The sequence below is a fragment of the Physeter macrocephalus genome, chromosome 4 (genome assembly GCF_002837175.3).
Source record: "Physeter macrocephalus isolate SW-GA chromosome 4, ASM283717v5, whole genome shotgun sequence".
NCBI lineage: Eukaryota > Metazoa > Chordata > Mammalia > Artiodactyla > Physeteridae > Physeter > Physeter macrocephalus.
This window is the reverse complement of record NC_041217.1, coordinates 69,406,840-69,535,476: the sequence shown is the minus strand read 5'-3', so window position 1 is coordinate 69,535,476 and position 128,637 is coordinate 69,406,840. Positions and strand designations below refer to the sequence as shown.

The window sequence follows — 128,637 nt, the reverse complement described above, 5'->3', positions numbered from 1 at the left end:
ATGGACTTGAGGACACAGGGAGAGGGAAGGGTAAGCTGGGACAAAGTGAGAGAGTGGCAAGGACATATATACTCTACCAAATGTAAAATAGATAGCTAGTGGGAAGCAGCCACATAGCATGGGGAGATCAGCTCGGTGCTTTGTGACCACCTAGAGGGGTGGGATAGGGAGGGTGCCAGGGAGGGAGACTCAAGAGGGAAGAGATATGGGGATATATGGATATGTATAACTGATTCACTTTGTTGTAAAGCAGAAACTAACACACCATTGTAAATTATTATACTCCAAATAAAGATGTTTAAAAAAATAGATAATAAAATTTTTTTAAAAAAAGGTCTATAGATAATGTCTAAAATTGACAAAATAAGAAATAGCAGCGTAAGACTTTTAGAGGAATGGAGGCTACCTCCATAAAAACATAAATGATTGGAAAAGTTCAAAGTGATTGCCTATGTGGAGTGAGACTGGGGGTAGAATGGTGAGGCAAGAGACTGTTGCTTTTCTTTAAAACTCTTCATCTTTAAAGCTATTTTCTTTAAAACTATTTCATGTTTTAATTGTGAGCATATATTAGTTGGAAAAAATGCATATATATCCATTAAATTTTGAAGGTAGTGTTACTTCACATATTTGTGAGGTTTTGGACATTAGGGTTTCATATAGATGGGGGAAATGTGAACAGGACCAGTAAATATCTTATGAGATCATTTAAACTGAACTAATAATCTTTCAAACAACCATTTTCTTCAAGGATCTCAGTAAAAAGAATGGAGCATTTGAAAACTCTACTGAATTTCCTAGCAACTCACAAATAACGCTGTTCCTTCAATTCCCAAAATGTTAGTGGGTTAAGATAGGGAAAAAAAAAACTGAATAAGATATGAGACCTGGATTTAGACCCCACTTCTGAATCTGACTCACCATATGACTTTTAGAAAAGCCATCCTCCTGCCTTAACCTTGGTAAGCTCTTCTGCAAAGTGAGAAGGTCGCTCTAGATTATTGGATCTCAAAGGAGGTGCTATACTGTGGGTAAGTGGATAAAAGAGTGAAGGATTTCCTGAAAAATTCAAAACGCATTCCAGTTTGCATTGCTCTCATTCTTAGTATTTCCTTGTAGACACATCATATCCTTTTACTCATCTGTAACTTACAGAGCCTTTTTTGTATTGGGTGTGCAGGACACATTTACAGTGGGGATTCTCACCACAATCATCTCCTGTAGGCAGCTGCTTATCTCCTCTGTACTACAAATGTCAGAGAAAGCAACTCATTGTCAGTATCCCCTCATGTCTTGTACTGATGCGTCTAGGAACTGCTTCCTTTCTCTCGCCCTCCTTTAAGTGCCCTTGTGTTTTTCATAGTGGATAGAGCTGAAATGGCACTAGGCATCTTCCACACTAACATTCACCATCATCATTCTTCCTTTTTTGTTCTTTATTGCCATTCTCTTTTCTTTCTCTCACTCTTCTGTTGCTTCCTACAGCTTGACCCTAGTTCAGCTCCTACTGGGTGCTACTGACGGAAGGTCATTCTGCCCTTGACAGCAAATGTGTATAATTCTATACTCCCTCCTGCAAAAACTAGGAGAGTGGCTGCTTCTAGTGTTTTTCTATCTCCTACAAGGTCTCTCTTTGGTTGACTCATCCTGGGTCCCCTTCCTCAGTCCTAGGACCTCCTCCAGACATTGACCTCCCTCATCCTTTCAAGTGAGGCCACAGCACACACTCTTTACCTCTCAGCAAAAGCCACATTTAACTTTCTGTCAGAGAAAATACAGGCTTATTATTTTGTTTTAATAAATTTATTTTTATTTATTTATTTTTGGCTGCGTTTGGTCTTTGTTACCGCGCGCGGGCTTTCTCCACTTGCGGCAAGCGGGGCTACTCTTCATTTTGGTGCGCAGGCTTCTCATTGCAGTGTCTTCTCTTGTTATGGAGCATGGGCTCTAGGGGCGCGGGCTTCAGTAGTTGAAGCATGTGGGCTCAGTAGTTGTGGCTCGCGGGCTCCAGAGCGCAGGCTCAGTAGTTGTGGTGCACGAGCTTAGTTTCTCCGTGGCATGTGGGGTCTTCCCAGACCAGGGCTAGAACCCGTGTCCCCTGCAATGGCAGGCGGATTCTTAACAACTGTGCCACCAGGGAAGCCCTACAGGCTTATTATTGATGAACACCCTAGACCCGAATCCTAATCCCAAACATTCTCCCAATGCTGTATTTTCTCTTTCTTCAAGCATAAGGCCTCTATACCATGCTGGGCACAATTTTGAACTGACAATAAATAAAATGCCACTATAAGCTGGTGCTCCTGAAGTGCCTTTAGTCCACTGAACTCAACATCCCAAGAGAAAGAATACTACTGAAGCCTTTCTATTGCTGCACAGGAACAGAATCAAAAGATGTTCTGAAAAAAAAATAAAAGATGTTCTGGGCTTACTTTTTTTCTTTTAACTAAATAGCAAGTATGGATAAACTCACCTCTATTCAGAAGAAAGAGAAAAAGATAAAGGAGAAAATAAGTTCTAAGAAAAATATTGAACACAAAAGAAGGAATAAAAACATAAACAGACACTTCTAAACATTTGCCCCGGAATACATTAAACTATTTGATAACAGCTTATTTGCCCTCTGGTAGAAACAAGAGAAAATTAGGTCCCTGGCTTGCTGGAAGACAATCTTTAAACCTTCCCAGGTTTTCTTCTCTTTTTATTCAAGTGGAGACCTCAACTTCCTTTGTTGTCCTAATTCTAAACTTTTATGATTAATAATATCCTTTCCTACACCCTACACTTTTTTCCCTTTAACTCAAGGAAAGAGTCTAGATCAGTGCTGTCTAATACAGTAGCCACAAGCCACATGTGGCTATTTAAATTTAAATCAAGTAAAATTAAATAAAATGTAGAATGCAATTCCTCAGTCACACTAGCCACATTTCAGGGACTCAGTAACGACATATGTCTAGTCGCTACCATATTGAACAGCACAAATTAGAATATTCCCATCATTGCAGAAAGTTCTACTGGACAGTGCTGGTTTAGGGGAATTCTCATTTCAGTCAAGGCTGATTAAAGCCCGTTTGTAATAATGGTTTAGAAAGGTAACATTGCCACAGAGGATTTAAAAAACTCGGAGCCAAAATGGCTTGCCCTTTTAGGTGAGGTTAAAACTCTCAGTGCTATAAAACAAGATGCAAGCAGTCCACATATGAAAGATAGGAGCACTGACTTGGATGTACGTGTTTATGGACACTGTGAATTGGAACAGGAAGAGGATTATTGAAATATTATTGATAAATAATAAGTCTGGCATATATAAGCTGAATGGACAGTACTCATGTTACCGACCAGGGTTCTTGGCCTGCTTACTCAATAGAAATTGATCAGAGGACAGACAGGGAATTCCGGCAAGGCTTTATTGGGACTTGTGCTGTAGCACGAGGGAGCAAATACAAGTAACAGGTTCCCTTGCTTGCTCCCTGAGTAGGGGGTGAGCTGGTTCCTTATACGGGGTGAGGGTAGGGGTGGGTCTAGGGGTTGGGCCAGAGGCGTGGCTTAGGAGGTCTGCCCACCCCCTTGGTGGTGCTGTGTGCAGGGGGCTATGTGCATGCACAGTACCCTGCTTTTGCTCCTGGCTCCTCAGAAGTGGCAGTTGCGTTTTTGTATCTTGTTCATAATTTGCCCCGACCGCACATGCACGCAGTTATTTTTAGTCCCTTATAGTTTCTTTGTATTTCGTTGCTCTAGGAGATGTTTGTCCAGGTACAAGCACTGCAGCAAAGGGTCCCACGTCCCAGGTCCCAGCCTGTCTCACTCAGAGGCAGGGTTGAAAGGCAGTATGGACTGACCACTGTAGGAATACAGTACATCGTACAGTACTAAATTCCCTAAGCCAGTTTTTTTGAGATCAGAGAGTGACAGCTAGGAAAGGGTGAAGAGCAGAGGGGAATTGGAGTAGGATATTGTAAGACCAGCGTTCTGTTTCCACTATAGAAACTCACCAGCCCCAGGGCCACTGTGTATGGTGTGCAGGCTGTTCACTGCACATGGGTGTCTAGCTGAGGGAGTGAGCGGGGTCCGTTATCTCCCCACACTCCACTCACCAAGCCGTTCACCCAGCATAGAGTTAATCCCCCATTCACACAAAAATACCACATGGGGGCTTCCCTGGTGGCGCAGTGGTTGAGAGTCCGCCTGCCGATGCAGGGGACGCGGGTTCGTGCTCTGGTCCGGGAAGATCCCACGTGCCGCGGAGCGGCTGGGCCCGTGAGCCATGGCCGCTGAGCCTCCGCGTCTGGAGCCTGTGCTCCGCAATAGGAGAGGCCACAACAGTGAGACGCCCGCGTACCGCAAAAAAAAAAAAAAAAATACATGGACTAGCAGCAATCCAGACGAGCCCTGTGAGTTTTCTTTAATTCCTCTTCTTTAGGGTCTCCGTTGTATCTTCTGTAAATGAATGTGATAGGCTGAATAGCCTATGTATGTCCTAATCCCTGAAACCTCTGAATATGTTACCTTTACAGATAAGGATGTTGAGATGGATAGATTATGCTGGTATCCAGGTGGGCTCGATATAATGACAAGGGTCCTTCTAAGAGGAAGGCAGGAGGTCAGAGAGAAGAGAAAATGCTATGCCATTGCCTTCGGAGATGGAAGGAGGAGCCACAAGACAAGGACTGTAGGCAGCCTCTAGGTGCTAGAAAAGGCAAGGAAATCAACTCACCCCTAGAATCGCTAGAAAGAACACAGCCCTGTGGACACACCCATTTTAGACTTCTGACCTCCAGAGCTGTAAGATATTAAATTTGTGTTGGTGCTGTGTTAAGCCAATAGATTTGTGATAATTTGTTACAGAATTGATAGAAAACCAATACAATAAGGATGCTGGATTATGTCTAAAGTTCTTTTCAATGTAAAACATAAATTCCATAATTTTGATTCCTTCTGAGAAAAGCACAACATATAGATTGCCTTTCACTTAAGAAGAAATGTTCATTCATTGATGTTGATGAAGAGCAGAGAGGGGAAGTCCAGTGTCCACTCTGCAGCACTCCAGGGTATAAAGGCAAAAATTCCTGAGTCTGAGACACGGTGCTGGTGCGGTGTCATCTCCAGTGGGCATGCTCAGGACTGCTGCTGTCAGACGGGGTCACAGCCCCAGGACGGCAGCTGGGGCTTGGTGAACACTCCGCCATGAACCCCATACATTTCCACGCCCCCCCAACCCAGGACATCAGGACTGAAGGTCCACCATGATAGACACTGTTAATCTCTTCTGATGACAACACAAACTCCCACATGTTCACATCTCCAGTGTCTCCCACCAAGGACTGATTCTTATCAAAGACCACTCTTCCCCCAAAAAAGAGATCTGTTTCTGCCCCAGAATGATGCTTACCTCTGTCCCCATAAAGTGCCCCTTCTCCAGACTCCTCCTCACCATGGGCTTCCCATCCACCCAGAGCTCAACAATTCCAGAAGGTACTCTCAACTCCCAGATGTGCAGCAAAGCAAGAATGGCCTGGAGACCCAGAAGAGTGCTGCCACCCCACTCAATGAGTGCCATAGGCATCAGTCTTTCCCTTATGAGGGAGTCTTATTAGCTTGGGCCCAGGCATCACAAAAAGAGGCTGCACCCCCAGGCAGGCAGTGTAGACCTGGATTAACTGATGAAGACCATTGGTTTCTTTATCTGTGCTTATCTGGTTACGTAGGATTTCTCTCTCTCTCTCTCTCTCTCTCTCTCTCTCTCTTCCTCTTTCTCTCTCCCTCTCTTTCTCTCTGGAAAACACAAAAGCCTTTTGTGCCTATGTCTGTGGAAGTAAAAAAAGGAAGAAATAAGAAATTGAGTTATCAAAAAAAAAGTTGAATTATATTATATATATTATTATTATATTTATCAAGGAAAATATTGGAAACTAGAGATTTACTCTGCCTCTTCTCCACAATTCTGTGTATTCTCAGCTCCATTCACCCTCTCCTGAGCCCACACAAAGCTTTTCAAAGTCACAGCCCAGTAGACCAGAGCTCAGGCATAGGCTGGGGCTGCAAACAGACTTCTGGGCAGCGGCCCAGGGGGCTGATGAGGACTAGGAAACTGAGAGCTTTGCCAGCTTCACTCTTCCTGTTGTTGTTCTGGACGGTGAGGATGTTAGTGGCTGAGTTCTGAGGACCTAGGTGTCTTAGACAACCTCAACTCCAGATATTAGCTAATGTGTGAAACATTTTCCAAAACTACCTCTGAAGGCTTTGTTCTGGGGCAAAGGGAACAGGGTCATTCCCAAGTTGGGAAAATGATGAGCAATTTATTAGAGATTTCAGGCATTCCTGCGGCTTCAAATCTCTATAGTCATGCTTGAAAACTTGGGAAAAATTCATTCTTTCTACCAGTTTAAGGAAATTATTCAAAATATGTAAAAGTTTTTCTTAACACCAGTGTTATTTAGAGAGGTAAACACTTAGAAAGAGACCAAATTTTCATTCTGCTCACTGATTCAAGCCAGAAACCTCTCAATTGCTTTGTGTTTCTAACCTCCAGTTAACATTCCCCCTTAAGCACTACTCAGACCTACCTGGGTCTCTCCAACGTGACTGCCTTAGACCTGCACCAGCTGCCATCACCTCCCACCTGGATTTCCAACAACCCTCTTATTGTCCTCACAGCTATTCTCATCCCCCTCCAAAGCAGTCTTCACAAAGGAGCTGAAACAATCATTCTAAAACAAAAACATCAACCCTCACAATTAAAACATATTATTAGCTCCCTGTATTTTAATTTTCTAGTCATAATAGAAAAATAAGGCAAGAAAAAATGAGCTTGGGATGGGTGTTAAGTGAGCCAACCCCCTTAACTCTAAGAAGCTTAGCATGCATTACAAGCTCCTCACCAATCAGAGCTCTCTTTAATCCTCTAGCTTCATTTCTCTCCACACCCCACCTTGAACCCCAGCATCCAAGGCCGGTTGGTCTTTCAGTTCTTAAAACATGCTGGTATCTCTCTTTTTTTTTTTTAAAGGAACATTTATTTATTTATTTATTTAGGCTGCGTTGGGTCTTCGTTGCTGTGCATGGACTTTCTCTAGTTGCGGTGAGCAGGGTCTACTCTTCTTTGCGGTGCGCGCGCTTCTAATTGTGGTGGATTCTCTTGTTGCAGAGCACGGGCTCTAGGCCCGCAGGCTTCAGTAGTTGTGGCACATGGGGTCAGTAGTTGTGGTTCGTGGGCTCCAGAGCGCAGGCTCTGTAGTTGTGGAGCACAGGCTTAGCTGCTCCGTGGCATGTGGGATCTTCCCGGGCCAGGGATCAAACCCTTGTCCCCTGCATTGGCAGGTGGATTCTTAAACACTGCACCACCAGGGAAGTCCACTGGTGTCTCTCTTAACCCCGATGTTTACACATGTTGTTCATTCTGACTCACAACCTCATTTGACCAGCTAATGCTCGCTCTTTTCCATTTTCAACTTAAATGAAACATCCTCCAAGAATGATTTCTGCACCTCCCAACTCTCCATAAGGTGACTCTCCCAAATTTATCAGCTGTGTTGTCTTTGGCTGTTGACTTGTTCATGTTGTCCACTATGACAACATCCTTGAAGATGGTGATAAGGCTCTGTCATGAGCGCTATTATGTTCTCAGTGCCTAGCCCAGAGTCTGTCACATAGTTAGGGGTAGATCACTATTGAATAAATAATGCAGGGATACCCTCTGAGGTAGTAATTTGCTATTGCTGTTTCTGAATATATCCTATTCTAAGCAAGTAGCATAAAGCTTCCTCATGTCAGGGGAAGGTTCGTAACGGCAAGCAACCAACACTGCTGGAGATAGTCTCCTATTGAACATGTGTTCATCAAAACCCTGAGCTGCTGCAGAGCTTGTACTGGGAGCTGAGAGAGGTAGACACATGGAGGCATCCAAGGAGAATGAAGAGAACCCCAGGCTAGGAGAAGGGTAGAAACTGGCAGGTCTTGTGTGTATCAGGGATCCTGGCTCCACTATCTGCAAGCCCTCTGGGGAGGGAGCAGAGTCTTTGAGAGGATGGATGCAAAGCGTACATCTAGATGACTCCCAACCTAGACCAAGGTGCCTGTGATCTATTTGGCAGAAGTAGCAGAGCTGCAGACTTCGAGGATCCAGGCAGGCTTGAACAATAGGCATCTCTGCAGTACTCAGTGGACCTTCCTGACATTTGAGTGTTAATGTTAGACTCTTGGAACCTTTAGCTGACCTTGGGTCATTGGAAAGGGAGCCCCAATAATGACTAAGTTAGAGTGTTCAATAACTCTATGGAACATAAGCCCAGAGACTTTTTTTTTTTTTTGGTTGAGTTGGGTCTTTGTTGCTGCGCGCGGGGGCTGCTCTTCGTTATGGTGCACAGGCTTCTCATTGCGGTGGCTTCTCTTGTTGCAGAGCACGGGCTCTAGGCGCACAGACTTCAGTAGTTGTGGCTCACGGGCTTTAGAGCGCAGGCTAAGTAGTTGTGGTGCACAGGCTTAGTTGCTCCGTGGCATGTGAGATCTTCCCAGCCCAGGGCTTGAACCCATGTCTCCTGCATTGGCAGGTGGATTCTTAACCACTGCCACCAGGGAAGCCCCCTTTAACTTTATTTAAAGCAAATAGAGATGTGGCATTTCTTACTCATCTGAGTTTATTGAATAAGATTTATATTCCCTACATAAATGAATGGCTTGATGATTTATACTATATACATGTGATGGATGAAATAATAAGCAGTCATTCAAACTAACAGTGGCATACCCAGAGAGAAATAAGCCTCACAGTGACAAAGTTCTATACATGGTGTTTATTACCTGGTTTTATTCTCTCTGGACACCATTATTTTAACCTAAAAATCTGAATCCATTCTGTCAAGCTCTCTCAATACAAGAATACCTGAAAGATCTTCACCAAAAATCTTCAGAAAAATAGCAGATGGATCCATTGAGAGTGACTGAACTTTCATTCTGTAATGAGAACAATAAGTTTATTGGTTATAACTACTTGGCCTTTCAGGTTAGACCATGTGTAATGATTTGCCTCTTCTGTTTCACCTCACTGAAGAATAAGAGAACCCTTAATCCCTGAAAGATAATGAGCTAGTGTCTGTTCTGGTCACATCTAGATTCTCTTTCTTGAGTCCGCTGATATTCCAAAACCCCATACAATTTGATCTACTTCTTTGTTCTGATGACTTGATTATCAAGTCTCAGTATGCACTTATGCACCTGCTCAAAATAAAGTCTGGGAGTGCTTGTTCTCTATTGATTTTTCTGAAACATCTGACCTTTCCCAGACCTCATCAATCTGGGAAAGAAAATTGAATCACATTAACTGAAAGCCCTTCATGACCCTTTCCCTAACCTCAGATACACTCAGTTATTTCTAAGGGTCCTAGTGGTGTCATAGGATTTTAAGGTCCCCTCTTGGACTTTCACTGTCTTTCACTTTTCTGAAGCTCACAAAACCTCTCTCCCTCTTGCTGCAAACACTGTCCTCTGTGAGAAGCCCTATATTTATTCCAGGGATGCTAGGGCTTCCAAAGCTGCCCTCACCAGGTGCCAAGGCTGGGTGCTCTCTCTTCAGTCCTCAAGGCAGCAAAGTTTTGCTACCTTTCCCCATGAAGTAGGGGAAATTGATATCTCTCCAGCTCAACAGAGAACCAAATCTGCTTTCATTGTCCTCTCTATGTGTATGAGTCTTTCAAAACTACAGCTTATTTGGTTTCTATCACCCCAAATCTCCAAAATGCTCAAGAATGGATCAATGGGGCCCAACAAGGAAAAGAATTTAAGATACACACCTTAAGCTATCCTCCCATCTCCAGTTTTTCCCCAAATGTCCCAAACAAATACCATCTCTTCTCTGTAGGACCAAAAGTTCTTAGGCAAATTAATTCCTCCTGGTTCTGCCTCTATTTCATTAGACATGTCCTAATCCCATTTTACAGTCTCTGCTATATAAGAAAGCTATAACTCGCTCTAATTTTATAGTAGACCACTTGTTTTTATTTCCCTAGTCCCAACCATCTATCCCTGCCTATTTCTAAACCATAGACACAAAAGCAAGATGTCTTCTCTGACAACCAGGATCCCCTAAGATTTACATAAAGCTTTAGTGAAGATTTGCAGAGTGTGTGTGGTTTTCTATCGTCTAACCTTCCTGTGGAAAATTCTAAAGCTGTCAAATGGGCCTTTCTCTTGTCCTCTATACACAACCGGGCAAAGTGAAGTGATCTAAAAATTACATCTCAGAGCCTCAAAACTTTCACTGTAAATTGATCACAAAATATTGACTCATTTATTTTAAGAAGTCATGTCCTGCTCATTATAACTTTTTCTCAAATATTCCCCTCCAGGAAAAAATGTGTTTGTCCTCAAATTCCATTCAAAATCTCACCACCCTTGAATACTTTCTTGACCCTCATTCCATCCACAATCTTCCCCTCCCTCATTTCAAAGGAAAAATAAATCACTCTATTAGTTCTTAACTCCTGTAGTTCATTCTTTATTAATCTGTTACAATACATATCTCATCGGAATATAGTTGTTTGTATATGTTTTCGTCATCTGTGGGCTACAAAAACTGAGGCTACATCATCTTCATTCATTCATTTATTCAATCATTCATGTATTCAACATATATCTTGTGTCACTATGTGCCATTCACTGTATTAGCCCTCTAGCTCAAGAGACATTAAATGACTAGTTTTTGCCTGAGAAAAGAGGAAGAAATGTTCAAATAAGAAATAAATAATTTCCCAAGACCTCCAAAAAATAACTTTCCATTCTCTGGTTGCTTCTTTCTAGTACTTCTGCTGTGACACTTTAGGTTGTTCTGCCAGTCTATCATGCTTCTCATCTCCTCAAATCCCTTAGAGTAAAAGACTACAAAAACAAAAACAAACCAAAAAAAGGTTTATACGAAAGGACACTGTATTTTGTACCTCCAACTCTGGTTCCCTGAAATTAACATTTCCGAGAGGCTCTCTGTCATCACTGCCTAATGGTCTCAGAAGTTCCCCTCTCCCCCTTTTGAGTGAACCCCTCAAAATGGACATAAATCCTTCCCCCAATTCTCCATAGCACAACTAAGGCCATACTGTTATATTTCTTAGATATGTTTCCTGATATGACAATTCTCAGAGCCTAAGGCTCTGGCTTATGCTCCTTGGATGGCCTCAGCCTACTTCTCTCCTGTGATACTGTGATTTATAATAAGTATATATATGGTTTCATCCTGTTTCTGGAACAGAGCTCCTAAGACCATTGGAATTTCCTGACAAGAGCAGTAAAGTTTCTTTTGTTATGTTAATGAGGTGACTTTTGGACCCCACCCAGTGATGAGGGCTGGTTGCCAGTGGAGCCAAGGGTGTCATTGGAGGGTTGTAAATTCCAGTCCCACACCCTGAGCAGGGGAGGGGAAAGGGGCTTGAGCTTCAGTTCAGTCACCAATGGCCAATGATTTAGTCAATCATGCCTATGTAATGAAGCCTCCATAAAAACCCAAAAGGACTGGGTTTAGAGAGCTTCTGGGCTGGTGAGCACGTGGAGATTGGGGACAGTGTCATACCTGGTGTTCCATGCCCCTTCCGCATACCCTGCCCTGTACATCTCTTCCAATTGGCTGTTCCTGTTATATCCTTTTACCAGTGAACTGGTAATTAAAATGTTTCTTTGAGTTCTGTCAGCCACTCTAACAAATTAATCAAATTCAAGGAGGTGGACATGGGAACCTCTGATTTATAGCCAATTGGTCAGAAACACAGGTAATAGCCTGTGTTTGGCATCTGAAAGGAGTGGGGGAAGTCTTGTAGGACTGTTCTCCTAAACTGTAGGATCTTTTGCTATCTCCAGGTAGATAAAGTTCAGACTTGAGCAGAATTGGATTGAATTGTGGGACACCCAGCTGGAGTCCAGAGCATTGCTTGTTGGTGTGGGAACCACCCGTCACCCCCCCACCACCCCCCCCCAACACACACACACTGGAATGGGGTCTAGGAATCCAGAAAAATCTCCCAACTCAAGGGATGCCCTGAGGCAAGAGCCGAGGAATACCCTGACACTTTTCTATCCTCCCCCAAATCTAGGACCTATGAGCAAGGGCCTAACACAGGAATGAGTTCCCTCTCCTTCCTGCTAAGCTCCACCTTCATCTTCCTGTGAATTAAGATATCCTCTTCCCATAATAATCAGCACTGGAAATATCTAGACATCTTGTGAGAGAATCAAGATCCTACTTTTGTGTGATCCTTATCTATGGGCCCAAACTCCCAATATAATAATAGCCCAACCTTAGGACAAGAAATAAGCATATGGTGAGGGCAATAGGGGAGGATATTTTCCTTACACTGTCAGCTCCTGTGGGCCGCTTCTCCATCCCAGCATGTTATTCTATTTCCCTTCTTTTGGCCATTAATCTTACTTCTTTTTTTTTTTTTTTTTAATCTTTTGGCCGCACCTTGCGGCATGTGGGATCTTAGTTCCCCAACCAGGGATCGAACCCGCAACCCCTGCAATGGAAGTGTGGAGTCTTAACCACTGGACCGCCAGGGAAGTCCCTAATCTTACTTCTTATATGTCCATTGCCCCTTGACCGTGGACTTGCCTCAGACTAGTTTTCTCCGCTTTGACTTCAGAATACCTAACCCAGAGCACTTTGCTAGTACATGCACACACATGCACACAAACCTTAAAATAGATAAAAGTAAACATCCCTCAGGAGACCCTGGATTACATCATGAAGCAAGCCTGCTGCAAACATGAAATGCCATACCAGTTTTGTTTTCTCGTAAAATGAGTGCATATTTTGAACTCTGATTTCTATTATTTTTTTTCACCTTCATTTTAGGTTTAAAATTACTCAAAATCACATTAAACAACCCAACCATGTCCCACCTGTCTTACTGCCCTGCAGGTAAGAAGTTGATGTACTAAGCATGTCACTTTTAATATCTGGACTGAATTGAACTGAACTGGCACTTGATAAATCAAATTCAGCAACCAGGAGATTGCTCTTGTCTGTCTGGGTATCATAATATTTCAAGAGTCTGGGCTCACTCATATAGATACAAATAGAATCAGCTTTTGGTGGTGGTGGTTTTGTGAGGAGAGAGGCTGTTTGTTTGTTTGTTTCAGTGTTTGATTATTATGTCAGAGTGATCACCTAGATGAGATACCAGAAAACTGCCAATAATGTGCCAACATGTACAACTTGTAATTGGTGGAAATTTTGATCAGCATATTTTCTTACTGAGAAATCAAGTAGCTTTTGTCATTTGTTCAGTTAAAACACCTGCTGGTCCACTGGACAGTTTATTTTACCGTTTCGGGAAAATACTTGCCAAAGGAATTTGTCTCCAACAAGGAAAGATGGTAATGATGCTGCTCCTTATTTTACCACCAAAGTTGTAATTTTCATCACATACACATGAATAAAGAATTTCAAATGATTTAGACTCCACATTCAACTTTCTTCAATCAATCTCAAAGATCATCTTCATTTCAGCCTGTTTGTTATATGCCATAAAAACCTTAATAGTTTTGCCTTACACTTATTTATTAAGAGTATTCAGGCTGTTACAAATTGCTAAATAAGTCAAATTTGTGGCCTTTCTATCAATGATTAAGATAAGAATTTAATCAGTTCACCCTGTCTAGATACTTATCCATTCTGAGGACATCTTTTTTCTGTACAGTTAAGTAATAAATCAATCTTCAATTTGTAATTTTTCCATTCTGAGGACATCTTTTTTCTGTACAGTTAAGTAATAAATCAATCTTCAATTGTAAAATCTCACCAACATCTTCTCCAAATTGAATTGGGAGATTGGGATTGACATATATACACTAATGTGTTTAAAATGGATAACTAATAAGAACCTGCTGTATAAAAAAATAAATAAAATCTTGGAGAAAAAAAGAATTTAGTATGAATCTATATGGCTGGTAGGAAAAAATATACTTTCAAAACTATTTCCCTCTTCATAATAAATTTTCCTTAGAATATAACTTTTATTAAAAACTGAAAATTTAACTATATTTTTAAAATTTAAGTTAATTATTTGGAGGGATAATTTTTCCCTTCCAAATATTTCCCAAGTACCACAAATGACTGTGCAAAAAATATAGCCAAACCTACATTAAATAAGTTACTTTTAGTTAAATAATTTTGAAAGCAAGACTATACAAATTATTTCAAATTTTTACAGGAAAAAATATATTTGGGGAGGTGAATACATGTGAGTATTCTTCCTAAGATTTTGAATGGAACCTCCAAAAGTTAAGAGGGTACAAATTTTATCATATAAGAAAAAAATATTTTATGCTCATTCACATTTTTTTTCTTTATTTCTTTCATTCACATTTAAATATAATAAAACCTGTATTTGAATAGGTTTCCAAGAACATCCTAAAGCTTTTAATTTGGATGCTGCTGTTTAGTGACAGTTCATTCATTATGACAAGGGGTAGTTCTGTCATCTTCTCTGTTTAGTTCATATTTAATGTTTATTTCACTTTTTTAAAAGCAAGATAAAACTTAAATGCATGTTATGAAGAAAAAGATGCCAGTATGAAAAGGCTACATATTGGATGATTCCAACTGTATGACATTCTGGAAAAGGGAAAACTATGAAGACAGTAAAAAGATCAGTGGTTGCCAGGGACTGGAGTTTGGAGGGAGGGATGAGTGAGCAGAGCACAGAGGAGTTTTAAGGCAGTGAAACTATTCTGTATGATACTATAATGATGGATACCTATAATTATACATTTATCTAAAGCCATAGAATGTACACCACCAAGAGTGAACTTTAATGTAAACTACAGACTTTGAGTGATAATGATGTGTCAATGTAGGTTCCTCACTTATAACAAATGTACCACTCTGATTCAGGATATTAATAGTGGAGGAGGTTGCTCATGTGTGGGGCATGGAATAAATGGAAACTCTGTACTTTTGGCTCAGTTTTGCTATGAATCTAAAGCTGCTTTAAAAAATAAAGATTATTAATTTTTAGAAAGCAGGATATATTTATTCTAGAAAATGCCAATGATTTTTTCAACTACCTGTAATCTCTTCCTCTCCAAGAAAACCACTTTGAACACCTTAGTTTGGAGCCCTGTTGTATTTTTCTAAGCCTACACACACATATGTGTGGATGTGTGTGCTTTCCTTATTAAAAAATGGGAAAATATGGGTATCAATATTCACTCTTTTAAATTAAGATGCATTGTGGGCATATGTTCATATCAAAATATTTTAAAACACAATAAAGTAAGCTTTATGCATAATCCCCTTGGTGGATCCTGTGCATTTCTCCAGTCAGTCTCTCTTTGGAATGATGATAAGGTACACACTACATTTCCCAGTCTCCCTTGAAGCTCAGATTCTGGATGTGAATAAGGTTCTGCCAATTCAGTGAACTTACATGAAATTTGAAGATGGGACTCAGAAGGAAGCCGTTTTTCTCCCCTCTTTCAGGTAGTTTTTGCTGTCTAACAAAATCATGGAGACATGAGATTTCCTTGGGGACCGTGTTCCAGTGCCCATTATTCAGCAATCTGGGCATTGAGAAACAGCTGCCACTATGTCTTGATTCTAACTCTCTGACCCTGGGATGGTAACTATGGGATTGTGGGGGGTTTGTTTGGTTTTTGCTTCATAGTTGGTTTGCCAATTTTATTGAGTTATATTTGACGTATAACATTGTATTAGTCTAAGGTGCTCAACATAATGATTTGATATATGTATATACTGAGAAATGATTTCACAATGTTTCATTAATATCTATCACCTCACATAGTTATAATTTTATTTTCTTATGATGAGAACTTTTAAGGTCTACTCTCCGGGCAACTTTCAAATATACAATGCAGTATTCTTGAGTATAGTTACCATGCTATACATTACATCCCCAGAGCTTAATTATCTTATAACTAGAAGCTTATACCCTTTAACTACCTTCATCTATTTCCCTCAAATCCCCACTTCTGGCAATCACCAATCTGTTCTGTTTCTATGAGTTTGGGGGTTTTTTAGGCTCCACATATAAGTGAAATTATATCTTTCTCTGTCTGATTTAATTCACTTAGTATAGAGGTCCATCCATGTTGTTACAAATGGCAGGATTCCCTTCTTTTTATGGCTGCATAATATTTCACTATTTATTTATTTATTTGTATTTATAATTTATCTCCTTTGGATATATAACCAGAAGTGGAATTGCTGGATCATATGGTGGTTCTATTTTTAGTTTTTTGAGGAACCTGCGTATTGTTTTCCAATTGCCTGCACCAATTTACATTCCCACCAACAGTGTACAAGGGTTCTTGTGCATGTTCTTGCCAGCATTTCCATGTTCCTGCCAACATTTGTTATCTCTCGTCTTTTTGATGATAGCCATTCTAACAGGTGTTGGGAGGGATTGTGTTCTTGAACTTGGAGTTCCAGTGGTGGCCTCAAAGGAGATCCTGGTATATAACTTTTTGATTGATCTAGGAGTCATTCCATTCCCCAAAGCCATCTAAGAACCTACTTTTTCAGTTCTTCCAATGATTTTGCAAATACTTAATTCCCTGTATTAAATCATTCCCCCTTAAAATATTTAGAATAGATTCTCTTTACTACATGGAACTCTGACTGATACAATCCCAACACACTAAAAATTTTATAATAAAGTAATAGTAGAGAATTCCCACCTCTGCTTATTTATTGTAACATGAACATAATCTTTACCAATATATCTGCCTACCTTTGATCTATCTATCTTCCTATGTACCTATCATCTGTATATCCATACACATAAAAATGTTTTGTGTTGCGAATGGAGATATGCTGCCCGTGCTGGTCTGCAACTTGTTTTTTTCCCCCTGAACCGTTTTCCTGAATGGTACATGAGGATATATCTCATTAGTTTTTAATAGCTACACAATGTTCTATAGTATGGTTGTAGCATAATTATTCAACAAATCCAAAAATTTCCCTACTGATGAACACGTGTGTTTTTCCAAATGTTTGCTGTGAGAACGCTGTAAGGAATATCGTTTTACATATTTCCTTGGGAGCTTTGATTTTACTGATGTAGGATAGATTTCTATAAGCAGAATTACTGGGTCAAAGAATATAAGCATTTCAAAATTTTAATAGATACTGACAAATTAAATTCCAATAAGCTTCTACAAATTTACACTCCCAGCACAAATGCATGAAACTGCTTATATCTCCATAAACAGTTATATCTGGTTATAACTGGATATTAATGACTTTTTCTGGCCAATCTAATAACATTTAAAAAGTAGCATACTATTATCTTTAAATTGCATTTCTTGGATTACAAGTAAAATTGAGTGTCATTTCAGATTTTTACTGGCCGTCTGCTATGATTGTCGTTTCACATGTACCCTTTGCCCATTGAATTAATTTTCATATCTATTTGTAAGTATTTTTAGTATATTAAAGATATTATCCCTTTGTCTGTCTGTCTCTGTCTCTCACACACACACACAGAAAGAGAGGAGACTATTGTCCCAGTTTGTTGTTTGCTATTTGTTGTTATTTATATTGACTTTTGCTGTAGCAAGTTTTTCATGTAGCCATTGGTTTACTGTGTTGCTCAGAAAAGGCTCTGTGACCTTGATATTTTACAAATATTTTTCTAAATTTTTAAATAATTTTTGGGTTTTGTTGTTTATAATTAAAGGGTTAACCCACCAAATTTTTAATTGATTGTATTGTATAAAATTAACATTTAACTTTATTTTAGTTCTAATTGATAGATAATTGTCCCAATACCAACCATTGTCTAAGCCATCCTTTCCTCCACTGAAATTAATTGTTTTACTCTGCATATACCTGGATCCGTCTCTGAGTTTTTATTTGTATTTCACTGGTCTATTGTCCAATTCCTATTCAAATGCCATATTGATTTGATTATGCTGCTTTATAGATAGTAAGCTCTGGAATCTACTAAAAAAGCAGTTCCCCTTACTATTTTTTTCATTTTGAAACATTTCTTGCCATTTGTAACATATTTATTCTTCAAGGTCAATTTCAGATTTATTTCCTTTTATTAAAATAAGCTGGAAATTTTATTCAAATTAAATTAAATTTACATATTACTTTAGTAATTAATTTAATGATTGACATCCTTGGAATGATTGAGAGTTTATAATATATATGGAATATATATATGACATGTCTTTCCAGTTTATTCATGTCTTGTCCTTCAATAACACTTCTTTTCCTTCATATAGACCTTGTGGCTTCTATTAAGGTTCTTCCTTAAGAGATTGACAGTTCTTACAGAATATAACAAACTAGCATGGATTCATGCTTCCTTCCCTTGAACCGAACTCTGCAGAAGCCACTGAAGTGAGAGGGAGGTTTTTGGATCCCAGTACAAAAAATAATGGAAGAAATGTTTGGGAAGATGAGTTGACTGAGCCCCAATGTGAAAGGGAAGAAGGTTCAGGCAAAAGGAAGCCATGCCCCATGACTGGAGGAGTGATGGGAAGCAGTTGTCTAATTGGGCCTTTTATTCTCTGGCCCACATTGCCCTGGGAGGACTATTGCTCATCCCTTCACAATGGCTTGGTGAGAAAGCACATCACCAGCCCAGTAATAGCACCAGCCCTAAGTGGCAGACTCACAGTAGGGTGACTCTGAGTGCAGAGTTGATAACCAGAAGTGCACGTAGTCTGGTCAATCACTAAGCATTCCCTTCCACATCCTCCCCCTCTATCTCACTCTATGATAGCATCAGTCACAATAGAAGAAGACAGCCTCTGGAAAACAGAAGTACTTGGGGCAGAGATATTAAGTGGGTGGGGTTCATGAAAGACAAGTCATCTGGTGAGTGGAATGAAGTAAACAGGAAATGGTTGAGACCATATTACAGAACTAGAAGCTATCTACTCTGGGATATACCCCATCCCCCCTCTCAAACTCACCAATAGGACAACAAGCCAGGGCAGAGGATCTTATCCTTCCATCAAAGTACATGTTACCTGTCAAGATAGTTGATAGCTCCAAAAGAATATGAGCTTGCACAGAAAAATGTTAGCATAATAGGTCTGAGACTGTTATACTTAGAACGGTCTGCTTGCAAGGCTGGACTTTCTCTTTAGCCATAAGAAGATTCAAGGATATTTAAACACACACACACACACACACACACACACACACACACACACACACACACAGAGCAAACATCATACTTAATCACAAATTATTGAAAACATTCCCCTTGAGGTTAGGAAGAAAATGGATGGTGACAATTACCATTTTCATTCAAGTGAAAGTGCTACACAGTGGAATGAAACCAAAAATAATATATGAGTCTATACTGATATAAATAAAGGAATGAATTAATGAAGAGAAGAGAGACTTTTTCCTTTACAGTAGAATGTCATTAATAAACTAGAAGGAATGATGGAATTAGAAAATCACCATTTGATAAATTATCACAGTAATAATTAATTCAACTAAGAAACATTGATGGATGCTAAAACTAGTGAGTGAAAGTTTGATGGGGAAAGGTATATTTACATAGTCTTGAAGTATTTCCTCACAACGTATTTATGAAATGCAAAGAGAAAAAGAGTAACTTTAAATGGAGAAAACCAAATGAAACCACTTTAATCAAATGATCAAGTAATGGGACAAATCAAAATGTGTTCCTCTTGTTGGAATGCAGTGAGAAGTATATACAGCCTCAATTCTGAGATACTTCTGCCAAAAATTTATAACCTGAATCTAATCATTAGAAAATACCAGGTAAAATAAAATAAAAATAAATAAATAAATAAATAAAAAGAAAATACCAGGTAAACCCAAATTGAGAAATATTCTGACCTGTAACCTTCAAGTGTTAAGGTTAAGTTTAAAAAAGACTGAAAAGAATAGGAAATGCTCCAGATATTGAAGGAGACTAAAGAGACAAGACAACAAATGCAACACTGATCCTGGACTGGAATGGTTTGCTATTGTTAACAAAAACAAAGAAACAAACAAACAAAGACTGTCACTCATCATCCTGTTATTCAAAGGGTTAAGTTGCAACCCTCTGCCAATGCCCACTGACAGTCAGCCCTAAGGGGAATTCAGGATGGAAAAAAACAGGATGAGGCCCTCTGTGCTTTGGATAAACAGGCCCTTAGATAGATGCACATTGCAGGAAGAATTTCAATGACCCCAGATTCTTGCATCTTCCCATACATAGAAAAGCACTAAAACCATGAACTTGAGATGTCTGTTCTTTGTGATGAGCAGTAATCTTTTACCAAGATGTATGCTTCACTGCACTATTCCCTAGCCAAAAATAAATAAATCATACCTAAGCTGGCTCCTCCCCTACCTCTTCAGAGCAATTCCTCAGAGCTAGTGAGAGGCTGTCTCCCAGGCTATAGTCCCCAGTAAGGTCCCTGAATAAAACTTAATTCACAACTTTAATGTGTGTTTTTCCTTCAATCAATCCTATACAGGACATGATTGGGACAATTGGTGAAACTTGAATGGGATCTGTAAATTAGATAATAGTAATACATCGGTGTTTCCTGATTCTGATCGTTGCATTGTGGTTATGTAAGAGGTCTTTGTTTGCATGAATTTTACTTTGAAGTATTACAGAGTGACAGGGCATCATGTTGTCAGGGAGGAAGACACCTTCCTCTACCTTTCTAGGTTCTTCTGGCTGGTCTGTGAGAAGTATATACAGCCTCAATTCTGAGATACTTCTGCCAAAAATTTATAACCTGAATCTAATCATTAGAAAATACCAGGTAAAATAAAATAAAAATAAATAAATAAATAAATAAAAAGAAAATACCAGGTAAACCCAAATTGAGAAATATTCTGACCTGTAACCTTCAAGTGTTAAGGTTAAGTTTAAAAAAGACTGAAAAGAATAGGAAATGCTCCAGATATTGAAGGAGACTAAAGAGACAAGACAACAAATGCAACACTGATCCTGGACTGGAATGGTTTGCTATTGTTAACAAAAACAAAGAAACAAACAAACAAAGACTGTCACTCATCATCCTGTTATTCAAAGGGTTAAGTTGCAACCCTCTGCCAATGCCCACTGACAGTCAGCCCTAAGGGGAATTCAGGATGGAAAAAAACAGGATGAGGCCCTCTGTGCTTTGGATAAACAGGCCCTTAGATAGATGCACATTGCAGGAAGAATTTCAATGACCCCAGATTCTTGCATCTTCCCATACATAGAAAAGCACTAAAACCATGAACTTGAGATGTCTGTTCTTTGTGATGAGCAGTAATCTTTTACCAAGATGTATGCTTCACTGCACTATTCCCTAGCCAAAAATAAATAAATCATACCTAAGCTGGCTCCTCCCCTACCTCTTCAGAGCAATTCCTCAGAGCTAGTGAGAGGCTGTCTCCCAGGCTATAGTCCCCAGTAAGGTCCCTGAATAAAACTTAATTCACAACTTTAATGTGTGTTTTTCCTTCAATCAATCCTATACAGGACATGATTGGGACAATTGGTGAAACTTGAATGGGATCTGTAAATTAGATAATAGTAATACATCGGTGTTTCCTGATTCTGATCGTTGCATTGTGGTTATGTAAGAGGTCTTTGTTTGCATGAATTTTACTTTGAAGTATTACAGAGTGACAGGGCATCATGTTGTCAGGGAGGAAGACACCTTCCTCTACCTTTCTAGGTTCTTCTGGCTGGTCTAAGAATTAAATTGACATGAGACAGATTAACAGGAGAAAATCAAACAAAAGTATAAATAACACGGATATATGGGAGAGACCCATGAAAACTGAGTAACTCACCAAAATGGTCCAAGCCACCGCCTTGAATACCATCTTCAGCTAAGGACAAAAGAAAGATGTTGGGAGCAGGAGAGAGTTGTGGGAAGTTGCCAGGAAAAGCACAGTAAACAAGAGTAAATCTGTGATGCAGATTTAAGTCATTCCCTTCTCCATTGATAAGAAGTTTCTAGAGATTTAGAGTCATCTTTCTCTTCCTGGTACAGAGGAGACACCCTTACACATGGAGATTTCCCTTGTACAGGTAAATGTCTCTTACGAAAGGGTAACTTCTACTCAGTTTTCAGAGCTCCTCTGCTATTTCTTAAAAGTAGCTAAATGAAAATAATTAAGTTGCCAAAGAGGCATATTTTGGGGTGGTGTATTCTGTTCCCCTCCCCAAAGTGATCTCAGGTGCCCTCGGCCTGCAGTGGCTTAAAGCAGGGTTTTGGTTCCCGGCCAGAGATTGAGGTTGCGTCACGGCAGTGAAAGCACCAAATCCTTAGATGCTAGACCAGTGGTCAGAGACAAGGCCCTGGCTCTTCGGCTTTGCAGAAGAGAATTCCCACAAAGACAAAAAGTAATGAAACAAGTAAAGTGTTTATTAGGAGAAAAAAAAGAGTACAGTACTTCTGGATAGACACACAGGCGGACTCAGAGAGAGAGAAAGTCACGCCCCCATGGTAGTTTAAATCACTTATATGGGGCATTTCTTCTGGGTTTCCTTTGGCCAATCATTTTGATATACCTGGTTCAGAGTCTGTATTTGGTATACCTCAGTATCCTCCCATGTGTGCACGTATCTCTCAGCCAAGATGGATTCCACCAAAGAGGCCTATGGGTAGTTGACATCACCTACTATGGGGTTGGCGCCCTCTCCCTTTTTTGACCTCCAAAGAGCTTTCTAGTCAGGAAGGTTTCCTTGACTTAGAGAATGAGAAATATGTGGTCTCTTATCTTCTATCTGGGCAGGGCCCAGCCTCCTCTCTCAGTTGTCCTTCTGTTCTAATCTTGGAGTATCATTCCACAGGGAATGACTCTCCAGTTGTTTACCCTGGCGGGGCCCAACTACCTCTGGCCTCAAAAGGCAGTTAAACATCAATAGGTCAGCACAAGCCTTAAATACACACACACACACACACACACACACACACACACACACACACACACACACACACACTTGGGAGAAATCTCCCTCCTATCAAGAAGTTCATTGTACTACAATAGTTTCCATATCCTTGAGAAAAATTCACTAGTATGTATCCTGCCTCTTGTTATGGAGACTAGCATTTGGAATACTTCTGTCTCTGAAAACTTTAGAGATTTGAGATGGTTTGCAATTGGCAGATTTCTCCTGAAGTTACTTGATCCCTGTGTCTACTCCATTTATTGTTAGTAATTTTTAAATTTCCATTTCCTTTCCTGCTTTATTCCCAGAAGCGTATTGCTGAATCAAATGCATACTCTGTGGCCATTCCTTCCCTCCTCTAAGAAGCAAGCTATCATACATTTATAACAGGCCATTCTGTGAGCAAAATTACAGTTTTACAATTTCTCACTCTTTAAGTATTTCTTCATCCTCAGCAGCATCCAAAGCATTTCTTAGCTGCTGCTGCCTCCTCCAAATTAATTAATTCATCAAATATTTATTGAGAAAATACTATGAGCCATACCATTCTAGAACCTGGGAATACAATAGGGAATAATGTCTCAGATCTCATGGAAATTACAATCTACTAGGGGAGGAAACAATAAAGAAGAACTCCCCCCCCCCTTTTTTTTCAGATAATGATATCTACTTAGAAAACAATAACAGATGCTAAAAATGACTGGGAAAGGTCCTTTCTAAGGAGAGGGCATCTGATCAGAGACAAAATGATGTGGAACCAGCCACGTGAGGATCTGGAAAAGGGGCAAATGCAGAAGCTTTGTGGAAACAAATCAAGCATATTTAAACTCACTATAATGTAAGTCCCAGGTGACCGTGATTTTGTCTATTGCGTGTGTGGTTGTGGTCATTTCAGTGGTTTTACTGCTTATCCCAAGCCCGTGTCTGTCACATCACAGGCATTCGATGTATATTTGTGGAAGAAATGAACAGACAGCATGGCAGAAGGGCTGGGATCCCAGAGTGAGGGAGAGATGTGTAAGGCTGTGACTGAGGGGAGCGGAAGTCAGAAATCACAGAGGCCTGAGCACCAGGTAAAAGGGTTGGAAATTATTCTAAGCACAATGGGAAACCTTTGCAGGTTTTTCCTCAGAAGGGGACTTGGTCTTATTTACATTTGAAAAGATCATTCTCGCAGCTTCCGCCTGTGTGGCAATGCTTCCTCTTTGAGCCTGACCTCCCAGCAAGAGGTTGGAGGACTCTGAATTTGTGCTGTGTAGTTAGTGCTTGCAAAGCCTTGCTCTCACAGAAGTTCAGCGGTGACCCCCTTGTCCTCCAGCCCGGCTCCGCCCCAGCCACCACCTTCCTTCAGATTTAGAGTGTCCAGGCTCCAAGTGACTTGGGCTATTCAGTGGTACAAAAACCTTTCTTTCTACCTTCTTTTCCTCAGAAGTTTGATCTGATGCTTCTTCCTCTAACATCCCACTTCCTTTCTCTCTGTTCTTTTGAAGCCAGCCCGCTGCTGAGCTGTGAAAGCTGCAGCCAACTGCCCACACTGATCCCGCTCCTTTTACTCCCCGTAGGACCAACACTGACCAGATCACGGTTATCTCCTGTTCCTTTCCCACTTCCTGTTGTTTTGACTGTAGAATAAAGCCTGCCCTTTAAGTTGATTTCATTCTCTCTGAGTTTCTGATATTCTCCTAAAAATCCAACATTTCTGACCACATGCCAAATTCTGAAGCCTCCTCACCCTTCACTGTCACCCTCATTCTGCGGCAGAGCAAACCTGTTCCCTGTAGCCACAAGCGTCCCAGGCACAGACCTTTCAAATGTTCCCCTTGTTCCTTAAGTATGTGATAATTTCCATATTTTTTTTTCTCCGCCACAAGCTAACACACTGTTCACAGAGTCAGAGTCTTCATTTGATGATGAATCCCTTCAACCTATTGGGTCTCTGATCCAGAGCCTGGGTCTTTGAAATTCACAGCTGTGATCCAGCTTGAAAGTGAGCAGGACCCTGTGTGGCTCCTGGGCACAGAAGTGTTTCAAACAGTTGCTAATCAGGGAAGGGAGGGGATGCAGAGAAAAGGGAGGAGCAGCCAAGAAACAATAGTGCAGCCTTGGGGCAGGGTCCTGGTTCTGCCTCAAGGGATACATGTAACAATATCTTTGAGCTCTTTACAGAACTAAAACCACCAACAAATGGGAGATGTTACCATTCTTCATTCCAGAGGATATCACAATTTGATAACTTTGAGAAGCTCATCAAAAGACCACCTGAGGGCTTCCTTGGTGGCGCAGTGGTTGCGCGTCCGCCTGCCAATGCAGGGGAACCGGGTTCGCGCCCCCGGTCTGGGGGGATCCCACATGCCGCGGAGCGGCTGGGCCTGTGAGCCATGGCCGCTGAGCCTGCGCGTCCGGAGCCTGTGCTCCGCAACGGGAGAGGCCACAACAGTGTGAGGCCCGCATACCACAAAAAAAAAAAAAAAAAAAAAAAAAAAAAAAAAAAGACCACCTGAGGCCAGATTAAAAGAGTGAAAGCCCTGCACACACCCTAATTCTTATCAGCAGCTCTGTCCTTGAACCATTGCTATAAAACTCCTTACCAAATCCTCCTGGGTTGGACACGCAGTCTTAAGGGACACAAGACCACCGTGTCCCACTTTGCCTGGCAAAACAATAAAGCTATTCTTTTCTACTTCACCCAAAACTCTATCTCTGAGATTTAATTCGGTGTCGGGGTGCAGAGGCCAGATTCAGCTTCAGCCCTGTCCCTAGTGATAGCAGACCCTCTGTGCTGTCTGTGAGAGGTTGTCCACCACTCTGTTGTTGCAATAACATGCCTGAAGTCTGCTCAGCCCTCCTTCCTGCTGCTTGTAGGTGGGGAACCACAAAATGTAGATCTCTCAATACAGAAGCTTCTGTCTGTCTTCATGCTCCAGTTAGAGCTCTGAAGGGAAAATCTCACCCTGTGGGTTCTAAAGGAACTGAGCAATAGACATAGGACTCGGGAAAGATCACAACATCAGCCTTGTGCCTGGTGCTGGGGAAGGAAAAAAATTTCCCTCTACCCTTTTTAGGTTCTTCTGGCTGGTCTAAGAATTAAATTGACATGAGACAGATTAACAGGAGAAAACCAAATTTAATTACGAATGAATGGAGGTCCCATAAGAAAAATTGAGGCAGGAGATAGATGGGCTCCAGGCTAAACATTTAAAACTGGCCTCCTGTTTGCACTTCTTGGGGTGAAAAAAATATGGGTTCAGGCCGGACACTTACAGCTAGCCTCCTGTTTGCATTTCCTGGGACAGGAGATATGTGGGCTCCAGGTTAGATATTTATAACCAGCCTCCTGTTTGCTCTCTGAAATGGAAGCAATGACAGAGACAGAGTAAATAGCCAGGCTTTGTCTCCTGTGGACACCTTAAGATAACAGTCATGGCAAGAACAGAGAGGGGCTAATCCTTGTTTGAGTAAAGGCTCAAGAAGTCACATATTTCCCCTCCTTGGGGCAAGGGAGAAATTGCACATGTGCAGAAAGGCTCCTGGGAGGTCAAAAAAGAGGGGGAACCACCCCATAATATGTGATGCTAAGGCCACCCCACAGGGCTCTGGGCTGGAATCCATCTTCAAAAAAAGTAGCGTATGCATGTAGGGGAGGGTCCTAGGGCAGGTCAGGTGTGGAAAAAGAAACCAGATAATTGGCCAAAGGTAAACAAAGACCTGGAAGAACTGCCCTTTATAAATTAGTTAACCACCTCTTTTCTGCTCTCCTCCTCATTAGGGAGGATGCCCACACTTTCTCTCTGGGTGTGCATCTCTGCCTTGCTGAACAAACTGTTTCTCTGTGTGCTTTCCCACTTGTTGTTGTGCTATGTCTCTCATAATAAACGTTGTACCTGTTTTTATATTTTATATACCTCCATGAGAAATGCATTTTTCACTGGGGACAAGAGCCAGGGAAAAGTAGGTGCTAGCCTCTAGCCCTTGCTTGTCTGGTGGCTAGGATTCCTGGTTTTCACCCAGGCTACCCAGGTTCAATTCCTGGGCAGGGAATTAATATCTTGCTTCACGCCACCACTCACTGCTGCCTCTCCGAGATCAACGTGAGACACAAGGATAAGTTAGGGAATTGAGACTTATTATATGCCACTGAAAGAAGGAGAATGGGGTAGGGGTTTGAGCCTTCAAAGGGGAGAAAGGCAATTCACATAGAGATGGAAAAACAAACGTTTGGTAAACAAATGTTTGCTATGCCATACAGAGACAAGGGGACACAGAGAGGGCTTTGGTCTCCAGGCCCTGCCAAGTTCTCTCTACCACACCTAGCTCATATTCTTTGCAGGTATCTCTGGTGAGAGTGCTCTTCCTGGACCAGGTCCTTTATCTAAATTCTTTTAGGCAGTTAAGGGGGAGGTAAAAAGAAACACTTTCTGAGCCTTCAGTTTCTTAAAAATAATCAGCCTAAAATAATCCTCCTGCCAAAGATATAAACTTTGGGGAGGCAAATTTTGATCCACTAGAGAATCCAGCTTAGACCTAAAGTAAGAAAGGTCTTCCTGAAACTTTCCTTCTCCAGATCTAAGTTTTAGGACAGAACATGTCAGTGAAAATTAATCAGTCAATCTAAGAAAGAAATGGAAAATTTTATTCAAGCCAAATTTGAGGATTATAATCAAGGAAGAGCATTTCAGAAAGCTCTGAAGACTGTTCCACTCATTAGAAGTCAAGGCACAGTTATATAAGTTTTTTGAGACAGAGGGCCGAACGTCAAATGACATATTATTATCGACAGTTTACATAATCCAGATCTAAGTGTCATTGTGGTAGGTCACATGATCGCTTACAAGATCAAGAAGGAATGTTATCTTTTTTTTTTTTTTTTTTTTTTTTTTTTTTTTGTGGTATGCCGGCCTCCCCCTGCTGCGGCCTTTCCCGTTGCGGAGGACAGGCTCCGGACGCGCAGGCTCAGCGGCCATGGCTCACGGGCCCAGCCGCTCCGCGGCACGTGGGATCCCCCCAGACCGGGGCGCGAACCCAGTTCCCCTGCATCGGCAGGCGGACGCGCAACCGCTGCACCACCAGGGAAGCCCAGGAATGTTATCTTTTAAGGAGTTGTCTCATTGATGCTAGGAGAATGGTGCTTTTTATGGTTGAGCAGGTATTCCTGCTGATGGGGGAGGTTTGGTCAATGCATGATGCAGATATACCATGCAGAGTGGGGGAAGGGAGAAGGCCAACAGACAGAGAAGAACTTTTTATTCTTAAATTTTTCTTGCCTTGTCATAAAATATGAATTTTATTTCACAAGCAGCAACAAGAATCTCCACACATGGTGGAGAGCAAAGGATCCCAGAGCCCCAGAGGTTATCATGTGCATATGAAATTTGACCCCTGAGCTGTGGACCCATGGATGTTAGACTTGGGAAATGGTACCAGCATGATGGGTCTTTCTTCATTCCAAGGGGAGGAGCCAGTCAGAAGGATGTAAAATTTTCCCTAGCCTATGACCCTCTCCAAAAGAACCAAAGACCTCATCTTGCCTATTATGATGCTATTATCAAAGGTGTCCTCTTCAGCACTCCAGGTCATTCCACTGAGAGAGAAATGAAGACACAAATATCTTAAAAAGTGCACCTATGTGAGTCTGGGACAGTTGGCAGAAATTGGTAGAGGTGAGGATCATTTAAAATGGGAGTTGCAGGATGTCAGGCCTGGGAATGCATGATTAGAAACTACTAATATAAGCATCAGTCCACCAGCTAGCTAGTTTAAATTATTCGGGAATCTAATTGTGTCCAGGTAAGCAGGAAGGGGACTCAAAGAACTCACTTCTCACACTATATTAGAACAAATAGGAGGACTGAAAATTACTAAAATATAAAAGAAAATTATTTAAAGCATGTAAAAGATTTACTTCATAAAAGATTAATCACAGGAAATTTAGAAAATTTTAGGCAGCGACTGCATTAAACTCTCAAGCAAATTGAAGAAAAACAGAGATTTGATGAAAGTTGAAGAAAAAAAACACACTAAATCCAAGAAAGAACTTAAGACAACTCAAAGCATTGTAGAATTTTAAATGACATTAGAAATAGTAAGGATCCCAATACACTAAAGAGAAAAACAAATCATTTGTAGGGGAGCAAAATCTGCCACCCCAAAATGTTTCTTTGGCATGTGGATTATTTCACACTGAAAACAATCAAGGCCCAAAAGACTCAGGAAGAAACTTTGACCTTCCTCCTAACTGCCTAAAAGAATTTAGATACAAGGACTGTTTCCAGAATATAGCTATCACCTGAGATACTTGCATAGAATATGGGCTAGGGGAGGTGGGGGAAACTCTGCAGGTCCTAGAGGTCAGAGTCCACTCTGTGTCCCATTGTCTCTGGTGGTCCAGCAAACATTTATTTACCAAACGTTTGCTTTTCCATCTCCGTGTGAATTGCCTTCCTCCCTTCTGAAGTCCCAAACCACTACCCCCAACATCCTCTTTTGTCTTTAGCTGAAGATGATAAAGTGAGGATTTTGGCTATTTTGGCAAGTTACTCAATTTTTCTGAGTTCCTCCCATGTATACATGTTATTAAATTTTGTTTGATTTTCTCCTGTTAATCTGTCCCATGTCAATTTGATTCTTAGATCAGCCAGAAGAACTTAGAAGGGTAGAGGAAAAATTCTTCCTCCCTAACACTAATATGAAGGATAGATTTGAAAAAATAAAAGCTCAAAATATAAGGATAAAGGACACAGATAAAAGTGATCTGGATGATGATAAATGAGAAGAAAAAATAATGGAAATTTCACACAATGAAAATTGGTGATCCTGAAGAAAAAAATAGAACAAATTAAACAGAAACAACAACAAAACATTTCTTTTTCAATTTTTGAATATTCAAATTGAAAGGATTAAAGAATTAAAGATAATTCTAATATGTAATGACCTCATCCTGATGTGGGGGCAGAATGCTGGAAAAATTCTATTCCTGTATTCTTTTTCTTTTTATTAATTAATTAATTTATTATTTATTTTTGGTTGCATTGGGTAGGTTTCTGTGTATGGGCTTTCTCTAGTTGCGATGAGCGGGGGCTACTCTTCTTTGCGGTGAGCGGGCTTCTCATTGTGGTGGCTTCTCTTGTTGTGGAGCACGGGCTCTAGGCACGCAGGCCTCAGTAGTTGTGGCTCGCGGGCTCTAGAGAGCATGCTTGGCTTCTCTTGTTGTGGAGCACGGGCTCTAGGCACGCAGGCCTCAGTAGTTATGGCACGTGGGCTCAGTAGTTGTGGCTCGCAGGCTCTAGAGCGCAGGCTCAGTAGTTGTGGCGCATGGCCTTAGTTGCTCCGCAGCATGTGAGATCTTCCCAGACCAGTTTTCGAACCCATATCCCCTGCATTGGCAGGCAGGTTCTTAACTACTGCGCCACCAGGGAAGCCCTATTCCTGTATTCTTTAGATAATTCAATAAAACACAATAAATGGGGTGGGTGTCCCTACAAAGGGAAATGAAAATATTGGCAGGACTACAGTTAGACACATGCAGTCTTTTAGGTGAAAAAAAGTCGGCTCACTTTTTCTTAAACACTCATTATAATGCCATGGCTCTCAACCTCAGCTGAACACTGGAATTACTTGGAGAGCTTTAAAAAACATTGATGCTTGGGTCCCACGCCCCCAAAATCAGATTTAATTGGTTTGGGGTCTGGCCTGGTAATTCTAATGTGGAGAAATGTATAAGACCCTCTGCTTGGCACTGTCCCATGTGCTAATGGAAAAAGAGTGGTGAAAGGAGAGGGAAATACACTCCTCCCAGGGCACAAGAGCCCAGTGTGTAGGGCAATAAAACATCAGAGCCAGAGACAAGGGAAATGTAAGGTGTAATCCCCAAAAGCCAACTTCAGGTTTCACAAAAGGGCCCCAGGGCCATAGCTGTTGTTTGGCAAACACCTCACCATGTGTTTTATTTTTTTTATTATTATTTTTTAAAATAAATTTATTTATTTATTTGTTGGTTTGCTTTTGGCTGCATTGGGTCTTTGCTGCTACGCGCGGGCTTTCTCTACTGGTGAGCGAGGGCTACTCTTCGTTGCGGTGCGTGGGCTTCTCATTGCAGTGGCTTCTCTTGTTGAGGAGCACGGGCTTTAGGCACGTGGGCTTCAGTAGTTGTGGCACACGGGCTCAGTAGTTGTGGCTCACGGGCTCTAGAGCGCAGGCTCAGTAGCTGTGGCGCATGGGCTGAGTTGCTCTGCAGCATGTGGGATCTTCCCGGACCAGGGCTCGAACCCATGTCCCCTGCACTGGCAGGTGGATACTTAACCACTGTGCCACCAGGGAAGTCCCTCACCATGTGTTTTATACGTCAGCGCCCGCCAGTCCAGGACATTAGGACTGAAGGTCCCACTAGCATAGACAGTGCTAATCTCTTCTGGTGATAACACATAGTCCCACATGTTCACATCTCCACTGTCTCCCACCAAAGACTGGTTTTTATCAAAGCCCCCAGCAAATGCATCCTGCTCCTGCCCCAGGACGATGCTTGCCTCTGTCCCTAAAGAGTATCCCCTCTTCATATTCCTCCTCACCATGGGCTTCCCATCCACCCAGAGCTCTGTAATCCCTGAGGTAGACTCCCAGGTCACACAGAAGTGCATTGGTGCAGGAGAACTCTCAGGAGGCTTGAAAAAGACATCAGCTCCACCCACGGATACACTGTATACGCCAGTCTTTCCCTTGAAGAGGAGGATCTCATTATATTGTTGCCTTGTGGCATAAGAGAAGAGGCTACAGTCTCAGGTCAGATCGGTATAGACATGCAGGCACACAAGTCAAGGACTTAAGTGGGTTTGTTAGCTGTGCAGTCAGCGTCACAAAGGCATTATCCGACTCTTTGGGGAACACAAAGACCTTTGTGTGCATATCTGTAGGGTAAAAAAACAGAGAGGGGAAATGTCAGCAGCAGAGTTTTTTTAAAAAAACAAAACTCAACTGAGTAAATTTAAAGATCTAATTGTCGTTATTCAATGATTCATGAAATGGGCAGCATCCCGTCTAGCAGATAGAAAGGAACTTTGAAGAACTGTGCAAAATGAAAGCCTTTTATAGACAGTAGAGGGTGGGAAGAGGAAGTTCCTAGCAAAGAGTGGATTATTTCAGGCAAGGTCACCTTCCTATAGAGAAAGAAAGGGGTCTTATTGGGTGGATTACCTCATTAGAGAGGCCAGGTAATTCCATACTGACAGGTTAAAAGTCACATTCCTGGGAGAGGTGAAACTGCAGTTAGGTTAGGTATTGCATCTTGGCTTGCTAACATGGGACTTAACACAAGTGACTCCATTTTAGGTCAGTTGTCTCTTTTTTTAAACGATTCCCCCCTTTTGATCAACCTGAGCTATCTCCAGCTGGTGTGCAGGACCAGAAGTCAAATGGAGTCTTCTTTGACTATGAGATGTGTACCTAAGGTTCAAGTCCCTGGATTTTGGCTGCGATTTGGGTAGTGAGGAGGACCATGAGTCCCTTCCAAAGAGATTCAAGGGCAGTCTTGGTTCTTAGTGATTCCAAATCAGAATGGGAGAAAATTGGAACATTCATTTGGAGATTCATAGGCAAATTCTTAAGGAAAATAGAAGAATTCAGCACCCAGTCCAATTTGCAGATACATAACAAAACCTCAAAGACAATCAACATTATTAGAATTTAATATCTACAAAGGTGCACACATAACTTTTCTCTCTAAAATCACCCCCTTTTTTTTTTTTTTTTTTTGCGGTACGCGGGCCTCCCACCGCTGCGGCCTCTTCCGCTGCGGAGCACAGGCTCCAGACGTGCAGGACCAGCGGCCATGGCTCACGGGCCCAGCGGCTCCGCGGCATGTGGGATCCTCCCGGACCGGGACACGAACCCGCGTCCCCTGCATCGGCAGGCGGACCCCCAACCACTGCGCCACCAGGGAAGCCCCCCAATTTTTAAAAATCAAAGATAACCACAGTGAAACTAATTTATTTTCATTAAACTTGGCCTGATTATTTACATAAATGCAGCAAGAATAGTGATTGACCATATAAGCTCTTTGGAAGACTGCTCCGTTGGAACCCTGTAAGTAAAGTACCAAGCCAATTTTTCCAAGGGGCTTTACTGACTCCAGGAAGTCAACCTTAGTTCCTTAAAAGTGTCTGGTCATATCCGAGTCTATGCACATCTCCCTCAAATATGACATTTCTGTCAAAGCCTCAGTAATATAACCAGTGTTTCCAATTGTATACTGTTACAAGGAGAACAGATTCTTATTGAATTTATGTAAATGACTAACTATAATGCCATGAAAAGAATATTTAAGAATTTTCAAATTTGGGAGAAATCAGGTAGAGAGAAAAAGTAAATGTTTCATCTTTGTTTACAAAGGTATACTTTGCCAAATTGCTTTAAGTCATAGATAGCTTAAGAAAAAAAGGTTTCCTGAAATCTGGAGAAAAAAATATTAAGAAAACAGCAATATTTCAGACAACACAATTATAATCATCTTCCTTAATTCCTTCAGTCCCGTGTAATTAATATTTGTTTGCTTGAATCCAGTTTTTCCATTAGTTCTGTAAATTTTTACTCAATTTAGTTTTATGATGTTAAAGCTATAAGAAACCTGCACTTGTCAAAGTCCTTTCCAATAATCTTTTTGAAGATGAAGCACATTTGCAGAAACACTTTTGCAAAAGCATCTGAGTAAAAAAATAACTGTCTGTAAATGACAAAAAACTTTAAAATGCCCATCGTTAAAGATCTGTTGAGAGCTCATTATAATGGAATTGACAAGGAAATTTGGTTATTTCTGTGACATACAATGTTTTAAGATAAGACTGGAATTATGACTGATAATCATTACACCAGGATATGTCAGATTTCTAGGAATTCACAAAATTTTATAAAATTTATAGCATATGCAAATACAACATAAAGAAGGCTTAGTATTACTTCTTCTTTGACAATGCTTCCAATATAATTTAATATATCAAATAAGCCTAATTTGTTTAACATCTCCTTTTTATAAGGAGAGAGAACAAGTGTTTTGAGATTTCCCAGGGGTCCTCTGGAATATCTCAAAGTTACTTTGAGGTCAAAATGATTTCATTTAGAATAAGATTTGCGGGAAGTTTGTCAAAAATATTAAAAGATTGTAAAGCCCTTGGTCAAATAGGATCATAGGTCACTGCAAAACAATACTTAGTTATCCATTTAACCATAATGACAATTAAAGACTACAAGGCAAATACAGAAAGTTAAATAGTTGTAAAGGAAAAATGTAGCGATTTTAATAGAGAAGACTCAGCTTTCTTAACTAATCAAAAGACACGATAAAGATAGCACAGGAAATTATTTTGACAAGACACAAAATCTTTGTTTTCTAGGCAAATTACTTGAGAGGTAAGAAAAAAAAAACTTTTACAATCTCTTATCAAGAGCACACCAATAGTTCAATAAAACTTTATTGTTTTCACAGAGAGAAAAGCAGATTCTAATTTTGTACCTGCTTCCTTTTAATATTAAAATTTATTCACTCTATTAAATTCATTTCCATCTTAGCAAGTCTTGACCATGCATAAAATCCCTTACCAAAGATTCCTTTTTCACAAACCTTCTACAACTTTCTTCTTTACATTCATATTTTGTCCTGTGTTTTTTTCTCTCTCCCATTCTGAAATAAGCAGTCTCTCTTTAGGACAAAATTACTTTACTTTCATTCAACAAAATGCTTTTTCATTCTTCATACCTTCTTTTACTGAAAACACACATATTATTTTCTTTACATATGGAGATATTCATCTCATTATTTCTGTTTTTAACCCTTAGAAAATTTAAGATTTAGTGAAATAAAGAAGTAAATAGTTGTGAACTGTCTTTTACTTTAGCATTTTGTGGCTTGGCAAATGTATAAATACTTTTTATTGTTTTTAGAAATATCTGCTTTTTCATAGTAAATTCCTCAGTGTGGCACAAAACATGTTTATTAATAGAACCAAACATCTTTAGCTCCTCTGTAAAAGGAAGCCAAAAGTGGATAAATCTATGTTCGGTAATTAATGTTTCAGTATTTTATCTTATTTGGAAATGATCTAAACATATATATATATTTTTTTTTTGTGGTACGTGGGCCTCTCACTGTTGTGGCCTCTCCCATTGTGGAGCACAGGCTCTGGACGCGCAGGCTCAGCGGCCATGGCTCACGGGCCCAGCCGCTCTGCGGCATGTGGGATCTTCCCGGATCAGGGCACGAACCCGTGTGCCCTGCATCGGCAGGCGGATTCTCAACCACTGCGCCACCAGGGAAGCCCTGGAAATGATCTAAATAATTAATGACCGTCCATAATTTAGTTTAACCTAGCAAAACTTGAAGGTGTTAGTTTACCAAAAAGATTTGGGGAAATGATTTTATTTTTCTTAAAAAAAATTTTTTTTTGGTATTTTAAAATTTTTTTGTTTTTTTACTTTAAAAAAATTTTGGGGGGGGAAACTATTTTAAAAGTTCACCTAAAAACTTTTTTCCCACTTACATCTATTTAATTCACTTCTTCTCAACAATTTGTTTACTCACGAAAATTTCATCATACCAAGTTATTTCTCTTGCTGACAAATTTTGAAAAAGAGATGACATGAACTTATTTGACTAGTAAACCCAGGTAGAATAAAAGTTGTATGTTTGCTTTTTTTTTCTTTTTTTTTTTTCGGTACGTGGGCCTCTCACTGTTGTGGCCTCTCCCGGTGCAGAGCACAGGCTCTGGACGCGCAGGCTCAGCGGCCATGGCTCATGGGCCTAGCCTCTCCACAGCATGTGGGATCTTCCTGGACCGGGGCACGAACCCGTATCCCCTGCATATGCAAGCGGACTCTCAACCACTGCGCCACCAGGGAAGCCCTGCATTATTTTTAATGTTGGAACTCTGAAGATATAACTCTGTAGACATTTTAATTAAACCAACAAGCTCGAATTATCATTAATATTCAATATTTTCCCAGATTGTGTGAACTTGAAAAGCATTTGGGTCAGTTTCTATTATATTCCTGAAAATTTTAGAAACACTTTATTTAAGTGCCTAATTTTCTTTAAGCCAATTAAATAGTGCTATTTTACAGATTAATTTTTGGCAATATTATCCATAGGTAGAAAAATACCATACATCTGCAACACAAATATATAGAGAGACACACATAAGTGACAGAGGCAAACAGAGACTTTATAGCTTTCATTTTAATATTACTGCCACTATTCAGGTACAATAATACACAGTTCACTAGTTATAAAAAAGCTGGATTTAAGTTGTTATGGTAGATAGAATAAGTTAAGGTTACCTGCTCAGATGGCTAAAACTTTTTAATAATATTTGTGGAGAAGACACTGTAAAGATTTTTCATTCACCTAAGTTTTAAATGACCTCTTCCTCTTTTGTTTTCCCCCTAATAAGAATTACCTCCCTAGAGTTTGTAGTTTAAAGAGATTGGCCTAGAAAATAATTCCTGGAGAAGACCAGGTAGGACATTTACACCTCAAAGGTACAGGGAAGGAATGCAAGTTCCTCTGAGAAGAACTTTGCTTCTTAAAGCCAGAATTTTTACAATATTTATTTGAGATAAATATGGGAAGTTTCAGGATTGGTAAAAAGAACAGGCGGGCTTTGAACTGTTTCTAGGAAAGATAAGGGCAGTTGCTCTTAATTCCTCAAAGAATTGGGTTGCAGCCTAAAAAATACCAAGGGGCTAATCCTCCCATCTAGCCATATTATCTTCAGTTGCTCCCCTCCCGTCTCAGGTACATAGTTTTGTTTCTGGCAGTATTGAACGCCTCTTGGATGTGTCTAAGAGGTGTCCCCCAAAGAGGCTGCAAAAGATATTTTATTCCCCTCTCCACAGAGATCCAGGAGAGCTGTCTCTGATAAGAATTTTTACCTTTTGCTGGCTTCTGCCAGTTTTCCCAAGATCCCCTCTGCAAGCTCCAGTATCTATCAGAATTTGGCAAAGTTTTTAATTAATTTTAATTTAGTTTCCCTTTGGATGTTTAAAGGAATAACATAGGAGTTTACCAGAAAAATCCCTCAGAGTCTCATCAACTCTGGGAGGGACCCATATGGGGCCCTCCACTGAAGGTAGACATGGGGTCTGTAAGGCCACTTTGGTTTACGGTAATGTAAAGACAATTTAGACAGAGGATCAGTAGACTCTGAGTACTCAATTAAAGGAGATAAAGAGGAATAGTAGGAATCACATCAATCTTAGACTTTTGTATTAGGTATTTCTTGTATCTTTTTCATTAGCCTTTTGCAATGCATTTTTCAGTGAAGCTAGTTTGGAATTTTGAAGCCTTTTGGAGACTTCTGCATGCTGATTAAAATTGGTATCTTATTCTATTTGTTTGATTTGGGAACCCTTACTTTCAGGTGCACTTCTTGAACAATCGTATCTAATTGGAACATTCCCCATAATGGCCACTGTAATTCTGGATTGTTTTTAGTAAGGTTTTGCCATTTTTGTAGGTATTTATATCTTCTAGCAGTATAGTTCATAGACATAAAGTAAGCAGGTGTGCTGGAAGGCAGCGTGCTCAACTCTTTTGAATTCAAGGATTCTTTTTTTTTTTTTTTTAATTAAGACTTTGGGTCTCTCAGAGGCAAATTAATATCTAAGAGGGATGCGCCACTGGGTTGGGGATTGTGTGGTGTTTTACAGTGTACCTTCTAGTATGGAAATTTTCTTGAGGTTGGCAGGTAATCTAGTGTCAATATAAACTGTCCCATGACCAACTTATCCTAACACGGGAGTTTAGTTATGTGGTGAGCACTCTAACAGCTTTTAAGTGCCTTAGCCATGCTCACCAATTTTGTGGGTTTTTTTTTTCTTTTTTACTTCTATGAATCCCATTAGCAATAGCCTTTATTTACTAGACTCAGTTTAGCTTAAGTCAGACCCAGTATGATCTGAAACCCAGTCCAGTTTTTCAGCTGGTAACAACCAGCAGTTCCCAATGTGGAATTTGGGGGTTGGAGAAAGGACTGAATCAGCAGACCCCCAAGAATAGGAACTGCAGACTGGGGTTCCACACAACGGAGAACTCCAGACTGAGCCATTGGTCATTCCCAACATGGAATCTGGGGACAGAACCAAGGGCTGAGGTTTCCAATCAAATAGGGAACTGACTGGCAAGCCAATTAGATCAGGAGCTTGATGCAAAGAGAGCAGAGCTCAGAACATAGAGCAACTTACCCAGGGCCCTTCTGAAAAGGACAGAACTCCAAAAGGTCTGAGGGTACAACGCCCGTGTTTCTTGTTTCAGAAGATCTTGGAAGGGCTCTGTGGATTCCATCGCTGACACCAAATCTGCTAAATTAAGTCAGATTCAACTGAGTACATTTAAAGATCTAACTGGCTTTAATTCAATGATTCATGAAGCAGGCAGCCAGCCATCTAGCAGACAGAAAGGAATTTCGAAGAGCTGTACCAAATGAAAGGGGTAGGAAGAGGAAGTTTCTAATGAAGAGTAGATTATTTCAGGCAAGGTCACCTTTCTATGGGGGAAGGAAAGGGTCTTATCGGGTGGGTTACCTCTAGTCCTAACCAAGTAATTTCAGATTGACTGGTGAAAGGTCACATTTTGGGGAGAGGCTGAAGCTGCAATTAGGTTAGTTATTAGGTCTTGGTTTGCTGACGTGGGGCTTAACACAAGTGACTCCATTTGGGGCCTGTTGTCTCTTTTCTAACCTTGTTAGGCCACAAACATGTATTCTCTCACTATGTATAGAGAGATTGGATTTAGAAACCACAGACTGCCCTCTTTCCCAGAACACAACCCCTCCCCCACTCTGACTATTTTCCCTAACTTGGCTTTGCATAGGTAGCCCTGATACAAGAGCCCAGCGCCCACCTGAAGCAGTGCCTACCTGTCTGGGAAAAAGCACTAGGGAGGCTAATGATAACCAGGAAACACAGTGACAGCTTCTCCATGTTCCCTCCCTGCAGTCACTGTGCCCAGAATCTAGGATATTCTCCTGGAAAGAGTATCAACGGCTGAGCTATCCGGGACTTGGACGCCTGAAATCCTCTGACTCAGGTCTGCTCCACTTTGACCTTATAAGTGCAATAGTCAGATTGTCTCAGCTGATGGTTAAATGCTTTTCCAAAATCACTCCTTGGAGCCATAAATCAAAGCTCTAAGAGCAAACAAACCAAGACAAATCACAAAACAAGAGATCAATATGGATTATTTATTAGAGACTCCATGGTGCCTACTGGTGCTCCAACAGCTCTGTGTGGCAGTGGTTTGTGAATTAAAACAGTCACACCCTGTGAATCCATTCTGGAGAAATGCTGTTAAAAGTTTGGGGGTGGGGGAGACATTTTACTCACAAAGGCAACCATAACACCGCTTAGGATAGTGAAAAATTAGAAAACTGGGGCATATTTAAGGAAACTGGATACATCTACATCACTAAATGGAATGGATAGTCCTTTTAAGTATTGGTTGGTTGTGAATTTTATGCTACAACATGTAAAAATGCTTATAATAGTATAATATGGGAAAAAATAGCATAAATTTGTTTATACACTATTTTTTAAATGAAGTAACTCGTTTAGAAAAAAATCTATTAGGGATACCCCCAAAAAAGTAAGTGTCCTTATCACAGTAATGAAATTATTGTATGAAGGATATTTTTCTCTCATTAACAACATTTCCATAATGTAGTTATATTGCTTATAAAATAAAGTGTGTGTGTGTGTGTGTGTGTGTGTGTGTGTGTGTGTGTGTGTGATTAAGAAGCAAGGAAAGAGAGAATAGAATAAAGATAAGTAGTCCTTGAAGCCCCAAAAGCTACTGTTTTGTTTTATGAATAGGACACCCAGTCTGTGGCTCTTTGGCTTTAACCCCAAAACATTATAATTTCATGTAAAAAGAATCTTGAGCTTATTCATCATGAGTTTTCCCATTGACATTCAATGAGAAATTGATAATAGACATTATTTATTATTTGACTGGGAGAACTAACTGACATGTGGATAGCACATTCTAAACACACAAGAGAAAAGAACTATTGCAAATGATAGTATTGATACATTTCTGGAAAGGTTTGTTTTCTAATGGTGTATAGTTAAATTTTCTTTTAAATTACCCTTTCCCAAACTCTTTGCATCTTATTTTTTAAAAGATAAGACTGACTTAATGTAATTGCTGCAAAGATTTTTCTCTTCTTACTGTAACCATTTGCCCACTTAAAGATATATGCATAATTTGAAGAGAACAAAATATATATAATAGGTAAAAATTGGGACAAAGAAGGAAGGTGTTTTCCCAGTACCCAAACTGCCTTCTCATTAGCATTGGGCTCCCCAGGTAAGTCAAAAGAAGGCACCTACAAGTATGATGGGTGGACTCTTTGGAAATGTTATTGATTTCAAGGAGCCCATCACATTATCAGATCTATGTCCATAATGGATATTCTGAACACGGCTTAAAATTGAAAAAGAGAGAGAGGCAGAGAGACATAGAAATAGGGAGAGTGAGAGTTAAAGCAATAGAAAGAGAAGAGAGAGAAAAAGGAAGAGAGAATTTGAAAGACCTTCCGGATGAACCATTTCACAAGCCACCCCTGGTTCCAGTAATCTGCCAAGACAGCACTGTAACCACTCATGCCATATGACAGAGCCTTTGGTGAACTTTACCAGAAGAGAGGTATAATAGATCAGTTTGCCATGTGACGTTTTCCCTGCTCACATATGTTTGTTTGGGAGGCTTCTCCTCTCTTCCTTTTACAGTTCATGATGTCCCTGTAAAAATACTTAAATATTTCAGCTTTTCTAGACATCTTGGCACTTTGGTTTCTCCCTGATTTAAAGCCCCAGTAGATCAGAAAAACATTTCAATTGTAGAGACCCCAAGTATCTACTGGGGATAAAGAAAAACATTGCAAGACAATGTTTGTTATCTTGTTATCACAGTGCAGCTTTAATGAATAAATAAGAGCATGGTACATATAGAGCTATCATTTTATTTAATCCTCGAGTACCTACAACTCTAGACTCCAGTGTCTAAAGAGCAAGTTCGGCATGCTCTCACAGTTCAATCTGGAACCACTATAACATGGGGAAAAGAGGAAGCAACGGACATGTCTGTCAGAAACAACACAACCAGTCAGAGACAACAGTAGTCTTTTCAAAGCCATTACTCAGCCTAGAACAGTGGTTCTCCAGCCCCCACTGTTGGAGATTCAGCTGCACATTGTAATCAACTAAGGAGCTTTAAAAATACTGATGCCTGTATACCCAGACAAAACAATAATTCAAAAAGATACGTGCACCCCTATATTCATAGCAGCACTATTCACAGAAGCCAAAACATGGAAACAACCTAAATGTCCATCAACAGATGAATGGAGGAAGAAGATGTGGTACGTATATACAATGGAATATTACCCAGCCATAAAAAAGAATGAAATAATGCCATTTGCAGCAACATGGATGCGACTAGAGATTATCATACTACGTGAAGTAAGTCAGAAAGAGAAAGGCAAATACCATATGATATCACTTATATGTGGAATCTAAAATATGCCACAAATGAACCTATCTACAAAACAGAAACAGACTCAGACACAGAGAACACACTTGTGGTTGCCAAAGGAGAGGGAAGGACTGGAGGTTTGGGATTAGCAGATGTAAACTATTATATATAGGATGAATAAAGAACAAGGTCCTTCTGTATAGCACAGGGAACTATATTCAATATTCTGTGATAAACCATAATGGAAAATAATAATTTTAAAAAAGAATGTCTCTATGTTTGTAACTGAGTCACTTTGCTGTACAGGAGAGATTTGCACAACATTGTAAATCAACTACACTGCAATTTAAAAAAATTAAATTAAACAAAAAATACTGATGCCTGGATCTCACCAGCAGAGAATCTGCTGTAATAATCTGGGGTGTGACCTGGAAAACTGGATTTTTAAATGCTCCCCAAGTGATTGTAATATTAGCATCTAAATTTGAGAATCATTGTCCTAAAGAATTTCTCATATGATTCCGTACCCTTGATGAATGCTTCCTAGAATATGAAATGATGTCTAAGGGCACACCTAACAGTGGAAAAGGTAGGGGCTTCCAAGTCAAAGAACTTCGATAGTGTGTCAAGGGCATAGTTTGCCTAATGTTATGTTGATGCCAAAGCTGAATAGGATTTTTATGTGCAATCCATTCTCCCAAACATAAAATAACAAAATGAAAAGTTGGGAAATTGCCAGTGCCCCAAAAAAGGTAGTTTACATGCTGGATATATGACATCCTGGAATGGCTTCTCCATGAGAAAACATGCATGCATCCCCATCCCCTCCCTACTCCACTAGGGGTGTAAGTAGAGCGTATGAACTTTTACTGCCTGCGGCAGTAGAAAACAGTGGTTAGAAGCATGGGGCTCTGTAGTCAGACTGCCTAGGTTCAATCCCAACTCTGGGCAAGTTAATTAACCTCTCTGGACTTCAGTTTCCTCATCTGTAAAATGAGGACTATAAAATAGTACTTGCCTCATAGGTTGTCATTAAACAAATAAATATATCTAAAGGACTTTAGAGCAGTGCATGAAAAGTGGTAAGAGCTCAGTATGTGTAAGGTGTTTTTAAGACTGTTTGTGATCTTCCCTGTGTGCTTAAGCAATTACCATCCTGGGAGTGGCGGTGGAAACTTACAAGATTACTTATCTGTGTGTATTAAAGGACATGGGGTAGAGGGATGAAACTGAATGGGTCTTCAGGTAATGCACCAGAGGCAGGGCAAGGGGATAGATAACCTGACTCAAGATGTGCTAGATCCTTCTTTAAAGATCACCACCTGCCTTCAAGCTTATTGGGAGCCAGGCATGTCTTCCAGATAAGACATCTGAGCTGCCAGGAAGACACTAAAGTGATGGTTCTAAAAACATATTGGGCAAAAGAGCTTGTGAATTGCAGATTCCTGGGCTCTATATCCAGAGACTCTAATCTGGTAGGTCTGAGGTCAATGAATCTACAATAAACACCTGAGGTGATGATGCTGCTTGTATTAAGCAGCCCACAATTTAAGAATCACTGGACCAGGCAATCTAGGAACTTTGAGCTAGGAATCTGCATTTTCTGAAGAAGAAGGCTAGCAAGGCCACTTAATCCACTTTGTGTTACAGGAGAAATGAAAAGATGCATAGATAAGATGGAGGCAGAGAACAGCAAGGAAGGCATACAGGCAAGTTTTGCCAATCCACCTGAGACTAGAGGTTGGTTATCTTAGGATAAAGTTACTTAGAAATCAACACAGCACTTCTCTTCTTTCCCTGGGAGTCGAAGGATCAGAAATCCATGCTTTTGAAACCTCATTTGCGTTTTCTTTTTTTTTCTTTTTGGCCACATGGCTCGCAGGATCTTAGTTCCCCAACCAGGAATTGAACCCAGGTCAACCACCAAGAAATTCCCTGGGTATTTTTTCTTTCCTTAGTTGTTCCGCGGCATGGGGGATCTTCCCGTACCAGGGCTCGAACCCGTGTCCCCCTGCATTAGCAGGTGGATTCTTTTCTTTTTTTTTTTTTTTTTTTTTTTTTTGTGGTATGCGGGCCTCTCACTGCCGTGGCCTCTCCCGTTGCGAAGCACAGGCTCCGGACGCACAGGCCCAGCAGCCATGGCTCACCGGCCTATCAGCTCCGCGGCACGTGGGATCCTCCCGGACCGGGGCACGAACCCGTGTCCCCTGCATCGGCAGGCGGACTCACAACCACTGCTCCACCAGGGAAGCCCTCCCTGGGTATTTTTATTTTTGGTGTTGTCGTTTTAATGATCTGGAGTAGTTTGCTTTTTTTTTTTTTTTCTTTGTCAATCCTTGCTTCCGTGGAGATCAAACTTAGTGATAGTGAAAAACATAGGGAAAAAAATCACAGACTTACCATCGTACCTAATTTGTCAACTGGTACTCCAAATCCATTTCCATCAGGCTCAGTGCCATTTCTGAGGAGGCTTGTAGTCTTTCCTCCAGGCTCTGGATGGACCACAGGGAAGGGTCCTCAACCACTCATCTGGCTGGAGACCATGCAAGGCTTATCATTATGCCCAATGATCCAATATTTCTCCCCAACACAGGGAGATTTTAGGTGCCTGATCTGCACATCACCATGTTGCATCCTCTGCTAAGGTGCTCACACTTGGGTCACTTCAGGCCTGGACCTGAAGGCCTGGCTCATATTCTTATACCAGCATGGCTATTTTCACTCTTCAGAGGAAAGTGTCCTATCAGGTAGCAGCCTCCAGCATCTGCCTATGGTTTTACATTTATAATCTCTGACATATGCAATTGGTCTACCCACAATGTTTGGCTGTAAATGTACTAAAGTATCTCTTCATGCTACTGCCCTTGTCACACCTAAGCTTCATTGATAGAAGTGTATAAATCCATTCTCCTACCGCTTTAAAGGAAAGAAATGTTTATTGTCTACTGTGCATGTGGTCTCCATATAGCTTATTTTTCTCAAGGAAGCCCTATACAGTAGTTTTTATTGTAGGTTTTATATATCATTTGGTCCTCTTTTTTTTTTTAATGTCAAGTTGAATTTAGGCTTTATAGCTTTTTTTTTTATTCATTTTTTGGCCACGTTGGGTCTTTGTTGCCATGCGCAGGCTTTCTCTAGTTGCAGCGAGTGGGGGCTACTCTTCGTTGCAGTGCGCAGGCTCTAGGTGCACAGGTTTCAGTTGTTGTAGTGCATGGGCTTCAGTAGTTGTGGCTGACGGGCTCTAGAGCGCAGGCTCAGTAGTTGTGGTGCACAGGCTCTGCGGCATGTGGGATCTTCCCGGACCAGGGCTCGAACCCATGTCCCCTGCACTGGCAGGTGGATTCGTAACCACTGCACCTCCAGGGAAGTCCCTCTGTCTTTTTAACTTGAGACTTAATACCTGATTTTACTTCTGGACAAACTGGATGCATGATCCCTGCTATAAAGGAAAACCAGTGCTAATGACATGGCTTCATTAACATCAGCTAGAAGTGGCCTTCCTGGATAATTGATCTTACTCTCCATTTACTGTGACAAAGAATTGCTTAGAACTAACTCAACTAAACCAAAATCATCCTCTTCAGTAGATGCCATCTAATATTTAATTGGATTATGTCAAATGACTCTGTATAGTACAACAATACACCAGTTACCTTGAGATTTATTCTCTAACAATATTACAATGAAGTATTTACCAGTAAGCTAAATTTCTTAAACATTCTAGGAATGCTTTATTGAGATATTTTTAATGTTCACCAAATGCAAATACCAGCTTAAAAAAATTTTCTGGCTAAAACTATCAGGGCCGGAAGTTGTCCACTAAACTATGTGTAGTAAGGTACCAGTAATTGAATTCTGAGAAAAATATTAGCTCAGCCCACACCCCTGGGGAGATGGGATGGTCTTCTATAATTAAGACATATCTCCTGACTGGATTCTTTAACTAGAAAAAACGTGTCAACCCTTCCTTCTGCTTAGCTGTATGTCAGGGTGTATGGGTCTGCCCTAATTAGACAACAGAGAACATCTGCACTCACATATTTGCCCAAGAATGTATCCTTAACTTCTATGCTTGCAAATGGTTATAAAAAGTCAATTGGGGAATCAATATTCATAATACAATATTCATAAATTTATCCTCCTAATATTCTGAACTTAATTTTTGGCAAATCAGACTCTTCACTTGCTGTCAACCCAGACCACTTCCACCAAATTGTATTTCAGTGGTATATAATGAACCTATATTTTGGGATATCATACAAAACAGCCTAATAATAATAATAGCAGATAACCGTTTTGAGAGCTTACTATGTGCTGGCACTACCTTAAGTGCTCTATATGCATGATCTTACTTGATCCTTTCAACAACTCTTTAAACTAATTACTATTATTTCTCCCCACTTTATAGATGAGATAACTGAGACATATAGAGGGTTATGTTACCTAAAGTCCCATAGCCAGTAGGTTGTAAAGCCAGAATTTAAACCTAGGCAGGCTGATTCCAGAACCTCTATGCTTAACTAGTCTACTATATGCCTTCCCTAAAGTAACTGCTTGATATATAATCACAGGGAGCCCCATTCTTCATAGTTGGATATAACCTCTGTGGAATAACTTCAACAGCTCACTTAGTACTGAAAGGCCAAGATGAAGGACACCTCTGGAAGGAACCAGCAGCCATCATCCTTGAGGGGTCCTTTTCTACCAGGGACCCAAGCAGCCAGGAAAAGTGCATTCCAGACATTGAACCTAAAAGCAGATTCTTGGATCTCAATGATCTTTAGTTTCTGTTCTTCAAATTGGAGTAATGATAGAGTGAGAATTTTTTTTAACTGAAGTATAGTTGCAGTACAATATTATATGTTACAGGTGTATGATATAGTGACTCACAATGTTTAAAGGTTATACTCCATTTATAGTTATTATAAAATATTGGCTATATTCCCCGTGTTGTACAGTATATCTTTGTAGCTTATTTTGTATATAATAGTTTGTATCTCTTACTCTATTGAGTGAGAGTTTTAAACCCCCATAACTGACCTCACATGAATTACCAGCTATCGCAAAAGAGGGGCTGTGCTCATCAGAGAGAATCTCTATAGGAGGTTAGAGGGCCATAGGTATGTTATTGCAGAAGAGGTAATGGTCATTCTGAACTCACAGGAACTTGGTTTCAGAGGATCTTTAGAAAAGTTAGTCTCCACTTCAAATGCAAGCATCAGACAACAGCTCAGACTCGCTAATAAATAGAGACTTTATTGGTTCGTGAACTTGGGAAGTCCAGGTATAGATCTGGTTCCAGTCAAAGCTGATTCAGAAATTCAAACAGTGCAGTCAAGGGTCCATTGCTCTGCCAATCCCTCGGCTCTGCTGGTCCCAGTTTGGCTTCTTTCCTCATAGTATTTCTCCATGCGGTAAAAAAGATGGCTGCTGGCAGTCTCAGGTTAATATACTCTCAGCTTGGAATTCCAGCAGAAAGAAGATGTCTCACTCCCAAAGTTCATAAATCGGTCTTTGGGAAGATTATAATTGGTCCTGCTAGGAACATGTAACCATCCCCCCCAATCTCAAACAGGGTTGAGCTACTCTGATAGGATAGCCTTGGTCACACCCACTCTGTGGCCTGGGTATGTTGTGGAAACAGGTGGGGATTCACAGTCCCATGTGGTTCATGTGGAGTTTGATATTTTCCCAAAAGAACTACAAAATTAAGAAATCACTGTGAGCAAAAAAAACATGGTTATGAAAGCCCTTGGCAATAATAATTAAAGTAACTCTATCTAGATGCCCCACTTTGTCTATGAAAAAAGATAGGTCTTCTCTACTAGGGCCATTCTGATTTTCCTTCCAGGGTACTTTGAGAAAGTGGAGGAACTGCACCACTAGGTTTCCCATTTCAGAAAACCTGGGCCAGTGTCATAACTCTGAGACTGAAGAGCCCTGTGATTACGGGCAAGTCCTTCCTACTTTCTGGGGGGTCCTGAGTAGGAAATTAGATAGGAGACCAGACTCCTTTCTCAGCTCAGAGAAAGACTCACCTTGTGACTTTTAAAAAAAAATCACTTCTCCTTTCTGGGTCCTGATGTTCTCATCTGAGTGAGGGTAAGGGATTATCTCTAAGATCTTTTCAACTTAAAAAAAAATAGCAAAACACAAAGCACCTGCAATCCTGATCCTGCTAGACAAAATTTCCCAATGTAACTCACAATCTGCCTAGCCAGACACTTAAATTCCATCTCTGGTGTTGAGGAAGGTAGAGCAGGGAAGCAGAAGCCTGTGTTCACAGGGCAAGCCTGCAGTATGTGTATAGGGGGTGGGGAAGGTCCAGAACCACAAGGTGTAATTGCCAGGAAGCACCTCCAGGACCACGGCATGGCCTCAGGGCCACAGCTGAGGCTTGACGAACACCTCACCATGTGCTTCATACTTCAGCGGCTGCCAGTCCAGGACGTTAGGACTGAAGGTCTCACCAACATAAACACTGCTAATCTCATCTGGAGACAGCACAAAGTCTCACATGTTTACATCTCCAATGTCTCACACTGAACACTGGTTTTTATAATAGTCCCCAGCAATGCTTCCTGCTCCTGACCCAGGATGATGCTTGCCTCTGTCCCCAGAGAGGCTCCCTTCTCCAGACTCTTCCTCACCATCGGCTTCCCATCCACCCAGAACTCTGCAATCCCAGAGACAGACTCCCAGCTGGCACAGATGTGTGTTGGAGCTTGGGTGTTTTCAGGACTCTTGAATAATACTGAAGTATTATAGTACTGAAGTCTCATGCACTGCAAGAGATCCTCATATTTTGCTCTACACTTAGAGCAAAATATGAGGATCTCGTTAGGTTTTTCCTTGGTGGCATAAGAGAAAACACTATAACCACGGGACACGGCCAGCTCTGAGTAGATATAGAGACACACGGTGAAGGCTTTGAGTGGTTCCTTTAACTGTGCTTTCAGGGATACGTAGGAATTATCTGACTCTTTGGGAAACACAAAGGCCTTCTTATAGAGATGAGAAGTTTCTCAGATCACAAAGATCTATTCCCTCACATATAGAGTTTGGGATGAAGAAACTGATTGTTCCTCAGTTACACACACTCACATACACACGCACACTCATCCATGCTGGATGTTCCTCTGACTTCAGTTTGTATAATCTTAGGCCCCACCTGCATTGTTCAGATCAAATCCCTGGCATAGCCTGGAGTACCCCCTACTTCATCAAGATCAGGAAACACCACAACAGTTTCTCCATGGTCATTCTCTGCTGTCAGTGTTACTAGAATCTGGATTCACCCTCTTGGAGAAAATGTCTTTGGTTGAAAGCTCAGGGACAAGAAGTCCTAGATTCTTTGCTCAAGACCTGCCCCATTCTGCCTGGATTTATATCCAAGGCAGTGGGGGAGTCTGTGCCACTCTGAATGATTTTCTAACACTGCCTCTTGCAGCAAATGCCAGGGTTCTGGGAAGAAGAGAAGCAAATAAGAACCGAGAAATTAATGTGGGTTATTTACCAATATTACAAGCTCCTGTGACTACTGAATCACCAACTCTTTGTGACAGGAAAAATGAATAAGCTCCCCAAGAGTTCCACTTTGGCTATCTATCTTGAGAAAAGAATGGGAAAACCTTAACTTAACAGAGGAGTAGCCATCTGAGTATACATGATAGCTGCATCTCCAGCACCTACTTCAGCCCAAGTCATGGGGTTTCATGCAGGAAAGCTGATAGCTTCTAGAGATGAACACCATTGCCAACCCTTGTCAGATGCCTCTAGTTTACAAATTGGGAAATGAGGAAAACAAACATGCCATTCACTGAGCCAAAGACAAATATTTCTTAGCCAATTGAGTTTAATTATGAAGAAATCTCTGGCCCAGTGAAACATGTGCCTGATCACAAACATACCGTATGCCAGAGTTTCTTCATATTTTCTGAAAATGTCAAGGTTTAAGGAAGAGTCAGGATGATCTGACCCTACTATTTCCTTTATTCCCCAAATTCAGGTAGTCTCTCCATGATGCCTGGCAATCTTACTATAGTTCTCCACTTAGCTCACTCTTCAAGATGGCTCCTCCTCTCTCCTCAAATCTACAAAATCCTATCCATTCTAATACTCAGCATTCACAGCTCTTTATTGAGGAAGCAGAAGCAAGCATATAAAACTACCATATCTCTCTTTTTTTTTTTTGGCTGCATTTGGTCTTAGTTGTGGTACACGGGATCTTCATTGTGGCATGCGGGATCCTCTGCCGCGGTGTGCGGGCTCCTCGTTGCGGCACACAGGCTTCTCTCTGTGGCATGTGGGCTTCTCTCTAGTTGTGGCCTGCAGGCTCCAGAGCACATGAGATCTGTAGTTGCAGCACACGGGCTTAGTTGCCCCGTGGCATGTGGGATCTTAGTTCCCCAACGAGGGATCAAACCCGCGTACCCTGCATTGGAAGGTGGATTCTTAACCACTGGACTGCCAGGGAAGTCCCTAAAAAAAACTACCATATCTCTTGTAGCAGGGGCTTTTGGCAGCTCCACAATGTTCATTCTCAACTTCTCATACAGTAAGAATAGCATTGTTGGTTGGGCACATGTTCACCCAGCCAAATACTAAACTTCCCAGCCTCCGCTGCAATTAGGGGTGAGAATGTGATTACATTCTGGCCAATGAGATATGAACAGAAGTAATAGGGACAATTTCCATGTTTCCCCCTTTAAAGAGAAGACATGCACTCTCCCCTTCCACTTCCCCCCTTCCCTTTGCCTAGTATTCAGATGTGATAGCAGGAACTAGAGTATCACTTTTAGACCACCATGGGTAAGATGACATTTGAGGTTGGCAGATAGATGGAGCCTGGATAATTGACTATGAAACCACTTTATCAGCTCTGGACCACCTACCCAAACATTTACTTAAAAGAGATATACTATCTTTTGTTAAATCACTATTAATGTAGTCTTCTTGTTATAAAAGCCTAACTGATACCCTTATACATCCTCCCACCACCACAGCTACAGTCTTTCTGCATCTTTACTTACATATTCTGCCTCCCTCCTATGACAAAAGATGAACTGTCCCTGCATATATCCAAGGCCAACTCTTGCACTTCTGCAAAGGATCCCATACCCTCCCAATCACTCAAGGAATTTTGCTTCTATAGATATTCTCTCTATCTGCTACATCATTAATTTCCTCATCTTTACTCAATCATTCTCCAAACCAAACAAACACGTTGTAATATATTTAATCTTTTACAGAAAGAAAAAAGGAAGGAAGGAAGGAAGGAAGAGATTTACACATCCCAAGAATCCCAAGAGTCCACATTCTCTTCAGCTACTGTCCATTTTTTCTGCTCTCACTTACTGCAAAACTCCTGGAAAGGGTTATGTGTACTGACAATCTCTATTTTCCCATCTCCTGTTCTCTCCTCAGTCTGTGCAAACAAGACTTTGGCCTCCACCACTCCAGTGAAACGAGCATAAAAACCTCTCTCTGGTCAAATTTAATAATTGATTTTTGGTTCAACTTCTTGGCAACAGCATTCAATACAGTTTGTAACTTCCTCCTGAATACTTGCACATCATTTTTTAAAAAGTGAAACAGTTTTAAAGCCCTATACCTAAGAGAAGTGGTTCTCCCTTCCACCTCTCTCCATCCTTGATTCCCAAGTGGAGCTGAGAGATGGCAGAGCCTCCAAGGACATTATTTGAGTCATTGAATCAAGTCTCACCTGACACTAGTACCATCTCAGGTTTTCTGAAGTCTATTAGCCAATAAACACTCTTTTTACTTATTTTAGTTTGTTTTATGATACTTACATTTGAATGAATTTTGACAAATAGAAATACCTCCCTGACAATACCCTGAATCCAAGGTATTGTGTGTCCAAACTGGTTGTTACTTGCCCTGAAATGAAACATCCACTGGCATACTTGCCACAGGAATCCCACCACCCCCCCACTCCAGGGAAGCATAAGTTTTGTACAGAAGGGGCAGCATTTAAGCTAAGCCACAAAAAGGGAAGTGAGAGTTTTAGACTAAGAATAATGCAAGCAATGGTCACCACAAACTTCATTTTCTACTGTTTCATTCACAAACTCCAAAAAGCTTGCTTGAACCTCTCTATTCATGATAGTCCATTTTAGTGAGTCAATGTCTTTTCAGCCCCCAAATTTTATTGGTTTGCAAGACAAAATTCTGAGATATCCTTATTCCACAGATTGTACCAATTCACTATTTTGTTTACTCTTTAAAGTGCTTCATAAGTGTAGCTTCTCTACCTGGTGTTTCCTACTTCCTAATCACTATTAGTATTGCTGTTCTGCTTTACCAGCAAAATAATTCCAGTTGTATTTGTAAAGTATTATTGTCCCTCTCTGTTGCCACTATTTATAAAAACTTCTTAATGAAACAATCTATAGAAAATTTGGGCCTAATCTCTATCAAAGTAAGTGAGAGGCTCTCGAGGTTTCTTGAACAAGGAAATAATAGTCAGACCTGTGTTTTGAAATTTTCCTTGGCAGCAAGATGAAGGATGTATTGGAGTTAGAAAGACTATAAATAGGGAGACCACTTAGTGGGTCTTAGTTCTTTAGTTCACCAAGACATGCTAGGAGCGTTTACCAGGGATCAGGCACTAAGCCAGTTAACTAGAAAGTTGTTAAAATGGTTCTGGACCCAATTCCAGTGTGAAAGGGCAGTGTGTGTGTGTGTGTGTGTGTGTGTTCACACCACCAAACAATGCTCCAGCATCAGCTGGGTGTCTTACAATTCAATTCTGACACTATCTCCCTGGAGACAGTGTTAGATTCCACAGGTTAAGGGTTTAATCTTACAAGACTGCCTCCCCAACCTCCCTTTCAGATGCCAATTGCAAGCCCAGGTTCTCACCTGTGCTACTGACCTATTGGCTATAGATTGGAGGTTCCAACGACCTCCTCCTCCTTAGGTTCGATTAATTTGCTAGAGTGGCTCACAGAACTCAGGGAAACATTTTACTTACTAGATTGCCTCTTAGTTATGAAAGGATATAACTCAGGAACAGCCAGATGGAGGAAATGCATAGGCCAACATATGGGAAAAAGGTGCAGAGCTTCTATGCCCTCTCTGAGAACACCACTCTCTCCACATCTCTACATGTTCGCCAACCTGAAAGCTCTGAACACTGTCCTTTGGGGTATTTATGGAGGCTTCATTACATAGATATGATTGATTAAATTATTGGCCATTAGTGATTCAACTCAATCTCCAGTCCCTCTCTCCTTCCTGGAGGTGGAGGGTGGGACTGACATTTCCAACCCTCTAATCATATGGCTGTTTCTCCTGGTAACCAGCCTCCATCCTTAGGTGTAGTCCAAAAGTCACTTCATTCACATAACAAAAGACTTTTCTCACTCTCCAAGGGTTTTAGGAGCTCTATGGCAGAAATAGGGACAAAGACCAAATACATACTTCTTACTACAAATCATAGTATCACAGTTATGCTAAAGATAATAGGGGTCAAAACTAGGGGAGAAGCATTAAGACTGCAGAGAAGGGGAGAGATTTGAGAAGCAGGTCAGCAGGAAAATTGACAGGAATGAAAAATTGATCAAATACGAAGCTATAGAGAGCAGTGTTCAAAGATATTTAGCTAATTCTCTTATGGCAAACACTCTGTGAATGAGGTCAAGGTGGCTTGATTGTTAGTACATGGACCAGTTGGTTTCACTTACTCAGTGGTCAAACACTACAATTTTAACCTTGGTTAGGCATCTAAGAAAGATGGTCCCAAGGTCAAGAAAAATTGTGCACATAGATTGGTACAGCCACAGCATCTCTGTTAGGAAAACGAGAGAAAGTTCATACTCTATTATTTATGGGCAATGGCATCATCTTCTTGAAAGGCAGCCTATTGTAGAGCCTGACACAGAGTTGGAGCTCAGTAGTGTTGTGGTGTAATAGATGAAGAAATAATGAGGGAATGTAGGAAGGAACTGCAGGGAAAAAAGCCTAGATGCTAAATGTAATCAATGGTGGACAGAAATCAAGCACAAATATCTTCTTCCCATCTCAGTTCCTACAAATGATAGAGAACATTTTTAAAAGAATAAAAGAAAGAGTTCCATGGGCAGAAAGAAATGTGGGAGATGTCTGAAAGACAAAAAACAGGTAAATCACATAGATAGAAGAAAAGTATAACCCAAAATATATGTTGGGGAGGGCTGTTCTGAAAATTTGAGGTGTTTCTGAGAGTACTCCAAAGTAAACACAATGGAAGCAAGTGGTGGAACAAAGTAGTGGAGAGATTGATTGAGTCACTGTCACCATCCCTTGCCTTCTTAGTCAAGCATTAAGTATCAGAGGTCATTGACCTCAACCTGGGCAGTGAGAATACTTTTGTCTGGGAAGTAAGGCATCCACGAGGCTGGAGACACCTACAAGGAAACTCTAAACTCCCACATCCAAAAGAGAAATTACTGGTACACCTTGCCAGCACTTCTTGCTCATTCCTCAAAATCCCTGGAGACAAGCTACAGAAAACAGTAACAGCATCTACAGACAAGCTGGAAGAATTAATGCCATGAAAAGGGAGCACCTCATTCCACAAGCATAGGAACACTCACCTTAGGAAACAGAATTTAAGAGCAGTTGAGAAGTTATTTGTTGAGAAATATAATTAAGACACTCAGAGCAGGGCTTCCCTGGTGGTGCAGTGGTTAAGAATCCACCTGCCAATGCAAGGGACACGGATTTGAGTGCTGGTCTGGGAAGATCCCACGTGCTGTGGAGCAACTGAGCCCATGTGCTACAACTACTGAGTCTGCACTCTAGAGCCCGCAAGCCACAACTACTGAAGTCCACACACCTAGAGCCCGTGCCCCACAATGAGAGAAGCCACTGCAATGAGAAGCCTGCACACCGCAACAAAGAGTAGCACCCCCTCGCCACAAGTGGAGAAAGCCCGCACACAGCAACAAAGACCAAACGCAGCCAAAAATAAATAAGTAAGATAAATTTTAAAAAAAAAGTACAATTAAAAAAAAAGATACTCAGAACATATAAAGCATAGATGAAAGAAAGAAAGAAAGAAAGAAAGAAAGAAAGAAAGAAAGAAAGAAAGAAAATGGACAGGAGGGTGGGAGGGAGGAAGGGAGAGAGGGAGGAAGGGAGAAAATTATGAAGAAAAAGATAGAGAATTTTGAAAAAGAGAAAGCTACCTGACTTATTTTAACAAGTTAACATGACAACCCAAATAAAAATAGTTCAAGAAAAGAAAATGCAAAGTTAATCTCATCTATGAACATAGATGCAAAAATCTTACATAAAATTTATGCAAGTCAAATTAAACTACATAAAAAATGTTTTAGGGTTTCCTTGGTGGCACAGTGGTTAAGAATCCACCTGCCAATGCAGAGGACGTGGGTTCAAGCCCTGGTCTGGGAAGATACCACATGCCGCAGAGCAACTAAGACCATGTGCCAGAGCTACTGAGCCTGTGCTCCAGAGCCTGCTAACCACAACTACTGAAACCTGTGTGCCACAACTACTGAAATCTGTGCACCTAGGGCCTGTGCTCTGCAACAAGAGAAGCCACCACAATGAGAAGGCCACACACCACAATGAAAGGTGGACCCACTCGCCACAACTTAAAAAGCCCGCGTAGCAACAAAGACCCAACGCAGCCAAAAATTAATAAATAAATAAATAAATAAGTTTTTAAATTTAAGAGAAAGTTTTAAACATCATGAGTAAGTACAGTTCGTAAGCAAACAAGAGCAAATAGCAAATATTCCCGCCTGCTGAAGCACCATTTACTGGGGACACTCACCGTCACAGCTGTGCGCTCATAAACAATCACACTCTAGAGCAACGCTCAGAGACCTAATAGGGCAAAACATCAGACTCTAAAGAGGGACCCCCTACCCTTGGGTTGTCAGGCTGCATGATTAGAGAAGTATTGGCTTCTCCCCTGTGCGATAAGAGTCAGTGACACAATGGCAATATGGCATGACAACTGAGCATTCGTGGCTGGGTTGGTCCTCGCTTTTCCCCTGGTGTGGTTGGGGGCTGAGGTCCAAGCCTTGTAGTCACAGCTAAACAACTCTAACTCAAGCTTAGAAGGCATGAGCCATATATACATTCACGGTGAGACCATGCTGGTATGACTGAAAGGTAGGTGTTCAAGCCTTGCAGCTGACCAGGATTGGTGCCTGAGTTGTTTCCATGGGGATTTACATTGGCCAGCACCTTTTCTGGGTAGCCAGCTGCAGAGGGTCATCTTGAACATGGAAAATAATTAACACTTACCTCTTAGAGGTTTTCTTCAGAAATTCAGGGATAGTTTGAAATTAGGACAACCAATCAATATAATTTATACCACCCTGACAGACTTAAATGATGACATCATAAGATTATTTCAATAGATACCAGAAAATTTAGAAAAATTATCATTTATCCATTGTAAGTAAGAGTAAAAAAGTAGATACTAAAAACCTAGAGCAAATATCACTCTTAAAAATGAAATTTTAGAAGTTTGCCTTTAGGGTCAGCAACATGGCAAGTTGCCTACTATCAACTTACTGCACTGTCCAATCCAAAGCAGCAAGCCAAGAAAAAAAAAAGTGATCTGATGATCAGAAAAAAAAGATGTACAGTGATTTATACATGATTGTTTATATTTAAAATCCTGCAAAACCTGCACATAAACTATTAGAATCAATAGTTCAACATTTGTGCTGATATAGGATAACCATTAAACACATTAAAAATGGTTCCCACAGCAGAAATCAATTAGAAAATATGACTTATAAAAGATCCCAGTCACAATAGCAATAAAACCCATGCAATACCTGGAAGTAAGCGCAATGGACACGTGCAACTCTTTTATTTAAAAAATTATGAAATATTATTAAAGGACATAAAAATGAATAAATCGATAGTTAAATTATACCCATCAATTGACCCAATATCATGATGGTGCTAATGCTCCCCAAATTATTGTATATGTTCCATTAAATATGTTCCTGTACTACGACCCAATAATACTTCTAGGAACATAACCTATAAAAACTTTCTCAGAGACATGTGCAAGGAAATTTTTTGCAGCATTGCTTGTAATTGGGGAAAAAAATAGAAGGAATCCAAATGTCCACCAGTTGGGAAATGCATATTCATATGAAGAAGTGGTATACCTCAGTTAAAAAGAATGAAATAGATAAGTATACACTCTGCTCTGCAAAAAATAGAAGTGTCTGGCTGCAAATTAGGACATATATGATTGGTAACTGAAAGAACAGTGTCAGAATAATATAGAAGTTATATCCGTTCGTATGCCATCTTCCTTAACAGGTTAATCTTGTGAAGCAATAAAGACCACACTTTCTCACCATTAAAGAAAATACTTAGTAAGATATGGAGATCTTAATGAAAAGGCTGCAAGTTCTTTCTAAGTGCCATGAGTGCATGCAGTAGATGGTTTAGTGGCTTCAAAAGTTGCTGTGCATTTCATAGCATTAAGCCATATTGTGGTGCTGCTTGTGCTGATGAAGAAGCTGCCAAGATATTTCTCTTCAGCCTTTAAAAAAAACATTTTTTGATGATTAAAGCTACACTAGGGATCAGATTTTAAATTTTGATGAAGCCAACATCTATTGGAGGTGATTGCCCTCAAAAACATGCATCTAAAAGGAGGTCGTGTGAGTACTGGGCTGAAGGCTGCAAAAGTATGAATAATTCTGAGACTGGTGAAAGTGTATGAAAAGCCTTCACCATGCTAATAATTGATTGGGATTGTTACTGTTCATTTTAGTGCTCTGGTGCGTAGTGTATAGGTTTTTCTTTTCTTTTTTTTTAACATCTTTGTTGGAGTATAATTTCTTTACAATGCTGTGTTAGTTGCTGCTGTATAACAAAGTGTACCAGCTATACATGTACATATATACCCATATCTCCTCCCTCTTGTGTCTCCCTCCCACCCTCCATATCCCACCCCTCTATGCGGTCACAAAGCACCGAGCTGATCTCCCTGTGCTAGGCAGCTGCTTACCACTAGCTATCTATTTTACATTTGGTAGTGTATATATGTCCATGCCACTCTCTCACTTCATCTCAGCTAACCCTTCCCCCTCCCTGTGTCCTCAAGTCCATTCTCTATGTCTGTGTCTTTATTCCTGTCCTGCCCCTAGGTTTTTCAAAACCATTTTTCTCTTTTTTTTTTAGATTCCATGTACATATGTTAGCATACGGTATTTGTTTTTCTCTTTCTGACTTACTTCACTCTGTATGACAGATTCTAGGTCCATCCACCTCACTACAAATAACTCAATTTCGTTTCTTTTTATGGCTGATTAATATTCCATTGTACATATGTGCCACATCTTCTTTAAATATTCATCTGTCAGTGGACACTTAGGTTGCTTCCATGTCCTGGCTATTGTAAATAGAGCTGCAATGAACATTGTAGTACATGACTCTTTTTGAATTATGGTTTTCTCAGGGTATATGCCCAGTAGTGGGATTGCTGGGTTGTATGATACTTCTATTGTTAGTTTTTTAAGGAACCTCCATACTGTTCTCCATAGTGGCTGTATCAACCTACATTCCCACCAACAGTGCAAGAGTGTTCCCTTTTCTCCACACCCTCTCCAGCATTTATTGTTTGTAGATTTTTTGATGATGCCCATTCTGACCAGTGTGAGGCGATACCTCATTGTAGTTTTGATTTGCATTTCTCTAATGATTAGTGATGTTGAGTATCCTTTCATGTATTTGTTGGCAATCTGTATGTCTTCTTTGGAGAAATGTCTATTTAGGTCTTCTGCCCATTTTTGGATTGCGTTGTTTGTTTTTTTGATATTGAGCTGCGTGAGCAGCTTGTAAATTTTGGAGATTAATCCTTTGTCAGTTGTTTCATTTGCAAATATTTTCTCCATTCTGAGGGTTCTCTTTTTGTCTTCTTTATGGTTTCCTTTGCTGTACAAAAGCTTTTAAGTTTCCTTAGGTCCCATTTGTTTATTTTTGTTTTTATTTCCATTTCTCTAGGAGGTGGGTCAAAAAGGATCTTGCTGTGATTTATGTCATAGAGTGTTCTGCCTATGTTTTCCTCTAAGAGTTTGATAGTGTCTGGCCTTACATTTAGGTCTTTAACCCATTTTGAGTTTATTTTTGTGTATGGTGTTAGGGAGTGTTCTAATTTCATTCTTTTTCATGTAGCTGTCCAGCTACATTGAAGAGGTTGTCTTTTCTCCATTGTATATTCTTGCCTCCTTTGTCATAGATTAGGTGACCACAGGTGCGTGAATTTATCTCTGGGCATTCTATCCTGTTTCATTGATCTATATTTCTGTTTTTGTGACAGTACCATACTGTCTTGATTACTGTTGCTTTGTACTATAGTCTGAAGTCAGGGAGCCTGACTCCTCCAGCTCCATTTTTCTTTCTCAAGATTGCTTTGGCAATTCGGGGTCTTTTGTGTTTCCACACAAATTGTGAATTTTTTTCTTCTAGTTCTGTGGAAAATGCCATTGGTAGTTTGATAGGGATTGCACTGAATCTGTAGATTTCTTTGGGTAGCATAGTCATTTTCACAATGTTGATTCTTCCAATCCAAGAACATGGTATATCTCTCCATCTGTTTATATCATCTTTGATTTCTTTCATCAGTGTCTTATAGTTTTCTGCATACAGGTCTTTTGTCTCCTTAGGTAGGTTTATTCCTAGGTATATTATTCTTTTTGTTGCAATGGTAAATAGGAGTGTTTCCTTAATTTCTCTTTCAGATTTTTCGTCATTAGTGTATAGGCATGCAAGAGATTTCTGTGCATTATTTTTGTATCCTGCTATGTTACCAAATTCATTGATTCGCTCTAGTAGTTTTCTGGTAGCATCTTTAGTATTCTCTATGTATAGTATCATATCATCTGCAAACAGTGAAAGCTTTACTTCTTCTTTTCTAATTTGGATTCCTTTTATTTCTTTTTTTTCTCTGATTGCTGTGGCTAAAACTTCCAACACTATGTTGTAAACACTTCTTGATCATGGTGTATGATCCTTTTAATGTGCTGTTGGAGTCTATTTGCTAGTATCTTGTTGAGGATTATTGCTCCTTTGTTCATCACTGATATGGACCTCTAGTTTTCTTTCTTTGTGACATCTTTGTCTGGTTTTTGTATCAGGGTGATGGTGGCCTCGTAGAATGAGTTTGGGAGTGTTCCTCCCCCTGCTATATTTTGGAAGAGTTTCAGAAGGATAGGTGTTAGCTCTTCTGTCAATGTTTGATAGAATTTGCCTGTGAAGCCATCTGGTCCTGAGCTTTTGTTTGTTGGAAGATTTTTAATCACAGTCTCAATTTCAGTGCTTGTGATTGGTCTGTTTATATTCTATTTCTTCCTAGTTTAGTCTCGGAAGGTTTTGCTTTTCTAAGAATTGGTCCATATCATCCAGGTTGTCCATTTTGTTGGCATATAGTTGCTTGTAGGAATCTCTCACGATCCTTTGTATTTCTGCAGTGTCTGTTATTACTTCTCCTTTTTCATTTCTAATTCTGTTGATTTGAGTCTTCTCCCTTTTTTTATTGATGAGTCTGGCTAATGGTTTTTCAATTTTGTTTATCTTCTCAAAGACCCAGGTTTTAGTTTTATTGACCTTTGCTATTGTTTCCTTCATTTCTTCTTCATTTATATCTGATCTGATCTTTATGATTTCTTTCCTTCTGCTAACTTTGGGTTTTTTTGTTGTTGTTCTTAGTTTTCTAATTGCTTTAGGTGTAAGGTTAGGTTGTTTATTTGAGATGTTTCTTGTTTCTTGAGGTAGGATTGTATTGCTGTAAACTTCCCTCTTAGAACAGCTTTTGCTGCATCCCATAGGTTTTGGGTCATCGTGTTTTCATTGTCTTTTGTTTATAGATATTTTTTTATTTCTCTTTGATTTCTCCCATGATCTCTTGGTTATTTAGTAGTGTGTAGTTTAACCTCCATTTGTTTGTTTGTTTGTTTGTTTGTTTGTTTTTTGCGGTACACGGGCCTCTCACTGTTGTGGCCTCTCCCGTTGCGGAGCGCAGGCTCTGGATGCGCAGGCTCAGCGGCCATGGCTCACGGGCCCAGCCGCTCCGCGGCATGTGGGATCTTCCCGGACCGGGGCACGAACCCGTGTCTCCTGCATCGGCAGGCGGACTCTCAACCACTGCGCCACCAGTGAAGCCCCATTTGTTTGTATTTTTTACAGATTTTTTTTTCCTGTAATTGATACCTAGTCTCTTAGGGTTGTGGTCAGAAAAGATACTTGATATGATTTCAATTTTCTTAAATTTACCAAGGCTTGATTTGTGACCCACGATATGATCTATCCTGGGGAATGTTCCATGAGCACTTGAGAAGATAGTGTATTCTGTTGTTTTTGGATGGAATGTCCTATAAATATCAATTAAGTTCCCCTTGTTTAATGTATCATTTAAAGCTTGTGTTTCCTTATTCATTTTCATTTTGGATGATCTGTTAATTGGTGAAAGTGGGGTGTTAAAATCCCCTACTATGATTGTGTTACTGTCGATTTCCCCTTTTATGGCTGTTATCATTTGCCTTATGTATTGAGGTGCTCCTCTGTTGGGTGCATAAATATTTACAATTTTTACTTCTTCTTGGATTGATCCCTTGATCATTATGTAGTGTCCTTCTTTGTCTCTTGTAATAGTCTTTATTTTAAAGTCTATTTTGTCTGATATGAGAATTGCTACTCCAGCTTTCTTTTGATTTCCATATGCATGGAATATCTTTTTCCATCCTCTCACTTTCAGTCTGTTTGTGTCCCTAGGTCTGAAGTGGGTCTCTTGTAGACAGCATATATATGGGTCTTTTTTTTGTATCCCTTCAGCCAGTCTATGTCTTTTGGTTGGATCATTTAAGCCATTTACATTCAGGTAGTTATCAATATGTATGTTCTTATTACCATTTTCTTAATTATTTTGGGTTTGTTATTGTAGGTCTTTTCCTTCTCTTGTGTTTCCTGCCTATACAAGTTCCTTTAGCATTTGTTGTGAAGCTGGCTTGGTGGTCCTGAATTTTCTTAGCTTTTGTTTGTCTGTAAAGGTTATAATTTCTCCATCAAATCTGAATGAGATCCTTGCTGGGTAGAGTAATCTTGGTTGTGGGTTTTTCCCTTTCATCACTTTAAATATGTCCTGCCACTCCCTTCTGGTTTGCAGAGTTTCTGCTGAAAGATCAGCTGTTAACCTTATGGGGATTCCCTTGTATGATATTTGTTGTTTTTCCCTTGCTGCTTCTAATATTTTTTCTTTGTATTTAACTTTTGACAGTTTAATTAATATGTGTCTTGGCCTGTTTCTCCTTGGATTTATCCAGTATGGGACTATTTAATTTTTGACAGTTTGATTATTATGTGTCTTGGCGTGTTTCTCCTTGGGTTTATCCTGTATGGGACTCTCTGTGCTTCCTGGACTTGATTGACTATTTCCTTTCCTATATTAGGGAAGTTTTCAACTATAATCTCTTCAAATATTTTCTCAGTCTCTTTCTTTTTCTCTTCTTCTTCTGGGACCCCTATAATTCGAATGTTGGTGCATTTAATGTTGGCCCAGAGTTCTCTGAGACTGTCCTCAAATCTTTTCATTCCTTTTTCTTTATTCTGCTCTGTGGTAGTTATTTCCACTATTTTATCTTCCAGGTCTATTATCCACTCTTCTGCCTCAGTTTTTCTGCTGTTGATTCCTTCTAAAGAATTTTTAATTTCATTTATTGTGTTGTTCATCACTGTTTGTTGTTCTTTAGTTCTTCTAGGTCCTTGTTACACATTTCTTGTTTTTTTTCCATTTTATTTCCAAAATTTTTGATCATCTTTACTATCATTACTCTGAATTATTTTTCAGGTAGACTGCCTATTTCCTCTTCATTTATTGGTCTGGTGGGTTTTACCTTGCTCCTTCATCAGCTATGTGTCTCTCTGTCTTCTCATTTTGCTTAACTTACTGTGTTTAGGGTTTCCTTTCGCAGGCTGCAGGTTCGTCGTTCCCATTGTTTTTGGTGTCTTCCCCCTGTGGCTAGGGTTGGTTCAGTGGGTTGTGTAGGCTTCCTGGTGGAGCAGGCTGGTGCCTGTGTTCTGGTGGATGAGGCTGGATCTTGTCTTTCTGGTGGGCAGGACCACATCCGGTGGTGTGTTTTGGGGTGTCTGTGACCTTATTATGATTTTAGGGATGAGTGGGGTTGTGTTTCTATCTTGTTAGTTGTTTGGCATAGTGTGTCCAGCACTGTAGCTTGTTGGTCCTTGAGTGGAGCTGGGTCTTAGCATTGAGATGGAGATCTCTGGGAGAGCTTTCACCGTTATATATTACATGGAGCCGGGAGGTCTCTCGTGGACCAGTGTCCTGAACTTGGCTCTCTCACCTCAGAGGCACAGGCCTGACACCCGGCTGGAGCACAAAGACCCTGTCAGCCACACGGCTCAGAAGAAAAGGGAGAAAGAAGAAGGAAGGAAGGAAAAAATAATAAGAAGAAGATATAGTTATTAAAATAAAAAAATTATTAAAAATAAAAAAATTAAAGTAATAAAAAACGAGAAAAAAATGAAAAAAGAAAAGAAAGAAATAAGAGAGTAACCAAACCAAAAAAGAAATCCACCAATGATAACAAGTGCTAAAAAATATACTAAAAAAAAAAAAAATGGGCAGACAGAACCCTAGGACAAATAGTAAGCAAAGCTATACAGACAAAATCACACAAAGAAGCATACACATACACACTCACAAAAAGAGAAAAATGAAATATATATATATTATTTTTTTAAAAAAAAAGGAAGAGAGCAACCAAATCAATAAACAAATCTACCAATGCAAATAAACTCTAAATACTAAACTAAGATAAGCATAAGACCAGAAACAAATTAGATACAGAAAAAAAAACCCGAGTTTACAGTTGCTCCTAAAGCCCACCGCCTCAATTTTGATATGATTCGTTTTCTATTCAGGTATTCCACAGATACAGGGTACATCAAGTTGATTCTGGAGATTTAATCCGCTGCTCCTGAGGCTCCTGGGAGAATTTCCCTTTCTCTTCTTTGTTCGCCCAGCTCCTGGGGTTCAGCTTTGGATTTGGACCCGTCTCTGCCTGTAGGTCGCCGGAGGGCGTCTGTTCTTTTCTCAGACAGGACAGAGTTAAAGTAGCAGCTGACTGGGGGGCTCTGGCTCACTCAGGCCGGGAGGAGGGAGGGGTGCGGAATGTGGGGCAAGCCTGCAGTGGCAGAGGCCGGTGTGATGTTGCAATAGCCTGAGGCACACCATGTGTTCTCCCGGGGAAGTTGTCCCTGGGTCACCACACAGGCTTCTTGGTGGCTGCAGCAGCAGCCTTAGCGTTTCATGCCCGTCTCTGGTGTCTGCGCTGATAGCCGCAGCTCGCACCCATCTCTGGAGCTCGTTTAGCAGTGCTCTGAATCCCCTCTCCTCGTGCACCCCGAAACAATTGTCTCTTGCCTCTTAGGCAGTTCCAGACTTTTTCCTGGACTCCCTCCCAGTTAGCTGTGGTGCACTAGCCCCCTCAGGCTTTGTTCACACAGCCAACCCCAGTCCTCTCCCTGGGGTCTGACCTCCAAAGCCCAAGCCTCAGCTCCCAGCCGAACCCTGTCCCGGAGGGCAGCAGACAAGCCTCTCAGGCTGGTGTGTGCTGGTTGGCACCAATCCTATGTGCGGGAATCTCTCTGCTTTGCCCTCTGCACCTGTTGCTGTGCTCTCCTCTGTGGCTCCGAAGCTTCCCCTCTGCCACCACCCCCATCTCCACCCGCAAAGGGGCTTCCTAGTGTGTGGAAACCTTTCCTCCTTCACAGCTCCCTCCCAGAGGTGCAGGTCCCATCCCTATTCTTTTGTCTCTGTTTTTTCTTTTTTCTTTTGCCCTACCCAGGCACTTGGGGAGGTTCTTGCCTTTTGGGAAGTCTGAGGTCTTCTGCCAGCATTCGGTAGGTGTTCTGTAGGAGTTGTTCCACATGTAGATGTATTTCTGATGTATTTGTGGGGAGGAAGGTGATCTCCACCTCTTACTCCTCTGCCATCTTGAAGGTCTCCCATGCATAGGTTTCGAGTGCTCTGTCCCTAATTATCTATGGTCTAGTTATCCCACAAGCCCTGCTATTTTTAGTGCACAATTATGTTGAACATGAGGATTTTCAGAAATGCACATATCACATTATAGCAAAAAAAAAAAAAAGCCTGTATTCAAAAGGGCTGACTCTTAAGGCAAAGTTGAATAAAAAAGGCAAGTTATAAAAGCTACTTAAATGTTATCTATTACTCAGCTTTTAGAATTCAAGATAATATTATCTAATGCATATAAATACCTACATACCTATTGTGTTTATAAAGTATTTTTTTAATAAATCATTTATGCTAAAAACCCACAACTCCAGTCTAATAAGGAGGGAAACATCAGATAACCTCAAATTGAGGGACTTCCTACGAAATACCTGACCAGTACTCTTCAGAACTGTCAAGTTTGTGAAACACAAGGAAAGACCCAGAAATTGTCACAGACCAGTGAGGCTCAGGACACATGATGACTAAAGGTAACGTCGTGTCCTGGATGGAATTCTTGAACAGAAAAAGGATGTTAGTATAAAAACCAGGAAAATCTGAATGAAAACTGGAGTTCAATTTATAGTAATGGACCAATGCTGATTTTCTTAGTTTTGACAAATGTACCACTGTAATGCAAGATGTTAAAATTAGAGGATGGGCTTCCCTGGTGGTGCAGTGGTTGAGAGTCTGCCTGCCGATGCAGGGGACATGGTTTCGTGCCCCGGTCCAGGAAGATCCCACATGCCACAGAGCGGCTGGGCCCGTGAGCCATAGCCGCTGAGCCTGCGCGTCCGGAGCCTGTGCTCCGCAACGGGAGAGGCCACAACAGTGAGAGGCCCGAGTATGGAAAAAAACAAAACAAAAACAGACAAACAAACAAAAAATTAGAGGAAATTGGGTAAAGGGCATAAAGGAACTCTCTGCCTTATTTTTGCAACTTATCTATAAATATAAAATTATTTCAAAATTAAAAGTTTATTTTAAAAATTTCAACTTATTGAAAAAATGTGTAAGAAAGACAGAATAATTTCATTACTGTGCTTGCATCTGGGACAGAGGGTAAAGTTTTCTTTAAGTTATTTGAGTTTTAGTTTTTAAAATTCTGATGCAAATTTCCAGTTCTTGGTAGGATCATTTCTCAAAATAAAAAATATAATTTAGAAAAAAAAAGGAATATTTTTAAGTTAAAAATAACCAGTAGAAGAATGTATATACATACAACTTCCAAAAAACTCAAGAGAGAAAATGCAAGTGCTGAGGTGTAAGGATGCTTATAAATTCTACACTCCTTTCCAACTGAGTTTTGAAACAATTGAGAGAAATTAAGAAGGCAGAGTTCAAAACATTGACTTTAAAACTGAAGGGGCTGGGGGACTTGATTGGTGAAGATGACTTAATAAGAATCCCCAGATATAAAGAGCTTTACTCACCCAGTCCCAGGTCGTGCTAGACCAGACAGATTACTCCTCATAGGTGAAGAGTATTTACTGTCAAGGTCACCAAATAGCTGAGAGTAGACCCAAACAAGTACTATTTGCAGACAGGTAGGTCCCAACACACACACACACACACACACACACACACACACACACACACACACAGAGGGGAGAGAAAAGGACTGACATATATATGCTCAGTTCCTTATCCCAAAGTCATTAATAGGACAAGTCACTCCTTTCAGAGTAAATGACAGATATACTGCTGGTAAACTGGTTATCTGGAACAAAAAGCCCTGATTTGTGGTGTTTGCTGGTTCTATGCTTTAAATACTCCCACTAGGGCTGATTTCAAACTACCAATGTGATGACACTGAATGCAGAGTAGGGAAGAAGTGTACCAAGCCTGTGTTAGCCAGCTGCAGGACATGACTGACTTCTCCTTTGGAGATGAATGAGGATAAGGGAAGTGAGGTCAGGGACATTCCTCTAATGCTGCTTCCATCCTGTGGAAGGAAACATCAGGAATGGGGAGCAAATATTTCATTCAAAAATACCTCTACCTTTTGTTCTTTTAATCTAAAATGGCTCAACTAATATCCCTGTGACCAACCAGAGATGTAACTATCCCCAGTGCTCCTTTATAAATTCTCCTATGACTGCTGGCAGAATAATAGTTAGAATAATAGAATAATTAAATTAACTCTGAGGCCATGCTACAACCAAGTCTAAAATTAACTCCCTACTGTTCCCAGTTCAAATTATTTCTAGTCATATCATCCAAATATGGTTCCGTCAAAAGTTCTGCAATGAAATTCAATGACAGTATTAATGTGTTTCAGTAATAATTGCCCACAACATATAATGCCCCAAATCTAAATACAAAACTCTTCCTCATTAAATTTCCAGGGAGAGATTAAAGTCCAAAAATTATATTCCCTCGTAAGTAAAGTCCAAAGTCAAATTTTCTCACCTTGTGAGTTAAAAATCCAAAGAAATTAGACTTTCAATTCATTCTCCTCAACTTCGAATTCTGCTTTGTCTCAGCCAGCGTCACACTGCAGAGTCACGTTCCCTCAGCATCTGCAGCCTGGGCTTCTTCCACCAAGAGGAGCATGGCTCCTACAAGCCCTGCAAATTTGAATAAGCTCTTTCTTTACACAGTTCAAAGAGCTCGACAGAGCACACAAGATTACCACAGCATTGACTCCCACCTACAAAATGTAGAAAACAAGCTACTACCACAGCTACTAAATCAGATATCCCAGACAAAATTATTTTCTCCAAACCCAGGACTCAATGTTGCCAAAGGCAATAATAGAAACTCTGTAATGGTTGAGAGAATGAAAATAGTTGAAGAAAATTTTGGTTTGGTTTCACAAGACACCAGTGAACTGATGTCGATCGTCCTGAGTCAATATATAATAAACTCATTTGGGAGCAGTCCCTTGAGTGATTAATCTGAAGTCCATGGATTTACCCCTGCTGGGAGAGAATTCTACTGCTACTCACTGTGAGAGCAGCACTGGGGACACTGGAAACCTTCTGAACAGTTTTGTAATCTAGGATGTTGGCAATGCCCATCACCATGTCTCTTTTGACACATCTTCCTTTTTCTTTCTGTGTAATCAAATACTCTTCCCATCCATCCCTTTGAGGCTTGTGTTTTTGACATGTCCTGTTTCTGCCACCCCCTGGGAGCTCCCACCTAATGGCACAGCCTCAGAAGTACATTCAGGGCAGGAATGTTTGGTTCTGGGCCCCAGAAGCTGCTGCCATGGCCTCTTCCTGAAGAACTGTTCAGGCTGGTAAAGTACACTTGGGAAAGTTCTCTCTCCTGTCCTCCCTTTTGTTTCATCTCGGTCATCACCCTAAGCAGATCTCTGAACTGAAATGGTTGTTGATGCTTCTGAATCTCAGCCCGTGGGGCCAAATACACTACTTAAGAAATCACTTCGGGACTTCCCTGGTGGTTCAGTGGTTAAGAATCTGCCTGCCAATGCGGGGGACACCGGTTCGATCCCTGGTCCAGGAAGATCCCACATGCCGCGGAGCAACTAAGCCCATGTGCCACAATTACTGAGCCTGTGCTCTACAGCCAGTGAGCCACGACTACTGAGCTAGCAAGCCACAACTACTGGGCCCGCATGCCACAACTACTGAAGCCCACGTGCCTAGAGCCTGTGCTCTGCAACAAGAGAAGCCACCGCAATGAGAAGCCCGCGCACCACAACAAAGAGTAGCCCCCGCTCGCCGCAACTAGAGAAAGCCCGTGCGCAGTAGCAAAGACTCAACACAGCCAAAACTAAATAATTTTTTTTTAAATCACTTCATCAGCTTTCGATGCTCCAGGCCATCTCTGAACAGCATTCTTTCTGCCACATCATTTTCTTATGTAATTAACAAAGCCAGAGCTAACTTTGGAGGGGATGATGTGACTTAGGTAAAAAATAAATAATAAAATATGCTTGCTATTCAAATGTAGCTTCAATATAGTACCCCCTAGTACCCCTTTTCAACCAGACTGCCACTCCTAAGCTCCTTGAAGATAGAAATTCCAGCACCACCACCACTGGTCTTTAGTACACTCTGTTCAGCTACAGATCTTGCTTTGGGACAAGAACTAATTCAGGTGTGACTGATAAGTGAGGGAATGATATCAGTGTAATATAGATGTTGCATCATTGTTTTTTCTCAGCAAGTTACTATTTTCCACCACCAAGTAACAGCAGCTATCACACAGTACACCAAAACAAGGGAATACAGTAAACTGGAGGAATGCAGAACCAAATATTCTTCCTCGGTCCACCTGGGCATGTGCTCTGTCTTAGAAGTACCTTCTGTGCTGTCTCTCATCTTGGTGCATTTTGCCTTTATCTCCACTACTCAACCTTTACTTATACACCTTTCTATCAAGTTAGATTTATCTGGGTTTTTTTTAAGGTAAAGTCCACTATTTGGTTATTGTAACTTGATATATGAGTGATAATAGTTTTATTGGAATAGTCACTTTTTGACATTGAGCCAATTACATCATTGCATAAGTTTTTGATGTTATGCCCTAAACCATATTTCCCCCCATAATCCCTATTACTTTTTAGGATATAATTCTAAAGAACAAATTTTCTCCATGATATATTGTATTAGAGCATAAATGTCAACATTGAGAAATAATCATAGAGAGATTAAATATCATATGAGATCATTTATATGGCATTTTCTATTTTTAAGATTGGGCCAAATACTTAAACCAAATTCTGACAATGTAGAAACTCTATACAGGTAAAAAAAAAAAAAAAAAAAAAAAGGTTGGGCTCCTGGAAATCAACAACAAACAGCTGTTCACCTGAAACCTGCTAATTTAAGTCTCTTGCTGATAGAAAATTATGAAGAAACTGTGTAGGGGTCTTCAGTAAAGACTTTTCCAGTAGCAGATAGCATGAATCTGAAAGGATTTACTGAAAGCACGTTTATCAGGAACAAGAACCAGGAATCCAGGAAATTCTCTCTCTCCACCTTTCAACTCTGCTCAAACTGAAGGAGAATCTCTCACTCTTAATTCAAAAGTATGAATAGAGGAATAATCTACCTAGTCCAGTTTGGGTCAGGAGATCACCATTGGTCCAAATCAAGTGTAGTCAGTGATTTAAGAGCACATAATGGAAACACAGTTGCCAAAACCCACCCTTGGATGTGGAGTGGAGGATGTGTTATGGGAAGAAAGGGGTTGGGTCCAAAGCCAGAATACGTCCACTATGTAGGGAATCAGAAGACCTGCATTTCATTTCCACTCTGAGCTAGACTATTACTTTTGCAGCCATTCCTTTCCTCTCTAGGTCCTCAAACTCTGTGCCATAAGGGTTTTGGTCTAAAGCATCACTTTTCAAATTGTGTTACTTGGAAAGAAGGTCTCTGGGAAAGAATTAGGGATTTCACCCACAGCTAACACCTTCCAAAAAATAGTGAATATTTAAACAGCTTAGAAAGATATCCATTGCTTCTACCAGTTTTTGTTGTTTTGTTTTGAGGGGGGCGTGTTGCCATAAAGTCTTATTTGGTCTCAAGTTTTCCAAAAAAAATGTTTGAAAACCATGATTCCATGTGGTCTCTAAGGTACCTATAAGCTCAAAAACTTCCTCAGTTCTGATCCCCAGTGATTACCGCTTCAACAGGCTGCCTACTAACAAACTCTCCTGTCAGGTGATGGTGCATTGAAGAGGGAGGGGGGAATTCCCCGGCGGTCCAGCGGTTAGGACTCTGTGCTTTCACTGCTAAGGGCGTGGGTTCAACCCCTGGTCGGGGAATTAAGATCCCACAAGCCGTGGGGGCGTGGGGGGAGGGAGAGAAGTCCCAACAGAGCTTAGGCAAGGTTCCAAAACGTGCAGCAAACAAATACTGAAGAGCCTGACACATGGGGAGTGAGCGGTTTAATCTCTGAGGTTTGCCCTTCAGGACCTGAACACGGAAAGGATCAGAAAGAACTTTGGGGCCACACCCGGGGCTTCGTGAACACTTCGCCATGCACCTCAGCTGTTGGTGCCCTCCAAGGTCAGGACATTGGGACCGAAAGTCTCACCATGATAGACACTGTTAATCTCAACTGGTGACAGCACAGTCTCACAAGTTCACATCTCCAACGTCTCCCATCAAAGACGGATTCTTATCAAAGTTACCGCCAAAGGAATCCTGCTCCTGCCCCTGGAAATGCTTGCCTTTGTCCCCATAGAGAATCCCTTCCTTCTCCAGTCTCCTCCTCACTGTGGGATTCCCATCCTCCCAGAGCTCTGCAATCCCTGGGGCAGACTCCCAGCCCACATAGAGGTGCTTTGGACCAGGAGAGCTCTACGGGATCTTGAAAAATGTATCAGAACCACCCACAAACCCACTACACACTTCAATCTTTTCTTTAAAGAGGAGGACCTCATTTTCTTGCTCCAGGTTGTTATATGCCTAGAGACTATATCATGGGTGAATTTAGCATAGAATCTATCATATACTGTGTGCCAGGCCTTGATGGGCTTCACCTCCAGTGCAGCAAAGGAATCATGTGACTCGATGGGGAACACAAAGGCTACCCTTCCCCTGTCTGTTGGAGAGAAAAGGAGATAGAGGAAAGAAGTTAGACAACCTGGAACACAAAGATCTCTTCTCTCACTTCTCTATAAAATTAGGAGACCACATATCTCACTCTCTCCCTTAACCCTCCTCCATGCTGAGTTCCCTGGACCTGCTTTGAGCAACCTCCGTTCCCTCAGGCCAGACCACAGGCACAGCCTTCACCAAACTCTACCTTCCTGAGCAAAGAACACTGAGGGTTGATGAGCACCAGGAAACACGGCAACAGCTTCACCATGTCTGCTCACTGTGCCGGCTGAGTACAATAGGGTCTTGAGGACACATCCATGAAGAGGATGTGGGAGGCTGATGTCCAGGGCCTCGATGACTCAGATGCCACCTCTCAAGACGTACTCCTTTCTGGGCTTATATCCACAGCATGGGGGGGCATCAATGCTGGTGTGTGAATGATTTCCCAGACTCGCCCCCTTGGGGCCAGGAGTCAGGGCTCCAGGGCTAAAGGTAGCAGAATCATTCCAAAAAAGGGACATCGATTAGGGTTGCATTGTGCTGGAGTTCCAACTCTGAGAAAATGATCGGAAACCTGGGTAATTAGGGGAAGCCAGTTGTGTCTTCCCAGGCTCGGCTACACTCTGCCCATGTGGCCCCTCTTGGAGGCCCAGGGAGGGAAAAACTGAGCCAAAGGGAATAAAGTCTTCACTTCCATTTTATGGAATAGACATGCCTCCCTTCACCAAGGGCCGTGACAGGGGCAACCTGGATACAGACCCTGCAGAGGTGTGGAAGGGAACGATTACTAGTGCAAAGAATGTTTCAAAACTGGATTATAGGGCCAAGATTCAAAGCTTTTTCAGAAAAGGAAGGAAAATCATCCCCAACAGGGAAGTCTACATGGGTTACATATTAGAGATTCCTGTGCCTGCTGAGCTCCTGTTCCAAGAGGTACAGATTCTAAGTCAAGGGAGGCAAAATGTATTGGGATGGGACAAAAGGATGTCTCTGTCTCCATATTATGGCCTGAGTTCCCATCCTGCTCTCCATTTCTCCACTCCTAGGTCTCCAGGGAACAACCTGAACAGAGAGCCCATGCTTCGGGGGGAAACACAATTGAACAACAGAGCTAGAAAGAACTTTAGAGGTTATCCAGCCTCGACACCTCAGAGATATTGGGTGACTTGTCTGAAACCACACAGCCTGGTGTTCCTCACTGGTCCAGTGCTATTGCCCTTCCCCTGTCCTACTGGGAGGACCTGGAAGGGCAGAAACCCCGTCCATATTCAGGCCAGGAGCCAGGAACGGTGATGCTGGGACCTCCTTGGGAATGTTCACTGATGAATAGCAGAGTTGAAAGTACCCTTGTTGTGCAACCACCTTGCCCAAAGCTCTTCCTTCATAATTGAGGACCCTAAGGTCCCAACAGCTCTTACATCCCTCTCATGAGCTCTATGGATTCAGCTTGTTTCATCTGTTCTTTGTTGTCCTAAATCATAAATAAAACCCAGAAAAGAGTCAGGGTTGTCTTAAAGCAAAAGACAAGGTTTATTATTTGCAAGGTTTGCAAACTGGGGATATGCACCCAACGTACATCCTTGGAGGGTGAAAGAGGTGAGGGATTTTTAGAAGCAAAACCTGCAGAAGTCACAGTTGGGGGACTTGCAAAGGGGACTGGATGGCCCTTGCAGCCTGACTGCAAGTCTGCTGTGATTGGCTGTCACTGGAGCTTCTCGTTGGGGGCTTTTCCAGGTAGGACCCTTAGCGGAATCAGAAGTCCTTATAGTCGTTTGTCTGTGGTTTTTCTAAGAACACAAAGTATGTGATTGAACCCCAGATCTGTCATGACTGCCCGGCTCCGTTTTACTTTGGGTCCCTGTTAGCCACACTGGGTCCATTTTCTATGTTCCTTCCACAGGGGATTCCTCTTATTTCTACTTTTCCTTAGGGGATTATTTTATTTTTACATCTTCAAAGACCTACTCAATCTCTTGGACTTCTCACCTGATTTGGTACAGAATCATTGTCTCTCAACAGTTCTGCCCCATTTATTTGCTATTCCCCCTCCATGTAAATTTACAGACTTTTTGCTTTAGGTTTTGTTTTTGTTTGCTACCATAAACAGTAATGAAACAGATGTAAGGGAATAAAAATAACTAACATGAGACGTTGGATGAAATCTGATAAAGCACTCATAGAAAAAGTTATCTAGATTCTTTCCAGGTTCTTCCTTTGCAGGCATTGTTCTTTATAGTTTTATGAGTTAGTCTGCACTCACCAATAAAGTCACTTCATCTCTGGATACAGGACTCAAGAATCATCTTACCTCCCTTCACAGGGACAGGACTACGTACCTGTGGGCCAGCTACTACAGTTTCCAGGAGAGTCTTAGACCACCATGTTAAATGTAAGATACACACACACACACACACACACACACACACACACACACACACAGATTTAGTGTTAAGTCTGTTCAGCATGAAGTTCAGGGCAACACTGTAGGTAATTTCTACTGAAGGCCACGGTAGTAAATTTTGTAAACTAGTTTGGTTCACTCAAGACCCACATCCTAGCTTACCTTCCTAACCTATCCTACTTGGAAAGCTAAAAGCTACATTTCCCAGATCTTTTGCTGCTAAGGTTCCCCATGTGACATAAGCTTTGCCAAGCAGTTACACTCACAGATATTTGGATACACAAAGACTTTCCAAGGGAATCGACTTGCAAATCCTCAACTTCCATGTCAGTCTTTCCTGGAACTGAGCCCTCTGAGCACACATTTGTTCTTGAGGCATCTCATAGGCTGTCCTTTCCTACCTGCCGTTTCACATTTACAAATGAAAAGCACAGACTGATTGACTTTTAAGGTATACATCTTTCTCCTTCTTCACATGTATGCACAAAGTTTAGTCATGATGTCTAATAAAGTTAATGGAATGATTTCTGATATTAATAAACCTACCTCCAAAAGCCAAACCCCAGAATCTGATACATGTGTTCACACATATTTGCAGAAGAAATACCATGCCTTTTACAGCATTGTGTCTCATAAAATTTTAGCTTCACACTACATTAGATTATTACAAATTAAGTAACGAGAATGAGCACAATTGATATGTTATCTGATTTTTATAATTTATTATATACAATTTTTATTAAAATGGATAATCATATTCACTCTACATCATTTTAATCTGAACCTTACTGATTTGAGTAATCTATATCACAAGATTCTTTCCATAATTTATTTCTTAGTGGTTTTTATAATAGTCTTAGGAAATATAAATCTAAGTAGTAGTTAGATGTATTCCATGAAAATATATAATTACTCATAAACAAAAGGTACATTGTATTGACATATACAGTTAGAATTTGGTTGTATATTTATTTGGTTGTATGTTCTAATGGAAAATCTTGTGATGCAAATTTTCCAATATCTGAATAAATTAATATTATTTAAACTCTGAAGTAAAATTTCACCCTTTGATATAAAAAAATTTTAATTGGATGTTGTGATGGGTTGAATTGTGTCCCTCTAAAAGATAAATATTGAAGTCCTAACACCTCAGTATCTCAGAATGTGATTTTATTGGGAAATAGGGTTGTTGCAGATGTAATTCATTATATTAGGATGGGATCATACTGAAGTAGAAGGAGCCCCCATTCAATACGACTGGTGTCCTTATAGGAAGACGGCAATGTGAAGACAGAGACACATGGGGAGGACACCCTGTGACAAAACACAGAGATTGGAGGGATGCAGCTGCAAACTAAGGAACACCAAGGACTGCTGGCAAATCACCAAACCTGGGAAGAGGCAAAGGATTCCCTTGCAGGTTTCAGAGGAAGCATAGCCCTGCTGACACCTTGATTTCAGATTTCTAGCCTCCAGAACTGTTAGACAGTAAATTTCTGTTGTTTTAAGCCCTCCAGGTCATGGTGCTTTGTTACAGCACCCCTAGGAAACTAATACATGTGTTTTATACAAATGTGATTTCCATTTTGAATTGTACTGTTGCTTTCTAGTAAAAGAAATCTATATCATTTAATTTTTTAAAAATTTGCCAGTCTGTGGCTAAGGAAGAAACAGAGTGTTGAAGAAAGCAGACTGAAGATTTCCTTCGACATATTAAACCAACAGTTTGGGGCTTTCTATAAGAGACCAAAGCTCTGACAAAACACAACAGAAGTTTTTCAATGAACATTCCAAGAACTACCAAAGATGAACTAAAAGCAAAACACCAAAACTAAACATAATAAATCTTACATATACCATGAATTTCTTTCTAAAAACAATTCTGTGTTGTGATCATCATTAAAAAATTGTTAAACAATAGTATGAAAAATATCTCTAATGCAATGTGCAATAATAATTTACAGAACGTTCAGACTTTAAAATTAAATCAGTTAATTTTTTGTGAAGGAAGCTAAGGGCACTGGTAAAATTATCACTAAGCTTAACATTTAAACATGCTTGGCTTGGAGAGCATCCTAAGAATTAGCATTGCTAATTGGAGAGCATCATAAGAATTAGCATTGCTCATTAGGTCACTATTTTTCTAGTGAAAAATAGAAAAGCTTACATAAACGTGGAAAAGGTTATAATACCTGGTTCACCTTTGATAGGTAGAAAGATTTTACGTACCAAGTCTGTCACTGCCATTAAATCAATTCCTATTCTGACATTATTGTAACTTGTATAGTGAATGAAATTACTGAATAATAATAGTAATAATAGTAATAGTGATAATAGAAAACAGTTCTGCAACTCTGTTCTACTATAGCTACAGTTCTACTATATGCCATACACTGTTCTAAGTGCATTCCCATATTAACACAATTAGTCCTCACAATTCAGGGTAAGTACATTATCCCCATTTTACAGATGAGGAAACTAAGGCACTGAGAAATTGTTCACCGGATTATGGTAAAGATTGTGATAGACAGATTTCCCATGCCTTTCAGATAGGAAAATCCACAGGTGTTTTCAGTTAATAAATTGTGTCCACTTTTATGGAGAAAATGCACGCACAGGGTGAACAGTGATACTATTTTTTAAATTTAGAAACTTTTATTCACATTGATTCAGCTTATACTAGGGACATAAGGGTCTCTATGAACAAAACTATTGTCCCAGCCAGCTTGCTGGGTCTGTGACCTGCCCTTAGAAGGGCCCCATATTATGAGAGCCAGTGCTGGCTTTAAGGCTCTGATGGTCCCATCTTGAAATATTTAAATTTTTGAACACGGGGCCCCACATTTTCACTTTGCCCTGCAAATTATGTAACTGGTCCTGATTGTTACAATGACTACACAGAAATTGTTTTATGTATTTTTTTTTATCCATGCTTTAAAATTTGCTTTAGCTTGAGAACATGATTTCATTAATAAACAAGTTTTGGTTGCAAAAAATGGAGTTCTGACTTGCATGGAGTATTGCATGTTGCTATTTAAATTGTAAATATTGTAAAATCAAGGGAGTTAAGACTTTATCTTTTTAAATTGATGTGTGAGGGAATGGGATCATCTTATCCCCAGCTAGTCGCTGCATTTAGAAGTGAGCTGGTTGTCATGGGGATACATAATAGCAAGTTTATTTGGATTGAATATGAAGTCATACTTTTTCTGACAGAAAAGAAGTTGATTCGGCTGAATGGTTTGACAATGGATCATGACTTTGTTCATGAGATAACATAAACATATGTCTCAGTTTGCTCAGGCGGTTATTTACGCCTGTTGTCCTGGCATGATAATTAGTAGCCCACCACCATTAGGTTTGATGGTGGATCATTTCCATAAATTGACTGAGTTAAATTTCCAGAGCCAATATCTTTTACCCCCCCAAAAAATTGCATCATAAATGTATGTTATCAAAATATTATAAAATTAAAATTAATATTCAAAATATTCTAAACCTTTCTAAGTATATCAAGTAAAACAGACACGTCTAAAAGGCAATAGACAAAATGAACTGTCATTGATAAGTCTTAATAAGTCTTTCCTGTGTAATTCAGAGAAATTGAAAATTAAGAAACAAATCCTTTTGCAAGGTAGGTTTAAAATTTTTTTTTTGTTTTCAACAAACTTAAGGATAATGTAATCAGCTGATAGAGCATTGTGTGTAATTTTTATGATGGAGAATTTGTGATTTGCATATAGCTTGGAAGGAGTTCAAAGGATTAAGCCAACATGCAAGTATAAAACTTGTTCTGAGCTCATCTATTTATGTGAACAAGATTTCTCAAAGAGTACATTTTAGAAGGTGGGGGTGGGTGGGTAGAACTGATGTTGAAACCAGTTCATCATTGCTGTAAGTAATATTTATATTCAGATATATAAACTATTTGGGAAAAAAAAAGAATAAAACTAGTCAGTGAACATTTGATTAGGAAAAAGATATTCACATAGTCTTAAGTGACCTCTCCCCAAAATACTTACTATAATAATTACAAAGACTGTAAGTAACTTTATAGGGGAGATACCTGGTTGACATCACATTAGTTAAGTGATCAAAGTTTTCAGCACTAGTAATGGACAAATTCAAATTGTGTACTCATGACTACGTGAAGTGAGGGGAAAAAAACCCTATTTGGTGATATTATTGCCAAAAAAAAAAATCTAATTCTAATCATGAGGAAACAAGTAACAAAACCCAATAGGAGGACATTCTATGAAGTAATTAGCTTGTAATCTGCAAAAGTGCCAATGCCGTGAAAGTTAAGTAAGTGCAAAGAACGCTTTCAGACTAAAGCAGACTAAAGCGACCTGACAGTTAAAAGTGATGTGAGATCTAGACTGGATCCTTTTGCTATAAAAAGGACATATTTGGAACAATTGGTGAAATTTGAAGAGGGTCTGAGGATAGAATGGCAGTACAGTATCAGTGCTAGTTTCTTGGTTTTGATGGCTGTATAGTTATAGAGGAGAATGTCCTTGTTTGTAGGAATTATACATTAAAGAATGGGGAGGCAGGTAATAGGGCTTTACGTTGGCAACTTACTCTCAAATGGTTGGAAAAACAAAAAGTTCTTTGTATTAATTTGGGGAGTGGGGGAAGGACCACCTTCAGTGGACCCCATGTTAACTCAGAGAAAAAACAAAGTTCTTCAAATGACCAGTAAGTCCATCCACGAACTACCCCTCTCCTCTACTTGAACTTCATCTCACACACGGTCCCCCTTATGCACTTGGCTCCAGCCACACAGGCTTTCTTGCTTTTCCTCAAACCCATCAGTCACACTCCCACCTTAAGACCTTTGCCTTGGCTGTTCCCTCTGCCTGAAATGCTCTTCCCCCAGAATTCTACCTGGCCAGCTCCTCATCTCCTTCAAGACTCTTTCATATGTCATCTTTTCAGTGGGGCTTGCTAGAACCACCTTACGTTAAAAGACAAAAAAAAAAAGAGTTTAACTTCCTACACTCTTAATTTCCAAGCCCTGCTCTAGTTGTTTTGGGTTTTTTGTTTTGTTTTGCTTTGTTTTGTTTTTTTCAGAGCACTATCCCCTTCTAAATATCAGGCAATATCATTGTATATTATGTTTATTATTCATTGCCTGCATCTCCCACTAGAATGTAAGCTCCATGGGGAGAGAGATTTTTGTTTTCTTCACTGATTTATCCCAAATTCTTAGGACAGTGTCTTGCACATAAATATTCATGGAATAAATGAAAGAATTTCCATTTCTGGGTGAAGATTAAGATATATTTGAAATAATACCTTGTAGTTTTTAATGGTTTTAATTTCTCAAAATAAAAAAAAAGATTAAAGAAAGAGGAAGTAAAGAGTAGGACTTCCATTTCTGGCAACATAACAGACTTTAAAAGCTTTAAATATAAAAGCTTTAGAAATTCTGGGTAAAATATAACAAACATACTTTAAAATGCACAGTTGAACTACAAAAAAAGCAAAGGAAGTCTGAAGGGACAAGATAAAAAGAAGAAGAAAAGTCAGAGTACAAGATAATAAGGGTGTGTGGTTATCTTAGTTGCCCAAATCTTGGCTTCAGGGACAGGATACAACACTATTTGTACACAGCTGTGGAACAGGAACAGAGACCACCCCCTCACCCTCCACCCACACACCTTACACACAAGTACACATAACGCCAAGATCAACTTAGGTCTACATCCTCAATGAAATAGTTACAGAAACAGAAAAGCATAAGCCATACGTTTTTTAAAAATTTAGCCTTGGTTAGAAAAGAAAGACAAAAGGCAAAGACTGGAAGCCTCAATTAACAATTATTAATGAAGAATCTTTTAAAGGGGGACATGGCAGGGTAGGGTGTTGACCCCAGTGGTTTCAGAAGTCAGGCAAAACTAGCTATCACATTTCATTAGATTAGGAAAAGGAGAGTAAATCTTTATGTACTTCCTGCCATAAACTGTAATCTCCCCACTCAAAACTTGAGGTAAATGGAGTAAGCTTCTATTCTTTAAAAACCAATGGAAGGACTTCCCTGGTGGCGCAGTGGTTAAGAATCAGCCTGCCAATGCAGGGGACATGGGTTCGAGCCCTGGTCCGGGAAGATCCCACATGCCGCAGAGCAACTATGCCCGTGCGCCACAACTACTGAGCCTGTGCTCTAGAGCCCGTGAGCCACAACTACTGAGCCCGCGTGCCACAACTACTGAAGCCTGCGTGCCTAGAGCCCGTGCTCTGCAACAAGAGAAGCCACTGCAATGAGAAGCCCGCGCAGCGCAACAAAGAGTAGCCCCGTCTCGCCACAACTAGAGAAAGCCCGCGCACAGCAACGAAGACCCAACGCAGGCAATAAAAAAAAAGAAAGAAAACCAATGGAGCCCAGAAACTAAGGAAGTGCTCAAAATCAATAAATAATACCCACAATGATAGGGGTATATCAAAGGGACACAGGAGCCAACTGAAAGCTGTAACGATTTGGCCAACAAAATAAACTAACATTGGATTATAGTCCAAAGTATAAAATAAATATCTATGAGTCCCATATTGAGATAAGTAAATGATTGAGTAAATACATATGCAGGAAGAAACCAAGATCTCATGCCGAATAATTCCAAATCATTTTATATACATACTCCACCCTCAAGGAGAGGGGAGTAAGCAAGGAGGGGGAGGGTAACCCCCACGCCTTAAGTGTGGGCTGCAAAAAGTGTGCAAGTGTGGAGGCAGGATGGGGAGAGTAACTTTATGGTGGAGAAACCTGACAACCACTACCTCTGCGAGGTGGTGAAAGTCAACATCACAGCCACAGATCATGTCCATAGTTTGTACTCTTGATAGAATGTGATTTTCCCTGTCCCACTTTGCCTACTGTCTCACATGTGCTTCTTCAGTCACCTGACAAATAAACCATCTGCACCCAACCTTGTGTCTCAGGGTCTACTTTTGGAGAAAACAAAACAAGGACACTCATCATTATGAGACCGGTTAAAGAATATAAAAAAGAATGTATATATATATGTATAACTGAATCACTTTGCTATACAGCAGAAATTAACACAACATTATAAATCAACTATACTTCAATAAAAAAAAAACTTACAAAACAAAAAAAAAGGAGATTGGTTAAATAAACTATGGTACAGCCATATAATAACATATTATAATTTAAAATAGTGAGTTGTTAGATCTATATGTGTTGATATGAAAAATCTCAAGAAAACTTCATAAAATATTATTTTCATTCTATAAATGAATGCAAATAATACATGCATATGTGCTAGCATATGAATAATCATTTGGGGGATGTTTTACATAAGAAAATTAACAATGATTACTTCTGAATAGTGAAACTTCTCATGTGCTATTGTTGTGCTAGCAAAGTGGCTCTCTGATTTAAAAAAAAAAAAAAAAAGCCCTGATTTATAGAATTTGCTGATCTCCTTGGTGTAAATATTCCCATTGTGACTGATTTCAAGTTGCCAATGACTTCACAACAGGCTCACAATAATTCCTGAATAACAATCCATTCTCGTGAGCTAGTAGGGGTCAGCTCTCACACATCGCTGGGTGAGAACATACATTATTTTATAACTTTACATGCTAGGTGAATTTATTTAAATCACATTTTGAAGTATATTTTATTTAAAAACAGAAGAAGAAAACTGCTGAACTTCATTGCTACGTTTTCCATTTCCAGCTCTTGGTTACACATAACCTTGGAAATAAGCCCAGGCCCACATTCCTGGGTCACAAGGGAGATCAAGATGAAGGAAATGTGCCCTTCCTATTGTCTTCCTTTCTGGGCTTTCATAAATCCCATGTTAGTGAACAAAAACATAATACATTTTTTAAAAGATAAACATGCTATGTGGGCTCCTCTCGGTACCTCCTGCACCCTTTAGTTTATTAGGATAGAAGACACTAGAAGTTGGGCCAATAAACAAAGAGAAACGAAGAGCACTTGGAAGTGTGGACAGGGACATTATTGCTTATTCATGCATTTTTGTGACCCTGATAGTTTCTTAAATCTAATTCAGAGCCATTTTCTCTTAGAATGGCTAAAACTGCCAGATAATAAATCAAGTAATTCTTGAATCTGTCCTAACCCTCCTATTGTTATTTATCAAAAGAGTGTCTTCTTCCTGATTACAAAAGATTCAGTAGAAAAGAGCATTTAATTAGAAATCAAGAAACCTGCATTATCATCCTAACACAGAGACTATTGTGCTATAAAAGCTTGAACAAATCACTTAACCTCTCTGGGTCTCAGTATCCTCACCTATAAAATAAGAGCCTTGAATTGTAAGGTTTCTGAGACCCTCTTTGGTTTTCAAAATCCTACAATTCTATTATTTCTGGTGACCAAACCCTCTTAAAGAAGCCGATTCCTCTCAAGAACTCACTAAGACTCTCTGAAGTGTTCTTGGGTCAGATAGAGAAAAGGAAGAGCCAGCCCCTCAGTGTGGACGCCAGTGGGATGGCACCAGACCCTGAGACAGAAGTGGGAGGAGGCGTTTCCAGCAGCACCAGAAGGACCCGGTCCTCTGGGAGGACCAGGGCCCAGGACCACAGCTGGGAACACTGCCGTGTGTCTCCTACATCAGTGCCGGCCAGTCCGGGATGTTAGGACTAAAGTCCCCACCACCATGGCCAGTGTTAATCCCTTCAGGGACAAAAATGATTCCATCTTTGTATCTCCTTTATCTCCCTCCAAAGACTGGTTCTTAACAAAGTCCCACCAAAGAACCCTGCTCCTGCTCTAAGATCATCTTTGCCTCTGTCTCCTCAAAATGTTCTTTCTGGGACTTCCCTGGTGGCTCAGTGGTTAAGAATCCACCTGTCAATGCAGGGGACATGGGTTCAAGCCCTGGTCCGGGAAGATCCCACATTCTGCTGAGCAACTAAGCCTGTGCGCCACAGTTACTGAGCCTGTGCTCTAGAGCCCACGAGCCACAACTACTGAGCTCACGTGCTGCAACTATTGAAGCCCACGTGCCTTGAGCCCCGTGCTCTGCAACAAGAGAAGCCACCGCAACGAGAAGCCCATGCACTGCAACGAAGAGTAACCCTCACTGGCCGCAACTAGAGAAAGCCTGTGCACAGCAGCGAAGACCCAACGCAGCCAAAAATAAATAAATACATTTATTTTTTTAAAAAATTCTGAAGCAAATAATGTTCTTTCTTCAGGATCTTCCTCACTAGAGGGTTTTTATTTGTACAGAACTCAACAAAATCTGAGCTTGGCTCTGAATCACATAGATGTAAAATAGGGACACAGGAGGGATCCTTGTGACTCTTGGCAGGGAGACGCACACACACATATCCCTTTTAGATAGTATACCTAAAAGGGATGACATTATGATCGTGGTCTCTAGAGGCAGAGGGGAGAGCTAACTAGCTTAGAGTGAGAGCAGAGAGGACTCGGACACTGGGAAGAGCCAATGGAAGCTTCATCAACTGTAGTTTAAAACCTCATAAGTATTAGCTGACTCTTTAAAAAGCTTAAAACCCATTCCCCTGACGTTTGTGGGAGAAACAAAACAGTGAAGGAAAGTAATTTTCTCTAAGTGCAAGGGCCTCACTCTGTCACTAGGATTGTTAGGGAGACCAAATCCCTAACAATAATCACAGAGCTCTTCATGTCACTTCTCAGAGCATAAAATGCCTTTCAGCACATCACCTAATCTGATTTTCACAACAAGCTGGGAGTTACTGTTGTCATGGGAAAAGACGTGAGGAGGAGGATCAGGAGGCCTGGGTGCAGACCTGGACTCTGGCACTGATTAGCTTGTGTCTTCTTTTTCTTTTTTTAATTTTTATTTTATATTGGAGTATAGTTGATTAACAAGGTTGTGTTCATTTCAGGTGTAAAGCAAAGTGATCCAGTTATACATGTATCTATTCTTTTTCAAGTTCTTTTCCTATTTAGGTTATTACAGAATATTGAGCAGAGTTCCATGTGCTATACAGTAGGTTCTTGTTGGTTATCTATTCTAAATATAGCAGTGTGTATATGTCAATCCCAAGTAATCCCAAGTGAGTTACTTGTCCTTGGGGCATGTTTTGGTCTTCATTTTACAGATGAGGAAACAGACGCTCTGATGGAATAAGTACTTGTCCCTACCAAGTAACAACAGGGACAGATTGGAAAGAATGAAAGCCTGAAGCAACACCTTCTTTGTTATGTGTCATTAACATGAAAATAATATCCAGAGGTTGAGATGGTCAGGGTGGGCAGAAAGTAGGACTCCTGAGGTTGAGGAGATAGGAAATCCATCATCAAAAAATTAACATGGGGCTTCCCTGGTGGCGCAGTGGTTGAGAGTCTGCCTGCCGATGCAGGGGACACCGGTTCGTGCCCCGGTCTGGGAGGATCCCACATGCCGCGGAGCGGCTGGGCCCGTGAGCCATGGCCGCTGAGCCTGCGCGTCGGAGCCTGTGCTCCGCAACGGGAGAGGCCACAAGGGTGAGAGGCCCCCGTACCGCAAAAAAAAAAAAAAAAATTAACATGGGTTATTTTTCTAAGAAATGACTGTGTGAATGCCAGCCCCAGTGGAATCTATAAAGAGCAAAATGAGGGGGTGACCATGACTCAGAAATACGACTACCCCGACCCCTAAATCTGAGGGATGACCTTGAGGCTTCCAAACAGTCATAGGCTCCCTCCCACCTGCCAGTCACAGACAGTTGTCAAGAGTCTCATGAAAGGGGTCTTGTAGGTGCATCCTCTAGTCCTTCTGGGTACCTGACTAGTTAAGAACAGAGGCCTAGAAGTGTAGAGTCCAGACCCTGAATAACTACTTGTTTAAAATAATCTCTTTTCACTTTTATACTATGCATACTGCTTTAAAGTTTTAAATCATGATTCCTAGTTCTGATGGAACAGGCAAAGGTGTAACATTGTCACACCAAGGTAACCACTTCCTGTCTAGAGATTTCAATCCCACCCTCCTCAATCTTACTCTTTACAGCCTGAAGAGTCCTTGGTGGAAAATTCATTCACCTGAATACTTGTCCTCTCAGAGGACCCCTCCCCCTGCTGCACCATGCTAAAGCCTGGGGAAAGGGGCTTTTGTCAAAAGAAAAAGGAGGAATGGAACCAGAGCAAGAGTTTCACCACAGCCAGTCTCCAAGGACTCTGACAGCCGCTGAGACAGCAGAGGTGGGAATGAGCCAGGGCCACTGTTTTGCACCCCTGCAGGGGGCACCATTCACATGGTATCCCTTTATTGGGCTGCACTGGTACAGGCCCATCGTTCTCCTTCCTGCTTTCCACTTGTGATCTCCCTATCTTGAGTTTTGCTTCTTCGGGTTTTTTAGGGGGAAAGGGACAAGGCAAGGTAAAGAAATTAATGTGCATTTTTTTTCCAATATAGCCCTTTGGGAAGTGTAGTGGGTGTGACTCAGCTTTACGCTAGGAAATCATAAAGTTTGCCCTTGAGGACACCACCCTACCCTCTGTGATGCAGAAGTAACGCTATGACATGATTTGGTGCTGACTCAGAGCAGGAAGAGCCATTGATCTCAAATCTCTCTGCACCACTTAACTATTGGTGTTAGTACAACTGTGTTGTACTGGTTTAGCCTCTCTCCATTAAGATTTATAGAATGAGATGTATGTACCTCAGAGATTCTGGTCCATTCTGCTTTATGCAACTGGACAAGTCAAAAGGAAAATGCAGAGAGTCATCTAGGCATTAAAAAAAAAGACAGCTGTTCCACGTATGCATCATAGTCAAATGATAATATACACAGTACACATTGACCAAGGGGGACGGATGAATGAAGGGGGAAGAATGGTGAGGGGTTGTGTCAGTAAGAACCGCCTTCAGCCGAAGTAACAGAGACCCAGATACAGTGGCTTATGCGAAACTAAGGGTTCACATTCTCACATAAAAGAAATTAAAAGATAGAAGGCCCAGAGATGATACTGTAGTTTCCCAAAGTTATCAAGGACCCAGGTATCCTCTAACTTACAAACAAACCATTCTCATTAGGTGGCTTCTATTCTCAAAGTCACAAGACAACTGATGAGATCTGACCATCATATCTGTTTTCAAAACTGGAGGAAAAAAATATAAAGACTAAGGGCAAAAGATTATACCCCAGCATTCTATCCCCTTTCAAGAAGCCTTCCCAGGAGTCCTACCCAACAAGTTTTGTTTAAGTCTCCCTGGTCAGACTCAGTAATGTAATCAAATGTAACTGCAAGGGAGGCTGAGAAATGTGGTCTCCTAGCTGCACACAGCACCACCTTGAATAAAACCAGGGTTTATTTCTTGGAAAAAATGGGAAAATAGGTATTGAGTGGGCATAAAGGAAGACCTTTCACAGCAGTGTATAATCTGTGTGAAGTCAGCGAGCTGTTTGTGTGATCTCATCTGAGCGCAGTGTAGTGTGGATGTCAAATCACTGAGATGGTGAAGGGTGTGTGTGGCTGGTGTGAGCTTAGTAGGTCAGTGAGAAACGTACAGAGTCAGGTGTGATATTAACAATGGGGTCAGCAGTATATCATCTGTGTGGGCTCAGCGAGATGGTGAGGGCTGTGTACAGTTGGTGTGAGTTCCGACAGTTATAGCTAACGTCTGTTTGGCCTCTACTGAGGAACCATCACTAAAGTCTTTATTCCCATTTTACAGCTTTTTGAGAGCATCGGTCCATAAAAACTACTCAGCAAGATCAGGGCAATGTGGGAACCCTGCTGTCCTTATGGAGGCCATGCCTACCCCTCTAACTATATCAGTGGTTTGTAATCAGGGTCTGCCTTCACTGGGACAGATGTTACATTAACAGGTACAAGTGGCCCCTCTTGTCAGTTCCAAGCAGGCTCCACTCTTCTATTGTCTTTCTACAGCCAAGTCTCCTCAGGTTAGCAGGCTTCATACGTCATAGCGGGCAGGTTTACGTACCTTGACCCAAAGCCTGAACTGCTAACAAATTACCTTGACATGTTGATTGCTTGACTTATCTCACCCTGGAGGCCTCCAGAGTCCTCCTTCACATCACCAGAAACACTTCCAATTACTGCACTGGTTTATCAGAGACTGTTTTCTTGGTGTTCCTATTCTGCTCTCCACTACCTTGCTTGTCTGAGTGATAGATCCTTTGAGTTGTTGCTGCAACCCTGTTAGAATGGCCCCTGCTTATCTCTGCCTCTGTTCCTATAGGATGTGTTTTATTGCTACACGGACTTGGCTTGTGGCCTCTATTGCATCATCCAGCACTAATTGTCATTCAAGCAACTCTAGAACACCTATAGGTGGCCTCTGTAAAGAAAGATTTCCAGAAATGGAATGCCAAACATAATACTTTATCAAACCTCTTGAGTTACACAATAGGAGGAAATCTTTACTTGGGATTTCAAAGGACAACAGAGAATTTCAACATAAACCAGGAATAGTGCTCTGTTTTTGATCCAGTCAATGCCAGATAGATGACGGGAAAGCACAACTGATGTGTCATGGGATTGCCAAGCACTGTACCAAATCCTTCCTGAGGTCAGCATTCCCAGCCCCACCAAACCCTACAGCTCAAAAAGCAGCTACAAGTACAGGGTAAAGTATGACATTGTGGAAAACTAGTTTAAGAGCCACACCCAAAATTGCTTGATTTTGGTTAGAAATGTGGTTGATAACATGCCCTTAAAATTATCATGAACTCTGAGATGACATTGACTCGTCAACTTATCTGTCATAGTCATTTATAATTTTAGAAATAAGCTTAATGTGAATTCTTAAGAACAGTGATCTAAAAGAATTCCTATTTGAGAGCCCATCATACCTTCATTTGCAAATGTTTCAATGTATTTCCAGAAAACGGTGAGAAATTAATGTTGGGTTCGTTTGCCCAAGAAATTACCCATGGTTATATACTCTCAAATAAACCTGCAAGACAAAATACCAGAGCTTTGTTGGGATCAGATATTAAGTTTTGTTTCCCACCCAAGGACCTTGATTTGGGTTAGTTATCTTGCATGGGAAATTCTCCTTCCTTTAATAATATCCTATTGAGATAAGTTGGGATTTTACACAGGTAAAGTTATTTCAAAAATCTAGGCTCTGTGGGGAAACTGACTTTTGTTCACTTTTAGAATGAGGGAGGAGCGGTAGAAATGATCACCCATGAACTCTATCAAATACCCTGCAACACAGGAATGGTTCTGGTCTTCGTTGGAGACGTGGACTGACCCTAATTTCAGGACACCATAGGAACTCAATAAAACTTGGAACAGTATGTTACAATTTATAGAGGCATAGCTAACTCAACAACTGGAAAGAATAACAATTATTGTCCCTTGATTACAAAAGATTTCTTCTGTTCAAGCATTCTTTGAACTCTTATAACATGTAAAAGCAACCCCATGATCAGAAAGACCGTGAGATTTGTGCCAGATGCTGGATGATGATGTGAGATTATCAACTCCTTCCACCGTCCTCTTGTTTACCTGGCTGCTCAATGAGATTGAATCTCCCTACTGAGTCAGAACTGGTGCTGATGAGGATTATCAGATCCCAGAGCCAGGGTGGGAAGCCAGGCAGAAAACAAATCTAAGAATCACACGTAGGGGCTTGGGATGGGAAAAGCCAATAGGACTCAAGCCAAATGAACAGTCAGGAATCAGATGCATATCAGGAGTCAAGATTAAGTATGTAGGTTAAAAACCAAGCCAGCAGTTAGGAATCTGGAAACCCACAGGCACTAGGGTCAGGCAATACAAGTCAAAGGACCAGAAACCAAGTAAAAGGTTGTGACAGCAGATTAAGGGGCATCATCACAACGGCCCTGAAGCTGCGGCACCTGCCATTTCAGGGAAGAAGGCTCTTACACCAGTTCTGTGAGAGCAATCCAAGATGTGACCATTCTGGATTGTAGAGGTGGAAGCAGAGGACCCATGTGAAAAGGAACAGAGTCAAATGACAGAAGTATAGTGTTTGGAATCATACTGAAAGACACATCATGACACCTCTGTGCACTGCCTGATGAAGATCAGAACTTTAAGGCAGTAATTAGCCACCTATGTTGTATCAGGATTTGGCAGCATACTGGCCAGGAATAGCCATTAGGGGTCAGGGAAAAAGTGGAAATTGAGAAATTTCACACTGACACTTTCCCAACTCCCGGTCAGTTCTGTTTTCCCATTTTCTGGCGACCTCCCCTGCTGGTTTTCAAGTACCAAGCAATTCCACACTGCCCATCTGTGGTCCAAATCCTTCCTTGGAGGTATGGCACTCAGATTTCTCCATTTCCTCAAAGTGTTTCAAGTTTTTTAAAAAATGCTTTTTTAAAACAAAATTTGGAAGGCATATCACAGATGCTAAGAGGAAAGCAGGTGTATCAAAGTAACTCTAACTGAGGTACAAATGATGAATATGCTTAGCACTCCTAAAGGTACGATAATTTGAGGGAAGAACTAATTAATACAAAAGAACCTCTACAGCTCTGTCCCTAGCACTCTAGATGAATAGGGGTTTAAAAAGACCCTGCCTCTCTTCTTAAAAAATTACTTAAGCATATGACTTGAATTACAGCTTTTTTAAAATGTTGGTTTTCCTTCACAATAAAAAAAACCTTATTAATCAAGACTTCTAAGAACTCTGTTTAAAAGTGATAACTGATTCATCTCCCTTATCTCACTTTTTAATCAGATATCGTTCTAGGAATAAACACAATTTGAATTTTAATGATTTTCCAAAAACAATACTTGACCGTATTAAAAAGTTCAGACATTTCTGTTTTTTAGGACAAGAGAGAAACTCTTACTCCGTGCACCGCACAGTGGGAAGAATGTCAACTCAGTATTGTCTTGGCAAATCCATCCTCAACCCTGGTCTCCGTCTCCTCACAGAGATAATAATATATGCTTTCCAGCGTTCTCGTGAAGATTCAAAATAATGTATGTGAAAGATCTAGCACAGAACCTGGCACATCGCTGGTGTTGAATGAATAGTAGCAATTGTTAATATTAGCTCAGTTATCTAAGGAGTACCCAATCATCTTTCATTGTAAGCACATTTCTACCTAGTGAAAAGGAGAGAGCATGTAGGAGGAAAAGCATTCAGTTGTAGCAGGAGAAATTCCTGTAAGATCCAGAAAACTGGGTACCAATCCCAACTTTGTCACCAGTTATCTGTGTAAGTCTTTGCAAGACACTGAACTTCTTTGGGCGAGGGATTTGAACTACATCATAACTTTGGTCACTTCCAGATCTAGGGGGTCTCTAACACTACCTGATTACCTTCCCAGGCAGAGAGAAGGCTGGCAAAAGTTTGTCCCTGTCTGGGGACAGCATATCCCTAGATGATCAGATGTTGGCCCAAGGGACCTCTGTATCCACTCTTCCAATTACAGTTCCCAACCTTGTCTCTCATCCTCGGACCTTTTTGCTCAAACGCACAAATAGCCTTAGATTCCTAAGACCAGATGTAAACCTTTCCACTGATACATGTTCACCCTGAGATTTAAGATAATTTGCTTAAGTTACCTGGGCCTCAGTTTTCTCTTCTGCAAAAGTAGAAGAGTGATATACACCTCATCAAGTTTTGGGGAGGATTAGATGAGATACCGTATATGAAAATGATTTATAGGCTGTACAGTTTTGTGCAAAGTCAATACAGCAACTATGATTATTGGTGGATTAACACTTTGGAAGCATTTTATGGAAAGCACCCCAAGAACCTGGAATCTGAGTCAGAACACTTGTGAGTCATCCACCTGCGCTGCTGTCCTTTTGGGGTTTTATAGACCTGGAAGAATCCAGCAGAATGGCATTGAATTTTGCTGTAATCAGATATTGACTTTGGTTTTCCTAATCAAGAAAAGAGGTTTGGGGCTTCCCTGGTGGCACAGTGGTTAAGAATCTGCCTGCCAATGCAGGGGACACGGGTTCGAGCCCTGGCCCGCGAAGATCCCACATGCCGCGGAGCAACTAGGCCCATGAGCCACAACTACTGAGCCTGCGCTCTAGAGCCCGCGAGACACAACAACTGAAGCCCGCGAGTCACAACTACTGAAGCCCATGCACCTAGTGCCCATGCTCCACAACAAGAGAAGCCACCGAAACAACAAAGAGTAGCCCTCGCTCGCCACAACTAAAGAAAGCCCGCGCACAGCAATGAAGACCCAACGCAGCCAAAAATAAATAAATTAATTTAAAAAAAAAAAGAAAAGAAGTTTGTTTAAACTTTCACTTACAGGCAAGTGGCAGGATCTTGTTTTAATGTTCTGGAAAAGCTTTCACCCCAGTAGCAATTTCCTACCCATGTCACCTGGGATTTTCCTATTTCAAGAGGCAATTGTGGAATTTCAGTAGAGCCGCCTGTTACTAATTGTAACAAATCAATCAAACTCTGGAAAGAACTGCAGCTCTGTCCCTACAGAGATCCACTCTGTAGCTTTGCTGGGCTTACTGTCCACAGAATACCAGGCTCCTATGATCATACGAGGCTGCAAGAAATGTAAGGCAGTCTAAGAAGAAGCTGAGCATGTTTCTGGGTTCCTCCCAAGTGTCCTGAAATGCCCCTGTCTGCAGGGCTGAGCAGTGCTGTAGAATCTCTTCCAGTATTTTCTCTTCCATACTGAAGTCTAAAAGCAATTTGTTGTTAAAAGGTTTTAAGCAGTTACCTCAGAACATAGTCCCAAGTGTTGAGTTTTCTAAGCAGTCAGCTACGTGGAAACTTACATCAGCATTAGTCTCCCTTCCTGAGTTGATCCCATCCACATGTACAGGTCACATGCCCCTGGACAGGGCTGGTACCACAAATAGAAGAGTAAGCAAGTACTCACATAGTATAATTTGAGATGTGTCACAGCCCCCTTCCAAAAATATCTTCCCCACCAAATGCCACAGAGACTAGAATTCCCAGCATTGAACTCACTGCTGCTAGACTGCTCCATCTTCCACACCATCCTCGCTCCAATGTCTGCACATATGAATCACATCCGTCTCTCCAGGCCTAGCTTAGTATCACTCTTTTGTGACACCTTCTATGAACTTCCACTTGGAAGTGATGTCTCATTCCTCTGAACATTTACAAAGTTTAATTTGTACCTCTTTTATGATGTATAGCTGACCCTTGAACAACATGGGTTTGAACTGCATGGGTCCACCTGTATGTGAATTTTTTTCAACAGTAAATACTACAGTACTACACGATCCACAGTTGGTTGAATACATGAATGTGGAACTGTGGATATAAGGGACTGTGTATGTGGAGGGCTGACTGTAAATTATAAGTGGATTTTTTTGCTGTGCAGAGAGCCTGCAACCCTAATCCCCAGTTGTTCAAGGGTCAACTGTTTTTCACTTTATTTTATTTAGTTATTTATTTTGGCTGCACCACGTGGCTTGCAGGATCTTAATTCCCCAGTCAGAGATCCAACCTGTGCCACCTGCAGTGGAAGTGCAGAGTCCTAACCACTGGACCACCAGGGAAGTCCCCAACTGTATATCACTTTATGTTTAAACACATGTACTATCTCCACCAGGCAAATCTTGAGAGTCAACCCCTGAGCAAGGTCTTATTTATCTTTGTACCACTGTCCCATCCCCAGAGTAAAGAACCAACATCTGACCAATGGGTGCCATGTGGGAGAATGGACGGTAAGGTGCACCTTCACCTGGGCTGAAATTTTGCTACTCACTAGCTCTGTATCCCTCAGAGCTAGAAGTTACTTTACTTCTCAGGGCCTTATTTCTTTCCTGAAAATAAGGCCAATTAAGAGTCACACAATTCCAGCACTCTCCCAGCCATCATTATTAATCTACTGGATGATCTTGTAGCTCACATTGATTCAGCAAAGGCCCAACATTACTAACACTCATTTTTTTGAAGTGGTTTGATAATGTATATACTGCATTGGGGTTTTAAAAAGAAAAAAAGGTAAGGGAATAGTAGGATGAGGCCAAAGGAAAAGTACAGTCCTATTTAGTTACAAAGGTGGAGCATGAATTCAGCTTTGAGTTTCCTAGCAACCAAGGCAAAAAGGTATTAAAGTAAAAGATTTTAGCTGTTCAAGAAGGTGCAGCTCTTCCTGATATTAAGATCCAAGAGAAAAAAAAAATCCATGAGAAATTGATGTCGTAGACTTTGTCCTCAAAACAACCCAAAAATGAATTGTGTAAGGAGCTTAATAGAACTGTTTCTGTTGCACTGTTTCCTACCAAGACTGTTCCAGTTATCTCTTGCAACACAACAACCTCAAAATAGTGACTTGTTTAAAACGATAGTGATCATTTATTCCTATCTCACTGGGGACTGACTGGAATCAGCTAAGCAGTTCTCTAAGCTGGGGGTTGGAATAGCTGGTCCTCTTCAGATACCTGTAGGTGGTCTCTCCATATGACTTCAGGATGGTAGCATGAGAGCAGCCAGAATCCTTATGTGGGAGCTCAGGCTGAGAAGGAGAGAGCCAGGCAGGGTGTATCACCTATCATAAACCAGCCTCAAAAGTCATGTAGTATCAGTTCTTCCACATTCTATTTGCCAGAAGCAAGTCACCAAAGCTGGCCCACATTCAAGGGAAGGGTAATTCGTATCCATGTTCTTGGAGGAATGTCCAAGAATATGAAAACATGTTTTAAAACCACCATAAATGACAAAATATAAATTTGTAATTCGATAAATGCTATTATTTTGAAAGCCAAAGGATAGTCAGACTTGACCCAGGGAGAAAATCTAGAATATGTAGAGTGGTGCTGCGCAAGATGGTAGCCCCTGGCCTAAATGGCTATTTAAATAAATAAATAAATAGATTGAATTATTTATTTATTTATTTATTTATTTTAGTGGGTCATTAAGTTTATTTTGAATTTTTTGATTTTCTCAAAAAATACATCTGGAAGTTGAAATAGAAAGAAAGCAAAAACTGAGCAGCAAAGCATTTAAGAAGTGCTAAAATCATTTCTGAAATCAGTTACTCAAAACATTTGGTGTAATTTTACTCTTGTCAATTTTAGCCATGATTAGTGAAAAACAAATTATTTGTAAATGCTGATTGTAGTACTTCTTTCAGAGGATTATTATGAGGATTAATTGAGATAGAGCAGAGCCTGGCACATTGTAAATTCTTTTTTTTTTTTTAGTTTTAATTTTATGCTGTTCCCCTTAAGGTATTTTTTAAATCGAAGTATAGTTTATTTTCTTTTATTTATTTATTTATTTATTTATTTTGACCACACCACGCAGTTTGCAGGAACTTAGTTCCCCAACCAGGGATTGAACCCACACCCTCAGCAGTGAAAGCACGCAGAGTCCTAACCAGTGGACTGCCAGGGAATTCCCGAAGTATAGTTGATTTTAAATTTAAATTAATTGAAATTAAATTAAAAATTTTAAATGCCATTCTTCAGTCTTGACAGCCGTATTTTAAATTTTAATAGCCACACAAGGCTAGTAACTACTACATTGTACAGCACAATGATAGAACATTTCTATCACTGCAGAAAGTTCTACTGGACAGTGTTGATCTAGAATAATGAAAGAACTGTATATTCTTTAGCTGTCGATCAGAACTGCTCACCCATCTAATTAAGCTCTTGGTAGACACGGGGCAACAGAAATGTCCAAATTTTAACATTTGACAAGAGTATGAGCTTCATGAAATCTGTAATGCTAATGAAGGAGAGTCCCATACACCTTAACAATCAACAGGGCAGGAGATATTTCACTTCCTTTAAAGTAAATGAAGACACCTAACCAAGACCCAAATAGCTGGCTACCCCAACCTCCATGTGGGGATTTTCAGTGAAGGATCTACCAGCAAGACTAAAATTTTCCTCAAGATGGTTTCTAAAAACTGTTTCCTAAAAACAGTTGAGGGAAAGAAAGATAAAAATCAAAGTTACAATGTTAATTACCTCACTCTTTCATTCAACCAGAATTTACTGAACAGGCATGGATGCTATACCTTGTATCTGAAAACATTTTCAAAATAGGTTTTTCCGGGCTTCCCTGGTGGCGCAGTGGTTGGGAATCCACCTGCCGATGCAGGGGACACGGGTTCGTGCCCTGGTCTGGGAAGATCCCACATGCCGCGGACCGGCTGGGCCCGTGAGACATGGCCGCTGAGCCTGCGCGTCCGGAGCCTGTGCTCCGCCACGGGAGAGGCCACAGCAGTGAGAGGCCCGCGTACCACAAAAAAAAAAAAAAAAAAAAAAAAAAGATTTTGCCAATCTCCTGGGCCCCAGAAACAAATATCAGTAATGCAGCCAAGAAATATCTACTTCTAAGTAGCATAATTTTCTAGTGAAACCACCGGAGAAAAACGGTTGCAAAATGACCCTTAAGTAGCTGAGAAAGTTGGCTGGCGATATACAAACATTAGATATAAGGCATTTAGATTGAATACACTATCTGCCAAAAGTGATGATTTGGGATTTAGAAAAGTTGAATTCAAGCCACTCTGTTTTCCAGTAAGATAGAGAGGCCATTTCTGGTTAGTGACAATAAAATTATATCACCAGCATAGAAATAGTTATTTTTATACTTTTCATAATAGGGGTATATGCAGCTAGAACATGCACAAATTGTTTCAAATCGTTAAGAAACAAATTAAGAAGATAGGTTGGAGGAAGCAGAAGCAGAACACAGTCTCATTTTTTAAAGACTGAAATTATTATCTGATCTGTTAGGAGACTGTTCTCATGACTATTTGCTGTGGTCGAAAATTCAGGTTGAACATGAACATTAGTTATCAGATCTTGCATCCCATCTGTGTTGAATGTCTTCTGTTTGGCCTTCTCCATCCTCTCTCCACACTTCTGCCCACTGCTCTGTGCTGCCAGAAGGCTGAACTGTATGGGCTGCATCAACAAGCTCCCTTTCCCTCTCACGTCTAGAGTTCAGCCAATGGGAGGCACTAGCAGGAGATGAGAGGATGAGAAGATAGAAAGGTTAGACTATCTGTCCCCCTAGTTTCTTCCCTGCCTGGCTACCATGGGTTGGTTTCATTCCCTAAACAAAGGCTATATCTAATGTCAGGCACCCCTCTCCATATAGCTGTACTCTTTGAATTCCAGTAAGCCCTCACTTCCTTTGATCATTCAGGCTTGTGAGTTGCAATGTTTCCAAGGTACTATACCAACCCTTGTAGGTTTTCCTCAACCTTGCCCGTACCTTTGTATATAGTTCCTTTCTTAATTTCTCTTTAGTTATTCAGTTTGTATGGACATCTCTTTCCTTACAAGCCCTGACTGATACACCAGTCCATTACTAGTTTTTATGGACAAAGACCAAAACAAGATCAATTACATTTCTAAGCCATCTTAAATCTATTCTTGACAGATTTTTCCAACACATGATAGCATGGTTAATGATGGAATATTTTACCTAAGCCCAACCTGTTCTTCATAGAAAATAGTCAGAAAAAAATCCAGAACTATAATTTATGAAAGACAAAACAAGCACAACATTTATATGAAAAGCCCACCAAAATAATTCCTCTATGATTTGATAGAGAAATACTGTCTTTTTTAAAAAAGCAGGGGAAGGAAGACTTCAACCAGATAAAATCAATGAGAGTAAACAAATTAGCTCCCAATCAGAGCAGAATTTGAGAAGTTCTGGTAGTGAAAAGTCTTCGGAAACCACTTTGTAATTAAAGTACTACATGAGGAAGTATAACCAGAATCTAATTGGTGAAGAGACTTGTTCTCCCAAAGATTAGTGCAATCATTCTTGAGTTAAAGGCCTTGCAGTTGCCCTGCCCACCACCACCATGGTGCAGTGAATGAACAAAATCCTCACAGTCAGGCAGAACTGCTTTCAAATCTTTCCAAGTCAAATCATTTATAAAGTAGGGAAAACAGTATCTCTATTGTAGGGTAGTTGGGAGGATCATATAGAAGAATAGATATTAAATACCTAGCACAGCATCTGATGCATTAAATTTGCTCAACAAATGGAAATTCAAAAACAAAACCAACAAAAGGAAACCAAAGACTTATAACCCAAGATCAGCCTGAAAATCAGCAAGTGGATCAGGAAAAAATAAAAATAAAAATGGGAAGAAATAGGTTGTTGATAATGTATCCCCCAGTCTCCCATGTATCATGAATATTTTGAGGGCTTTTGTAATGGATGAATTCCCTTCTCAAAGGGACTGTAGGGAATAGTCACCTAAGGACTATTCTCATTCCCTGTCCTGAGAGAGCTTCTACCTTTTTTCTTCTTCCACCATTTTATGTTTTGAGGTTAACTAACCTTTTTTTCCCAGTGTACCATAGTGATCATTTCTTGCTATCACAGACTATCCTGGCGGCCAGCAGAGTTCAAATGGGTACTAGACTGAAGTAGGCGACTCACTGGTAGTTGTGGTGCCCTTCCAATTGCCCAGGAGCTCCTCTGGTACCTTGTTTTAGAAATGTCCTAAATGTAGTGCCCTACTGGATTCTCTTCTTCATTTTTTGAGACCATACCATGTGAGTGATGAAACATTGCCTTTGCCTGGGTTGACAACATCCTTGACCCAAAAGCAAGATCATCATTTTCTCACAAAAGGGATATCTTCCTTTGTATGTCTTGGGTTATGTCAGAGACAGGTTACTGACTCTACTTCTGAATGGAATTCATATTTTAAGAGCAATTTGTAAGACAAAGAGGTACGTCAGCAGGATCCTAGGAAATGGGAGTAAGAACAGATTATTTTGACAAGTGAGAGAGGAAGAGTATTCCAAAGACTGAGCCAGTGCACAATGTGTTACAAAAATCAGTGAAAGCACATATGAAAGAACCCTGAAGACAGATCAATTCAGAAATTCTGTCCTATCGCTGGAGTTGGTTTACAGATCCCTAACCCTGCAGTCATAGACCCAATTTTCCCAGTTTTCCTAACCCTGGAGTTGCTGTTCCATGATCCCAAGGCCAAGGTCCCAGTGAATTCCTCAGTGAAATGCTGCATGGTGAACAGAGTGAACTCAAGTAGAAAGGAATCAACATATAATGAACACCTACCATGTGCCAGGCATTGCATAGCATATTTTTATACATATTATCTCAGTTAATCCTGATAGTAATAGCATAAAATAGACAATATAATCCTATTTCACAGGTACAGAAACAAAGACTCTGAGAAGTTGGGTAACTTGCCCAAAGTTCAGTTTTAGAACTGCAATTGCACCAAATCTCCCTGTTTCAGAACCCATTCTCATTCCTCTATTCTACCACATGTTCATCAAGGACTTCATCCATTATTCAGCATCTTTACATACAGGTGAGAAGATAATGTGTTACATACCTATAACACATTATCTTCATTCCATCATCAGTTCTTCAACTTGTACACAAAGCTGTCGAAGAGAGCATCAATGACTTTCAGAAATCCATGTAACACAATGTCATCCTCCCTTTCTACAATTTACTAGATATAACTGGATGCTTAGTAACAGACACCTGTACTGGCCATCTATTGCTGCATAATAAACCATCCCAAAATTCGTGGCTTAAAACAACAATTTATTATATCACATGATTCTGTGAATATTGGGACCATTCTTTATCGGTCTTGCCGGGCCCATTGATGAAGCCACATTTAGCTGACGGATTGGTTGGGTAAAATTGGGGTTAAATTGGGACAATTTGAGGCGACAGGGCTACTCTGTCCATGTGGTCTTTCATCAGACTTCTTCACAGCATGGTGATCTCAGGGAAGCTTCCAAGAGGACAAGGCCCAGTGCAAAAGCACTTTTCAAGCCTCTACTTGCATCACATGTGCTGATGTCCCATTGACCAAAGCAAGTCTTATGGCCAAGCATAGAGTCTTTGTATACCCAGGGGCATGGATACCATAAGGCATAATATATTGAGGGTTATTACTATAATGAGGTATCACAGTCTTCCCCCTGGCCCTAGTGATTCACATCCATCTTATTTGAAACTATCAAGAGCTCATCCAATCATGGCATCAAACTACAAGTCCAGGATCTCCTGATCTGGCTCAGGTCCAGATGTGGTTGAGGCTCCTCAAGGGCAATTCCTCATGCAGCTTCTCAGGTGTGGTTTCTCATCATTCAGGGACTCATGGACAGAAAAAACAACTTATCTGCTCTACACATACCCAGCACACAACTGTAAGAATGGAGTACCCAATAGGCACTCCCATTTATAAGGGGGAGGAACAGGGAGCCACATAGCAGCCACTGGTCCATAGAAATTCTGAAATCCAGCCAGGCAAACGTTGCAGAGCCTCCTACTCTGAGTATGGGAAATGTTTCTTTGCTAGAGCCTAGTTCTATTCCCTGGAAGTGGTTAGCTCTGCCCTCTGAAATGGTCTTCTTTTTCAATAAGAAATAGCCTTTGTTTGCAGCTGAGTAACTTTTTCAGCTTGCTTCCTGCATGTTTTGGTCTAAACTGGCCCAGTTGCCTTATAAACTTTGTGGACTTTCCACACACCAGGTTATAGTTCATTTCATTAGACAAAAGCTATACTAACAATTATTTTTAAGATGGGTCTCTACTTTGGTCCGCATGTCAAGGTGCTATGGGAAAAATGCCCTTAAAATTCTTGGAAGCCCTTTTATCTAGCTAAGAGAGTCTGGTAGACACCATTGAGAATCTTACTGTGGTCTTCACAAAGTCTTATAGCCACACTCTTGATTTGATCTGTATCCTGAGGTCATTTCTTACCTTGAGAATCTTTTGCAGGTTGAAGAGACTGGAAATGTGAAATGGTTTTATTTCCCAGCTCAGCATATCCTGGACCCTCCATACGTACTTTAAATTCTGCTTACAAATGGTGCAGTTCTTTCTTTAGTTTCTCTCTCTCTTCTCATATCCTATTATATATAACTTTTAAAAAGTTAACTGACCCCCTCAGCCTTCTAAGTGGAAATCTTAAGCCACATCCACAACTTGATTAAGTACATTTTCTATCTTCCAATTACTGGAGGTGATAGTGTTGCCAGTTGTGTCACTATTATATACTATGGGGTGCCCTTTATCAGTCTCCAGTAACAGTTTCCTCTCAGGTCTTCCGGTCTCCACCAGCACTCTACTTGCTGTCCCTATAACCTCTGCCAGATCCTCAGTCCCAAAGCCAATGATACATAGTTTAGGTTTTTAATACAGCAACGTGCCACTTCTGCATATCAATTTTTAAATCAGTTTTCCATCTCTGTAGCAAACTCTTCCAAAACTTACTGACCTCATTATTATCACTCTTCCATGAGTTAGCTGGATCATTCTTCTGCCGGTCATGTCTTGGGTCACTGATGCAACTGCATTCAGCTGGGAGGGTTGCCCTTGGTTACTGGACTTAACTGGCCTCTCCTACCACATAGTATTTAATTCTGGGCTTCTTCATTGCATGGTGGTCTCAGGGTTCTAGGAGGACAAGCCTCAATGTGCAAGTGCTTATCAAATCTCTGCCTCCATCACATTTGTTCATGTCCATTGGCCAAAGCAAGTCACGTGGCTGAGCCCAATGTCAATGTGACAGAAGAATGTATAAGGGTGTGGATACTGGTAGGTATGATTCATTGGGGTCATGGTTATAACAATCTTCTACAGCACTAAAATGTAAGTTTTGGGTTTTTCTCTGTAGCTTCATTCAAGTGTATAGCCCAATATATTTTGTTTACCTAGGCATATCTGGTATATATTTGTTTAACTGAATTGAAGAGGCACAGAGTTTTGGAAACAAAAGGACCAGAAAGGCTAAGACTACTATATCCTTGGAGATCAAAATACTATAAAACAAAGCTAACCACTAAAAGAAATTTCTTCCCACCATCTTTCCACATTCTTGTGAATCAAATATATTTCTGCCCAAAGATGGTCTTTAGAGTGTCACGAATTTCAAATAAATAACCCTCACTCATTAATCTTGTTTCTATTATGGTCATAAGCAATCCCAGAAATAAATTATATATGTATTTGAAAATTTTCTGATCCTAAACAACTGTGTGAACATCAGAATAATCACATAGTGTATATTCCTCAGTATTTGCACAAGAGAAAAGGAATTGAATAGAATTATTGGCATTTCAAACCCAGTATTTGAATTTTGCTTAGATCAGACATGAAACTTGATTTGTCTTTCTCATCTGGGGGGATATAGGTATATTTAGTTTTTTACTAAAATAAAGAGAATCAGGAACGTGTTTTAATGGCCTCAAAAGTTCTCTTCCCATCAATCATTTTCTCCAGAAGAGCCTGGGGTTTTTCATCAATAGTAGTGGGTAATGACGAACACATTTTGAAACTGTCTCTTGATTAATGATTCCTTGCCTTCAAGGATTGATAGGCCACAAACTCTGTGCTAAAAGACACATTCTTCCCTTGCTACTAATTGTGATTCTAAGAATACAGATATGTTTGCTCTATTTTTCCCCCATGAAGCAGAATATCCCATCAAAGTATGACAAGAGGATTCACTGAGACTTTTATTTGCATGTGGTGGTTTTCTGTTCTGTTTCATTTGTTTGCTTGCTGGCTTGTTACACTATTTAACCCTCTGCCTAAGTTTCCAGTCCTAGCACTGCAAATGATGTTCCTACCCCAATCTAGGGCACGGCAGGAGGAATTCTTGAGCCTATTCTTTAGGACCAGATGGGGTCACTAAAGCATTCCGAGCTGAGGGCAGAGAGGAATGGATATCCTTGTTAGTCTCCAACTGAAACACCTACTACCAATTAGTCTTGATAAGAACATAGAGCCTACTGTGATGATGATGACAAGAGACAGTGTTTATTGATCTCTCACTGTGCCAAGCGTTGTTCAAAGCACTTTACATGGATTAACTCATTTAATCCTCACAACCCTATGAGGTAGGTGTTATGACTATCTCTTTATAGAGGAGGGCACTGAGGTGTAAAGCAATTTATTCGGGGTTATATAGCTTTAAATGGCTGAGTCAGGATTTGAACCCACCATCAACTCTATTGCGTCAAAGAATCTGGTCTCATGCAGAGCTCAAAATTCCTTCCTGTATCTATGACCTTGGGACTGTACCTTTAGCACCAAGTCTCTGACATTTATACATGAATGATGTTAGTTGATCTATCTTTCTGACGATTCGCACAAGCTGTTAACAGAAAGGCAATTATAGAAGCCTCTGGCCAGTCATATAAGGCCAGTGAATCTCAGCCTAGGTTCTTTTATCCTTGACTGTCTGGGCATCTACATTCTCCTGGAACCTGAATGGGATTGGTACCCAGACCACTATCTCTGAAGATATCTCACGGCCTCCAATCCCACAGAGCTGGAACTCTCATGAGACGTGCACCCTCCTCAGCCTCCAACACTATGTCCTGAGGACACACAGTCAATCAAAATCTGTTTCCTGAGGATCTACCATATGCCAGCTTCCATGGTAGGCACAGAATATAGACCTGCATATGGGGAGCTTTCAGCCCCCTTAGCCCTGACTTCCAATTTGAGAAACATGATTAATTTGGGAGAAATACCAACCTGGAAGTAATTAGAGGGGATGTTTTAGAAAGAGTCTAACTAAACCACCTTTCTGGTCCCTTCCAACCCCACCCCCATCTTCTTGATGTCTCTCTAAGGCAAGCTTTTATTAGTTTGATTTCAACACACACACTTGTACCTGTAATTACTATATAATGTCTGTTTACTTTTTTAAATGAAAATGAATTTAAATTAATCTTGTTTTGTGAATTTCAAGGCACCCCCTGAGATAAATGAAGACACTCCAGGGTGTCATCAAACCAGTGCTGGGAATCCTTGCTCTAAAAAGTAGAGAAACAAGGAGCTTCAAGGAGCCAGAGGGGAGAAATGTATATAGATATAAAGATAGAGAGCGCATAGTAAAGAGAGAGTTTTATATGTATGTTATTCACTTATACACATACACACACACACATAAATACGTATGAAAGGTGGTGCACCAAAATGTAGTTATCTTTAGGTGAATTGTCTGTTGTAAACTTAGCATCAATGCCCCTCATTATTAAGACCTCTGTACCGCAGAGGAGATGCTGGGAACAATATTTCCAAAACAGAGAAGCCATTCTTTTCCAGAGATAACAAATGCAGAAGCAGATGAGAGGTTCAGAACAGCCCTGGGACTCCCCACATTAGTGAATCTCTTGGGATTCCGCACATTAGTGCTGCAGACTGAGATAATTGGTGGGAATTTTCCAGAAGTTCTTGAGCTTTATAGTGGAGTGGCTTCCAGGCAAGGTCTTTGAGAGTCTGTCACTTAGATGTCATAGGCTAAAATCCCCTGGGACCTTTGCTACAACAGTTCATCTAACAGGTGTGTAAGCCTCTTATATCACTAATATATCTTATATTAGTGATTATTAATTTTCACTAATTTCTTATATCACTTATATTTCTTATATCACTAATAATTTCTTATATCACTTCCCTTCATACTTGAAAAACAGAGTGTCTTCTCTTTGAACACTAATATAAATAGGTAATAGGTAATCATTTTTTCTTTTTGTGTGTATATATGTTAATGCTTTTAAAATAAAAATATGGTATTTGTATAATAAAGCAATAAATGCTTTCAAATATGTTCAATATATGATGTAATAAATGTTTTCCTAGAGATGCTACAGAAGCACGATACAAAACATAAATTGTAAGGGCACAGGAAAGGCTTCCTAGAGAGAGTGCTGTGTTCCAAACTGAATCTTGAGGGAGGTGAGGAGTTGCTGCAAGGTAAAGGTAAGAACAGGACAGGTAAAGGGAATAGCATGTGCAAAGGCATGAGAGAGGGCTCTGCTCTTTGCTTTGTGTGATGGAGACACACATTATTGCAGAGGAATGAGGTAAGATGAGGCTGAAGAGAGAAACAAGAGACCTCATCCTGGAGGGCTTTTTATGCCTGTCTACAAATGTTGGGATTTTTTTTTTCTTGAAGGCAATAAGGAAGAGCTGGGAAAGTAAGGTCTGTGTTCTATGAAAGGTACCGTAGCTGCACAGAGGGGAAATGTGTAAAGGCAAAATAATGGGGGCCAGTCCACAGAGCCACGGAGGTGATGGGTCCTAAGGAGATTGCAGAAGGATGGGATCTGGGTGGGAGGAATTTCTGTTGGGGGGTTGAGGGGATGTGACAGGAGGTGGTCCAATGGCTTCTTCTCCTCTTCCCAAAACTGGAGGGAGGCTGGCACACTTAAATTGAAGGATGATAAATCAGGTAATTTCAGCCATGGTTGGAATGTACTTTAAAGGTGGAGAGAGTGGAAGTGATGTTTCAAGAGTTCCTCCAGAAAGGAAATCTGGGAGCCAAGCCCTTCCTTGGAACAAAAACAGGAAATTCACAACGTCCATGTAAGCATATTTTTCTTGGATAGCTTCCTAACCAGTAGGTAAAGCAGTAGATTGTTCCAACCAGGGACAGTCGGGTGTTTGTAATTGACCTCAGGCTTTTACCCATGCCAGTTCGGTCTCTTTGAGGCTTCTCACTGTGCTAACTGGCTCCTCTCCCTACAGCCCTGCTCAGCCAAAGACACCTAGAGATATCAGGCACCACCTCTTGTGACCAGGCTGTGTTTTAGGTGCTACCAATGACTGTCCAGCAAAGGGAAAACAGAGCTGCAGGACAAAGTTTTTATAGCAGGACTTCTCAGGCATAGGTGTACATGTGAGCCACCTGGGATCCCACAGGTCTGGGATGGGGTCTGAGATTCTGCATTCCTCACAAGCTCCCAGGTGATGCGATGCCACTCAACTGTGAATCACACTTTGAGAAGTACTGGTCTAAAGGTGGTTGGAGGATAAGCCAGGAGGTTGGGGAGGTGCCTGGAGGGAATGAGGTAGTGACAATTCCTGCGCTCCACTGATTCACTGCATTTGTTGCATCTGCCCTGGAAAATGGACCTGTGTGGTCTAGAGTTTTGAAGACTGGAAGACTTAAAGGGGAAAAGAGACAAGAAATAAGACCGCCTTTTAGAAAGCTCAAAGGTCTACTATTGCAACAGCATATTAAAAATAAGAAAATAAAGCAAGTAAATAAGGCATCTATATTAGTTTTTTTTTTTACTGTGTATTACTGTGTAACCAATTGCCACAAACTCAGTGGCTAAAAAATACCCATTTATTATCTCACAGTTCTGTAGGTCAGAAGTCCAGTTACAGGTTAGCCGGATCCTCTGCTCAGGGTCTCATCAGGCTGAAATGAAGATGCCAGCTAGGCTGCAACTCTCATCGGAGGTCCCGGGTCCTCCTCCAGGCTCATTCATTTGGCAGAATTCACTTCCTTGCAGTTGTAGGACTGAAGCCTCTGCTTTCTTAGTAGCTGTCAACTGGGAATCACTCTCCGCTCCCAGGGCCACCCTACTGAGGGGCCCCCTTTTGCCGTGTATCGTGACATAATCATGGGAGTGATATCCCCACATCGAAGGGTATAGGTCATTTGGGCCCATCTTAGAATTCCACTAAGAGTGAAGTAAGTCAGAAAGAGAAAAACAAATACCGTATACTAATGCACATATGTGGAATCTAAAAAAATGGTACTGATGAACCTAGGGGCAGGACAGGAATAAAGATGCAGATGTAGAGAATGGACTTGAGGACACAGGAGGGGAAGGGGAAGCTGGGATGAAGTGAGAGAGTATCACTGACATATATACACTACCAAATGTAAAATGGATGGCTAGTGGGAAACGGCTGCATTGCACAGGGAGATCAGCTCGGTGCTCTGTGACCACCTACTGTAATGGGAGGGAGATGCAAGAGGGAGGGGATATGGGGATATATGTATATGTATAGCTGATTCACTTTGTTGTACAGCAGAAACTAACACAACATTGTGAAGCAATTATACTCCAATAAAGATGTGAAAAAAAAATTCAAAGGGAGAACTCCTAAAAAAAAATAAAAATTCCACTAACCACAGCATCCTATGATAACACTTCACATTAGAGATATATCAATATAAGTGTAATTTCTTCATTTATTCCCATCTGGCTCTAAATCATCCTATGATGATGGTGATAGCAGAAGCAGCTTCCATTTGTGAGCACCAATTATGTGCCAGCACTTTGCTATGCACTTTACATATTCCTAGCTTATTTAACCCTATCAATAATCCTTGGCAGGGACATATATGCACTACCAAATGTAAATTAGATAGCTAGTGGGAAGCTGCCGCATAGCACAGGGAGATCACCTCTGTGCTTTGTGACCATGAGAGGGGTGGGATGGGGAGGGTGGGAGGGAGGGAGACGCAAGAGGGAAGAGATATGGGAACATACGTATATGTATAACTGATTCACTTTGTTGTAAAGGAGAAACTAACACACAATAAAAAAAAAAGTAATAAAAAAATAATAATAATAATAATCCTTAATAATCTATATCATTATAGACATCTGAAACGGAGACTTAGAAATTTAAAGTAACTTGGTCCAGGTCACACAGTTTAGTGACCCAGTGATATTTGATAGTGTGGATTGAGTCTTAGTCTGGACCAACTGAGTAACTCAATGAGGTGACTTTCCTCACCCAGAAATGGAGAGGTTAAACCCGAAGATCTCTGCGGTCCTTTCCAATTTTTACAATTATGCAGTAAAAATTGCAATGCCAAGATTTTCGGTAATTTCTTCCTTTCAGATCCAAGGCAAAGCAGTTTGTAGCAGCATGCATGTTAGAAGTGAGATAGTTCACCAAAACTGCTCTCATCGCAAAGGTGTCTCTTACCTAACTGAAACCAAAGCCCCCAAGTCCATCTCCAGCTCCAGCTCCCCTAATCATAGCTTCCCGTATAAGGCACCACCCCCTAACATCCCAACGGGAAGTCTCAATGTGCCCCTGGAATGATCTAAAGAAAAAACATAATTTTAAGGGCCATGAAGGTGACAGAATTGTCAGAAGTACAAGAAATCAACTAGTAAATTGTGAGCTATCAGTCATGGTATGTTCTGTAACAGTATACAAATCACAAATACAAAAAAAAAAAAAAAAAATAGAGAGCGAGTGAAACAAGGAAAAGCTATCAGGCTGTCAGTGCCATCTTGTGGAAAGACCTATATTAAAATGTCTAAGGTAACCTGACCACACCCCAGATCATGTCAAAGCCTCTACACTTGACACCAATGTGCATCCAGTAGACAGCAGGATAGCATCACCATTTGTTTGTAGGCAATGGTGCTGATTGGTAGAGGGTCCACTCTGATTGCTTGCCTCCTGTGCCATGGCCAGTTATTAAATAATTTGTATATCATTCCTAACTACACAAATACCACATAAAACCCCCATACTTCCCACACCATTAACACCAAAAACCCACACCCAAACTATTCTGCTTGGTTCCTCTACACAGCACGGTTCTCCAGATGTGGAAAACTTGCACTGACCTATCTCAACACCCTATCCCCCCAAAACACACACGCACACTTAGACTACAACTGCTTATAGTATAAATTTTTCTTTGAAAAATAAACTTGATTTTATTTCGCTTCTTAAGTTTATTAGAAATTATTTCTCTTCTTTCTTTTTATCTGAATATTCCCATCTGTTTTGGTTTCCTATTTGCTGCATAAGAAATTACCCCGAAATTTGATGGCTTAAAATAATCAATATTTATTACCTCATAGTTGCCGTGAGGAAGAAATTCAAGGGAGGATTGGCTGGGTGATTCTGGCTCAGGGAATCCGTGAGGTTATTGTCAAGATGTTGGGCAGGTCATCTAAAGTCTTGATGAGGCCAGAGGATCCACTTCCAAAATAGCAAGTTCTTGTACGTGATGTTGGTATGAAGCCTCCCCACACGGATCTCTCATTAGACTCCTTGAGTGTCCTCCTAATATGGCAGCTGGCTTCTCCCACAAAAGAGCAAGTCAAAACCATACTGTTGTCTATGAGTTAACCTAAGAAGTCACACACCATCATGTCCACAATATTCTACTTGTTACACAAACCAGCCCTATCAATGTGGAAAAGACATGAGATGGTCTTTGAGGTTGGCTATCACACCATCCCTTCTGTAACTCAATTTCCAGATCATTGGGTCCCAGGTGTGAAATGTGTTTAGACAAAAGATCATAACATTTAAGACACTGAGAGCTCTGACTACAGTCCAAGGGCCAAAGGAACCCAAACCCAAGCAATCCTCTGCCTTGGTGGGACACAGGGACCTACTTGGAGGAAGGAATCTCTGTCTCTGGTTTCACCTCCAACTGCCACTGGCATCAAGGCCCTCAGGAACTGGGCCTCAACATCAAAGAGAACTAGGTCAAAACAGTCTTATCAGCGGGGAAGGGGGAGCTAGGATGCTCTAAAACTGTTCTGTTGAGCTTTCAAATAATGTTATTTCCAGTATTTCACAATGGGCAGAGAACAAAAGGGAACGAAGACTGCTGTCCTCATAAGACTTTTCTGGTGGTTCCAACCCAAGCTTATCTTTCCCCCACTGACTTCTCTTGTGCTTATTATTTTTACTGCACAATTAACTTTTCAATATATATGATCTGATTGTCTTTGATGAGTAATTTAGTACTTTATTATATGTTATGAGAACAATTACTTTTGAGTCTAAATCCCTCCCAGCATGTTGTAAATTCCTTGAAGTCAGGGAAATTAAGCTTATCACTCAGCCCACCGTCAGCGTCAACAGATTGTTCTCCAGGAAAATATCTCCCTCAACACACTTATATACACACAAGATCAAACACATGCACACAACAGGAGCAGGGCTCTGCAAAGAGCAAGGCTTATTTTTCCCTTTTTACAAAACAGTAATTAGACTTAGCCAGGATCATACTGACACAGTCATTCTCTCCTTAAAAGCACACACATGTAAAAAGTACATCTCAAGAAGGTGCTACACTGCACTCAAATAGTCCTCAAACTCATGCAATTAAAAAGACAAACACCCCAGCAGGAAGAAAGATTTCCTTCTGGCCCATCAACAACAAGCTGTCACCGGCTGCAGCCAATGAAGAACCATCACAGCCCTCCTCAATTCTTCCTTTCCTCTATAAAAGCAAGCCCCTCTCCTCTGTTCCCGGAACCTGCTTATGGTTCGCCATAGTTTGCTTGTCCCGAATTGCAATTCTCTACTATTCCTGAATAAACTCACTTTGCTGGTGGAGGAAAAAAAAAAAAAAAAAAAAGAAACATAAACACACATTGTCACATAGTCCTGGAAACTCGCCTACACTCCCAGAAAGGTACCTTCACAGTCTTGCCTATGCATTCTACTTATTTTTTCATTCATTTAACAATTTTGAGCACTGTGTATCAGGCTCTGTATTACATGTGTGAAATTTGAAGATGGAATGATGCCTTCTTGGCTCTGACACAGATAACCCCAATCCAATAAACTAACTGCTATACTAGGAGTACATATTTATATAAAATGAGATGGGAGTATGGAGATTAAATCTTACTGAAGGTCAGGTAACACAGAAGAGAAAGGAAAAGAAGCTCAGTATTGCATGAGGTTGGGGGCTACGTGCGGGGAGCTGACATTATTTAGTTGCAGGGATCCTAGCCAGGAAACCATCAGAAAGGAGTTTTTCTTTCAGTGTGAGGCCCCCTGGGCCCAGGACAGAAAATTAAATAATATTCTTGACAATGGGACACAGACCAAGGCAGGGACCCCTTCACCTGGGGCCTGTTGGAAGCCAGAGGCAGAGCAGTAAAGAGGGAGGAATTCCTATATAGGAAGCCCAGGTGGGTTGATGGATGCACTTCAACCCCTGCAGAGACCCACACAGGAATCTCTGTCCCCCCTCCCTCCAGAAATGTCTTCTTTCTGAAGAAGATGGGCTTTGAGCTGGATCTCAAGGAGACAAGGAAGGGGCATAGGGTGGTAGAGAGAGATGTGGGAAGTTTTCCCCTTATGAGTGAGGGAGCAAAGAAAGGACAGCAAGGAAAAGGGACCGAGAAAAGTTCAACCTGAAAGGAGCAAGTGCTGGAGTCTTGTCTCCAGAGGCAGTACAGCCAGAAATCCTGAGCAAGGGATTGAGAGTAGTTGCTGGGAGGGGAGAAGGGGTGACTGGTGGCTGAAGGGCACAACAGGAATAAATTGGGATGGGCTAGAAAGAGTCATAGGGAGTTGTGTGGGAAATGGGAGTACAGACAAGAAGGGCTTAATCAGGGCTGTGATTGTACAGAAGAAAGGGAAAGGGTAGATTTGGCAGCTCCTGGAACCTGGGGAGAGTAGGCAGAGGTGACGCTTCAGAGTTGCCGGGGTAAACGGTAAGTGCATCTTCCACAGGGTCAGAGCAGGCTTTGATCTTTGGAGGAAGAAAAATTCCTTTTCATTTTGCTGGAACCAAATGTGTGTGTCAGGGGTAGATGGGGACAGAAGGAGGGAAGTACGTCTTCATGACTAGGTACCCTGGGCTTGGAATGAGAGAGACCTTGGCTCAACCAGCCCAGCTACTTACTAGCTATGTGTGCTTGGCTAAGTTAACCAACTTCTTTAAGCCTCAGATTACTCATGTGTAAAAGAGATATAAAAATACTTTCCCAATGTGGCTCTTCCAGAAAGCACCTGGCACAGGGCCTGGTACATAAGCAAATTCAATAAGGGTTAACTATATTCATAATTATAATTAGTCTGATCACTAGAAGCACATTGTTCAAATGAGGATATGAACCAGTCAGATCACAGTTAAGACACTGTATTCAGATCTAGCTCCCCACCTGTTATGAATGACACAGAGAAACTCTAGCCTCCCCAGGGAAGGGTGACTCACAGAACCTGAGAATCAGGAAATAGGAAGAAAAATTAACAAATCCTGCAACTGTTTAACCCAGCTGAGGGGCATGAGGATGGTTAGGTAAAGAGGCAGTAACTTTCTACTTAACTTTGGAATACAACACAGTTTTGTTAAAGATTCTGGAGCCAGGCTGCTTGGTTTCAAATCCCCCGCCATCAGTCATCTCTTGGTCAAGTTCCTGAACCTCTCCAGAGCTTCAGTTTTCTCATCTGTAAGATAGTTAAATAGATTACCCACCTCGTAAGATTACTGTGGCAATTAAATCAGTTTGAAAAATACCTGGCACATAGTAAATGCTCAATTTTTTAATTCTTATATTGTTGTTGTCGTTGTTGCTGTTTTTGTTGTTATTATTACATAATTATTCTCCCGGGTACGATTTCAGGGCACCAAATGGCAGAAACACTGTTTTTTTTAAAATAATTCCAGCAGTGGATAAACAAGAATAGTCCCCTGTACATTGGCGATTCCCAATTACTGGACGAGTTCAAAAAGTCACTGATAATGACTTAGAGCTATTGTAGAGAAGATTCCTCCCCCAAGGCGTAGATTTGTAGATTTGCCATCTCTTAAACCCTTGGGCATACATTGTGAAGAAAGTTAAGACAAGACCAGGCCCTTGGGCAGCAGGGGCAGTTGGCCAGTGATGCAATAACTCCCACCGACCGCCAGGGAGCAGCAGAGCTCGACCCGGAGTTGCTTCATCCACAGAAAAGAATTCTTAATTCCTTATAGGTGTTCTGTCTTGGCTGTTTGCGTGGTCCACCAATCCCCGTGCACATGGCTGCAGTAATCCCGCCCATTATTGACTATCCAACCAACCAACGAGTGTTTTGCTTGGGGCCGGGCCAGAACGCTCCGGCGGTCACTGGGAGCCCGGAGTTGGGTGTTCTAGCCCCGCCCTCAAGCGGCTCGGCCAATCCCCTGAGGCGGAGAAGGACGACACCCAGGATGTGTCCCGAAGACCACTTGGCCCCAGGAGGCACCAGTGCTAGGTAGGTGGACGGTTACCCGGCCCGGGGGCGGGTGGGCGGAGCGGGACGGGCCGGCCTCGCCCCCGGTGACCCGCTGTTCTGTGCCCTCCGTCAGCCATGGGGGTGCAGCCCCCTAACTTCTCGTGGGTGCTCCCCGGCCGGCTGGCGGGGCTGGCCCTGCCCCGGCTCCCCGCCCACTACCAGTTCCTGCTGGACCAGGGTGTGCGGCACCTGGTGTCACTGACGGAGCGCCGGCCCCCGCACAGCGACAGCTGCCCCAGCCTCACCCTGCACCGACTGCGCATCCCAGACTTCTGCTCGCCGGGCCCAGAGCAGATCGACCGCTTCTTGAAGATTGTCGACGAGGCCAACGCCCGGGGAGAGGTCAGTGGGCGGGGTTAGCGCCGGGAGGGAGGGACTTGGGAGGGGTCAGCGGGGACACGCGGAGCTGGGGAGGTCGGGGCCAGGAATAACTTAGCTGGGTTCCGGGAGAGAGACTGGAGGAAGGCGGTGGGGCCAGGAGACCATCGCAACCAGAACAGAAAGTCAAAGCGGGTAGGAGGCGGGGGGAGGGGCGGCGGGGGGGCGGGGCGGCAAGGGGGAGGAGTATGAAGAGGGCCCAGTAGTGTGAATTGGGCTCGAGGAAAGGCAGCGAAGAGCCAGCTGATGTTGTGAGTTGAGAAGGAGAGAGGGTGAACAGACTTGGGAGAGATGGGGGTTGAAGTCAGGGGGTATTGAGCAGTCTCCAGAGCAAGGTTCTGTCCAAATGTAATGGAGCCACATTTTAAAAAGGTAAACAAGAAGCAGGAGAAATTCATCTTGATAATATAATTTAACCCAGTAACTCCAAAATATCATTTCAACATATAAGCAATATAAAATAAGTTCTTAACCAGATATTTATATTCTTCATTGTCCTACATCTTTAAAACCTGGCTGTATTTTACAAGTGAGGGTCAGGAGAGTGTTGGGAGGGCGTTGAGCGCCTCCCCACCCAGCTCCCCCTTCGCAGGCGGTGGGAGTGCACTGTGCCCTGGGCTTTGGCCGCACGGGTACCATGCTGGCTTGTTACCTGGTGAAGGAGCGGGGCCTGGCTGCAGGGGACGCCATCGCTGAGATCCGGCGCCTTCGACCCGGCTCCATCGAGACCTATGAGCAAGAGAAGGCGGTCTTCCAGTTCTACCAGCGAAGGAAATAAGGGACCTCAGCACTCTTCTGCCAGGCCCCCCACGGCCCTGACCTGTGTGTTAGATGGGGCCAGAGACGCGGAAGTGAACTAAAAGTGCTAAGACCTCCAGCGCTCGCTCAGCTGGCTCAAAAGACAGTAGCCCTTCCCTGCAGGCAGGTCCTGGTAGGAGGATGGCTGGAGCAGCACCAATGTGGGGTGTGCCTCTGCCACTGCCTTGAATAAATAAAGAACCAGCTCACATTGCATAGCACTTTAAGTTTACAAAGTGCTCCCACACTTTGCGACTTTTTTTGCGCCTCACAATAGCCCCATAATAAAGGGAAGGCAGAAGGGCCATCCCTTCTTTGGATGAGGCGGCCAAGGCTCAGAAAGGCGCAAAGTTACACTTCTGGAAAGTGGAAGTATGGGCTAGGGCTACAGCACACATTTTCAGCCTTTTAAAGATGCTGAAACTCTTATGTATCTGCTCTCTAATAATATTTGATGTGTCTTCTGGGGAGCTGGTCAATAAAAAGGAAACAAATCCCTGGCAGCCCAAGGTCTCTGATGCCCACAGGCCAGGAGGGCCTCTGTGGACACAGCCCCTCAATCCAGGCCCGCATGCCCCACGTGTGTCATCCCTTTAGCCCTCTTAAGACAGAGAAGGCCTGGATGCTGTGCTCACAGATAATCACTGTCACCATCTCCCAGGGGCTGGGTGCCTCTCCCCAGCCTCACGCTGCTCTGCTCACCTGTGACCTCCAGCCCATTATGCTGCCCCACAGCCTGAGGCTAAGAAATGCCAGAACCCAGCCTCCCTGGGCAGGTATGCAGAGGATGTTTGATGATTAAATGAAGACATTCAGGGCTGCGAACCTTGGCCATATTTCTCAGATGTTACCTTCACTTCCCCATTGGATGCCATCCTACCAGCACCACCACCACACCTGCAGCTTCGAGGGATAGGATGAATGGGATAGACTAGCCAGGTGGACTCTTTTTGCTATAACTCTTGCTTGAATTCCTGTCCTCTCGTCTGGAATGGCAGGCCAGGATGGATAAGGTAGGAATTCATCATGAAATGTGTACTGAGTGCTTATATACCAGGCTTTGTTAGATGCAGAGGCCCTTCAGCTGAAGGGGACATGATTCACAGCCTGCTGGAGGAGGGGAGCCCAACAGAGTCCAACCACATAGAATAGGTACCATGGCAGACATGCATTCCACATCCAATGGAGACATGGAGTGAGGAGGCAAGGGTCCCCTGCAGACCCCAGCCTTTGTAGCCCAGGCCACCACCAGCTCCAGGCCACCCACTCCTCACTGCATCTTCCTTCCTCTGCCACCCACCCAACTCAACCCCCCTCCAACCCTCTTAAGACAAAAGGAGTATGAGCCAGCGTCTTGCCCATCTAGCAGTGAGAGAAAGACTGTAAAGTGCCCTCACCGCCCCCACTCCTTTCCTCGTGTGTCAAATCTGGATAATCAGTTCCTTCATTCTGTTCCCTTGGTCCCCACCCAGCTTACCCAGGTGAGGACATCTCTCAAAGAGAAGAACCTACAGTTCCAAGCGTTCAGGCTAAAACAGAGGAGTGAGGGCTTCCCTGGTGACGCAGTGGTTGAGAGTCTGCCTGCTGATAAAGGGGACACGGGTTCGTGCCCCGGTCCGGGAAGATCCCCCATGCCGCGGAGCGGCTAGGCCCATGAGCCATGGCCGCTGAGCCTGCGGGTCCGGAGCCTGTGCTCCACAACTGGAGAGGCCACAGCAATGAGAGGCCCGCGTACCGCAAAAAAATAAATAAATAAATAAATAAAACCGAGGGGTGAGAAGTAGCTGAAGAGGGGAAGCACTGAAGCCCTTACCCTCTGCTCGTCGAAGTGCCCTCTGCCCTGCCCACCCACCCCCTCCTCCCACAACAGCGTGACCCATTCTGTTTCCTGATGCAAACCAGAGCATCTTCCAAAGGAGTATTTTGATTGTGTGTGCATGTGCGTGTTTGTGTGTACACGCAGAGCTGGTGGGGCAGGAAGGGTATGAACAGCCCACTTCCTGCATCCCTTCCCTCCAATTACCAGGATGGAGGGAGAGAAGAAGCAGGCTTGAAGCTGCACCCCGGAGTTCTGTCTCTGATCCCAGCCCGCTGGAGTCACACAACCGTTCCTCACGTTGTCTGCCCCTCCGTTCCTATCTTAACTCCATCCCCCCACATCCTCTGCCCTGCAGGAGAGGAACCTGCCCTTCTCTTTCTCCCAAGCCTCTTTCAAAGGAGAGGAAAAATTTTTCTAACACCATTAAAACCCTGTGTGCAGCCTCCATCCCTATAAGTTCAGCAGGTCTCCTCTGCCTCAAGAGTTCCTCAGGGCAATAAACATACAATTATGTGCTTAAGGAAATTGGTTTTTAAATAAGTAAGAGTTGACTTGAAATGAAAAACTCTGCCCTTGGCCTTCCATCTACCTTAAGAGGTTAGCCTGAGTCTCTCTTTGGGCTCATTCCCACCCCACCCCCAATTTTTTGCCTTCGCACCACACCCTCTTCTGTATATGGCCACCAAAGAGGGATTGCAGACTAGCTGTGACCCTTCCCCATTCTACCCCACACTGAGATGACAGGTGAGAGGAACAAGCTGCTTCCATTGACAAAGAACCTCCGCGTTGCATCAGACCAGGCTTGCTCAACGCCAGCACTACTGACACTAGGGTCTGGGTAGCTCTTTGCTGTGTGGGCCATTCTGTGCTCTGTAAGGCAGTTAGCAGGATCCCTGGCCTCTATCCATTAGATGCCAGTAGCATGCACCCCCCAAAAAATGTGACAACCAAAAGTGTCCCCGGACATTGCCATACGTCCCCCGGGAGGACAAAATCGTCCCCAGTTGAAAACCACTTCATCAGACCAACAAGCGCCACATGCGACCATAGGCTTTCATTTCCTATGGGAGTAGATGTGGGAGCATACGTGGGAATTTCACCTGTGGACGCACACATCCTCATAGGGGAGAAAGGGCCAATCGAACCCCATCACACACCATTACCTTTTCAAGCAGTGTCTGGTACCTGTCCCCAGTCCCTCTCCTCTCCCCAGGCTGGGTTTCCAAGAGGGTGATAGACACCATTAACTTTCTACACGCAGGAGGGCTTTATTCTCAGTGAGTTGCTGGTGGGCATAGCTGTAATGTCAGCTTCCACCCTCATGTTTTTAAAGTTTCATTCATGTTTATTCTCTGACATGTGATCTGAGTTCCCTGCTGAATGGAGGCTTTTCTCTGTGGAAAACATCCCCCTTATCAATTGGGTTCCGCCCTTGTCACCTCTTGGGTCCCTCTCCCAGAAAACTGTTTTGATGCAGAAGCAACTGGAGTCAGGACAGGAGGAGCCCTTCTTTGAGACCATCCCTCCCTGGCCTGGTTCCCCACCTCCACTTCACCGGCAGCACGCCTGGACTGGGGTCCGCTTGCTCTCTGGGCTGCAAGCTCCGTGACTGCCTCCCAGGCCATGAGTCCCAGCACACAGCTTCCCGCTGCAGACATAGGGCTACATCCTGTGCACTCACTGCGGCTCCCCGCACCTCTCTTGGAGCTGTGCTTTGTGATCACCCTTACAGGGCGGCTCGTCACCGGCTAAGAGGTCTGGTCCTCATGCAGACCCTCTCCACCTGTCCCCCATGATCCCCCAGATCAGGTCTTCCCAGGGCAGTGATGAACATGTCACCCAGGGCAGGGATTTGATCCAAACCATAAGCCATTTCCCAGAATGAACTGCATTCATCTGCCAAGCTTCACATCAAACCTGCTGTCTGTATCTTGCCGTTCTTTCTAAGAAACAAATTTGGTCTCACAGGATTGCTTTGTCACCAGACACTATCAGTTACCACGAATGCATTTCATGCTTTGCTGTGACTGTACTTTGCTTACTTATATCATCATTTATGAAGTGCCTACCGTATAGCAGGTGTTTTACATACATTGCACTGTATCAGTTTATCCTTGTAGTCACTCTGCAAGTCAAGTATTTTCCCCTTTGTGCAGATGAAGGGGCTGAGGTTTAGAGACCAGTAGGAGCTTCATACACTTGTAGTAAAGGAGCTGGGATTGAACCCAAGTGGTGACTCCAGACCCATCCTCCTTCCACCAGACACCGCACCTGCCAAGACCTCCCCCTAGTTCCAGTTACACAGGGGTCTGTCTTTATGATCAGAACTTTACCTCTAGGGCCATTTTTTTTTTTTTTTTTTTTTTTTGCGGTACGCGGGCCTCTCACTGTTGTGGCCTCTGCCGTTGCGGAGCACAGGCTCTGGACGCGCAGGCTCAGCGGCCATGGCTTATGGGCCCAGCTGCTCCAAGGCATGTGGGATCTTCCCGGACCAGGGCACAAACCCGCGTCCCCTGCATCGGCAGGCGGATTCTCAACCACTGCGCCACCAGGGAAGCCCCTCGAGGGCCATTTTATCAGCACAGCCTTCGACATCCATTCTCTTCATCGTCTTAGGAAGCGAAAGAACAACCCTGCATCTGACCCTGAAGCCAGCAGCACCTGAGTTACGGGCTGCTGTTTAAAATGCCGCCCAAACATTGAAGGCCGAAATAGTAAAGCTGATTCCTTAGGGCATGTCTGTCACATCCACTAGTATCTAATTCAGAGCATGTGGATGTCCTCACCCAGCATGACAATCTTGAGGCACATGTGACTGGCATCGAGCCCTCGAAAATGTCTTTTTATGTCTGAGGACTTACTAAACACCTTAACGTCCTTTCTGGTTGTGTTGTTGTTGTTTGAGCCCTTAATGCATGCCAGGCACTGTGCCAAGTGCTTTATAGGCATTACCTCATCGAGTCTTCAACCCTATGAACAAGGTCTTCTTATAATGACCAGTGAACAGATGAGTAAACTGAGGCCCAGAGAGTTTAAATAACACCCAAAGTTACATAGCTAGAACAGGGTTCAAACTTAGGTTTGTGTTGAAGTATAAACTGCCTTCCCTCTTGGGAACAGAAAGAAGAGAGTTCGTTGTAATTAGAAGTTGCATAACAGCATCTCGTGTTCTCCAGAATCGAGGCACTTGGCTTACGGGGCCATCAGTGTGGCTCTGAGATCACACGGCTACCCCACCCCCTGCTGCTGCCCCAGGACTCGGGAGCACCGCTCTGACTTGGGAGTGTTGGGCCACATGCACAGCCATCACGCCTAACAGGCTTCTGCCTCAAGCCTCCTGCACCATCAAAAATATAGTCCCCTGTTGATTTAGAAATGAGTTACATAAGTACTTCTTCCATTACTTTAAAATTTTTCTCCGGCTATTAAGGATTCAAGGCATGCTCTTGAGAAGGCAGCATGCTTGTCCAAGCAAGCAGAAATTTGAGAAACACTTTGGTGCCCGTCCATGCCTGAAGTTGATGACTTATTTGCAACCTTGATAACTGAGTCTTTTGTGCCAACAAATTGCTCAAATCGCTTCAACCACTCTCTCACCCTATTTTTCCTTTGACTTATTCTGTCACCATGGATATGTGATCATGAAACAGATTGGTGATGTCACCTCTGAGTTTTCATTATGTGGGATTCAGTATGGAAAACAGTTCTGGGTTTTTTTTTCCCCCAAGCTGTTATAATAGACACACCACTGTTTCTTCTTTACCAATATATATTGAGTAGTAACTGCTCCAAACCCAAGGTGGGCCATACAGGAAATAATGGGTGCAGCAATCCGGACAGGTGACACGGCTCATCTCCAGTAGGTTTTATGTGCCCCTGGGCTCACCCCAACCCCACACCAAGCAAATTCACTGATTGGCATGTTTTCTGTAGGTACCTTTTGTGAGATCTAGTCAGGCTGGATGCAGCCTAGGGCCATGGAATAGAATGAAATAAAGTAACCACGTTGGAATCAAGCCCACAGGCAGAACCATGTCATTCTCGATCATGACCTATAAGGCTCTGAGGAATCCAGTCTCTTTCTCCATCTCTTTCCTCACCTCAGTCGTTCCCCTCCCCCCACAGCCCTTGTTCTCTCTGCTCTACCTGTGTTGGGAGTCCCCAGGGCCACCCTTGGTTGTGATGATTTGCTAGAGGGACTCACAGAAAAGCTGGTACCCTCTCCATTATGGTTTAATGCAGTGAAAGGATACAAATTACAGTCAGCAAAGGAGAAAGGGACATGGGGCAGAGTCCAGGAGAAACCAGGTGGGAGCTTCCAGTTATGCTCTCTGAGTGGAGTTGCATGGACAGTGCTTAATTCTCCCAGCAGCAATGTGTGACAACACATAAGAAATATTGCCAACCAGGGTAGGTCACCCGGGCTGTGGTGTCCAGGGTTTTTGTTGAGGGTCATCATGTATCATGTAGTCAACACCTGTATAACTGACCTTATCTCCTCAGTCTCCAGCCCCAGCAGAGGTCAAATGGATATGGAAGGCCCAAAACAGCCTCAGCATATAAAAACAAGGATTCACCATGTCCCTTTGTTAGCATAGACTATCTGACCTGGCCCAAGGTCTCAGATATACAAAGGCATTCTTATCAGGCAGGATATTCCAAGAGCTCAGAGGTCATCTTGCAGGAGCTGGTCCAGGGGCAGTCCTGAAGACCTTTGGAATGTATAAGTTTGGGGCAACCCACGCCAGCTGAATTAACCCTTCCCTGCATGTTACCAGATGCTTTATGCTCTCTCTGCATGACAGTCTGGACCCATACTATTCCCTTTGCCTGAAATGATTTGTTCCCCAGCTCTGCCTAGCTCCCAACTTCTACCCCTACTATTGGTCTCAGTTTAACATCATTTCCTGGGGAATGGCATCCAACCACCTCCACATATACTCATACATATTACCAAAGCATCTGTCCTTCTATTTTGCAACCCTCTGCTCACTTATAATGATTCACGCGGTTGTTTAATTTTTCTCTTTCCTACTAGAGTCTAAGGACTGTGCCCATATCCATAGCATCCAGCACAATGCTTGGCACCTGGGTGCTCAATAAGCATGTGGCAACTGACTAATTGACATGCCGTCACCTGCCTGGGTATCTGCACATAGATGCAGAAATGGGAAGAAAAGAATAGACTTTGGAGTTGTATAATCTAGTGGGGAATACATTACACATGTACACCCCTAAGTGTGCATGCAAAGGTGGACACATACAATTAGAAAAGATGCAATGTATAAATACTTAAGGATGGAGCGATTGAAGAGATAAGAGGAGTGCACCTGGTAGAATTCACAAAGTTGAACCTTCAATGAGATGTGGAGGGTGTGGTCAGATAGCCTAAAAGGATATACAAATTTGGATGTTATTAAAAATACGAATGTTATACGTCAGGTCCACATAGGGAGGCTTAGAGAGAGAGATGGGCAAGATGAGTGGGTGGCAGTGACGGAGAGGGAAAGATGTGGGGAGTCGGCTGGCATGGATGAGGGCAAAACCTCATCCAGTGGGTAGCAGAAAACACATGGTTAGATTAAGGCAGTGAAAGGGCAGCAGAACCTCACACCAATGGGATCGTATCTGGTCCAAAGTGTGGAGTCACCACTGGCTTCTGAGCAGAAGACATGTCACTAGATTCCATTTTTCTTAAGTCACACAGTGACACAATGGTCCCATTACTTAGCAGCAGTACAGTGCTTTATGGTTTAACATTGCCAGTGAGAGGCAAGGTCTCACCGTGGCTGATTTTTAAGGCTTTTCAGAAGAGAAGAGTTCAGTAAGAACCTGTCCCTGCTTGCTGGAAGTTAATGACTTTAATGCTTTGCAAAAGAAAGTAAAAGGGTTGTTAAGTCAGAGGGCTCATTCTCTGGGCTTGCACGTTATGACTTTTTAATGCTTTTCAGATGGGAAAGGATCTCAAGTGCGAGTCATCCCTACATGCTAGAAATATGGGCCTTTCCAATGGCAGCTGGCAGTGGCTCCTGCACACCCACTGTTCTGGCTGATCCACTGGTGTCCCATTTTACATCTTGGGCTGTTGATCCGATTCAAAGGCCTACAGGGGTGGTGACCCCCGGTGCTACATTCAGCCCAGCGGCCCAGTATTTTTCCCTATTGTCCCAAGGCCAGGGGGTACCCTGTGAGTTCAAACTTTCCTCCTCAGTTGCACCCCTGCTCCCCAGCCCTCTCTCCCATTACTTCTATCCCCTTACCTTTGAACTTGTCTTCTTTTCTCCAAATAGTGGTCAATTTGTCAAATACAGAGGACCCAAACAGACCAAATGGCATATTTTCCTGTAAGTGGAGGGCATGGTGTGTGCACAGGAGGGGTAGTGCCAGGGACGCCAAAGACAGCTCCCACCACGGGAACATGCAGGGTCCTCAGAGGCGTCAAGGCTGCTACAAATGCCAGAGCACCCTGGGTCCCAGGCTTTCCTGGCTGGCACTCTCCAGCTGGAGACCTGGAGAATAACAGACCCGCATGGGCGCCCAGAGAGCCCTCTCCCACCCCTCACAGGAGGCTTCAGAGCTCAAGGTGGGACTGGGTGGGGAGGTTGCCCTGGGTCTCCAACTTTGCTCTTCAGTCCCGAGGTCCTGGATCTGGCACATGTATTCAAAACCTTCCAGGACAGGAAGGAGGCTGGAAATACATGGAGAGATCCAGACCCATTCAGGAGTCAGGCTGCCCCCTTGAGAGCTTAAGAGTGACCCTCAACCCACCCCAGCCTACTTCTGCTAATCTGATAACCTGGAAGCCACAAAGGAAGTCAATTGGTGGCTGGAGGTGGGGAGATAGAAAGGAATTAGGGAGATGCAAATTAGCACAAGAAGATATGATTTGATATACATCAGGTTGGACGCACATATACACCAAATCTCAAGATACCAAGGTTGGCTAAGCTAAGGGGAAATTAAAACCCTCAAATTTGCTGGGGGATGTATAAAATGGAACAATAGCCTTGGAGAGTAATTTGCCGAGCTCACCTGAAAATTCAGCCACTTCACTTTTATATGTATATTCTGGGCAAAGTCTGCATGTGAGCAACCTAGAAACATGTATGAGGCTGTTCGTTTGTTCATTAACTCAACACAAGTTTACTGAGCAACTTCTTTGTGCCAGGCACACTTCTAGGGACTCAAAAGTAAGCATGAACAAAACAAAAGTCTCTTGTGAAGTGTGTATGCAGCATTGCTTAAATAGCCAAAAGCTGAAAACAACCTAAAAATATATTGTTAGGAGAACAGATAAACACTGAACCAGATATACAGGCATCAAGGTAGGTTTATCTTGGAAACAATGTTGTGTGCATAGGAAAGAAACTGCAGGAGTATTAGGTACAGAATAGCATTTGTGTAAATAAAAACAAACAATACTATACATTGTTTATGGATACATATGTTATACAAATAAATGGTTTGGATATCAACCAAACTCAGGATCTTAACTGCCACCTGGAAGGCAGGGAGGTGAAAGAATAGGAGAATTTCAAGTGTAACTGGAATGTTTTGTTTCTTAAAAAGAAAACATCTGAAGCAAACATATAGGTTAAAATGTTAGCATTTTGCATGTTAAGCATACAGATGTTTCTTTTAGCAACCTAGGTCCTTTTTTGGTTTTAATTCAAGATGGAGAAGTTTTTGTTTTGTACTGCTTTCAAATTTTGGAAAAGATTTGGAGGAGATGAGGATTAAGGCCACATCTCCCAGCGACCCAGGGGCTGGAGCCTGCCCTAAATGCACCTCTGGGATCTCATCCTCAACAATGACTACCTGCAGGGCCAAGGGACCACGAACTAGCGAAAAGAAGAACTGCGTCCAGCAGCTCTTGGCGCGGCCGCCCAGAATCACAGCGAGATGCGCGGCGCCCCCTGGAGGCCTGACCGAGCTCGGCACCTCTGTAGGTGAGAATAAGGAGCTCCGGAAATGCCCCCGCTGCGGTGGGAGTGGAAACTCTTCAACCGCTTTGAAGAGCAATCTGGCACTATTTAGTAAAGTTGGAGAGGCAAGTACGCTATTATTCAGAAATTCCGATTTTAAGGTTTTACCTTAGAGAAACTCTCAAATATGTGCCCAAGGAGACGTGTACAGAGAGATAGATGGTCTTTGCAGCAGTGTTTATGATGGTCAAAAATTGAAAATGGCACCGTTATCGATCTTGAGGAGAATAAATCAAGATAGATGTATGTATCCAATGAAATTCTATGCCACCGTGGAAATGACAGCCAGAGCCACCTGTGTGAGTGTGGATCCATCTCACAAAGCATGCTGAGGAACTGGGTGAGTTACAGAATCCTCCCACAATAAAACTACTTGCATAAAATGTAACTATGCAAACAATGCTGTGTATTGTTGATGGATACACACACATGTAAGGAAAGTATAAAAACAACATGGGAATGACAAATACCAAATTCAGGAGTTACTTCTGGGAAAGAAGAGAGGAAAATAGAATTGGGAAGGAATCCAGAGGTGGGGTGTCTTCATTGTGTACTACTTTATTCCTTTAAGAAAGACAATATCTGAAGCAAATATGACATTTTAGAATTAAATAGAGCTGAGTGGTGGGTACCCAGATGTTTCTTATGTTATCTGTTATGCATTCCTTTCTTTCTTTCTTTCTTTCTTTCTTTCGATAATCAGGTGTACAGAGGTATAATTTACATACAATAAAATTTTACTTTTCTGAATGTTTAATATTATACACACACACACACACACACACACACACACACACACACACACACACACCACAGAGAGAGAAGGCAGAGGTGGGGTGGGGTCAGAGCCTCTGAGGCAAAGGGAACAGCAGAGGAAGGCTGCATGGAGGGAGGAGCTGTGGTCGTTAGCAGAACTGAAGGATCATCCACAGCAAGGTGAGAGAAGTGGGTGGTTTCAAAGGAAGCCGGAACGAGAGGTAGGGCTCCCCCTGCTGGGCATTATAAAAAGGGCTATGTTTTATTCTCAGGGCAATGGAGAGAGACATTGGAAGTTTTAAGCCAAGGAGTGTTTACGCTGGGTCTGTTTATCTTCTGTGTAGGTCATATCTCTGTGTGAAATGCATGGGAGGGCAAGAGCAGAGGTGCGGAAAAGAATTAAGAGGCTTTCACAGTAATGGAGGCAAAAGATAATCAGAAGATCCACTATAAAGGTGGCAGTAAAGATGGGGAGAATCAGGTGGATTCGAGATATATTTTGGAGAGGAACCAATAGAACTGGGTAATAGGTTAGCTGTGAGGAATGACTCTGAAGTTTCTATCTGAGTAGCTAGTGGTGGTGCTTACTGAGATGAGAAAACATGGGGAGGAGGGCAGGGACAGTGGAAGGGTAGTTTTTTCCCAGCAAGGAGAAGGATGAAGGATTTTATTTTGGATAAGTTAAGTCTGAGATATTTGTGAATTACCCCAGTGGAGGAGGACAGCCAACGGTTGTACATTCCGGGTCGAAGTCTCCCAGAGAGGTCGGGTCAGGTCAGGATTTGGTGTTGCTGTCCACTACTTAAAGCCGTGGGACTAGGGAGACAGTGTAACCAGTGAAGAGAAGTGATGGGAAGGGGAAGGGAGGGGACCCCAGGACTGAACTCTGAGGACCCCTACGTTCAGTGTCAGGTTGAAGAGGAGGATCCAGCAAACAGACTAAGGAGAGGCCAGAAAGGTAGGAGGATGATCCAGGAAAGGGGGATGAGATGGATGCCAAGAAAGAAAAGTTGCTTCAAGAGGGAAGCAGCTCGACGGTTGGAAATGCTGCTGAGTAGCCAGATGACCAGAGGGCAAGGAACGGTCTTTGGGGCTGGCCACACAGGAGTCATTGTGACTGTGACAGAAGCAGGTCAGTGGTGCAGTGGGGGCCGAAGCCAGATCATCGGAGACTGAGGAGTGGGTGGGGATTGCAGAAGAGGAGACGGGGAGTGTGGGCGACTCTTTTGAGAAGCTTGGCAGTAAAGGGAGGAGACGCCTGGGTGGAAGCTGAAGGAGATGAAGAAGGCAGAGGGCAAGGTTTGTTTGTTTTGAGATGATATTTGCGCATGTCCATATGCAGATGAAAAGAACCCAGTGGAGAGAGAAATTGGTGGTGGGAGGACCGCACGGAGTGAATGCAGGGAAGACAGGAACGAGAGTGAAACCCAAGCTGCACAGTGAATGCAGCTGAGCCAGGATTCTAACTCAGATCTGTCTGACTCCAAACACCATGCTCTTTCCCAGATACCTCATTGCCTCTTTTTAGTTTTTATTTGCTCACGGGCATCCAATTCCCAGGGTCCAGTGCACTGCATCCTTTACCACCACCTTCTCTAAGTACACAAGTCAACAGTCTTCCCATTTCCATCTGGGTTCTGTGTCTACGCAGGGAACTGGAGGAGAAAATAAGCAAACTGAAGAAAATGAAATCTGACCTATTTTATGCATTCTGGATAAATGCATGAAATAGATTATATTTGACAATAGTAAACAGACAACGTCAAAAACCCAATTTATTGCTTTAATTATATATGCTTTTCTTCCTCAATCTCCAGGGAAGAATGTGCCTCCTTCCATTTTCAGCCACTTCTATGGAGCCATTCCCTAATTCTAAGACTGCTTTTGGTGACCACAGGCTTCTAGGCTGCCCTATCTGAACCACAACTGAAAAAAACTTTAACATGCTACTTAGGAAAATATATGCAAGGAGGAATGTAATGGGTATGTATACAATCAAAAGTAAGGAAATACAGAAGGGGTGCAGCTGTGATTCAAAGAAACAGATTAAATGGAAGCCCCCCCCCCAAAGAAATTGACGATCTCCCATTGCCAGGAAGGAAGGAATAGAGGTACTGAATTATTTGGATATTAGGCTAACTCAGAGACAGCCAAGCACCTTAGGTAGGGCAATCTCACCCTAAGACCCACTTATTTATGAATAAGAGAATGGAAGCAGGGGTGAGAGGACCTGAAGAAGGGCAGATCAGGTGACAATTCAGCAGCCCCCTCCAGCTGGCTGTTACTGGGCATAAGCAGAACCAGTAAGAGGGGAGCCTCTGCTGCATCTCGGTCTCCATCCCACACATGTCTGTTGAACCAGGCACTGAATGCACAGCAAAGAACAAGACAAACTTGCCCCATGCCCTCTGAGAGCTTGCAGTCCTGTGGAGGGAATGCACACAAGAGGCGATTACAATGCCGGATGGGTGTGCTAAATGCTGAGACAGATGTATGTGCCCCTCAGCCAGCCTGGGCTGGGGGCTGGGGGGTGGTCAGGAAAGAGCTTCCATAGGAATGGTTATGTAAACTGAAATCTAAGACACGACTGGGATTCAGGCAGACTGGCAGTGAAGAAATGATCAACAACAGAAACACAAAGCATGCACACATGCACGATACCAGTTATCCAAAAGGGTCATAGTATGGGAACGTTTGGGGCAAATCAGAGACGTGACACCCAGGTTTTTGACTTGCGTAGCAGGGTGGTGAGTGGTGCTGCCAGCTAACACAGGAAACACCGGAAGAGGACCAGCTTCGAAGGCAGGGGCTGGGTTCAGTCTCGACATTTGAGCTTATGAAGCCTTTGAGACCTCCGCGCAGAGCTCTCTGGTAAGCAGTTTCATAACTTTTTTTAAAAAAATTTATTGGGGTCTTCCCTGGTGGTGCAGTGGTTGAGAGTCTGCCTGCCGATGCAGGGGACACGGGTTCGTGCCCCTGTCCGGGAAGATCCCACATGCCGCGGAGCGGCTGGGCCCGTAAGCCATGGCCACTGAGCCTGCGCGTCCGGAGCCTGTGCTCCGCAACGGGGGAGGCCACAACAGTGAGAGGCCCGCGTACCGCAAAAAAAAAAATTTTATTGGAGTATAGTTGATTTACAATGTTGTGTTAGTTTCAGGCGTACAGCAAAGTGAATCAATTATACTTATACATATATCCCCTGTTTTTAGCTTCTTTTCCCACATAGGCCATTACAGAGTTTTGAGTACAGTTCCCTGTGCTATACAGTAGGTCCTTATTGGTTATCTAATATATAGTAGTGTGTATATGTCCATCCCAATCTCCCAGTGTATCCCTCCCCCAGCAGTTTCATATCTTAAATGCAAGGTTATGACCTGCATTAGAATGACAAATATGGGAGTCTGCGTTAGAAGTGATCATTTAAACCATGGGCACAGATGAGACTATTGAGTGTGAGACTGTAAAGTGAACAGAGAACAGGGCCCGGGACTGGGGTCAGAAGAACTTCTTCAAAGACCCTGGAGGAGGGAGCAGAGCCTGCTGAGAGTGGAGAGGAAACGAGGTTTCCTGGTGTCCCAGTGTTTCGGGAAGGAGGGAGTAATCAGCAGTAACAATGTGAGCATGAAATCAAACTGAGTGTGAACAAAACCCCACCCACTGGATATGCTGGAGACGTGAAGGAGGCAGAAGCCAAATTGGAGCGGGTTGAGGGGTGATTGAGAGGGGAGCAAGCGGAGACCAGGGGATGGCAGAATGCATGTCAGCACTTCCCAAACTCTTTCACTTTGTGGCACATATAGAAAATTATATATTTTTTTTAATTTTTTAATTTTTTAAAATGTATTTTATTTATTTATTTTTGGCCGCGTTGGGTCTTAGTTGCTGCACGTGGGCTTTCTCTAGTTGCAGCGAACGGGGCCTACTTTTCGTTGTGGTGCATGGGCTTCTCATTGTTGGGGAGCACGGGCTCTAGGCATGGGGTTGTGGCACACGGGCTTCAGTAGTTGTGGCACACGGGCTCAGTAGTTGTGGCTCGCAGGCTCTAGAGCACAGGCTCAGTAGTTGGGGCGCACGGGCTTAGTTGCTCCGCAGCCTGTGGGACCTTCCCAGACCAGGGCTTGAACCCGTGTCCCCTGCATTGGCAGGCGGATTCTTAACCACTGCGCCACCAGGAAAGCCCTAGAAAATTATATTTAAATGGAACTTTGGGTAATTGAGCAAGGCTGCTCCCTGCTGGAAGTGTGGCACCACCCAGCTGCCCTGAGGGCTGAGAAGATCAATATCTTGTAACACCTGTAACCATTTGAGATACACCAGTGAGTCTTAGAACGCCAACTGGGAAGTGCCGCCATATTCTACTCTTTGAAGTAGAGTGACTGTAAATGGGGCTTATGGTGAGTGTGGAGTCAAGAGAAGGGTTGCTAGAATGGTTTGGTTTGGTTTGGTTTGGTTTGGTTTGGTTTGGTTTGAAGACAAAAGAGACTTGAGCATCTTTCAGAGCATCTTTCAGAAAGATCCAGTTGAGATGGTGTGACCATACTCATGGGAGAGAAAAGTTCACGTAGCATTGGTGGTACAAGGCTCCTAAGAAAATATAAGTGTAGACCCCAATTTCAAGTGGAAGGATTAGTGTACAAGATACTGTGTGCGCAAAAGTGTAATCCTCTCCACAGTACTAGAAATCAAGGTCATTATTACCTTGTTAGAGATTTAAAATCTGAGATTAAGCGATCCCTCCCACCCCCCATCCTCCACTTAGTAGGCAGCAGAGCCAGAATTAGAACCCAACTCTTTGACTCCAGAACTCCTAACAATTATACTTTGCTGTACCTTGAAGCTCTTACTGTGCTAGGCCTGGAGACACAAAGATAAATTAGACTTGGCTCTTGGCTTTGGGGAGATCACAAACTGGAATTAGAGAAAGACAATAAAACAAATACAATACAGTGTGATGAAATAGGATAATGGAGGCATGAAAAAAAATGGTTTAAAAAGCACAAAGACCATACTGAGTGTATGCCTGTCTCCTCCTAAGCTCCCAGGGGCACAGATGGACTGGGCATTGAGCAAGAGCTAAAAAATAAAAAATAAAGCTTGATGGATAAGTGGGTAGGCGGATAGAGAATGACCTTTTGGTATTAATACAAATGCTCTCGTTAGGGCAATTGTCCATGTAGCCACAGGGGATCGCTGCAGACCTGACACAAACTTTCCCATTGGCCCTTCCAAGTTCTCTCCAGGTCTCTAGGAGGGAGAGGGAAAGAGGTTGATCAGATGCCTCATAGTACGGCCAGGCCCAGAGCTTCATTCCCAGTCTGGCTCCATCTTCACTGGACTCCTGGTCTTTACAGCTCCTGTCCTAAATTCTAGGCTTTTGGTAAATTTCCTCAGTTCTCTCTTTCGAACCTAACTCAGAGAAATGATGTCAAATCTTTCCCTGGGCCTCCAGTCCCAGCTAGGGATGTGGCTCCAATCCCAGCAGGCTTCATGGCTGAGTACCTTTACACAATTTACTTCACCTCTTTGGGCCTTTCCAGGACAAACTAAGGTTGAGAGGAAGGCTCTGGTAGCTCAAGGCTTCCACACTCTTTTCCTTACAACGGTAGCTAATCATCAAGCACTTCCCACTTGCCAGTCATTATGCTAAGCTTGCAATATTCAACAAGGCATCCACTAGCCACATGTAGCTATTTAAGTTTATTTTTATTTTTTAATTTAATTTTTATTTTATATTGGAGTATAGTTGATTTACTAGCTATTTAAATTTAAATTAAGTAAAATTTAAAACAAAATTTCAGGGCTTCCCTGGTGGCGCAGTGGTTGAGAGTCCGCCTGCCGATGCAGGGGACACGGGTTCGTGCCCCGGTCCGGGAA

The 128,637-nt window shown here is 41.9% G+C and overlaps 3 protein-coding genes across 6 annotated transcripts; 1 reads left to right on the top strand and 2 right to left on the bottom strand.

Moving 5' to 3' along the window:
• Nucleotides 1–30,097: 30,097 nt before the first annotated feature.
• LOC114486168 (C-reactive protein-like) lies at nt 30,098–91,039 on the bottom strand. Its single transcript, XM_028488750.2, is given in 5 exon segments — nt 30,098–31,690; nt 31,692–31,786; nt 38,109–38,225; nt 66,851–67,008; nt 90,563–91,039. Coding segments are annotated over 3 exon segments (705 nt in total). The 5' UTR covers nt 38,209–38,225; nt 66,851–67,008; nt 90,563–91,039; the 3' UTR covers nt 30,098–31,180.
• On the bottom strand, nt 46,668–51,137 carry LOC102981636 (C-reactive protein). Its single transcript, XM_028488144.1, is given in 3 exon segments — nt 46,668–47,972; nt 47,975–48,421; nt 51,122–51,137. Coding segments are annotated over 3 exon segments (660 nt in total). The 3' UTR covers nt 46,668–47,775.
• A 19,879-nt stretch (nt 91,040–110,918) lies between the features above and the next one.
• DUSP23 (dual specificity phosphatase 23) lies at nt 110,919–122,249 on the top strand. 4 transcript variants are annotated; one of them, XM_055084269.1, is made up of 4 exons: nt 110,919–111,006; nt 111,101–111,369; nt 120,313–120,366; nt 121,697–122,249. In XM_055084269.1, the coding sequence occupies exons 2-4, from the start codon at nt 111,103–111,105 to the stop codon at nt 121,760–121,762; spliced, it is 387 nt and encodes a 128-aa protein (XP_054940244.1). In that variant the 5' UTR covers nt 110,919–111,006; nt 111,101–111,102; the 3' UTR covers nt 121,763–122,249. The 4 variants fall into 4 exon arrangements, with proteins under 4 accessions (XP_054940244.1, XP_054940243.1, XP_054940245.1 ...); XM_055084268.1 differs by lacking the exons at nt 120,313–120,366; nt 121,697–122,249 and adding an exon at nt 113,676–116,360; XM_055084270.1 differs by lacking the exons at nt 120,313–120,366; nt 121,697–122,249 and adding an exon at nt 112,067–112,410.
• The last annotated feature ends 6,388 nt before the right edge of the window (nt 122,250–128,637 follow it).

Excerpts from the sequence above, each read along its gene's own strand:
- DUSP23 (XM_007129611.3), top strand. The coding sequence starts at position 111,103 with ATGGGGGTGCAGCCCCCTAACTTCTCGTGGGTGCTCCCCGGCCGGCTG. Across the intron at positions 111,370-111,997 it reads AGGCCAACGCCCGGGGAGAG|GCGGTGGGAGTGCACTGTGC; the intron begins GTCAGTGGGCGG and ends CCCCCTTCGCAG.